The following is a 130,326-nucleotide window of genomic DNA, read 5'->3' on the forward strand; positions in this document are numbered from 1 at the left end:
TTTCATTCCAAGTGCTGAATCTGGGCGCAATTCAGATCCGACTTGGAAATCTGTTCTCAGGCGTCCCCATACGCACTCAGCCTGAAAAAAAAAATCGTCTGAATCGCGCTGTGGACGGGGCTTATCACGCCTGAAATGCTGCCGGGAGCTTTGAACTGCGCATGCGCAGTGAGAAAAAATTTTGAAAAATCGCGCACCTGTCACATCGCTCCTGAGCCGCAAAAAGCGGATAGAGCAGCCTGGGAGCGATGGCCTCCACAGATATCGCCCCACCCCCACAACATAACTGTCCCCCTTATCCACCCACCCCCCTGCTACCCAGGCCGAGCATGTCTGTTTTGCGCCGAATCTGGACGGCCGAACGCGATGGTAAAGGGGGAAGTGCTGGTAAAGTTGGGCGGGCAGCCTATTAATTCAATTTAAATGCATGCATTTCGGGCACGGTTCAGATCGCGGCCATTTCCGGGCCGTAGTAAAGTGGGCATCTGCATGGACGCAGGCGCAGATCGCGCTAATGGCCTCACGCCCGACTTTACCAAGTTTTCGCGGCTGAAAACAGGCGTGATGCAATGGTAAAATCGGGCACAATGAGTGGGATTTTCCAGACCTTTCCTCCAGTCAGTTTTTCCAGTCCCACCAAAGGAGAGATTCCGCCCCACCCCCACCGCGGCAGGAGCCCCAGTAGTGCAGCTGGTGAGAAACACAAATGGCCATTGACTTTGGCCGGACTGGAAGATCCAACCGGCGGCCAATAATGAGCCGCTTCCACTGCCAGAAAATTTGCCGGGGATGGGGTGGAAAACTCCAGCCAATACTCTTGTTTTATGAAGGTTTAACTTCCTGGTTATTGTACTCGATGACCTGAAATTCAGCTCCACAGTATCGCTGCAGTTGACATTATGGATTCCCCAGTACTCTCGCCTGGCATTGGCTGCCTTTGAGCTGCTTCTTGGGCTAGGAAGAGCACACGCATAGGTGTGTCATGCATGTTCCAAAAATATCACAAGATATGCAAACATCACATTGCACAGCCATTTAGGCTGATTCTCTTGTGTCCATTTTCTCACCATGTATCTATCCTGACTCTCTGTACTGCCCTCTATAAAGATAGTGCAGTGCTAGTTTCTGAGCTGGTGACTGTGTGTCAAATCAGATGATGGCACTTCCTCAACTATGCTTTAGGATGGCTCTTTCTCATCATTCTGGCTATGCTGTGATTGACCAGACAGCAATTCTTGGGTATCCGAAGGCATAAACTCAGAAGGGAAGGGTTGGCAGGAAGGGGTTGGGGAAAAGCAAGAATTCCATGGTCACACCAACTGCAGCTTGCATATTGTGCAAATCATAGACCGGGGGTTTGAAGAGATTTGAAAAGAGGCTTACCATCATCATGAATGGTCCTGACAATGACTGATCATATCAGCCTGATTATGGAGCACCATCTCCTGTCAGGCTCAGTGGATGAAGATGTATCTAATCCCACCAGATCTCCGCTACTTCTTTCTATTGTGGGTTACTTTGTTCTTCAATAGAGAGGGAGGAAGGACTGTCATTATGTTGCACTGTGTTTGGGTGGATGTGCCCACTGTAGTTGAATAATTGGAGGTATGTGTAGATGATAGGCAGTTGTGAAATTGTCAAAAGTGGAAGGTGTATGAGAGTGAGGTGAAGCATGTGAATGTTAGGTGTGAATCCTGAGTGTAGCGAGTTCAGCTTGGTGAGTGATGGGGGTTTGGGGTGAGCACTATGAGATGACAGTGATATGATGGGTTTGAGTTATCAAAACAGATTTACTGAATTTGTCTTTGCTAACAGGTCTTCGGAGTCAGACTCCAGGTGACTGCATTGGGGGCAAGAGCAAGAGGATGACCAGGGAAAGAAAGAGGCCCATTAGAGACTGTTGTGGGAAATTCTTTTAGGTGGCCTGATTAAGTAAGACTAAATCTTTTCATTAAACATTTCATTTCACAAAGGAAAAACAAGTTTAAGTTCTATGAAATTCTTCAATTAAACTAATTTTATTAAAAACATTGAAATATTATAAATTAACAATATTCAGATAAACATACAATTAAGACAAGACAAATCTCATTTTGGCCCAAAATGGGAGATCTATGGTTCCACCTACACAGCTAATGCGCTAGCCGGCTTTTCACAAAGATCTCAGATTTCATGCCAAAAAAGGTAGTTATACTTTTTAAAATCAGATTAATCAGCCCAGCACTTAATTAACAGCTATTTCATTCATTCACTGATCTGTCAATCTATTGATGGCATGTCCTTCAATGAATAATTCAAATATAAATATGTCATTAGTCTGTCTGTTTTATGGAAGTTCTCTCCCAAAAAAATGGCTTCTTATGATTCAGCATTTCTCAAAGCAATTTAAACCGGTTCTATTGAAGGCACCTTTATCTATTGGACTTATTTTCCCCGGCTTAGATATGCACTGGTAATTTACTTTGTTGCATTATTTGTGCCTGACTTGTGCTGATATTTTTCATGAATACATCTTTCATTTTAATGGACTGTTACAAATTCATTTCTTAAAAAGCCAAATCTAATTTCTTAGAGAACATTATTAATGTTACTTAAATACTTTGTACTATTCTCAAACTACATATTAAAACATTAGCTGCTAATTATCCCCAAGTTGGGTGTATAGAATTAATCAGAATTCTCAACTACTAATTCAGTTTTCTTAACTGGTTTCCTTATCTCTGATACTGACCTGCTGTCTGACTTCTGTCCCAGAATATTGTATACTTTATGCTTCAGTTTCTTAATCAAAAAGTCCATTGTGTTTCTACATCTTTCATTTCAGTTTGAATTTATCTTGCACATTGACCTCGGATGAATATTCAACATTAATTTTTTCAGAAAAGTTTAATATAGTTCAATTCTTCCTAAAAATAATTCCTAATTTACCTAGTCCTTTCTATTATTAATTCCCATCTACAGAGACCAAAGGGGCAATCTGTGCGAGGAGCCAAAGGATGTGGGCTAGGTCTTAAATGAATATTTTTCACCTGTAATCACTGAGGAGAAAGACATTGTAGCTGGAGATTTAAATGGGATGAAGTTCTAGAGCACGTTAAGATTAATAAGGAGGAGGTATTAGATGTTTTCACAGGCATAAAGGTGGATAAATCACCAGGGCCTGATGATATTTATCCCAGGCGGCATGGTAGCACAGTGGTTAGCACTGCTGCTTCACAGCTCCAGGGTCCCGGGTTCGATTCCCAGCTTGGGTCACTGTCTGTGTGGAGTTTGCACATTCTCCTCGTGTCTGCGTGGGTTTCCTCCGGGTGCTCCGTTTTCCTCCCACAGTCCAAAGATGTGTGGATTAGGTTGATTGGCCACGCTAAAATTGCCCCTTAGTGTCCTGGGATGTGTGGATTAGCGGGTAAATATGTAGGGATATGGGGGTAGGGCCTGGGTGGGATTGTGGTTGGTGCAGACTCGATGGGCCGAATGGCCTCTTTCTGTACTGTAGGGTTTCTATGATTTATTTCGATGATGGGAGATAAGGAAAGAAATTTCAGGGGCCCTGACAGAGATATTTGAATCTTCGTTGGCCACAGGCAAAATGCCAGATAACTGGAGGATAGCTAATGTGGTACCTTTTATTCAAGAAGGGCAGCAGGGATAAGCCAGGTAATTGCAGGCCAATTAGTCTTGTCAGTGGTAGGCAAATTATGGGAAAAAGTTCTGAGGGACAGCATTCATCAACACATGGAAAGGCAGGGATTGATCAGGGATAGTCAGCACTGATTTGCTGGTGGGAGATCCTGTCTAATGAATTTAATTGACTTTTTGAAAAGGTAGCTAAATATATTATTGATCAGGGTAGTGCAGTTGATGTGGTTTACATGAACTTCAGTAAGGCCTTTGATAGGCTCCCATATGGAAGGCTGGTCCAAAAGGTTAGAGCCCATGGGATCCAAGGCAAGCTGGCACATTGGATCCAAAATTGGCCTGTTAATAGGAGGCAAAGAGTGATGATGGAGGGCTGATTTTGTGATTGGAAGCCTGTGACCAGTGGTGTACCGCAGGGATTGGTGCTGAGAGCCTTGCTGTTTATTATATATATTAACAACTTGGATGTGAATGTAGCAAGTATAACTAGTAAGTTTGCAGATGACACAAAAATTGGTGATGTTGTTGATAGTGAAGAGGATAATCTGAGGCTACAGACTCATATTGATCATCTGGTAAATTGGACAGAACAATGGCAGATGGAATTTAATCCTAATAAGAGTGAGATGATGCATTTTGGGAAGTCTAATAAGGGTAGGATATATACAATGAATGGTAGGTCCCTAGGGAGTACTGAGGAACCAAGGGACCTTGGTGTACAAGTCCATAGATTCCTGAAGGTGACAGTACAGGTAGATAGGGCAGTGAAGAAAGCATACAGAATGCTTGCCTTCATTAGCCAGGGCATAGAATATATGAGGGAGATCTTGGTACAACTTTATAAAACATTGGTTAGCCACAGAGTATTGTGTGCAGTCCTGGTCCCCACCCCATTGTGATTGCTTTGGAGGGGGTGCAGAGGAGATTCACCAGGATATTGCCTGGGATGAAAAGTTTCAACTGAGGAGAGATTGGATAGGCTGGCTTTGTTTTCTCTGGGGCAAATGAGGCTGAGGGGGGGAATGACAGAGGTATACAGAATTATGAGAGGTATAGATAGGGTAGATTGTAAGAATCTTTTCCCCATGATAGAGGTGTCTAGGACCAGAGGACATAGATTCAAGGTGAGTAGTAAGTGGCTTAGAGAGGATCAGAGGAAAACCTTTCTCACCCAAAGGGTGAGAACATGGGATGCCTTAGAGGGTGATGGAGATAGGTACTCTCTCATTTAAGAAGCATTTGGATGAGCACTTAAATCACCAAAGCATAATAGGCTATGGTCCAAGTGCTGGTAAATGGGATTAGTATAGATTGATATTTGATGGTCAATGTTAGAGGACTTCAAAATACTGATTTAAAACACTAATGAAGATTAGAACATAGTGAATTAACTTAGGATGAGAATCACAGACTGCCTTATATATTTTGCAGAGGTACAATCTGCATAGAAACCCATATCACCACAGTTAGAGAATTTAAACACGTATTATTGAATAGGTATACATCTTGGCTAATAGCACAAGATTCTAAGGCATCATGGGAAATAGGCCAGTAAAGCGAACCACATGGCACAACTCATCAGTATGAGTACCAGACAGCTCAATGAATGAGACAGTCATTGAACAAGGACAAGCTAATGATTTTTATGTATGTGTTTATCTAGAGGACTCTTAATCAATATTTTATTTCAGAGCTAAACATGGAGATATATTATGACCAACTGAGTGAAGTTGCTGAAAGTACAATCCTGTCACTCTTCATCTTTACAGAAATGTTATTAGTCTTTCTGTATTTACCAAGGCACTTGTTAATCCTATTTTTTATCACTTTCTCCTATAGACAGAACCTTACATATAGACACACTCTTTCTTCTGCCATATTGCTATGGATTTAATGTGCCTTTCAATAAAAGCTAACACACAAATCACTGAGCCATTCCCATTATTGGTTAATCTCTGAAAGAAGTGGCTTCATCACTTGGAACTGTCAAGTATCTCTTGACACAATACTGAATTTGCCAAATATTTTCTTTGATAGAAAGTGGGCTGGTAACTGCAATCCACATGCCTGCTGGACCAATTTTAAGTCACTCCACTGGAGAGAAACAAGGTGGTAACGATTTGAAAATCACACTGGACCTGTCTGCCAGGCACATTCGTCACCTGCTCAAAAGGGTGGCCCGGGAGTCTGCCTCTTTGGGGTCCTATGTGATCTGTATAAGGCCCCAAAGCAAGTGTACGGCATCAGAAGTGCTGCTTGCACTTGATCTGCTCATTGATACTTGGCATTGCAAGGTCTAATCAGCACCTCTTTAAAGAGACCACTGCACACTCCTCTGGAGAAGGTATGCTGGGTTATTTTTCTTCGTATTTTGTTGAGCCAGGACAGCAAATGCTTTCTGGTCCCATAAGTCATTTGGCTGCTGCCAGTCCACCCAAACAGTCCTTTCTGATATAATGTTCAGGTTGTCCTCATGTAAGAACTACTGGAATCCCTTTGCCCTGCTACACCCACCCCAACTGACAAGATGTTAACAAGTGCCAGAGTTTGCATCTTGATGGCTTAATTTAAAGGAGACCTTTCTCTCAAAGTTCACCCAAGCTTCAAACTGTTGACATCAGACACCCTCCACAACCCACATCTTTCCATGGTTAACATGGATCTGGGGTTGCCAACTCGCCAGGATTGACCGGAAGTCAAATTGAAGGTCAATCTCCAGGACACTGCTGAGTGTAACCCTGGAAGAAAAAAAAAACACATGGGGATGTCAAAACTGTTTGACAGTCAAGCATCAACTATTTGGCTAATTAATCCTTTTGCTTTTCAATGGGAAGGCAGTGCACGAGAAGGGTTGTAAGGCTCACTAATCGCTGGAGTGTGGGGACTAATCATGTAAAGAAACTTCCAGGAATACACTTAATCACAGTTGGCAATACATTGATCCCAAGTATCCTAATACTTGCATTGTGATTGGTTAGCAGTGGTGTAGGTAATGAGAGTGGTGGTTGTGTGGGGGGGGGGGGGGGGGGGGGGGGGCGGTGTGGGGGGGGGCGGTGTGGGGGGGGGGGCGGTGTGGGGGGTGGGGGGGGCGGTGTGGGGGGTGGGGGGGCGGCATGGGGGGGGGGGAACTGTGGGGACAAGTGTAGTGATCGAGAAAAGTCTTACTCAGTAAACCAGCTGTGATTCTTACAGCCAGTTCCAAACACTGAACTTAAACAAATGTTCAGAGTTCCGAGCATCAACTTTACCTGAAATAGAAAGGGAGGTTAATGTCACAGAACCAGCCAGTTTTGATAAGTTAGGTAAATATTCTGGGTTAATCGGTCTCTTTCAAAGAATAATCAACTAAATGTGCTTTTCAGTAATTTCTAGTTTTATTTAATTTTTGAACAACTCTGTATTTATATAGCATCTTTAACTTGGAACGTTGGCTCAAAACACTTTACAGAGGTGCTTGAAAAAGAGTATTGTAACTTTCAACCCCTGATCAGGCACTGGTTATACTTGAGCTATTATTGTGCATCATGCAAATAATGATCCTGGGATAAATTGACTGTAACAGGATGGAGGAACCAATTCTTTGTAACAAAAAGTAGCAGAAAGTACTCCAAGATTAATGACATGCTGATAAAATGGGCCATTTCAAAGCCCTATTAACTTCCATTTAGAGCTTGTTTTATGGAAGAAAAACAGCTTTTCTCAATTTTCCATTGAATGTAGAGGCTTGGATTGTTCCAAGTTATTATTATTCAAAAATATTACTTTTTCAAACATGTAATTAATTTGCATGTAATAGGGATTGTTAAATCCTATGGACTATAACACAAACTTATATCTGGATACATGATTTTTTTTTTTAAAAAAGGTATTGTTTTGCATATTTTAGCCATTTTGTTCCTTTCGTTGCATTTTACCTCCAAGCTTCCGGCAAAACCACTGAAGGAAAGTTGATCTGAGGAACTGTTTCCTGTCGACAACACTCCAAGTCAGATAAGTTTCTTTGATGATTTAATATCTTGATAACAAAGGTCAATAAATTGAACATCTTATGATAAGTTCCAAACTCATAATTTGACCCATAACCCTCCATGTCTTCTGTTTTGATTGAAGTCAGCACAAGTAATAGGAGTCAAATATAAAGGTTTAACACAAAACTAAGGAATACACAAGTAAACAATAGTGTACCTGATAAGCTAAATAGTAACATAACAGAAGAAATATCAATCAATAACCATCTTGGGAATAATTTACACGCATTCCTCATTAAAATATGTCAGTAAAAATTAATTGGCATAAACTTGTACTGTGTAAAACTGTATTAAAAGGAAGTTATAGAGCCAATTGCAAGAACATATACATGCCATTCATTAAGAATAAACCATTTATTGATTCAGAAGCTTCAGGGTTCCTGGTCGTGACTGATAACTTATAGAGTTCCATAAAATGCTCAGAGTATTTTAATGACGTATTCAGAAATGCAATGGAAACAATCGGATATATTTTTTAAAAATGGATTGTTCTTTAAATATATTCATTATGATCACTGTAAATCTTCCACATTTCAACTAGCCATTCCTCCATATCAATTATTACATGCTGTAATGCAGATCGAGGATAAGACAGCTGAAATTTCATGTAACTTTGGTTATCACATGGTACCAAATGTAAATACTAAATTAAAGATATTGCATGTTAGAGTAATTGCCCTTATTAAATTCTTCAACATGCATCATTCCGCTGCTGTGAAGAATTATTTTAATTTTCAGTATTTGTTCTATTAATTACCACACTATGCTGAATACAACATCCGCAGTGTATTTTCAGAATTGTGGCATATTTCTCCATGCGAAATGCACTCCCCATTGAGACAACTCAGTCTCAAATGTCAGCATTGGCTCAGTGATGGCAGTATTGCCTCTGGGGCAGATGGTTCAAGTGCCACTTCAGCATATAATTCAAACCGGTACTTCAGTGCAGTGGAAGGACTGTTGCACTGGAGGGAATGCCATCTTTCAGACACACTCTTAAATCAATTTCCTGTCACCTCTCTCGAGTGGATGCAATAGATCTCAAGGCACGATTTGAAGAGGAGCAGGTCAGTTCTCTGTGTCCTGTGTCCTTCAACTAACATTATTAAAACAGATTAACTGGTCATTATTTCATTGGAAACCTGGCAAATTGACTGTTGTATTTTCCTACAATGGGGTTGACACTTCAATGGAATTTCATTGGTTGTAAAGGCTTTGGAAACATCCTGGGATTGGGAAAAGCACCATATAAACCGGAGCTCTTTTCCTTATTTCTATCGCAAACTGTGGAAAGAGAAGAACTGCAAAATATTTATCGAAGGTCTCAATCATTGTTAATAAGCAAGCATTTGACTACTTGCGTGACTGTAGAGGTGTATTGATCCAGACTTTGCAGTCAGCATTGAAGGAACAGCACTTGCTGTTCATCACAGCTGTCTACATACTTTTCATGAGCTTTCAAGTGGCAACATACATTACTTAGAGGTCATTTCAGTGCAGCGCAATCAACAGGGGATCTGTAGCGTGCAAGGAGGGGACGCAAGAGTGTGGCTCTTTAACCGATCAGACTGAAGAATCCTCATTGAGATTCAAACTGGAATTTTACCACCCCGCCTACCATGGGAATCAGAGCGGGCGACGGGCGGATAATGGAAAGGTCCGTTGACCTCGGGCGGGATTTTACGGTTTCGGGACGAGCGAAGCTGTAAAATCCCACCCACTGAGTCCAAACCATAAGTATGCATGAGAATATTTAACAAATTGGAAACTAGTACAGAAAGACATAGCAATGGAAAGAAAGATGGGATTAGGAGACAGAGAATTTCTGGCACTAATTAAATCCTGAAGAAATGGGACTACATTTGTAAAATTAAAATGTTCAAAGCCAGAGAGATTGTTTGACAGTACTTCTGACTTATCATATATTAGGATAGCATGGTGGCACAGTGGTTAGCACTGCTGCTTCATAGCGCCAGGGATCCAGGTTCAATTCCCAGCTTGGGTCACTGTCTGTGCGGAGTCTGCACGTTCTTCCCCATGTCTGTGTGGGTTTCCTCCGGGTGCTCTGGTTTCCTCCCACAGTCCGAAAGATGTACTTGTTAGGTGCATTGGCCATGCTAAATTCCCCGTCAGTGTACTTGAACAGGTGACGGAGTGTGGCAACTAGGAGATTTTCACAGTAACTTCATTGCAGTGTTAATGTAAACTGCTTGTGACACTAATAAATAAATTTAAAGCTTAAACATTAAAATTCACTTTCACCTACATGCACCAGGCCTAACTTTTTCTGGGATATTTAGTGGGTAAGTAAAACAACTTTATGTCCTTATGTGGATTTCAAATGAGTTGCTTGGCAAAGTACTGGTGTAACGCAGCAGGGCAATTTGGATAGCAGCTTCCAGATTTCTGCAATTAACCGTTGACTCCAAACAGCCTCTGCCATTTTTATTGCAAAATATAGGCTTTCATTGTTCTATGCACTGTGAAACGTGAATAATTCCACCTTTTCATAAAACTTGACCATTGAACATTGTCAGGAGCTGTACCAAAGCTGCTTTAAGAGTTTCTGTTTTTAATCATTGTGGATCTATTTGATGAACTGATTCACAGTACAATTTTTGAACTAACACATGCACAGAATGTATTAACCAGTCCAAGTAAATGTCACCATCTACCCTTCATATAATCGTGTAAAACAGCTTATGTTTAAGGAGTGATGGTAAAAGTTTCCTCTGCTTTACCAGTTGCTCAAATAGTCCAGGTTTTCCACATTTGCAACACTCACGTGTGTGTTATTCAACTACTAACATTTCTCACACTGGAGAATTTTAAATGTTTCATTTCATCAACACGATTCTTGTGAATCTGGAAGGCAGGAGTTACCCAATGAGCACAGGAACACTGATCGCCGTACCAGTTGAAAGATCCCAATTTTGATTTGCACTTTGGGCAAAGCAACTGAAAATAACAAATTAAGCATTAAAAAAATGCATAAAATAAATAATGTACATTTTATCCATAATTTCAGACTGAAAGAAACATGCTTGACAGATAAGTCAGTCATGAGGAAAGAAGGTGTTTTTTTCTTTTTGACAAAAAGGGTGAACAGAATTTTATTGCAATGATGCTACCTTTGTCACCATTAGTATTCCAGTATAATAATTTATTAATAAAGATGGTGCCTTAATGACTATCGGTCAGTGGCTCTGACATCCATCATTACGAAGTGCTTCGAAAGGTTAGTCATGGCATGATCAATTCCAGCCTCCCGGACTACCTGGATCCAGTAGTTTGCCGACTGCCGCAACAGGTCCTCAGCAGATGCAATTTCCCTGGCCCTGCACTCAACCTTGGAACACCTAGATAACAAGGACTATTTATTGACTATAGCTCAGCCTTCAACACTATTATTCCCACGAAACTCATCTTCAAACTCTGTGGCCTGGGCCTCGACACATCCCTCTGCGACTGGATCCTGAACTTCCTAACTCACAGACCACAATCAGTAAGGATAGACAACAACACCTCCTCCATGATAATCCTCAACACCGGTGCCCCACAAGGCTGTGTTCTCAGCCCTCTACTATACTCCTTGTTCCCTTATGACTGTGCGGCCAAATTCCCCTCCAATTCGATTTTCAAGTTTGCTGACGACACCACTGTAGTGGGTCGGATCTCAAACAATGACGAGACAGAGTACAGGAATGAGATAGAGAATCTGGTGAACTGGTGCAGCAACAATAATCTCTCCCTCAATGTCAACAAAACGAAGGAGATTGTCATCGACTTCAGGAAGCGTAAAGGAGAACATGCCCCTGTCTACATCAATGGGACGAAGTACAAAGGGTCGAGAGCTTCAAGATTTTAGGTGTCCAGATCACCAACAACCTGTCCTGGTCCCCCCATGCCGACACTATAGTTAAGAAAGCCCACCAACACCTCTACTTTCTTAGAAGACTAAGGAAAGTTGGCATGTCAGCTATGACTCTCACCAACTTTTACAGATGCACCATAGAAAGCATTCTTTCTGGTTGTATCACAGATTGGTTATGGCTCCTGCTCTGCCCAAGACTGCAAGAAACTACAAAAGGTCGTGAATGTAGCCCAATCCATCACGCAAACCAGCCTCTCATCCACTGACTCTGTCTACACTTCCCGCTGCCTTGGCAAAACAGCCAGCATAATTAAGGATCCCATGCATCCTGGACATTCTCTCTTCCACCTTCTTCCTTCGGGAAAAAGATACAAAAATCTGAGGTCACGTACCAACCGATTCAAGAACAGCTTCTTCCCTGCTGCTGTCAGACTTTTGAATGGACTTACCTTGCATTAAGTTGATCTTTCTCTACACCCTAGCTATGACTGTAACACTACATTCTGCACTCTCTCGTTTCCTTCTCTATGAACGATATGTTTTGTCTGTATAGCGTGCAAGAAACAATACTTTTCACTGTATGTTAATACGTGACAACAATAAATCAAATAAGATTTCTATGGGATGAACCATTTTTTAAAATTTCTAAAGTGATTGGGATTTGATGATTTTGTCTATTTCCTCCTTTCAGTCTCATAGATAAATGACCACTTTCAAACATGTCTGTTTTTCAAACCTTCATTCCACCTATCAGCTTTGAATTCTCATTCCATTCTTTTCTTCCACTGTTGCTCTCTCCTTCCTTTTTGGTGAGATAGGAAATAACTTGGTGCCAGAATTATTTCAGTTTTCTCAGCGCTGGTAAAAGCAGGAACCCCAATGCCAGAACTGCTCTCCCTCTGCAACACTATCTACTCAGTGGTCATGGTGAAAACAGTCAGCTCAGCTTTGGTTCTGGCTGAAGATAAAGGGCAGGAGTGGACAGGTTGGAAGGGGGATTGAGGTGCACAGCAAGAAAAAGGAGCTGAAGACAGCAAAAGGTCATGGAAGATCTGAAACTGATTCAGTACCTTAAAAATCCTATATAAAAGTTATTCTAACACAGAAAATGCTTCAGGATGCTTCACAGAAGTGTACATAGAACATTACAGCGCAGTACAGGCCCTTCGGCCCTCGATGTTGCGCCGACCAGTGGAACCAATCTAAAGCCCCTCTAATCTACACTATTCCAATATCATCCATATGTTTATCCAATAACCATTTGAATGCTCTTAATGTTGACAAGTCCACTACTGCTGCAGGCAGGGCATTCCACGCCCTTACTACTCTCTGAGTAAAGGACCTACCTCTAACATCTGTCCTATATCTCTCACCCCTCAATTTAAAGCTATGTCCCCTTGTGCTAGCCAACACCATCCGAGGAAAAAGGCTCTCACTATCCACCCTATCCAATCCTCTGATCATCTTGTATGCCTCTATTAAGTCACCTCTTAACCTTCTTCTCTCTAACGAAAACAACCTCAAGCCCCTCAGCCTTTCCTCATATGATTTTCCCACCATACCAGGCAACATTATGGTAAATCTCCTCTGCACTCTTTCCAACACTTCCACATCTTTCCTATAATACGGCGACCAGAACTGTACACAATACTCCAAATGCGGCCGCACCAGAGTTTTGTACAGTTGCAGCATGACCTCCTGGCTCCGAAACTCAATCCCTCTACCAATAAAAGCTAACACACCGTACACCTTCTTAACAACCCTATCAACCTGGGTGCCAACTTTCAGGGATCTATGCACATGGACACCCAGATCCCTCTGTTCATCCACACTACCAAGTATCTTACCATTAGCCCAGTACTCTGTATTCCTGTTACTCCTTCCAAAGTACTCCTTCACCTCACACTTTTCCGCATTAAACTCCATTTGCCACCGCTCAGCCCAGCAGCTTACCTATGTCCCTCTGTAACCTGCCACTTCCCTCCGCACTGTCTACAACTCCACCGACTTTAGTGTCATCCGCAAATTTACTAATCCATCCTTCCACGCCCTCATCCAGGTCATTAATAAAAATTACAAACAGCAGTGGCCCCAAAACAGATCCTTGCGGTACACCACTAGTAACTGAACTCCAGGATGAATATTTCCCATCAACCACCACCCTTTGTTTTCTTACAGCTAGCCAATTCCTGATCCAAACCACTAAATCACCCTCAATCCCATGTGTCTGTATTTTCTGCAAAAGCTTACCATGGGGAACCTTATCAAACGCTTTGCTGAAATCCATATACACCACATCAACCGCTTTACCCTCATCCACCTCTTTGGTCACCTTCTCAAAGAACTCAATAACGTTTGTGAGGCACGACCTACCCTTCACAAAACCGTGCTGACTATCCCTAATCAAATTATTCCTTTCTAGGTGATTATAAATCCCATCTCTTATAATCCTTTCCAATACTTTGCCCACAACAGAAGTAAGGCTCACCGGTCTATAATTACCAGGGTTGTCCCTACTCCCCTTCTTGAACAAGGGGACAACATTTGCTATCCTCCAGTCTTCTGGCACTGTTCCTGTAGACAATGACACAAAGATCAAAGCCAAAGGCTCTGCAATCTCCTCTCTAGCCTCCCAGAGAATCCTAGGATAAATCCCATCCGGCCCAGGGGACTTATCTATTTTTACCTCAGTAAAACAAAACAACAGTATAAATTGTTACCTGCTTCCTAGAAGCTATTGATTGCTTGAGGTAATTAAAAAGTTGAAACAGTAAAGTTAATAAAGATATTTGTCCACCAAGTCCTGTTTGCAAATGAACATTACTCCCGTGTTCACTGGCCCACAGTGGTTGAGAAGTACCTCAATTTTAGAATTCTCATCCTTGTATTCAAATCCTCTGTGGCCTCTATCTCTGAAATATCCTCCAGTTCACAACCCTCCAAGATATCTTTGTTTCAATTATTCTGGCTTTTTGAACATTGTTGAATTTTAATTGCTCCACTATTGATGGTGGAGCCTTCAGGTGCCAAAAGCCTAAACTCTGAAATTCCCTTCCTCGGCCTCTCTTTTTTTCCCTTTAGGGTGTTGCTTAAAAATTTTCATCTGGTAATCTGCCTTAATCTCTCCTATATGGTTGCTGTCAAATTCTCCTTCATTACACTCTGTGAATTGTGTTGGGATGTTTTATTATATTGAAAGTTGCTGTTATTATTAATTAGCACAAGCAATCCCAGTTCTTATTATTTTACTTCATGTCTGTATTTACCTAGCTTATGTGTGGGAAAATAATTCTTAAAAGTTGATAAATTTTGGTACTTCACAAATATATATTTACTTCTTATTCAGCTACAAACCCTGCATTGTTAACTAGTTGATCTCCAATCTTGGCTTATTAATGGCAAGATTAAAAAGGATTTACTGGGTGGTTTCAGGTACTTCAATTTCGAAGGGGCAGAAAATAATCTACATTGTACACAGATCAACATCAATTAAATTGAGTTTTATACTTCCATTTAATACAGGAAATATAGATTATGTTGTATTTCTTTTGGTTGCCTTTAAAAGTCAACAATATATAGGTGACAATCTCACCTGAGCTTGTTCGAGCAAATAGATACAGTAATCTCCTTACTAGAGTCACTTACCTGTCCATCTAAAACACCAAGTAGTGCAGGTTCCATCCATTGCACCGGCTCAATAAAATATGATGTACATTTGGTTTGGTCCTCTCTCGGGGTTTGTGTCAACCTCTTGTGAGCAAAGGCAATTGGTCCTGTTCCAGGTACATGATTCAAAATACTTGAGCCACGAAATAAAGACCGCCTGAATTTTTTTTTTAAAAGAAGAAATTGTCATAGGAATACCTGCATATTAACATTCAGAATTTGTAACCCACACAAGTAGATTACCATGAATACGTTATGGAACAGTTAGGTAAATGAAGAGTTCACAGGAGGTTATGAACTATAAGACTGTAGCTTGAGCTGTAGATCCCCATCAAAACCACAACTTTTGCATTCATAGGATTAGATGAATCAGAGAATAGAATCCCTACAGTGCAGGAGGCAATTCAGCCCATTGAGTCTACACTGACAACAATCCCACCCAGGCCCTATCCCCTCAATCCCACATATTTACTGCTAATTCCCCTGACACTAAGAGGCAATTTACCATGGCCAATCAACCTAGCCCACACATCTTTGGACTGTAGGAGGGAACCCACGCAGATATGGGGTGAATGTGCAAACTCCACACAGACAGTGGCCCGAGGCCGGAACTGAAACCGAGTCTCTGGCACTGTGAGGCAGCAGCGCTAACCACTGTGCCACCGTGCCGTCCTCGAAGGGAGCATAAAGAGGCTTGTATACAGAATAAATACTGCATTGGCCTTTTGGGCCAAGTGGCTTGTTCCTAAACTGTGATTTAAGGAATTCTGATATAATTCAGCATTTTTATCATTCTATTTCCTAACCTACATAAAACCCTAACAATTAAATAGTTGTTGCTGGGGCCAGAAAGCTGTGGGAAGCTAATGGAACAAGCGGGGCAGAGAACAAGAAATACTAAACACTCAATGTCACAAATCATCGTAAATTGCTTTCCTCAGTGTCTTGAATAACATTCTAAATAACTTTACCAATTTAACTAATCCTTGAGGCGGTGCATGAGCAGCGAGGAATCGAAGTGACACAACACATTATGTGAGAAGTCACAAGGATGGTCAGCTTCTCTTGTTTTGATTATTGCCAAATAGCACTAAGAAGTCATTAATGTTTTCAGGCACAATTGTAAGAAATTAATCTCACATACTCTGACCATCTATTACGCCTTAATTTTGAGTTTTGTGATCATTTTAAAAAATAGAAATATGCTCTCATTCCTACGAATTACATGTAAGAATATGATTCAACAACCTTGGAGTGATTTAAGAACCAATTAAATACTGTAATAAGGGAAACTGGGTACTTTCTGGATGGATGAACTAAGATGGAACAAATGGTCTGTGTCATCTGTAATTAACTTGTTACAGTACGCGAAGTCAAACAAAAATAACAGATAAAACAGGGAGACCAGTAAGCTGAACAATAAATCTACAGCAGTTGGAATTACAAAGGGTTCAACACTTATGGATACTCAGTACATCATGCCCATACATAGAGAAATATTCTTGCATGCACCATTTTGAAACAACACTTACCCATATTTGACACTGTGAGCATATTATCTATTATATTGAGAAACCAGCAACGTTTCTGAAGTTGTGGCCCGTTAAGCTGTTGTTTAAATTGCATTGTATCTGGCAGTATAAAGTTGAGTTCATACAAAATAAAATGGGGTATGAAAATAATTACAATTCCACCAAAACAAAGACATTCTTCAAACAGAGTTGTACAGGTATCATATTTAGCTACGGTATACAGCGACTGGCTTCGTGGAATTAAGAGGAATGGCCTTCTCAAATCGGGTTTAATTTGGATGTTCAGTTTCACTTGTAGAATAAAGAGCATGACATTACCCACTAAAAAACTCTGCTCACCTACACTTTCTGCACCGGTAGAGAACATCATCTGTTTTCTCGAGACTCATGGGATCCAAGGCAAATAACTCCCGAGGTAAATTCTGCAGCTCTGAGTAAAAGAAACAAAGGACTTGTAAGCAAATTACAGTTAAGATATTAGTAGGCAGCAAGTTTGTTTAAAAACTCACGGACCTTACATCAGCGAGAGCAGACATTGCTAAAATAGAACTGGAATGATGGGAAGCACAACGTACTATATTTTAAAAATTTATAAAACAGATAATTTCACTCAAGATCTTAATTGCCATTCGGTAATTGATTAGAATGGTAGGATTCCTGTACCTGCCAACTTTGTAGAGCAAAGAGAGCCGGAAATGACCGTTCTCTTTTTACATACTGTTGACACAGTGCAATGTATAATGGATTAGACAGAAACAGATATAAGTTAACCATGAGGGAAACCAATCTTGAGCATTTATTTGAAATTTCTTAAAGAATAAAGCATTCAGAAATTTGGACAGTTATGAGACCAAGCATTTTTAACTGAGCGAATTTTTAAAAACGTTAAGACCTAATTAAAGGAATGAATAAAGTAGATGCACATGAATACATTGCGAAAATTTATGAACACAACAAAGCAATGAGCTAAATGCAAATTAGTAGCAGTCAGCAAGGTTAAGGAATATTGATTGTTGACTGTACAACTTAGTGAAGTGAATCACAGAATGCCTACAGTGCAGAAGGAGGCCATTTGACCCATTGGGCCCTATTTTACCATTTTGATTCTAAGTGCTGGGCAGACTTGAATCTGAGAGTGTTTCAGATCCAACTTTTAGACCCGCCCTCCGGTGCCCCCATACACACTCTGCCTGAAAAAAAAATCAGCAAGTCCGAATCGAACTGCACAAGCCTGTAGGTGGGGCTTACCGCATCCAAAACCCTGCCGCTCCGATCGGCACCTCCAACTGCACAGGCGCAGAAAAATTATAGAATGCCACTCCCCTGCCACATCACTCCCGGGCCGGATAATGTCTCCCCTTGGCCCCCACAGACATTGCCCCACCCCCACTGACCCCATTATCCCCCCCCACACCTCCGCCACCCAGACCGATCGCGGGCCTCTCCCCCCCTTCCTGCCCACCAATCTCAGGCAGAGTGGCAGCAGACACTGTTTCCCACCCACTGATCTCAAGCAGAGTGGCAGCAGACCCCCCCTTACCCTCAATGAACCCAGGCAGAGTGGCAGCGGACTCCTCCTCCTCCTCCTCCCCCCCCACCCCACCCCACAGATCTCAAGCAGAATGGCAACTGACCTCCCCCCGATGTCAAGCAGAGAGCCGTCGGACGCTAGGCACTTACCTCCTCACTAACCCTCACTGATGGGAGTACCTGAATCGGACTTGAATGGAGCATGTCTATTTCGTGCCGATTCCGGATGGGTGAACGCTGTGGTACAGGGGGAAGTGCCAGTAAAGTTGGGTGTGCAGCTCATTAAGTCAATTAAATGCATGCAAATGCATTTAAATGACCGTTGCACCCGTTTCAGGTGCGGTCCCGATCGTGGCCATTTTCGGGCCTTGACAAAGGGAGAACCGGTGTGGAAGTGGGCACAGATCACGCCTCATGCCCGACATTACCAGGTTTTCGCGCCTGAAAACGGGCACAACGCACTGGTAAAATCGGGCCCATCGAGTCTGCACCTACTCTCCATCTTACCCAGAACTCCCACCTTATCTCCATAACCCTGTGTGTCTACCCCACTAATCACCCTAACCTACACATCTTGGGACACTAAGAGGCAAATTCTCATGGCCAATCCACCTAATAAGTGTCAACAGTTGAAACACTCAAAAAGAGCAGAAGAACAATTCCTCATCCACCATCTACAAGGGAGAGATGTAAAAACAGACAATGTGGCACATCCCAATTATGGGATGTGAATCTCTTTTTCTTGCTCTTGCCAGCATCTAGCCAGTAGTAGCAGCAGATTACCCGGGTACTTGTCGATGACTTTCTGCAGTCGATATTGTTTATAATCAGCACTTGTTGAATCCACTCTGCAGCCCATTGCTTCAAATAACTTCAGCTGCTTCACAAACTCATCATTTATCCTACAATACAGATAATAGAAACATTTTAAAAACTTTGCAGTTTAAATAGTAGCATAGAATCAGAGACAAATAAATAAAAACTTACTTGACATCAGGTTTAACAGCCTGGAGTTTATTATACGCCTCTTCAAACGTCAGGTCATCAGTTTTCATTATAAAAGCAGTGACTACAGCAGCACTTCTACTCACTCCGGCATGGCTGATGTTGGAGAAAATAATGCATTTTACAATAGATTAAATTTCATTGTTAATACAAAAGCCATTCCTTCCTAACAAAAACTATAAAATGGGCAAAAGTTTGATTTTACTTTTAAGTTGCTGCATCAGATTAAAACAAATTTGGAATTATTTCTCAAATAAGTTTTTTTTAAAAAGTCTTATTTATTAGTGTCACAAGTAGGCTTACATTAACACTGCAATGAAGTTATTGTGAAAATCCCCTAGTTGCCACACTCTGGCGCCTGTTCAGGTACATTGAGGGAGAATTTAGCATGGCCAATGCACCTAACCAGCACGTCTTTTGGACTCTGGGAGGAAACCAGAGCACCCGGAGGAAACCCACACAGACACAGAGGGAACGTGCAGACTCTGCACAGACGGTGACCCAAGCCGGGAATCAAACCCGGGTCCTTGGCGCTGTGAGGCAGGGACATGAGGTCAGATATGTAACAGCTCTGTTTATTAATGAGGAAGAATCTTAGTTTTGGTTTGCATTCCGAGCCTGAGTGTTTTTTAAAAATCTAAAATACATTGCAACTTTGTGTAGCACATGCTGAATGGTGGTGAGCTGGAACCACGTATGTTTAATGCATAGGATAGTACTTTATTCATCACAAAGCAATAACTGTGTTTCTGTGAACAAGCCACAGTAACCTTCAGTTATTATTTGAAACGTGCACAATACATTCTAAGAAAATGTGAATTTTCTATTTTGATTCATAAGTTCACAGCAGTTATGCTTGTTAACATCTGTCATGATCTGGGTGAGAACCGTCTGAAATCGCCAACCTTTAACTCAGAATTGGAGACTTTTTGGAGGGTCCTTGGGAAGAGGGGTAATAACCCATTGGAAGTTAAAAGCATCCTGGGCAATTCCCATAAAGTCCAAGTATTAGAAATTTAGAAGTATCCCTTTGATAGCATATCATCAAGGATAGGTCTAGTCGACAAAAAACAAATCAGAGACTAAAAGATCTGAATCGTTGTAACAGTAGAAAGTAGTGACTATCCCAAGGCAGAGACTGTCCCAATGACTGTACCATAGAAATCATAGAAACCCTACAGTACAGAAAGAGGCCATTCGGCCCATCGAGTCTGCACCGACCACAATCCCACCCAGGCCCTACCCCCATATATTTACCCACTAATCCCTCAAACCTATGCATCTCAGGACACTAAGGGCAATTTTTAGCATGGCCTATCAACCTAACCTGCACATCTTTGGACTGTGGGAGGAAACCGGAGCACCCGGAGGAAACCCACGCAGACACGAGGAGAATGTGCAAACTCCACACAGACAGTGACCCAAGCCGGGAATCGAACCCAGGTCCCTGGAGCTGTGAAGCAGCAGTGCTAACCACTGTGCTACCGTGCCGCCAAAGCAAGAGACTGCCCAATGTCTGTACCAAAGCAAGAGACTGTCCCAATGACTGGACCAAAGCAGAGGCTGTACTAATGCAGAGATTGTATCAGTGACTGTACCAATGCAGAGACTATACCAATGACTGTACCAAAGCAGAGACTATACTAATGCAGAGACTGTACCAATGACTGTACCAAAGCAGAGACTGTACTAATGCAGAGATTGTATCAATGACTGGACCAAAGCAGAGGCTGTACCAATGACTGTATTTAAGCAGAGACTGTACCAATGACTGTATTTAAGCAGAGACTGTCCCAATGACTGTATTTAAGCAGAGACTGTCCCAATGACTGTATTTAAGCAGAGACTGTACCAATGACTGTATTTAAGCAGAGACTGTACCAATGACTGTATTTAAGCAGAGACTGTCCCAATGACTGTATTTAAGCAGAGACTGTCCCAATGACTGTATTTAAGCAGAGACTGTCCCAATGACTGTATTTAAGCAGAGACTGTCCCAATGACTGTATTTAAGCAGAGACTGTCCCAATGACTGTATTTAAGCAGAGACTGTACCAATGACTGTATTTAAGCAGAGACTGTACCAATGACTGTATTTAAGCAGAGACTGTACCAATGACTGTACTAACGCTGAGACTGTACAAACAGGCACTGTACCAATTGACCAGCACGCCAGCACCGGCTGCAGTCAGCGCCTCCTGCACAAAGCTCACACATTCACCCAGCAAGCTCAGCAGGTCGGTGCTGGGCTCATCCAGCGCCCGCACAAACATAGCCTGGCGGTCCCCAAGAGGCGGGGGTTCCTGGGAGTCCACGGTGAGCACATGGGAGATGGCGCAGTCCGACAGCCGCTCCAGAGTCAGATCCGCCGCGCTGCCGATGAACAGCCCGGCCCGCACCGGCAACATGGCGGCCGCCTGACGTCACACGGCGATGACGGAGGCGGGTGCGTCACGGAGGGAGGGGAGCCGGAGTTGCTCGGTGGTACAGTGGTTAGCGCTGCTGCCTCAGAGCGCCAGGGTCTCGGGTTCAATCCCTGCTTTGGGTCAGTGTGTGGAGTTTGTATAATCTCCCTGTGTCTGTGTGGGGCCCCCTTCGGGTGCTTCAGATTCCACCCACACAGTTTGATTTGATTTATTATTGTCACATGTCTTAACATTCAGTGAAAAGTATTGTTTCTTGCGCGCTATACAGTCAAAGCATACCGTTCATAGAGAAGGAAACGAGAGTGTGCAGAGTGTAGTGTTACAGTCATAGCGAGGGTGTAGAGAAAAAGATCAACTTAATGCAAGGTAGGTCCATTCAAAAGTCTGACAGCAGCAGGGAAGGAGCTGTTCTTGAGTCAGTTGATACGTGACCTCAGACTTTTGTATCTTTTTCCGGACAGAAGAAGGTGGAAGAGAGAATGTCCGGGGTGCGTGGGATCCTTGATTATGCTGGCTGCTTTTCCGAGGCAGTGGGAAGTGTAGACAGAGTCAATGGATGGGAGGCTGGTTTGCGTGATGGATTGAGTTTTATTCACGACCCTTGGTACTTTCTTGAGGTCTTGGGCGGAGCAGGAGCCATACTAAGCTGTGATACAACTAGAAAGAATGCTTTTTATGGTGCATCTGTAAAAGTTGGTGAGAGTCGTAGCAGACATGCCAAATTTCCTTAGTCTTCTGAGAAAGTAGAGGTGTTGGTGGGCTTTCTTAACTATAGTATTGGCATGGGGGGACCAGGACAGGTTGTTGGTGATCTGGACACCTAAAAACTTGAAGCTCTTGACCATTTCTACTTCTGCCCATTGATGTAGACAGGGGCATGCCCTCCACTATGCTACCTGAAGTCGATGACTATTTCTATCATTTTGTTGACATTGAAGGAGAGATTATTGTCATCGTACCAGTTCACCAGATTCTCTATCTCATTCCTGTACTCTGTCTTGTCATTGTTTGAGATCTGACCCACTATGGTGGTGTCATCAGCAAACTTGAAAATCGAATTGGAGGGGAATTTGGTCACACAGTCATAGGTGTGTAAGGAGTATAGTCGGGGGCTGAGAACACAGCCTTGTGGGCACCAGTGTTGAGGATGATCGTGGAGGAGGTGTTGTTGCCTATCCTTACTGCTTGCAGTCTATGAGTTAGGAAGTTCAGGATTCAGTTGCAGAGGGAGGAGCTGAGCCCCAGGACACAGAGTTTGGAGATGAGTTTCATAGGAATAATGATGGTGAAAGCTGAGCTGTAGTCAATAAATAGGAGTTTGACATAGGTGTCTTTGTTATCCAGGTGTTCCAGGGTTGAGTGCAGGGCCAGGGAGATGGCATCTGCTGTGGGCCTGTTGCGGTGGTAGGGGAACTGTAGTGGAGTTAGGCAATCCGGGAGGCTGGAATCGATTCGTGCCATGACTAACCTTTCGGAACACTTCATAATGATGGATGTCAGAGCCACTGGACGATAGTCATTAAGACACACTGCTTGGCTTTTCTTTGGTACCGGGATGATGGTCATCTTCTTGAAGCAGATCGGGACCTCAGATTGTTGTAAAGAGAGGTTGAAGATGTCTGTGAATACCCCCGCCAACTGATCCGCGCAGGATCTGAGTGCTCGTCCAGTTACCCCATCCGGGCGAGTCGCTTTCCGTGGGACGACCTTCGAGAAGGCTGCTCTGACATCTGCAATGGTGACCTCAGATACAGGTTCATCCGAGGCTTCCGGGGTGGAGGGCATGCTCTCGCTGACCTCTTGCTCAAAACGGGCATAGAATGCATTGGACTCATCAGGGAGGGATGCGCTGGTGCTGGTGATTTTACATGCCTTCATCTTGTAGCCTGTTATGTCTTGCAGACCTTGCCATAGTCAGCAGGGGTCCGTGTGGCTAGCCTGGGATTCGAGCTTGGTCCGGTACTGTCTTTTTGGCATCTTTGATGGATCTCCATAGGTCATATCTTGCTTTCTTGTATAGGTCAGGGTTGCCTGACTTGAACACCTCAGACCTAGACTTCAGCAAGCAGTGGATATCCCTGTTCTTCCATGGTTTCCGACTGGGAAACACAGAGATTTGCTTCACAAGTGGACATGCTGGTTAGGTGCATTGGCCATGCTAAATTCTCCTTCAGTGTACCCAAACAGGTGCCGGAGTGCGGCAACTAGGGAATTTTCACAGTAACTTCATTGCAGTGTTAATGTAAGCCTACTTGTGACACTAATAAAAAAAGAAATAGAAGGAGAAAGAAAAAATGAGAGAGTGAGTGAACTTACAGAACTGGATAGAGTGGACGTGGGGAAGATGTTTTCATTAGTCGGCAAGTTTAGGTCGAATCCGAGGACACAGCCTCAGAATAAAAGGACGGCCCTTTAGAACCGAGATGAAGAGGAACTTCTTCAGCCAGCGGGTGGTGAATTTCTGCTTTGGTACAGTCTTTGTACAGTCATTGGGACAGTGTCTGCTTTGTGACACTCTCTTTGCCACAAAAGACTGGAGGCCAGGTCATTGAGCATATTTAAGACAGATAGATGGGTCCTTGATTGGTGAGGGGAATCAAGGTTACGGGGGAAAGGCGGGAGGATGGGATTGAGAACCTTATCAGCCATGATTGAATGGCAGAGCAGACTCAATTGGCCAGGTGGCCTAGTTCTCCTCCCATGATCTTACGGTCTTATGATAATCTTCCAGAGGAACAGAAGATGACCTGAGGATCCTTATAGTGTGTGAAGGTCCTTCAACAGGTTTTCCTTTTTGTGAAACTCAGTTGCTTCGTCTTGAGCTTTCTTGTAATTGTTTTCTGCTGTTCATCTATTCTGCTGTTCAGAAAAGTCTTAATTTCTTCATGTTAGAAGGAATATGAAGAATTAGAAGACTTCTTTTGCATTTGATCTTGAAGGATGACTACCTGCTCTTTCAGCTGTCCATTATCTTGTTGACCTCTTGCCAACCCACATTGTGCATCAGTGCAGTGCTTTGTTATTACTGGTAGTTCCAAGACAGCCTTTTCTGAAGTAGTATTCAATATTCTTTATAATTCCTCATGATTTTTCTGGGCCATGTTTTGACTCTTCAAAGAGTCTTTCAGGTCAGTGACTGCTTTGAGCAACCTTTCTACCTGCTATTGTGCCTAGTTGTACTTCTGGTTGAGGGGTTCTTTTAACTCAGCTTTGATGCGATCATTTTCCTGTTTAATAAATAGATTAATTTTCTTTTTGCACGCTTTGTTGCTTTTTGGGTTACATTAGATAACTTTCCCGCACAGACATCTGCTCGTTCCACACTGCCACCTGCTGTTGCAGTCTGTCTGGGTAATATGTTGGCATTTTTAAAAAGTTCTATTTTTAAACCTTTCAGCTGCTTCTCAGCCTTTTCATTCTGCTGTACTAAGCTTTTCGGTTCATGCGCTTCATTGCACTGACATTCTTTGTGACCATCTTGTATTTTGTTTGAATATTGTCTCCCTTGTCCTGGAATCTCTTTGCCCGTTTGGTACTTTATTGGGGACATTCCATACCTTTTTATTTAACCCTGTGCTCTCCATAACTTGGAGTTTAAAATACTTGTCAACGGCTTTTAAAGTCTCACCAAATGTGGTTGAGGATTTATCTGTCTTACGATTACATTGTTGGCCAATTCCCCAAGGATCTATTAACTTGCATTTCCTCTGATTTTCTACTTATTCCTGCAATCTAAATATTTTTTTCATGCTGCCCAATTTTGTGTCTGGTTTGGCTCTTGCATGAGCTCAAATTGATCTGGCAGTTTTAATTTACCATCCGTGGCTGCTTTTAAGAACAGTGCAGTACAACTTCTTTTGTTTTTTTCAAAATGGCAGTGCAGCAACCATTCTTCCCTTGATTGTCAGGCTTTGACAGGTTCCCGCTGCAATCACAGACCCAATTCTCTAATTAATCAATTCTGCAGGAAATCTTCAAAACAAGCCAATTTGCCCAGCCTGAATGGTACCTTGATTATTTTTAAAAGGTATATTCAGCCTTTTTCTGAAATTTGCTCTCTGTGATCTGGCTACGTCCTTTCATTCTGTGTTCGATCAGGTTTGGCTTCCTAATTGCTTACTGCACTTGCATATTAACCTTCAGTGAATTATGAACAAACCCTAACCCAGGACTCTTTGAACAACAATACGCCTCAATCTCTCATCATTTCCTATCAAAGTGGATAACTTTACATTTTTCCACATTATATTCCATCTGCCATGCTCCTGCCCATTCACTTAGCCTGTCTAAATGTCCTTGAAGCTTTTTTGTATCCTCCTCACAAATCACTGAGTTTTGTGTCATCAGCAAACTTGGAAATATTTCATTTGGTTGCTGCATGCACATTATTGATATGGATTGTGAAAAGCTGGGGCCCAAGCACTGATTCAGTTATCACATCCTTTAGAACAGCATCTAGCATTTTTGCTGTTACTAATGACAGGTTAGCATGTCTACGGTTCCCTGTTTTCTGTCTCCCCCTTTCTGAAATAATGAGGTTACATTGCCATCTTCCAATCTGCAGGAATCAGAATCTATAGAATTTTGGAAGATGACCACCAACGCATCAATTATCTCTACAGCTACCTTTTTCAACGCTTGGGGATGTAGATCATCAGGTCCATGGAATTTATCAACTTTCGATTCCATTAGTTTCTCCAGAAGTACTTTATTATTAATACTAATTTCTTTCAGTCCCTCATCCTCACTCGCCCTTGGTTCTCAAATATTTCTGGGAGGTTTCTTGCATCTTCCTCCATGAAGACAGACACAAATGCCGGAAGTTTACTGCCTCTCCCGCCCGAGGCTCGTAATATCCCGCCCGAGGAATACCGTTCTGCGAGCCTCGCCTGCTCCTATTCCAAGGCGGGGGTGGCGGTAAAATTCCGGCCAAAGTATTTGTTTAGTTTCTTTGCTATTTCAATATTTCTGTTATAAATCCTGCCTGCAATGGGCCCAAATTAGTCTTTGCTAATCTTTCCCTTCTTATATTTCTATAGAAGCTTTTATGTTTCTAACTAGTTTATTTTCATATTCTATTTTCTCCTTCTTTATCCATTTCTTCATTCTCCCATGCTGAATTCTAAAATGCTCCCAAACTTCTGGCCAACTATTATTTTTGGCAACTTTATAAACCTCTTCCTTTAGTATAATACAATCTTTAACTTCTCTTGTTAGCCATGGTTGGATGACATTTCCTGTTGAATTTTTGTGCCTCAAAGGAATGTATATTTGTTGTAACTCATGTATTAATTCTTTAAATGCCAGCTATTGCCTGTCTACATTAATATCTTTGAATGCAGTTACTCAATCTACAACAGCCAACTTGCTGCTCATACCTTCATAGTTTTCCTTGTTTAGATTTAAAACACATGTTTGGGTTGAACTACGTCACTTTCAAACCTAATGTAAGACTCTTTCAGATTATGATCACACTTCCCTTAAGGTTCCTTTACATCAAGATTATTAATTAGCCATTTTTCAATTTGCAAAACCAGTCCTAACATAACCCTCTCTCAAGTTGGTTCCTCATCATACTGCTGCTGGAAGAACATCTTGGATGCATTCCAGGAATTCATCATCCACAGCATTAATGCTAATTATGTTTACCCAGTCAATAGGTTGAATTTTCTAATTTTTTGGCTACGTTTCAACTTGGGTAGGAAAAGCCGGGTGCATCAGCTGCAATACCGGCTTTTCCCGCTATATTTTTTGACACTTTATGGTGGGACCCAACCCTTGCTTTCTTTTTAACTCAGTAAGAAGTTTAACAACACCAGGTTAAAGTCCAACAGGTTTATTTGGTAGCAAAAGCCACACAAGCTTTCGAGGCTCTGAGCCCCTTCTTCAGGTGAGTGGGAATTCTGTTCACAAACAGAACTTATAAAGACACAGACTCAATTTACATGAATAATGGTTGGAATGCGAATACTTACAACTAATCCAGTCTTTAAGAAACAAAACAATGGGAGTGGAGAGAGCATCAAGACAGGCTAAAAAGATGTGTATTGTCTCCAGACAAGACAGCCAGTGAAACTCTGCAGGTCCACGCAACTGTGGGAGTTACAAATAGTGTGACATAAACCCAATATCCCGGTTGAGGCCGTCCTTGTGTGTGCGGAACTTGGCTATCAGTTTCTGCTCAGCGACTCTGCGCTGTCGTGTGTCGCGAAGGCCGCTTTTAACTATCAGAGCCTGCCCCACCAGCAACTCAGGCTCCTGAAAGAGCTGCTTTTTTAACAGGCGTCCCGACGTTAAATAAATAAATAAAAATAGAAGAAACAAACATCCCACAGACACGGCACTTCCCCTCCCCGGGAACCCCCCAACAACTCCCTCATGCAATTCCCACAGCTCTGCCCCTCTGGCAGGGATTAGTGCAAATACAGTGCACTTCCCACACGCTGCACTTGTTAGGATCTTAAAGAGGAAAATACTGTCTTCTTTCTGCCCGTGGAGCAAGAGAATTGAAGACTGTCTACTCCACAAATAGGTTATCATTTATTTAAAAAGCAGCTGTACAAAGCAAAGAACAGTAAAGTTTTGAATCATACAGGTATGACACTAAGTAACTATGTATAATCATTTTAATGGGAAAAATCACAATACTTTATATTTTCATTGAAAACTCAATCACCATAAGTACATGTGCTGACATAAATACCTCCACATTACAAAAGTCAAAACTACCTTGTTATTTAACCACCTAAAGAAAAGGTATCGATTTTCTTGCTGATGTAAAGCACAATGTTTCTTGATAAATGCACAGCAGGAACAGTACCCTCACTGCGTTAAGGACTGGGATCATAGTTTCGATATTTGCACTCATAGCATGACTGTCATAGAAATTCACCTAAAATTGAGCATCACTCCCTATACACATTTACCCACCTCCATATACAAAACTGACAATATATATTATAAATTTAAAAATTACCAACAAAGGAATTCAGGCTGCAGGCTATTCCTGAGCTTAAGAGAATAGAACTTCTGAACCGCCAATTAGATTCTCACCCGTAACCCACTCCATGATGCCTATTATTTACCATATTCTGAACAATGGGATGGAATTAGAACATTTTAGAAACAGGAAAGGCCGAAATGCCAAATAAGCTCACCATTTCTAAAAGTACCTCAGCCATGTCTACCCTCACTCCCATCTCAGTACATCTCTCCATATTTTTTATCCAATTGCTTTAATTTCCTTGCAGTGACATCTCCATATAAACTATCACAAGATCCTCATTAGATCAGTGGTTTATTATCAGTCCCTGCTGTTTTTCTCTGACATAGAATCTAATGATAAACTCTTGCTCTACAGCCATCTGACCTGTCTGCCACACTATCCAGAGGTATGATGACCCACACCTGTTACAACGGTGATGCTTTATATTTTGTTCATGAGCTCTGAACCGTTCCATAACACCAGAGCTGATTATGGGCATTAGAAACTAATGGGAGGACGTCTGGGCCCCAATCTATTGTGTACATTGCAAATACTCGAAACAGTTTGTTTGGCTAAACCAGAATTGAAATGATTGCCCACTCCGACATCACGATTGTGACTGAATATCTGGGATGGATTAACGTTCTACACTTCAGCAACAGTAGAAAAGAAAGACTTGTATTTATATAGTGCCGTTCAAGAGCTCAGGACATCCCAAAGCATTTTACAGCCAGTGAGGTACTTTTTTGATGTGTAACCACTCCTGTCATGTGGGAAAAGCTGCATTTTGCTTCGGACATATGGATTATTCACCAGTACAGTGATATCACTGAACACTTGGTTGTTGACATGATGAAGGGCTTTGGTTGTAACTGAGCATGTAGCTGAAGCATTATTTGAATCCTGCCTAGCATTTAAGTAACTGCCTTGCATACATCAATTGTTTTGATAAGCTGTAATGATACAATTTTTTAAAAAAATCTACTATCCAACAAAATAAGTTTTGTGCTGTGGATGTTTGCTTACTGTGATAAATAAGTGAAAGTTGTTGATAGAATAAGTCATGAAAATGGAAAGTAGTCATCTGGCAGGAGAGAACCCGAGTATTGTTGAAAGAAGACATTTTGTTCAAGTTTTTTGTTTTGCACTCATCAGGACATTCACAATTGGTTAACAAGTGGATTCTGATTCCTCGAGGCATTGCCATGGAGAACACAAGTTAATGGCAACTGACAGTTACGCTAAAAACCAATTTAAGATTGTCAGTCAGCCTTGCAGTGTGGCATATTTGCATGTACTGGAAGTTAAATATATGAATACACAGGGCTCTGCTTGTTGCAGACAGAAAGAACAGTTACACACATTGTGCCTGTTTCAGCTAAACAAAATAAGTTATAGCCATTCACTGGTTCATTCCTCAGGGCAATACTTTGACCAGAGTCAAGTTGCCTGGTTTAAATATTTAAACAACAGTTGGCAGTAAACTGTCAGTTACCATTAACTGGTGCATTCTCCATGGCAATGCCTCAACCAATCTGCACCCTCTTCCCATACAGGGGAGTAGTTGTTTCCCTTGATATTGGTACTCGTGATTGTCCTGATGAGTGCAGAATGAAAAATTTTGACAAAATGTCTTTTTTCAGAAAATGGGAAGGATGTTCGTATATCTGTTTTTGTTATTTGGAATGAAATGGCTCCTTAAACACACTTTAATTGATCAACAGAATAACATGATGATCTGCTGTGTATATGGGAAATATATTGGTGAACATTCTGTTAGGGAAGCCTGAAACCATTGATTCTGTTACACTGGTTTAACGTCTCAAACTTTGACACAAGATTTAAAACAGAGAGAAGAATCTCTGCAGTGAAGTGATTCCCTGAGTACCTTAACCAGATCATCTGGTCAGTTTTTCAAACATACAGAAAATCAGTAACAAATTACATTTTTAAATGCTCTTTGCTTAAGAGAGACATCTCAGACCACTTTACAGAGTTGTAGATATTAAATGAACTATGTGCAGGAGGAATAAAGGCCTTCAAAGCCATGATCAAAGAGAAGCATTAATAGCTCCTTCTTGATGGCCGGGAGAGGCGACAGTAGAGATGCTGAAGGACAGAGTTCCAGGGGATAGGGACATAGTGGTTGAAGAAGCAAACAGTTATTCAAGTGAAGGGAGTGGGCAAAGAGACATAAGTGAGTGAGAGGGACATATCATTGGAGAAAATAACTGGAAGTAAAGAGGGCCACAATCACTGAGGAGAAATTCAATGAAGTTGACTCTCGGGGACACAAAGCAAGAGAGGATCTTGGCAAAGATAGGAGTAATGAGAAAGTGGGCTATTGTGAGCAAATCATTATGGTTGAATTGAAGCCAACAGAGAACAAATGTAAGTTTGTTCGGGAATGATTGGTGGTGCAGATTAAGGTTTCAGCACGGATGATGGGGAGACAGACAGGCAGGGTCTCAAAAGTGAAAGAAAAAGGAGCCAGGTGCAGGGGAGAAAGCAGAGCTCAGGGTTCAGCAGAATGGTCAAATATTTGGCCTTAACATTAAGTTAGACAGATTGATGGAAAAGAGGCTGGTGCTCCATGGGTGTTTGAGAGAGCTGAAGAACATTGAAGATGAAGTTGCCTCATTCAGGCCTCAGTGTTGGAGAGAGTGGCAATACCCTTGGAGAAAATGAAGGGGGCAGAGAACGCTTGTGAAATACATGCTCGACATGGAACACCACCATTCATTTGCCAGTTGTCCCATTTCCTTTGTTCATTCGTATAGATGGCACTTGTCCTATTCATCAAGATCCTGTTAAGAGAAAATGATTTACCACAATTATACTTGGGTTTCAAACCTAAAGAACTTGTATTTCGATGAATTATCCTATAATATGTCATTCCCATTGGGGATTCACCCTGTCTGCCCCACAGCAAGGTAACACCTCGAAGTCAGGACATTCATATTCCATTGCTCTCGAAACAATCTGAAAAGCATTTTTTATGTACAAGACAATACTATATACCATAGATATGCAATGTAGCTGAGCTGACCAGCACCGTGTAGTGGATGAACAAATGATGACATCTCTCCACTCAACACTTGTACTTTAATTGAGGGATACGTTATCAACTCTCCCTAAGATAATTTTTCAACCTGTTGGATTCAGAAGGGCAGAATATTTGTCACGAATCCTACACATCTTCACCAGGACATTATCAGTGAATCAGATCACTGATTTGTAACAGATGGTCTGAGATACCAGTCATGATTTTTTGAAGTTAATCTGTTTAGCCCTTTGATATATTGTAGATAATTCCAGGGCTGGAAAGGATGTCCATCTTGTTTTTCTGCTGGAACTGTTCTACAAACAAGTGAAAGAGAATTTAAACGATGAATATCGTTTAAATTCGGCACGGTAGCACAGTGGTTAGCACTGCTGCTTCACAGCTCCAGGGACCAAGGTTCGATTCCCTGCTTGGGTCACTGTCTGTGTGGAGTTTGCACATTCTCCTCGTGTCTGCATGGGTTTCCTCCGGGTGCTCCGGTTTCCTCCCACAGTCCAAAGATGTGCAGGTTAGGTTGATTGGCCATGCTCAAAATTGCCCTTAGTGTCCTGAGATGCGTAGGTTAGAGGGATTAGTGGGTAAATATGTAGGGATATGGGGGTAGGGCCTGGGTGGGATTGTGGTCGGTGCAGACTTGATGGGCCGAATGGCCTCTTTCTGTGCTGTAGGGTTTCTATGTTTCTATGATGATGCATTCACTTAAAGAGGTGTGGATGTCTTTACACTGAAAGTGCTGTGCTCAACTTTGCCATACAGTTGGAACATTGCAATTAGCCCTGGGTTACAGAGGAGAGAAATCAGAAGGATTCATATTCCCGGACACTATCCAAGGACCCTGCTTAAGAGAGACTTCAGTGGAGTGGTTGTGAATGTAGACAATGAGAGCTGGCAAGGTTTTCAACTATTAAGAGTCTGTGCATGTTGTCACTAGCTCTCTATATTAACTATTTACACATGCACATTTTACTGAGTTTCAGATCTGACTGTCATTAAATAAACAATTGCTGAATGCCCCTAACCTACTGGGTAATTTTTTAAAAATTCATTTTTGGGATGTGGGAGCCCAGAACTTATTGCCCATCTCCATGTGCCCTTGAGAAAGTGGTGGTGAGCTGCCTTCTTGAACTGTTGCAGCCCCTGAGGTGGAGGTACACCCACAGTGCTATTAGGGAAGGAATTCCAGGATTTTGACCCAGCCACAGTGAAGGAATGGCAATATATTTCCAAGTCAGAATGATGAGTGACTTGGAGGAGCACCTTCAGGTGGTGGTGTTCTCAAGTATCTGCTGCTCTTGTCCTTCTAGATGGTAGTAGTCGTGGGTTTGGAAGGTGCTGCCTAAGGAATCTTGGTGAGTTCCTGCAGTGCATGTTGTAGATGGTACATATGGCTGACACTGTTCATTGGTGGTGGAGGGATAAATTGTTTGCGGAAAGGGTAGCAGTCAAGTGAGCTGCTTTGTCTTGGATAGTGTCAAGCTTCTTGAATGTTGTTGGAGCTGCACTCATCCAGGCAAGTGGATTACACTCATAAACTGTGCCTTGTAGATGGTGGACAGGCTTTGGGGAGTGAGAAGGTGAGTTATTCACCACAGAATTCCTAGCCTTTGACTGGTTCTGATAGCCACAGTATTTATATGGCTAGTCCCATTCAGTTTCTGGTCAATGGTAACTCTCAGGATGTTGACAGTGGGGGAATGAGTGATGGTAATGCCATTGATTGTCAAGGGATAATGGTTAGATCCTGTCTTGTTGAGATAGTTATTGTCTGACACTTGTACTCATGAGACGCTCACACATCAATAAACCTATACAGTTTGCAATAGTTATACAAGGTATCTAAAGGTCCCTTTGAAATTTATATTCAAGTCCTCCAGCTCCCACATAAATTATTTGGTTTCCTTTTAATCATCTGGGTTTAAAAGATCACCGGGGTAATTCTCCTGGCTTGCTACACTGCTAAAGCAGGGCCGGGAGACTCGAGCGGAGGCCGTTTCGTGGGCTCCCCACTGGGCGCCATGGCCTCCGCGAGTCTCTGGCCGCTGGATTGCCGGCGTCAGAAATCGGCGCGGAGCTGTATAAATTATTCAAATCACAATTTGCATATAATTAGCGCTAGCATCTCCCCCCACCAAGAGTGTTTCACTCCGGTGGGGTTTACAATAGCTCCCCATTTGTGGGGAGCTGGTGGCCTGACCCCACTTGAGTGTAGGGGACATTGAGACCCCTCCCCTGGGGGTGAGGGGTGCTCCTGGGCATTGCCAGCTTTGCAGTGCCAGCTTGGCCCCCAGCACTGCCCAAGAAGCAAAGTGGCAATGCTCTGGGGGCACCTTGGTACTGCCCACCAGGTATTGGGCAGTGCCAAGAGGGCAGTGCCTAATGGGACGGGACCTTGGGGGGGGGTGTGGGGAAGAGAGAACAGGTGGGGGGAGGGTCCCGCTACCACTCTGCCGTCAGGCTTGGTGATGGAGGGAGGCCAGCGATTGGGGCTGGCTGGCGGGGGTCGAGGCTGGCCTGGACACATCCAGAAGGCCAGCGATTGGGCCGTGGCGGGATGGGGGGGGGGGGGGGCAGTTATGTAGGGTCGTGGGGCTGGCCAGCGATCGGGAGGCCGGCAGTTCCAGGCTCGGTGCATGCAGAATGGCCTGCTCAGTGCTATGCCGCCGGCCTCTCCAGCGGGAGTAGGCCCCACCGCCTGGTTTTTCACAAGATTCATACTAGTGCACTCAGTGTAGGAGATTCATTTTGAAAATCCCACTGAAAAAACCAACAGGATTTACTTCAAATTTAAGCAAATTTGATGCTTAGAATTGTTTTGGGAGAATCCCACCCCAGGCCTTTGTACTAATAATCCAGAGGTCCAGTATAAAGCTCTGAGAACATGGGTTCAAATCTCACCACAGCAGCTGGTGGAACTTAAATTCAATTAATAAATCTGGAATATAAAGCTAGTCTCAGTAATGGTGACCCTGAACCTATCATTGATTGTAAAAACCCATTTGGTTCAGTAATGTCCTTTAGGGAAGGAAATCTGTCCATACCTGGTCTGGCCTACATGTGACTCCAGATCCACAGCAATGTGGTTGGCTCTTAACTGCTTTCTGAAATGTCTGAGCAAGACATTCAGATCATGGGTAATTAGGGAAGGGCAACAAATATTGGCCTTGCCAATGACTCCCACATCTTGTTAAAGAATAAAGAAAAAAAACTAATACATCTTAATCCTGACAATAGATTATTAGAATCAGAATGATAAGAAAGAATTGCCAATGTGTGTGTCAGCTGTGGCTCGGTTGGTAACACTCTCACCTCTGAAGCACTCTCACCTCTGAAGATTGTGGGTTAAAGCCCCACACTAGAACCTGAGTCCAAAATTCAAGGCTGATACCCCAGCACAGCACCAAGGGAATGCTACACTGTTGGAGTTGCCATCATTTGGATGAGACATCAAAATAAGGCCCTATCTTTCCTTTTAGGTGGTTATAAAAGATCCCATGGCACCATTTTGAACAACAACAAGGGAGTTACCACTAGGATGTGACCAATATTTACCCTTCAATCAATATCACAAAAACAGATTGCCTTATCATTATCGCATTGCTATTTGTGGGAACTAGCTGTGCACAAATTGGCTTGTGCATTTCCTACATTACCAGAGTGACCACACTTGGAAAGCACTTCATTGGCAATAAAGCACTTTGAAACACCTTGTGAAAGGTGGTTGTGAAAGGTTTCCAGAGAGCCAAGGCAGGGCAATTCATTCCAATATATTAGTATCAATTTGCCTTATCATTGCCTTAAGGTGCTCAATCCATACTGGCAAGAAATAAGGGGTGGCGAGGTGATGTAGAATTTGATCTGTGCAGTTTAGTGTAGCTGTCATGATTTTTGACCTGTCTGTGCCCATTAATGCCAAGGTAAGCAGCACCTACATTTGGTGTAGTTACCTCACTTACCTGATTGCGCCAAGCCAATTCCATGCTGCTGTCTGCTTCAGCGTTCATCAGGGACCTGAGCAGTAGGTTACAAGCAGCATAGTCACCCTTCTGTTCCTAAAGGTAATCTGTCCCTCTTAAATTACCACTAAACTGCACTGAATTACCAACCTGCTGCTGAAAGCTACAGCTGCAAGTGGAATACAAGGGCAGTGAGTGGGCTCCAGAGTCAAGAATGTGGTGCTGGAGGCCTAAACGATGGAGGCAGACAGACAGAGATACCTCTCATATACAGTGGCCCTCAAGGACCACTCGGAGATATGGGAGAAGGCGAGCAGAGGGGTCAATTTCTGACATCTGGAAGAGGAGCTGGGAGCAGTGCCATGAGAAGTTTAATGACCTCATACTGGCAGTCAAGGTCAACGAATGCATCTTTACATGACATCTGTTACTCGCCATACCATCAGCCTCTCATTGCCCAATGCGCCACAATTCCATCACTTGTCCATCAGCACACAAACCTAATGTCCAGATATTCCACCTCACCTTCACACACGGCATGGGTGGCACAGTGGTTAGCACTGCTGCCTCACAGCGCCAGGGACCCGGGTTCGATTCCCGGCTTGGGTCACTGTCTGTGGAGCTCGCAGGTTCTCCCCATGTCTGCGTGGGTTTTCTCCGGGTGTTCCAGTTTCCTCCCACAGTCTGAAAGAAGTACTGGTTAGGTACATTGACCTGAACAGGCACCGTAGTGTGGCGACTAGGGGAATTCCACAGTAACTTCATTGCAGTGTTAATGTAAGCCTTACTTGTGAGTAATAAATAAACTTTACACTTCTCTAATAATAAATTACCCACAGCTCCTGCTGTTTATATATTATTTAGCTGTGATAGGCATATCACCCAGACACAGTGCGACACATTCCACTGACATTCATCCCTCTCTATTGCGGGACAAAGTAGAGGGCAGAGAGCAGAGACAAGGATGCCTCTGAGCTCTGTGGATGTGATCCATGACAACTTGTGGCCATCATCATGGAGAACATTAGGGTGATGGTATCTTCCTGCCTTATTTCCATTTCAACTCCCAGCTCACCCTCATCCCCCCGCCAGACATGAACAAGCTGCTGATGGTGTGACCATGGACTTCTTGCTTTCCAATTCACTCTCCTCTCTTTACCCCACCTTCCCACACCAAAGACCTGCTGCCTACTCAACCACAGCTGCCCCAGGAGGAAGAGAGGGGGTACACCATATCACTGCTGAAAGACATCCTAATCTTTGATCTGACATTCCCAGTACCAGCCCAGATTGGAACTGAGCATACCTTAAAGACCAGTATGGAATTGGGATCTGCACGTAGTGAGTGGGTTTCATTCACACCAAAGTAAAAGGATGGTTCTTGTGCCAGTTTACTAGAAAACAAGAACGCAGATAGGTTTTGACCCTGAGGAGGACCTTGAAGTTGCTGCAAATAGGAGGGTGCTGATGAGCATGCACAGATGCTGGGTACATTGATCTGGTGTTGTTCACATTTGGAAGTTGGGTGTCACATCAGCCGGTGAGACTGACAAAACAGCACCAGGTCAGATGCTTACGTTACACCAAGTGGCTGGAGGTGCAGTGCACTGCATTAGAAGGGGATATGGCTTCAATAATACCATCTGCAACAGCATTATGGATCATGCTCCAGGTCTCCTTCCCCTCTACACTGCTCCAAATTTCTCAGGCTTCACCTTAATAGAAATCTGCCATCCTCACCGAGTCTGGCCTCCCTGTGACTCCAGAGCCACTACAATGATTGGCTCTTAAGTGGCCTCTGAAATGGCCAGGCAAGCCATTCAGTTGAAGGGCAATTAGGAATTGGCAACAAATGCTGATCGTGCTCGTGATGCCCAAATCCTATGAAACAATAAAATTACACAACTGTTTCTGCTGAGGAGAGGCAGGAGCTGATATTCCTCTCTCTAAATGCAGGATGGGAATTCCTGGCACTCTCAACACAAAAAAGCTCTAAGTCCAACAATGAAAACAAAGGCACTCTTAAAAAGAAGCTGACAGCGGGACTTAGGCTGGGACATTCCTCAAAGCTGCGAGGGCCCTGGGGCGAGGTGAGCTCCAGGACATCAAAGTGAGAGTTCCTCAGGGTAATGTCCTAGTCTCAAACATCTTCAGCTGCTTCATCAATGACATTCCTTCCATAAGGTCAGAAGTGGAGATGTTTTCTGATGATTGCACAATATTTAGCATTATTCACGCCTCCTCAGATACTGAAGCAGTCCATGTCCAAATGCAACAAGACCTGGACAATATCCAAGCTTGGGCTGACAAGTGGCAAGGGACATTCACACCACCTAAATGCCAGGCAATGACCATCTCCAACAAGAATCTAACAATTGCCACTTGGTGTTCAATGGCATTGCCATCATTAAATCCCCCACTGTCAACATCTAGGGGGATTATCATTGACAAGACACTTAACTGGACTAGCCATATAAATACAGTGGCTACAAGAACAGGTCAGAGGCTAGGAATCCTATGACGAGTAACTCAGCTCCTGATTCCCTAAAGCATTCCATCTACAAGGCACAAGTCAGGAGTGTGATAGCATACTCATCAACAACATTCAAGAAGCTTGACACTATCTGGGACAAAGCAGGCTGTTCAATTAGCATCCCATCCACAAACATTCACTTTCTCCATCACCGATGCACAGTATAAGCAGTGTGTACCATCTACAAGATGCACTGCAGGAACTCAACAAGGCTCCTTCCAAACCCATATAAGCCACCATCTAGAAGGACAAGAGCAGCAGATACATCAGAACACCACCACCTGGAAGTTTTGCTCCCAATCATTCGCCATCCTGATTTGGAAATATATCGACATTTCTCCACTGTCACTGGGTCAAAATCCTGGAACTTACTCCCTAATAGGACTGTGGGTGTACCTACGGCACAGGCAATGCAGCGGTTTAAGGCAGCAGCTCACCATTACCTTAAGGGCAATTAGGGATGGGCAATGAAGGTTGGCTGAGTCAGTGGTACCCACATCACAAGAATGAATGAAAAATAGAAGCTGAATCATTGTTTATATTGATCAACAGGATTTTTGAGCTATGGAGTGTTCTGGCTGCTGCTGAAGTACAACAACCAGAAGGCCTCTTAAGCCTGCAGCAGGATTCCTGCTTCCACTTCTGGTTCTCAGTGCAAGTACTAGACAGCTGCCAACACCCATAGAACCGTACTGGAACACCACACCACGTGGAACCGTACTGGATCACCACACCACGTGGAACCATACTGGATCACCACACCACGTGGAACCATACTGGATCACCACACCACGTGGAACCGTACTGGATCACCACACCACGTGGAACCGTACTGGATCACCACACCACGTGGAACCGTACTGGAACACCACACCACGTGGAACCATACTGGATCACCACACCACGTGGAACCGTACTGGATCACCACACCACGTGGAACCGTACTGGATCACCACACCACGTGGAACCGTACTGGAACACCACACCACGTGGAACCGTACTGGATCACCACACCACGTGGAACCATACTGGAACACCACACCACGTGGAACCGTACTGGAACACCACACCACGTGGAACCGTACTGGATCACCACACCACGTGGAACCATACTGGAACACCACACCACGTGGAACCGTACTGGAACAGCACACCACCGGAACACCACACAGCATCCTTTTGAAAACAAAAATTATACTCACCCTCCTTCAAAAATGTTGCTCTAAGATTGGTTACAAACTGTAGTTTCTAATCACACACTACAATATGTTGATAAGATTTGCAGTCTTACCTGCACCAGTATAGTCAAAGGTTGGATTCTCAAACGTACCTTCTGTGCCTTCAGTACTGGAAGAACAAATGTGACAGTTTAATTCCATAGTAATTGATTGTGCATGGTATTGCTCTTGGACATTGTGGTAAACCACTGTTAGCTTATTGCCGGTGTGTGTGACATGCCTGGACACGTCCCTGCCGGCCCTGCCTGGGACTCCTCCCCACCCTGGTCCAGGTATAAAGGTGACTGCTCCCCACCCCCTGCCTCAGTCTCTGGACCAGTTCATCGGCATGGGTTTGCTCCAAGTCTTTTGTTAATAAAAGCCTATTTGTTCTTGCATACAAACTAGTCTTTGCTTGATTGATGGTGCATCAGACATTTTAATGACAAAATCAGAATTGAGTTTCTCTCAGGATGCAACATTTCTGAACAAACTTGCACTCAGCTTGTGAACAGGTCCTCAGACCTTGACCAGTTCCACACCTTCACTTTAGAATTTGAGCATTTGCAGTGCAAATGGTTCATGTTTTCTTTATTAGGTGTATTCTGAGATGCGACACATAATTGGTGATATCTGGCATTTGACGGATAAAATGCAACAAAGCTGATGGCCCTGCCCATTATCTGGATGACTTCTGGAGGCCCTTGAAACCATGACACAAACGTGCGTGGCTCAGGAAGTTAATTGCCTGAGGTGTGGCTTCTATCCTCATGCCAGAGAATGTCCCACCCACAAGGGCTGCCAACCAATCAGGTAGCCAGAAAGTCTCCAGTCCCAGCAGCACCGCCTGGAGCAGTGGACACTGCTGGGATTGTAGTCAGTCTCCGAGCAGAAGCACTACTGGAGGATGCACCTGAAGGTTAGTGGAGCAACCATGCCTTGCCTCGCCAGTCAGTCAGTCAGGCCCTGCAGTGGGGAGGAGGACATAACTTGGAGGCCTCACTGCTGGTAAAACACCAGTGGAGGTGGGTGGGCGATGGACCTGCCCACCCCATCTGATTTTATACTTCTCCCACTTTCCGGAACATATAAATGCAGTCTATGTTTGAATACATGCCAGCTGATCGCCAATGGCATGGCTCATGGTGAATTATAGGATGTGCTGTTTTATCCCAAGTGATACACAGGGGCTAATTACTTCAGCCTCCGCATTGTGCAAATCATCCTCAGTGATTTTAATCTGAATTCAGTTTCCCTTGCCCTGCCTGCTCTGAATTCAGAACTTTGCTGTTTGCTCCAAATCTCTCCTTCCATACATACTCTCCCAATTACATTCAAGGCCACCCTGGTAATCTGCTCATCTTCCACTTAATATTTTTTGCTAATTAACAGCCTGAATAAGATTGGAAAACATTCTGATGACACTGCAAAAACAGACTTCACTGCTTCATCTTCTGTCTTTGTTGGTGTTGATGGCCAATCACATCAATACAGCAGCCTGGAGTTAAAAAAAACTTTAAACTGTTTGAGGACTGACCCAATGGGTCAGTAACCTGTCTATTACTCCAAAGACTGTGTTTGAATCCAGCCATAAGAACATAGGAACGTGGGACACAGGAGTAGGCCATTCAGCCCTTCGGGTCTGCTCTGCCATCCAATAAAAGATCATGATTGATCTGAGAGTGTTCTCAACTCCACTTTTCTGTCTGCCCCCAAATAACCTTTGATTCCTTTTGTCTATGAAAAATCTATCTAACTCAGCCTTGAATAGATTTAATGACCTGGCTTCCGCTGCTTTCTGGGAAAGTGAAAATTTCACAGACTAATGACCCTCTGAGAGATAAAGCAGTTCTCCTCATCTCCATCCTACAAGGGAAACCTCTTACTTTTAAACAGTCTCTCCTAGTTCTGGTCTCCCCCACAAAGGAAACACCCTCCCGGTATCCATCATATCGAGTCTCCTCAGGATCTTAAATGTTTCAATAAAACCACCTCTCATTCCTCCAATTCTTCATAAGACAAGCACTTTGTCCCAGGAATGAGTGAGCCTTCTCTGAACTGCTTTGAATGCATTTATATTCTTTTTCAAATGAGGATAGTAAAACTATACACAGTACTTCAGGGCTCACCAAGACCCTGTACCGCTGCAGTAAAACTTCCGCGGTCCAAAGTGATGGGATGAAATTCTCCTCCTGACTTGTTATACATGAACATGCTTTTTAGTAGCCTCAACCTGGCGGTGAGTGCTGTGCCACCACATAATGTCAACGAATATGATCCAAACTGGCATTCCTCAGAAAAGCTACATTGCTAGTTTATATGGGTAAAGTGTTACACTGGTATAGTATGTGGTGTTCTTCCCAAACTGGGCAGTTTGTAAAGCACTTTCTAGCAGAGTAAAAGAAGCTATATATTGAAGCCATTGTCCAGTACTTCTCCAGGAAGCATGACACTGGGAAGTCACAATGAAAAAGGCTAAAGTTCCCATTTGGATGAGCACAGACATTTATTTTTAAGTTAGGAGAAAATATACAGAAGAAGTAGTTACCTGTCAGAGTTTAGCTTTGCTGTATCATATTCTGAAAACAATGAAAAACACATGGAATATTAAAACTTGTACCTTGAAACTTTTAATGTTAACAGCTTTCAAACTTACACGTGAACTATTAAAACGCAATGGATTTCAGCCGGGGAAGGAATAGGAAAGCTATAATGGTCCTCAGTGCCTCTGCACTAGGGAGAGGTAAAAGGTTAGCAGAGATCCCGATCTTAATTGGAATCTAGTGACTTCTGCTGGGAAGTTGGTGTCAGAAAAGAAGAATATAATTAAGTAGCGTTGTAATGCCATATTTGGTCAAAATAAGTCACACCTACTCGAAACATTGGCTCTATTCTCTCCCCACAGAAGCTGTCAGATCTGCTGAGACTTTCCAGCATTTTCTGGTTTTGTTTCAGATTCCAGCAACCACAGTATTTTGCCTTTATCATTAAAAGCCTATTGGTTTTCTTGTCGGTATCCAGGTCTCCATAGGTGGGTGGGGGATGTTTTAGCTGCCTAAAAGGTGGCATGATGGCCGAGAGGGTGGGTGTGCTGGGGGTGAGGGGAGGCATTCTGCTTGAATCCAGCAGCAGTGGCTCCAGCTGCAAAGACGGTTTCTTATCTTAAAGTTGATACAGTCGGAGAGAGGGGCATCTCCATTTTGGAATAGTCTCCCAGAGCTGCCATTACATCCTGCTGCTGCTTTCACACTGCATGGCCTCCTATTGGTCCACAACTTCAGGAGTCCACCTGCTATGCTTCACTGAGACTTGCTGTTCCTCTGGTCACTCATTCACCAATCCGGGGGAAATCACAACTGAGTGATCATTTTCCATATACTGTGGGCCTCTGCTCCCCATTTGAAACCTTACAGTGGGGTTCAGAAGCCCACAGAGAAAACTGTACCCTTTGGGTTTAAATATTCAATAGAGGAAGGGGGAAGCTGGAACATTAAATAGACAATACGAATTTTAATTTGCTGAAGAGCTGGTATGAGTTTGAAAGATGGTAAACTCAATTAAGCAGGTTGTCTGGACATTTATCTTAGTGTTGTATGCCGGAGGGTAGCAGGTGTAACTTGGAACATAAGGAAACATAGTGGCCAACAGCGCAAACACTTCAAGAGTACTTCTTGGCCATGAAATACTTTGGAACATTCTCAGGTGTGCGAGATGCTATTTGAATGTAAAATATTTGGCCTTGTTCTTCCAGTCAGGCTGTGGGTTACACTGCTGACTGCAATTGAAATTATAATTTTACCCTTTTGGTTGGCTGCAGTGGGAAATTCCTGTCCTGGCTTCAGTGTGGATTCATCATTGAGGTGACCAAGAGGCCGAGTAATGGTTATGATAAACTGTTTGAGGGGAGAGAACTAATGGGGTGTGAGTCAGGAGTGTAGGTGGGGGGATGCGGATAAGTGGTGAGCTGGGGGAGGGGGTTGGCATGGGGAAGGTGAACTAAAGGTTGGGGGAATGAGCTATGAGTGCAAAATCAGGGAAAGCCAGGGTAGGGGAGCAGGGGGGGGGAGCGGTGATTGGTACCGAGTGAGAAGTTAACTGGGGGTTTTGGGAGGAGTGTTGAGGGGATGAGCTGGGGGTGCAGGCCGTGGTGTGTGAAGACACTCCTCATTTCAAGGGCTGCATTCGTGGCAGGTTTTACACCAGTGCTTCTCAAACCTTTTCCCATGTGACCCTATTTTAAAACTGCAGACTTTGCATGACCCAGAGTGAAGTTTCCAAGGATATGAGTGTTGTGGAGGCAGGCTGGGGAGTGGGGGAGGGGAGGGTGGTCTTCATCTGCTGAGCAGAGAAAGGATAGGTTTCAGTGAATGAGATGGACGGTAGGAGGGGGGCAGTGTTCGGAGAAGGTGGGCTTCAGCTGCTGGGCCAGGGTTGTGAGGCAGTGAGGTGGAGTATGGTGGAAGTGCTTAAACTGCAGGGTTTTTTTAAAGCAAACATCTTATCACATTTCTCTTTTTTGCAATCAGGCTTCAAAAGATCTGTTGCTTAGGTCATGTCCACCATTAGGAAAAAAACACAAGGTTTTAAAAAGGTCTCAAGTGTTAGCTTTTGTCCTGAGCTCCAGGCCAGCTTGAGACACCAAAATCTTGACTTGCACTCCCACAGTGGGTCACAGCCTTATTTGGGAAGCTCTGTTTTACACCTACTCGATACAGCATTAATAATTCAAATAAAGTGTTGGTAGGTCCTGGTAAAGTAACTCACGTTTACATATTCAATGGGGAGGCGATGGCTTGCAGTATTATCGCTAGACTATTAATCGAGAAACTCAGCTAATGTTCTGGGGACCCAGGTTTGAATCCCGCCAGATGGTGGAATTTGAATTCAATAAAAACATCTGGCATTAAGAATCTATTGATGACCATGAAACCGTTGTCAATTGTTGGAAGAACCCATCAGGTTCACAAATGTCCTTCAGGGAAGGAAATCTGCCATCCTTACCCGGTCTGGCCCACATGTGACTCCAGAGCCACTCTCAACTGCCCTCAAATCGCTCAAGTAGGCAGCTCAAGGGCACCTAGGATGGGCAATAAATGCTGGCCAGCCAGCGATGCCCATGCCCCATGAATGAACAAAAACAAATGCTGACAAACCCAGTAGGACAATCTGCAGGGGCTATTTCTGGCAAACGTAATTTGTGTCCTATAATAATGGCAAAAATGTTCAGCATTCATCACTGTTGCGACAGAAGATTTGTGTCAATCTTTCTTTGGTGTGATCTTTCTGTCTGGCATTCCAGTAGGTAAGAGTTGGCAGATATAGTCAGATCAAATAAATCTTTAATTCTTGGACTCTTGAGAGCGATTTACCTTTACTTCTCAGTTTCTTTCTGACCATGACCACAATTGTGCCAATCATGCCTAGGAGAAGAGCAAGTCCAACAGCTGCTGCAATTGCACCCGGGTAAATGAGCGACGCTGCTTTTGGGGTCAGGTCACGAAGCTCTAAACAGAAACAAACCATCCACATGGTGTTAATGGTGAACACACACTCAGATTCACTGTCCACTCATTACTGGAATTGTTACAGACCAATAAGGAAGCTGCCACCAGCCACATTTGTGAGCTTTTGCCCCCTGTTTGTACTGCACATTATAAACAGCCTGCTTATATATAGTGTCTTTAACATCACTCCCAAAGCGATTCACAGGAAGGTTTTAAAATCAAATATGGCATAAGGACATATTCAGGTAGATGACCAAAAGAGCTTAGTTTTTTTGAGTGTCTCTAAAGAAGGAAAGCTTTCGAAGGGTGTTCTAGGGCTTAGGACCAAGGCAGCTGAAGGCACAGTCACCACTGGTGCAGCAATTAATACTGAAGTTGATCAAGAGGCCAGAATTAGCGGAGTACAGGTAACTTGGAATGTTACAGGGCCACAGGACGTTACAGAGATGGCGGAAGGGGGCAAGGAAATGGGTGGGCGGGTGTGGAAATGGGTGGGGTTTGAAGGGATTTGAAAACGGAGAGGAACAGTTTAAAATTGAGTTGTTGCAGGGCAGCCGGCACAGGGATGGATAGGTGAATGGGATTTGGTGCAAGTTAGGACATGGGTAGCAGAGGCTTTAGATGACTTCAGGTTTATGGAGGGTAGAATGTGAGAACCTGCCAGGAGTACGTTAGGATTATTAGGTTTAGAGGCAAAAACAACATGGAATGAGGGTTTCAATAGGAGATGAGCTGAGGTGGGGCAGAGTTGGGCAATGTTACAGATGAAGAAATAGGCTGTCTTCGTGCCTGTATGGATATGCAGCTGAAACATCATCTTTGGAACAAATACGCAGTGACACAGTGGTTAGCACTGCTATCTCACAGTGCCAGGGACCTGGATTCGATTCCCAGCTTGGGTCACTGTCTATGTGGAGTTTGCACATTCTCCCCGTGTCTGCGTGGGTTTCCTCTGGATGCTCCGGTTTCCTCCCACCGTCCGAAAGATGAGATAGGTGAATTGGCCATGCTAAATTCCCCCTCAGTGTACCCGAACAGGCGCCGGAGTGAGGCGACTAGGGGATTTTCACAGTAGCTTCATTAGTGTGAATGTAAGCCTACTTGTGACTAATAAATAAACTTTAACTTTAAATACAACCCCAAGATTGTAAACTATCTGGTTCAGCCTCAGAGTGTTGCCATAGAGAGGGGTGGAGTTGGCAACGCAGGATTGGAGATTGGAGCAGGGACCGAAGGCTATAGTTTTGATTGTTCCAACACTTAATTGGAGGGAATTTCTGCTCGTCCAGTAGTGGAGCCAGAACAAGCAGAGTGATAATTTGACAGGATGCTTTGCGGAGGGACAGCATGTAGATGAAATAAAGGAAGCCAAGGATAAAACCTTGAGAGATGCCAGAATTAACTGTTCAGGTGTGGGAAGAGAAGCCATTGTAAGTGACACTCAGTTTACGATTAGACAGATAAGGAAAAAACAAGTGACTGCAGTTCCTCCCAGCTAGACAAAGGTGGAGAAGCATTGAAGGAAGATGGTGTGACCAATTGTGTCAAAGGCTTCAAGCAAGTTGACAAACACCAGAATTGATTGTTTGCTTTGAGCACACAGTCATGTAGGATGTCAAGTGTGACTTTGATAAAAGCTGTTTTAGTTTTTGGCAGGGATTAAAACCGGATTGGAAGGATTCAGACATGATGGGCCCAATTCTCCCATCCCGGCAAGCACATTTTTTGGCGTTCCCGACGCATGCGCGTCTCCCACAGCTGGAGAGCAGGCGCAGTCGGGACCGCGCTGGAAACCGGCAGGAAGACAGGTAAGTGATTTAAATCTATTTCTAATGTATTTTGAAATCTCATTATCGAACCTGAGATTGAATTCTCTGGGCCAATAGCATTTCCCACCCCGCCAGGAATATTTCACTCCGACGCATTTAGAGTAGCTTGTGGGGAATTCGCCGGCGACCCCGCCAGAGTGAAGGGGGGTTGCAATTGGGGGCCCCCAGGGGGCGGGCGACAGGGCTGGTACCCCCTGGGCATGGGCACCTTGGCAGTGCCAGTCTGTGTCCCCTGGCACTGCCCAAGGGATAAAGTGCCAATGCCCAGGGAGCACCTTGGCACTGCCCACTGGGCATCGAGCAGTGCCAAGGAAATGGGCCAAAGGGGCAATTGGTGGGGGGGTCCCACTGCCACTCTGCATGGCGATTGGTCGGGGCTGGAGGGAGGCCAGTGATTGGGGTGGGCCGTCCCTCGGAGTGGGGGGGGTGTTGGGGTTGGCCCACAAATGGAAGGGGGGTGGGAGAAAGAGGGTCCCTGGCTGGCCAGCGATTGAGCTGGCCAGCAAACAAGAGACTGACAGCTCGGGCCATCGCGCATGCGCAGAGGCCCGGAACTGTCAGTCTCCGGCATGGATAGTCCCCGCATCCCCCGAGCATTTAATAATATTCATGACTGTGACCTCTGCAGTACACAGAGTGCTGGGCTTAATTCGCTGGTCAGCCTGTAGAGTTACGGCGCATGTGCAGACCTCTGATACTGCACATGCTCAATAGCAACTGCAGGGGTCTGACAGACAGAGAGTGAGCTATCAGGCCCTGCTGCTGCAGGCAGTCTCACCAGCTGCCCCCTCACAGTCAATCATGAGCCCCACAACGCATGGACATCTGGCTCCCGTCGCACAGACCGATTGTGCCCCCTCCCCCCCGAATCTGATTGCATCTGCAGAGCAGCAGCAGCCCCCCTCCCTCCCTGATAAGGCTGCCCCCTTTAGGCCCCACCCCCTGGACATTGCCAAGGATGGCAATGCCCATGGGGCAACCCCCTTTGCTTTGGCCTCCCCGGGGGCCTCAATGGCCTCCGGTTCCACCAGCGTGGCCAACACGACTGTTCCCCGTTCGTGGGGAGCAGGTGTTTACCTTGCCGGAGGTAACCTTGCCCGGCAAGGCCATAAAGCCAAGCAAGCCCGGACAATTCAGCGCCGGGCTCGCAAATCACATGGTGATGAAGATAATCAATTTAAATTTCCTCGCCGGAAATCCAGCTCTCGTAAAATCGCAGGAGGCGAGAAATGGGACATGATTTCTTGGCTCTCGCACGATTTTACTGGCTCGCTCTGCCCATCGATGGGTGAGATCAGCCGGTAAAATCCTGGTCAGTTTGAAATTGCAACATATCGTTAACAAAATGGAAATGAGAAAGATGCCATTTTTCAACCCTGGTGAGGGAGGTTTATAAATAAACAGGGATTCCCTTCATTAATCTCATCAAGGCAGGGAGTTTGAACTTTAATCCTCTATTTTTGTTTTTTGTTCAAAGTCCCTGTGGTGAGATAGCCAACAAGTTAATGTTGGCACCTGAACCTGGGAACAGTGGTTGACACAGGACGTCAAGATGAATACATTCATTGAGGCATAAACGCATTCCCAAGCTGTGGTCTCAGTGTAACTTTCTGAAAGACCAGCTCGTGAAGATTCTAACATATATTATCCCAATGATGTTACAATTCAATAGAGTTCATCAAGTACACTGAAAGTATCACACATCATTCTACACAGGAGGACCAGAAAATGAGCAGAATGCAAATCAGTGGGAGAAATTTGACCCACAGGTTCGGGTTCCATCACTCATTCTTACTGTTTAGTGCCACGGCTGCCCATAACCTGCCAAAGTGAATTACACTGTTTCAAGAAGGTTGGGGTGGGTTGGGGGGGTGGGGGGAGGTGGGGGGTTGCAGAAACCGGTGGTTGCGTATTCACAAATCCATGATAGGGAAATTAATTTGATGGTCTTATTGCACTAAACTGGTGTCAGCTGAGCTTAATTTATTGGGATCACAAAATGAGAGCTATAAGAAAGCTATCACAGTTAGACTATTTAGATGTGGAATGCCTCTCAATTAAACCCAACCCTGTACTCACATGACTTGCACTCTCAGTGGAGTCTGTGGTTAACCGGCAGGAGTAGAAACCTTAGTTCAGTGGGACTGAGGCTAACTGTAGCATCTTTCCCCAACCCTACCTGGAATTAGCGGTGCACAGACCAGGGGCCTATCTTGTACACTGGGCTCAGGAAAACACATGGCGGTGCATTTACTAACAGAACCAATCTGGTTCTTTCTTCTAGTTCAACAATTCAACTTATAAAACCGACTTTCAACCTTACATGAACAACATTATCAAAGGAACCCTGACACTAAGTCACTATGTACATAGTGTTTTCTATATAGTACCGTTACAGGATGGAATCTCGCCTGTCCATTGTCCAGATTCATTGCACTGGATTCTCACAAGTCTTGCCAAACTAAATTCTTCGACACATTGAAAGTCACATATTGAGCCGTAGCGGAAGTTCCCAAGGTGATGTGAACAGTTCATGATCACTGAGTGGTTTATTTTCGGTTCCTGACATTGCGCCACTGTTGGATTTCAAAGAGCGACATTATTATGAATGCATTATATCACTGGCCAATAATTATTGATACAATTAATGTTTTTTGAGCATCGACAATTTTGCAAAATGATTGACAGAATTAGATATCCTGGAATTATGTCAATGCAAACAACAGCAAAAATAAAAATCATGGAATTTCCAGCCGCACTCAACCTGAAACCAGAAAATCCCGCCTAAGGTCATCGAACATTTCCACGGTCTGTCCCTCGCCTGCTACGATCCCTGTGGCGGGCAGAATAGGAAAATTTTCCCCCACTTGTCTACATACAGAATTTGTATTAAATAGGTTTTTTTAAAAATAAAGCAGCCATCAGAGTAAATTCAATGCTCACAGAACAGATGTGCTTGAATGGAGAAATGGCTGGCTACAAAACCAGTGCTAATTCTCCAATATGCAATTCTAACAAATACGCCTTTCTCCTGGAAGAGCAATTTTACTCTATTGCCCCATAATTAGAAAATTGAACTTCAATTCTCAAAAAGATACTTAGTCAGATTTTTGGATTAGATTTTGATGACACAAATTTACGAACTGATTATTGAGGGAGAGTTTTATCAGTTGGCTTGAAATAACTAATGCTTATTATTATCATCTGTGATTACTACAAAAGCATTAAGTATTTAAAAGCAAAAGCATTAAGGATTTAAAAGCAAAAGCATTAAGGATTTGAATTGATTTGAATTGCTGCCTGCACTAAGTTAGCTGATTTCAGTCAGCAATGTGTAGAAGCTGCAGGTGGCCTCAGTGGTTTGACAGAGGAGGAGGAGTCTGGATTATTATACAGTGCTTCCAGCTAGAAACTACAGATGTGCAGCTAGTTAGTGATAACCAGATTGGGAAGAGCTGTTATGGTGCCCCCATGTTCCTGGCACTCACTATTTACGCTCATTCATCAAGTAAAGTAAAGTTTATTTGTTAGTCACAAGTAGGTTTACATTAACATTGCAATGAAGTTACCGTGAAAATTAACCTACCCAGCACTGGTTTCATAGTTTTGAAATGTCCGCAGATGAGGACAATTCAGGTCAACCTTGACTGCACACTAGTGATCTCCAAACCAGAAATAATAGAGCTTCCCTTGCGTGTAGCTCGAGTCTTGGCACAGCAAAGTAAGGCGGCACGGTGGCACAGTGGTTAGCACTGCTGCCTCACTGCGCCAGGAACCCAGGTTTGATTCCCAGTGTGGATCATTGTGCGGAGTCTGCACGTTCTCCCCGTGTCTGGGTGGGTTTCCTCCGGGTGCTCCGGTCTCCTCCCACAGTCTGAGAGACGTGCTGGTTAGGTGTATTGGCCATGCTAAATTCTCCCTCAGTGTACTTGAACAGGCGCTGGAGTGTGGCGACTAGGGGATTTTCACAGTAACTTTATTGCAGTGTTAATGTAAACCTACTTGTGACACTGATAAATAAACTAAAAAAAGATGCAAGTCATGTATCAAAACAGTATTCAGCAAATGATTTATTCATTTGCTGAATTCAGTTGAAATTCAGCTTCAATTGGTGGCTTAACTGTATTTCCCACCTTCTCAATGGTTACATTCATGCCCTGGGTGGTTGACCCTCTAAGGGGCACTTTCTGCCATGCCTCAACCTTGAGGCAGTCTCCGTCCTGGCCACTGCTCTCGCTAGCACTGCTGACAGCCAATCAAATTGACCAAGTGAGGGACAGAAGAGGTGCCTCCAGCCTGTTAAAGCTTCTCAGAGTATTACATGGCTGTGAGGATGCTGTGATCGGTGGGGATGCCTTCCCTGTGGACCTGCCATCTGAAATATCCTGCCCCAAGCCAATTTTGTCCAAATTAATTTTCTTTCTCACTTTCTCAGCAGAAAAATTACCAACTGACAAGACTGGCATTCCCAAGCCTTTTCCAATGCTTGAGACAAGGAGCAGTGAATAAGAGTGTACAGGCAAGGACAGATGCCCTCAAATTTCACGTCCCTTCTTTGGGGAAATGCCACATTTGAATTCACATGACAGCTCTAACAGCAAACTCTCGGGAGCAATTTGGTTATCTGTCCTCTCAGCTGGACATCAGTTCACAAAGGAATATGGAGGAGATTTTGAAGATTAAAAAATAAATTAACAAATGGATCATACTTTATTTTTTTGAGGTAATAATGTACCTTCACAACTTGGCATCTTATCTGTCCACTTCCCTGAAGCTGTGCATTCAAGTTTGTCTGTTCCATTCAGAATAAAGCCCTCCTCCACACAGTCAAGGTCACAGACTGAGCGATAACTAAACTCTCCAATTGGGTGCGAGCAGGTCATCTTGCCGTGGTTCAGACTCTTCAATATGTTGCATCTTACAGCTGGAACAATGGAGGTTTCTTTTATTAGTGTCTTACATTCATTAATTTACAAAATGTTAGCCATTATTTGCGAAGATCTGTGCCATGATGTTGCCACAACTGGATCCTGCAGAACTAATATGCCAAATCCAACCCAAGGAGTTTGCTCTGATAATCTATTTCATTTCATTAAGGAGAAAGATTGACCGGAACTTTCCGGCTGTACATACCAGTGGGATTTTCTGGCGTGCAGCCCCGCCGTGGGTTTCCCAGTGGTGTGGGGAGGAGTCAATGGGAAATCCCATTGACAGCGGCGGCACCAGAAGATCCCACTGCCAACCAACAGCGTGCCACCTCCCACCATGAAAAAGACAGAGCGGGGAGGCCAGAGAACCCCGCCCAAGAAGTCTGAATCATTAAAATGAAAATTATTGGAGAAACTGTGTTGTCCTTGATTCATAGCGTCATGATGGCATACATGAAGGCCATTCAGCCCAAGGAATCAATGCCAGCCCTCTGTAGAGCAATCTTCAGTACAACTCTGTTAAACCCAAGAAGTTTGTCAGTTCTTACACATCCAACCAGCCTACTTACAATCTCACCATATTATTTAGTTATTTTTTTCTTCAGAAATATACCTAATGTTCACTTGAACCCATTTACGTTGTTCACTTCAGGTATCTCCTGTTGCGGTTTACTCCACAACAGCCACCCTTTGGATGAAAATGTCCTTCCTGAATGTTCTCATTTTTTAAGTTACTGTCTCCTGAACTCTTCCATGTGGGAAACAATATTCCTGGTCGTCTTTGTGAATTTTGAACTTTTCCATTCAATCACCTTGAATCTTTACTTTCCAAAGAAAACGTGTTGGGCTCGGAAATGACTGAGGGGCGGGAAAGAAAACCGGGATTCGCGTCCAGCCAGTGGCGATCATCCTGGGCCACTTTTTTAAAACAATGTAATCAGCCTCGTGCCGGGAAATAGTGGGAGGCCAATTACAATATACAGAAGCTGCTCTGCATCTTTTTAATGAGCCTCGGACTCAATCATCTGGGCTCTTTAAAGTTTCTGACCCCACATGTGGAGGTTCACACCAGCAGGGATCATATATGGTCTCCATCAACAGGGGCCAGGCGTGATGGCCTTGTTGGTGGGATCAGAGGTCATTGAGACCGCCCCCCCCCCGCCCCCCCGGGAGGTCAGGGGTGGGGAGGGGGGCTCCTTGGGCAGTGCCAGCCTGGCACCCTGGCAGTGTGCGGAGGGGGCACAGTCAGATCAGGGGGTAAGGGGAGGAAGGAGGGGAGGGAATGGGGGGAGCTCTGCATGAGGCTGAGGGTGGGGTTTGGGATCGAAGGCCCCATTAGGAGGTAGGCCTTGGGGATCGGGCAGGTGTGGTTGGGCAATGGAGGCCAGCAATTTGGGATCAGGGAGCAGTCAGGGTCTGCGATATCCGAGGGGGGGGGGGGGGGGGGGGGCGGTGTTGTGTGTCGGGGTCGGCCATGGGTGGGGGGGGCACGGTAGAATATCCTAAATCACCTTGCCTCTAACCTCAGTACCTTCTCAAGGGCAATAAATCCTGACTGAAGATAATTGCTTTAATAAAAATATTTTTAAAATTTGAGATACCAGACTAAATGATATCTCTATAGAAACCCCTACAACTTTCAGTTGAGATGAATTGATTTTCACCACAAACCTCTCTCCAAGGCCTTATATGCCACCTATGACAAATCAATGAGAAAGATGGAAATATTTTGCATTTCACACCCTCAGAATGTCCTCAACCATTTGTGTCTAATTGGCGGTTGAGTCACTGTCATGTAGCCATTTGCACAAATAGATTGTATAAGCACCAGTGAGATAAATGGCCAGTTAACTTGTTTTATTGGCACTAGAAGTGTAGCCCTGTGACACAAAGTGATAGTGGTTTACTAGTTTCTTTTGTACCAGGTACATTATAGCAGTAACTATAGTTCAGCCGACGTCAGTTAACCTAATGGTTCAGCTATCACCACATAACAGTTTTCATGCGGCACGGTAGCACAGTGGTTAGCACTGCTGCTTCACAGCTCCAGGGACCTGGGTTCGATTCCTGGCTTGGATCACTGTCTGTGTGGAGTTTGCACATTCTCCTCGTGTCTGCGTGGGTTTCCTCTGGGTGCTCCGGTTACCTCCCACAGTCCAAAGCTGTGCGGGTTAGGTTGATTGGCCGTGCTAAAATTGCCCCTTAGTGTCCTGAGATGCATAGGTTAGAGGGATTAGCGGGTAAATGTGTAAGGACATGGGGGTAGGGCCTGGGTGGGATTGTGGTTGGTGCAGACTCGATGGGCCAGATGGCCTCTTTTTGCACTGTAGGGTTTCTATGATTCTATGCATTTTCCTGTTGCCTTTCATTTCTCACTCAGCATTAGAGCTTTCACTGATAGCCAGTGGAACACATCCAACAGGCCACTCTCAATTAAAGGAAAAGCTGAGTACAAATAATAAAGATTGAGATCTGGATTTTCAAGGAGCTGAAATGAGTCCAGAGCCTCATGGGGGCTGGGGGCTGGGACCTGATTATTTCCACCCCTGTTCCTGGTGCTCCCAATGGGGGCTGGGACCTGATTATTTCCACCCCTGTTCCTGGTGCTCCCAATTTTCACTGGCATACAGTGCGAGTAGCAAGCCTGCACCTTGCACCCTGACCTGGCAGTCTCCATTGCAGGGGCAGGCATCATCTAGTCCCCTGAAATGTTCATGGAGTCAGGTCAGTTTCTGGGTGGTTCATTGTTCATGGTGCTCGTAGGAGTCGTGAACCATGGTCTGGATCCAGAAGTTCAAAAGTTGGTGGTTTGAATTATAAGGAGAGGCTGGATAGACTGGGACATTTTTATCTGGAGCGTAGAAGGCTGAGGAGTGATCTTATAGAGGTCTATAAAATAATGAGGGGCATAGATCAGCTAGATAGTCAACATCTTTTCCCAAAGGTGGGGGAGTCTAAAACTAGAGGGCACAGGTTTAAGGTGAGAGGGGAGAGATACAAAGGGGTCCAGAGGAGAAATTGTTTCCACACAGAGGGTGGTGAGTGTTTGGAACAAGCTGTCAGAGGTAGTAGTAGAGGCGGTACAATTTTGTCTTTTTAAAAGCGTTTAGATAGTTATATGGGTAAGATGGGTATAGAGGGATATGGGCCAAGCGCGGGTAATTGGGACTAGCTTAGGGGTTTTAAAAAAGGGGCGGCATGGACAAGTTGGGCCAAAGGGCCTGTTTCCATGCTGTAAACCTCTGACTCTAAAACTTATTCAAGCCCCCAATGCTCTGTGCACCTCCCTTCCCATTGCCCCTTTCATACCAACTCAGGCCCCACCCACTCCCATAGTCTCTCACTCCCTCCATGCCAACTTATGCTTCCCCATTAAACGCCATGGCTCCTTTAGTCCCAATATATCTCATGCCTCCCCCCATCCAGCCCCATGGTCCCTCATAGCCTCCATGCCAATTCATGGCTCTTCCATGTCCATTCACTCAGTATAGATAGACAATGTATAGAACCATAAGCCATGTTGGAAAAATGGCATGCGTGGAACTGCTCAGAAAAAAACATCCATTCACAAGTTTAAAAAAACACTGTTCCTACAACCCTATAAAGGTGTCAAACAGACCAGTAAAGTGTCAATAACAGAGGCTTCAGACACTTCACACCCCTTCATATTTTGTAAATAAAAACTGATACCTTGACAAAAGGGATCACAGAAAGAACAATTTATTATACACAATTAAAGATGTCAATTAAGTATAGTCAGCAGTTCACTCCAGCTGTCAAAATGGAACCCTTGCTGAGAAAATTGTTTTGCGTCTGAGGCCTCAGCCAAGTAAAACAGCTTGGGAACAGATGTATGAATTCTTTTAGTAGAACCGGATGGTCTCAGTATCCATGCTGTGAGCCCATACTCTCCAATTTAAGTTGAGTACTTTTAGATATGGAATGTGTATACTTTAAATTATATATAATTTCAAGTATAGAATGGCTGCCCATGTGATTTAGAAATGTTTATCCACGTCACATTCCTCAGTACCTTTACAGTTAGGAGTCTGTGCTGTCCACTCTCCACTGGCTTGACACTGAGTCCTTTGTGACCCACGCCGTACAAATCCCTCCTTGCAGTTGAAATCACACATTGAGGTGTAACTGAAGTCTCCAATGGGATGGGAGCAGTTCATTGCCCCTCGCTCAGGCTGAGTCAGTGTCTGACAGGTTACAGCTGAAATACAAGATCAGAACTTAAAATGAGAATGTTGTAAGATGGCACCTAGTCCCTGAAATTTGCACAGAGTCAGGTCAGCTTCTGGGTGATTCATGGAGCTCAGAGGAGGCATATACTCCGTACTTTCTCAACGTTAAACATGGCATGTATAACCAGCTTTCCTTAAAGGTTTTGCATATAGTTCAGAAATGTACGTTTTATAAAGTTGTTCAGTACCTTTACAGCTGGGGGTGTGCACTGTCCACTCTCCATTGCTTTGACACTGAAGTCTGCCTGACCCGTTCATCGTAAACCCTTCATCGCAGCTAAATTCACATGTTGAGGCGTAACGGAAATTTCCCATGGGATGGGAGCACCTCATTGCCCCTCGTTCAGGCTGTGTCAGCGTCTGGCAGCTTACAGCTGAAATACAAGACTGGAATGTCAACTTACTTTTAAACACCTGACCCCCATATATGCAAATTGAAGGATATATAACCTACAGAACTGCAAAGATGAAGGCAGCTTCCACTGAGGAATTTCAAACCAAACTTATAATATTCATATAGTGAGTGACAACTTTATGAATGGAGTTGGTTCATTGCATTGCGTGACGTTTATTCAATTCCCTCAAAGGGAAGCCCAGATTGTCACGAATGTCTCACGATAAGCTGTTATTGAAGTCTCTGATGGAACAGAAACAGTTCGTGGCCCTGTGTTTTCAGGTTGTTAATGTCTAACATTTTACAGTAAAATGCAAATTTTCAGTGAAAGATATGTGAAGGTTTTGAAAGCTGAACAGTTTCCATTGGCAGGCAGACCAGTTTGTGGGAATTGCTGCATTATTGCACTAATATTTATTTTATTTATTAGTGTCACAAGTAGGCTTACTTGCAATGAAGTTACTGTGAAAATCCCCTAGTCGCCACACTCTGGCGCTGTTCGGGTACACTGAGGGAGAATTTAGCATGGCCAATGCACCTGACCAGCATGTCTTTCAGACTGTAGGAGGAAACTGGAGCACCCGGAGGAAACCCACACGGACACAGGGAGAAGGTGCAGACTCCACACATACAGTGACCCAAGCCAGGAATCGAACCTGGGTCTCTGGTGCTGCAAGGCCCCACTGTGCCACCCTACAGTACATGTTCATAAGAAATAAAAGTCACAGAAAATACATCATGCCAACACCATTACAGAAACTGATCATCAAACCCACACTAATCTGCTGTGAACTCTGAAGGAAAGTGACTATTTCTCTTTAAGTTAAAAAGCTAATATAATTTAAGACATAACATCTCGCCAGCATTGACGTTCACAATCAAACTACAAGAAGCTTCACATGTATCCTCTAATCTTGCCCATCAAATGTAACAGAGATTCTCATTCAGCATTAGTCCTGTAGCAAAACCATCAAACATAACTCTACTTTGGCCTAAGGCAATATGGCACATGGCACTTATCAAGTAGCAGCCGAAGACAGAGACTCACACAGTAAGATCCCGTATTGAGTGAATTGATTCATGTACTTTGATTCTGTGATAACTGAACATAACTAAACAAAAACTATTAAAATTGCTAAACATGGTCTTCCCCACAATATTATGGTGGGGGTTTATCCAATGTCCTTCAGTACCTTGACAGCTGGGGGGGTGCGCTGTCCACTCTCCATTGCTTTGACACTGTAGTCTGCCTGACCCGTTCATTGCAAACCCTTCATTACAGCTAAATTCACAAGTTGAGGTGTAACTGAAGTCTCCAATGGGATGGGAGCATTTCATTGCCCCTTGCTCAGGTCGCGTCAGTGTCTGACAGGTTACAGCTGAAATACAGGATTGGAACTTAAAATAAGAATGCTGAAAGATGGGACACACTGAATTTTCTCAACATTAGAATAATACAGATGTAAAAACAGCTTTATTGAAAGTTTTGCATATCTGTTAAAAATGAATAATTTAAATTTCACCACGACCTTGACAGCTGGGGGGGTCCGCTGTCCACTCTCTGTTGCTTTGACACTGAAGTCTGCCTGACCCGTTCATCGTAAACCCTTCACCACAGTCAAAATCACACATTGAGGTGTAACTGAAGTCTCCAATGGGATGGGAGCAGTTCATTGCCCCTCGCTCAGGCTGAGTCAGTGTCTGACAGGCTACAGCTGAAATACAAGATCAGAACTTAAAATGAGAATGTTGTAAGATGGCACCTAGTCCCTGAAATTTGCACAGAGTGAGGTCAGCTTCTGGGTGATTCATGGAGCTCAGAGGAGGCATATACTCCATACTTTCTCAACGTTAAACATGGCATGAATAACCAGCTTTCCTTAAAGGTTTTGCATATAGTTCAGAAATGTACGTTTTATAAAGTTGTTCAGTACCTTTACAGCTGGGGGTGTGCACTGTCCACTCTCCATTGCTTTGACACTGAAGTCTGCCTGACCCGTTCATCGTAAACCCTTCATCGCAGTCAAAATCACACATTGAGGTGTAACTGAAGTCTCCAATGGGATGGGAGCAGTTCATTGCCCCTCGTTCAGGCTGTGTCAGCATCTGGCAGCTTACAGCTGAAATACAAGACTGGAATGTCAACTTACTTTTAAACACCTGACCCCATATACGCAAATTGAAGGGTATATAACCTACAGAACTGCAAAGATGAAGGCAGCTTCCACTGAGGAGTTTCAAACCAAACTTATAATATTCATATAGTGAGTGACAACTTTATGAATGGAGTTGGTTCGTTGCCACGCATGAAGTTTATCCAATTCCCTCAAAGGGAGGCCCAGATTGTCACTAATGTCCCACGTTGAGCTGTAATTAAAGTCTCTGATGGAGCAGAAACAATTCATGGCCCTGTCTTTCCAAGTTGTTATTAGTGTCTAACATTTTACAATAAAACGCAAGTTCTCAAATCAGTGAAAGATATATGAAGACTTTGAAAACTGAACAGTTTCCATAGGCAGGCAGGCGGGTTTGTGAGAATTGCTGCATTATTGCACCATTTTAATATTGGATGGTTTACCCAATGTTCGTCAGTTCCTTTACAGCTGGGGGGGTGCTCTGTCCACTCTCCATTGCTTTGACACTGCAGTCTAAGACTTACCTGGATAGTCACATGAGCAGTCTGGGAATGGAGGGATACAAACGAATGGTCTAGTTGGACCAATGAGTGGCACAGGCTTGGAGGGCCGAAGGGCCTGTTTCCTGTGCTGTACTGTTCTTTGTTCTTTGTTCTGCCCGACCCGTTCAGTACAAACCCTTCACCACAGTCAAAATCGCACATTGAGGTGTAACTGAAGTCTCCAATGGGATGGGAGCAGTTCATTGCCCCTTGCTCAGGTTGAGTCAGCATCTGCCAGGTTACAGCTAAAATTACAGACTTAAATTGAGTTGGTACCTTAAAGATAGGGCACATAATATAAGCCAAGTGAATGGTCCTTCTCAGCTTCCTCCGGAGGACCCCCAGCATCACAGAAGACAGTCTTCAGCCATTTTGATTCAATCCACATGATATCCAGAAATGCCTGAAGGCACTGGATACTGCAAAGGCTATGGGCCTGACAATATTGTGGCAAAAGCACTGAAGACTTGTGCTCCAGAACTTGCCATGCCCAGTACAGCTACAACTCTGGCATCAACCTGGTATTGTGGAAAATTGCCCAAGTATGTTCTGTACGCGAAAAGCATGATAAATCCAACCCAGTCAATTATTGTTTCATCAGTAAAGTGATAGAAAGGTTATCAGCAGTGTTACAAATACCAGTTTAGAAATGAAAAAAAACTGTTTTTAATTAAATACTTAATAAAATGAATAATTTAAAATCGACGATATGTGGAAGGGTGCTTGGTACCGATACAGCTTGGAGTCATCGCTGTCCACTGTCCATTGGCTTGACACTGAAGCTTGTCTGAGCCGTGTAGTGTGAAACCTTCAGTGCAGTCAAAGTCACACGCTGAGCTGTAGCTGAAGTCTCCAATGGGATGGGAGCAGTTCATCAGGCCTTCTTCGGGATGAGTCAGTGTCTGACAATCTACAGCTAAAATACACAATCGGACTTTAAAATTAGATTGTTGAAAGATGGGACAAACTAAATACTTTTGCAACGTTAAAAATATTACAGATGTAAAATCAACTTTATTGAAAGCCTTGCGCATCAGTTAAAATTAATAATCTAAGTTTAATCTAATTAGCTGAAATACAAGTTTGAATTCCATTTGTAATAGAACATAGAAACATACAAAAAACTACAGCACAATACAGGCCCTTCAGCCCACAAAGTTGTGCCGAACATGTCCCTACCTTAGCGATTACTACGCTTACCTATAACCCTCTATCTTGCTAAGTTCCATGTACTTATCTAAAAGTCTCTTAAAAGACCCTATCGAAACTGCATGTTGAAGCATAGCTTTAATGTGTACACATAAATTATAGAAATGGAACCATCTTTTTAGAGAAAAGTTCAGCACAGCTCACAAATGTATATTAGTTTGGTGAGGTGTAATACCTGTACACATGGGGGCCTGTGCTGTCCATTGTCCAGAAGCTTCACATTCCAGTCTGTCTGATCCAGTTAATATAAATCCTTCGGCACAGGTAAAATCACACAGTGAGGTGTAACTGAACTTTTCAAAGGGATGGGAGCAGTTATAGGATCCTCTGTCTGGACTCCTCAGTACGTCACATTTCATGGCTGGAATGTGAGTGACATTATTCACACTGTTATTTACATACAAATGGAAAAGACAAATAGTCAGTTCAAAAATGAGACGTCACCTGACTTTTCTAGTGTGCCCCTGAATTACAAAATAAAGTCATAGGGCGAAAGTGGCAGACTCACTGCCACAAGTGTCTGGTGCTTATCATTGAGGACTGTGGGGGAACATGCCAGGAGCAGCACCAAGCATACCTAAAAATCAAATGGCAACCTGCAGAAGCTACGACAGTGGTCTATCACTATGCTAATCAGCAGAAATAATGAGTGATAGACAAAGCTAAGCAATCTCATAACCAATGGATCAGATCAAATCTCTCCAGTCCTGCCACATCCAGTCATCGCTGTCGGTAGACAATTAAACAACTCAGGAAAATGAGGCATCACAAATATCCCCCATCCTCAATGATGGGTGAACATAGTACGTATTGCGAACAAACAAGGTAGAATCATTTGCAATAATCTGCAGCTAGAAGTACCTAATGGACATCTCATGTGGGGTAAATTAAATTTAAAGTGTGATGATTATGCTATGTAGGCAAATTAGCGACCATTTTTGTACACAGAATGATCCATGTCATCAAGAGAACTTGCTGTTATCTGCCAAATGTATTGGATTCATCTGAACTGAGTCAGGTAGTCAGGACCTCTGTTTAAGCTATCTGTTATGGCACAGGGATCATCGATAGATCTTCCTGTGTACTTTGTGGAGTCTGAGCTTCCTTATTGATTGAGCAGGGACTCACCCAATGAGAAGCAGTCAGCAGGGATATTTAAACCGGTGTTGTAGGTCCTGAGGTGTAGACTGTCTTTTTAAAAATTTGATTTATTGTCACATGTATTAGTTTCTTGCGCGCTATACAGACAGAGCCTACCGTTCATAGAGAAGGAAACGAGAGAGTGCAGAATGTAGTGTTACAGTCATAGCTAGGGTGTACAGAAAGATCAACTTAATGCAAAGTAGGTCCATTCAAAAGTCTGACAGCAGCAGGGAAGAAACTGTTCTTGAGTCAGTTGGTACGTGACCTCAGATTTTTGTATCTTTTTCCCGATGGAAGAAGGTGGAAGAGAGAATGACCAGGGTGGGTGGGGTCCTTGATTATTCTGGCTGCTTTGCCGAGGCAGTGGGAAGTGTAGACAGAGTCAATGGATGGGAGGCTGGTTTGCATGATGGATTGGGCTACATTCACGACCTTTTGTAGTTCCCTGCGGTTGTGGGTAGAGCAGGAGCCATACCAAACTGGGATACAACCAGAAAAAATGCTTTCTATGGTACATCTGTAAAAGTTGGAGAGAGTCATAGCTGACGTGGTAAATCTCCTTGGGTCTTCTGAGAAAGTAGAGGCATTGGTGGGCTTTCTTAACTATAGTGTTGGTATGGGGGAACCGGGGCAGATTGTTGGTGATCTGGACACCTAAAAACTTGAAGCTCTTGACCCTTTCCACCAGCTGTAAGCTGCAGGCATGGCCCTTCTCTTTGGTGCTCAATAAAGGGTGTTTGGTGATGGGAAACTGGCATTTGGCTGAATTACTACAATATCCAAATAACTATCTCCAACAGTGCAACACTCCTGAAGAGGCAACAAGAGCCCAAACTTCCTGTCGAGGGCAAGTACACAAAGCAAACAGATTGCCAGCAGGAAGGGGGCAGGTTACTGGGATGGATCCCAGATTTTCTGGGATTCTAAGAAAGGTAATTGTGATCTGAAATCCTGATCATCTGGTGGGGTGCAGCGTAGGGGCACTGGGAAGGGCTGACAACTCTTCACATCTATGTCCATAGTAAGTTTTGGAGTCAGGTGTGGTAAGTTCCTGAGCTACCTTGGAAATTCCACCCTGCGACCCAGCCAGTCTAGTGGCTGAGGACTCAGAAAGAGAGCTCTTCCTTACAGCTGGAAAGAAACCTGATTCACTGACTCAGTGCCTTCGAGAAAATTGGGAGAAAACTGCACTGTCAGTGATGGTTAGGGTGCATATGTATTCTTACCTTTGCAAGTCGGGGTTTTTGCTGTCCATTGTCCAGAGACATTACATTTGAGCCAGTTTGTTCCGGATAATGCAAATCCTTCAGGGCACCAAAAATCACAAGTTGAGCTGTAGCTGAAGTTCCCAATGGGATGGAAACAATTCATCGCCCCATGTTCAGGTTGTGTCAGTGTCTCACATTTTATAACTGGAATAGAAGTTTGCAGATTGTTATTTATAATCAGTCTTTTGCGTGAGTACTCATCTTCCCACTGGCTGATTCCTAGGAAGAAGGGGGTATCTAATAAGGAAAGGTTGAGCAGGTTGAGTCTAAAGCCACTGGAGTTTAGAAGAATGAGAGGTGATCTTATTGAAACATATACGAGCCTGAGGAATCTTGATTGGGTGGATGCTGGAAGGATCCACTTATGGCCAAGACTACTCAGTTTAAAAATAAGGGGTCACCCGCTTTCCAAATATGCTGATGCCAGAAGGTATTTTACCATAGAAACCTACAGTGCAGAAGGAGGCCATTCAGCCCATCGAGTCTGCACCAACCATAATCCCACCCAGCCCGTAGCCCCATAACCCCATGCATTTACCCTAGCTAGTCCCCCTGACACTAAGGGGCAATTTAGCATGGCCAATCCACCTAACCCGCACATCTTTGGATTGTACCCTGTAATCATAGCAAGCAGTGACAGTCTCACCATTATCAGTATATCAAAGTCCATGGTGAGTACAGCATGTATGAGGAACAGGTGACTTTAGATCTGTGGGTCCCAATGTTTTTACGAGTTTTTTTCCTCATTATTGCCTGTCCTGTTGTAGGCTAATTAGATAAATATTGATTGCCAAGATGAGTCAGCAACAACATTATTGCTGTATCATACCACTGCCAGGATGGTAGATGGCAAACTATTTGGATTTTGTTTTTTTTCCACCTGATGATCATATATTTTTACTACATACCAGTTTATAAGCTTCAGTTATGTTTGGATGTAATAATTAGAACAATATTTTCCCATTAAGGCAGTTATCGAGCAACTGGGACAATACAGGACCAACGGCAAAAAATAAAACAAAGAATTCTGGCGTCTAAATATACAGGCATCTAAGGAATATTTTTCAGAATTGTATATGTGTCAGCAATAATTCATTACATTCTACTTCCATTGTTTGTAAACTTGAGCACGTTTTTGCACATATACACCTTATATCCATAGGAATTAAATAATAGTAACTGTCTGTATCTGATTTATTCCACTGATGGCAGCCTGAACTCCCATAGCAGGACAGCAAACTAATGCGACCCATTTAAAGAATGGCACCCAGCCACTGCATTACCAGAGCCACCTCCAATGTTGGCGTCTTTTCTGGCAACCAGTGACTCAGTGAATCAGCCTGGCGAGACAGCTCGATAATGCCCGCGTACTTGACCAGATAATTAAATCAGAAAAGAGGGTTTACAAACAACAGCACATGTTGCAGTGCTATTGAAATGTAAATGTAAATTTGCAAAGTAAATACAGTGTCAACATCTTTAGCAATTTAGCAATCTCAAAGCAGTCCTGGAACATAAACAGGTTTTAAAACTGAGTGGTACCTTCACATGAGGGTATCGGTTTTGTCCATTGTCCAAAGGCTCCACACTGAACATTGTCTGATCCATTTAATGTGAAGCCCTCTTCGCAGCTGAAGTCACATGTTGTTTTGTAATTGAAGGGTCCATAGGGGTGGGAGCAGTTCTTCATCCCTTTCTCAGGATTCTCCAGGAGTGTGCATTTTGCAGCTGGAACAATAATTCAGCAATTTTGATAGTTTAAGGCTCATGCCGGTAATACTTCAATTATGCTGCAGCGGAGGAATTGATCAAAAATTACTGGGTGACACTGCAACTAAAATAAAACATGAACAGGAAACTTAAAAGGTTCAATCAACAGGTCATAAACAGGGGCGATGATGTATCCCAGCCCTCATGGTGGCCACCGGTTGCTGGGAGTATGCTGACAGACTCTGCGTGCTCCCTCTCCACCCACAAATGTAGCCACAGGAAAGGGACAGACAGTCATGATGGACAACCCCTTTGGCCTCCCGCTGCCTGGACCTGCTAACGGCCAACATGGCCAGGTCTCTGCCTATATATATAAAATTCAGTAAGTTAAACACAAATGAAAGGGCTTCCTTTATTGATGTGAGCTCAGGTTACTCCCCAGTAAATGCCTCCTGGCAAGGCGTTCCATCTACAGGTACAGGCAGCGGGCGATCGAGGGGGGTCATCCAACCCGACTGTCTGCCTCACTACCGCAGCTATATTCACAGCCTATAAGGGGAACATGTGGTGTCCAAGGGCACAGTTGATGCCTTCTGTGCCCACTGGGCACTGCAGGGACTGGGGTGTATTATTGTCCCCTTTAAATCACATTTTAATTTGATGTTTTAAGTTTCCTTTCCGCTTTGTCTTTGGGCAGTTCCACTCCTTTTTGGGAGCTGCCCTTTTTAAGTTGTCCCTAAGTTAAGTTGATTTTGTTTATTTGGTTAAACACAAAAAGATATCCCCAGTAAATGCCTACCACCTGAATACAATTAACCACTGACTGTTATACAATTAATACCGGAGGGTCGGCAACAGTCTTGGAACAATATCGCAGTATGAAATAGTGCTTTTACCAAAGAAAGAAAAACCAAAGTGAGAGAAAGTCTGTCTTTATGTTTCACTGTAATAAATAGAAAGGAATGATTCTGGATTTTGTGATACCTTCACAGCTGGGGACCTGTGCTGTCCATTCTCCAGAGGCTTGACACTGAAGATTGCCAGATCCCTGAAGTACAAACCCCTCAGTGCAGCTGAAGACACAATTGGAATTGTAATTGAAATCTCCAAAGGGGCTTGTGCAGTCCATGATACCTCGTATAGGAATCTTCAGTAAATTACATTGAACAGCTGAAACATGAATTCATCCATTCGTCAGCCTGATAAATGGAATCCATTGCAGAGCAAACATTTTTGGGAGATATTGTAATTACAATTGTTTGTTCTTTAGTTCATTTACTGGAAGACTTTAAGAAGCTAGTTCCACTTGTGATTTGAATAGATGAATGCATTCTGCGGCGTGGTTCAGTGCAGGAGGATTTCAGTCTGAATTCTTATTGTGTGCTGAGTTCACTGATTCCAGCTGCAGTACTGTTTGAACCATTACAATTGGCGTCAGCATTCCTGGACTAGGGAGGAGAATAGAATCAGCTAGGATTCGCATGCAAGTTTCCTATCCAGTGACGACTGCTGGGAAGAAAATCTGTGGAGATATCATAAGAGGACAGGGGCAGATTTGGTTGTCATTGACTCTGTGGCCTCATATGGGGAGATTTAAATGCAATATCCAAAGGCTGTCATCTCCATAGAATTGTATGGAGATGGGAGAAAGTTGGAGGAACAGTTATTAGGAGAATCAAATCCATGCTAGTTAATAACAGGATTGACATATCACATAATTGATGTAACCACAGGTCAAAATGAGTGTTTGACTGAATCATTGACCCATTACAATAGCTAACCAGCTTATCCTTTTAAACCCTGTCTATGGAGAGGACATGCGCCTCTTCCACTGCAGCTGTACCTGCCAGTTGTTGCTATTCAAGCTCCAAAGTTTGGACTGCAACATAGTGAATTTTGCACTTTGTGTCATTGTTGCATGAAAATGCACAATTAACTTAGCTGATGAAGTTAAGGAATGATGCTACCAGTTTCATGAATAGACTCCGAATAACAAATGTTCAGAATTATTGCTTGGTAATAATTTTAGAAATAGATTATTATTTTTAAAACCTCTACTGATCAATGAGTTTTTTTAATGTCCAATTTCTATTAACACCACATCCAGGTTAGGAGGAAAGGCCAATTTTATTTTTCAGATGAACAACAAAACATAACCAGTTATTCACCGTACCATTGCAAATGGGTATCTTTGAAGTCCATTGCCCAGAAGCTTCACATTGGAGCCAGTCAGATCCCTGTAAGTTAAACCCAGCCTCGCAGACAAAATCACATCTTGAGCTGTAACTAAAAGGTCCAAAGGGGTCAGAACAGTTCGTGAGGAGGTTGTGAGGAATCTTCAGTTCACTGCATTTCACAGCTGCAAAGAGAAGTTTTCAGGAATTATTATGCACCAAACACATCAAAACCTTTTTCAAATGCAGAGGCCTTTCTAACCGGCTGCACTGGAAATCAAGGATCAGAAAGCCATGGATGGCTACACAACAGAAGGAGGCCATTCAGCCCATTACCACAATTTTAAATTCAATGTGCTGGTAAACTGTATGGGTTAGTTATTAACTGGGGTTATGGACAAGCAGAACTTGTTGCAGGATGGGATACAAATGGTTGAATTTTGGAGGGTGAAGAATGTTAGGACGGTAAGGTAGGCATTTGAGTCTAGAGCTGACAGAAGGGCTGGGATTTCTGACCCACCGCGGCAGGCTTCCCCACGGCGGATGTGGCGAGCCAGTCAAATCTCCATTGACTTCAGCGGGACTGTAAGAACTTGCTGGCAGGAGGGGCTGGAAAATCCCATCCAAGGTTTTCCCTCGTGGTCGGGCTGATGGAGGCTAGACCTGGTTAATGTTGTAGAGATGGTAGTAAGTGATGATGTTGATGGAGTTTGAAGCTCAGCTGAGGTCAACAGGATTTTGAGGTTTTCCATATTGCGTTTTAACTTGACAAAGTAACCCGGGGAGTGAGATAGAATCAAATGTCAAGACACCGTAGCTTATGGTGGATCTTCACAATGGTGGCTTCAGTCTTCCTGACTTTTGACTGAAAAACATTCTAGCTCATTCTTAGCTTAATGTAATGCAGCCTCATAGCACAGCAGTGATAATGGTGTTGACAGAAATGGTGGAGAGGTACCTTTCAGTGTCATTATCATCAACAACAGCAATTTGTATTTAAAAATGATGTGGAGTTGCCAGCGTTGAACTGGGGTAGGCACAGTAAGTAGTCTCACAACACCAGGTTAAAATCCAACAGGTTTATTTGGTAGCATGAGCTTTCGGAATGCCGCTCCTTCATCAGGTGAGTCTCACTCTGGTAGTCACCACACTCTGGTACCTGTTTGGGTACACTGAGGGAGAATTCAGCATAGCCAATGCACCTAACGAGCATGTCTTTCACACTGTGAGAGGAAACCGGAGCACCAGAGGAAACGAACGCAGTCATGTGCGGAGTTTGCACATTCTCCTCGTGTCTGCGTGGGTTTCCTCTGGGTGCTCCGGTTTCCTCCCACAGTCCAAAGATGTGCGGGTTAGGTTGATTGGCCATGCTAAACAAAAATGCCCCTCAATGTCCTGGGATGCGTAGATTAGAGGGATTAACGGGTAAAATATGTAGGGATCTGGGGGAAGGGCCTGGGTGGGATTGTGGTTGGTGCAGACTCGATGGGCCGAATGGCCTCTTTCTGTACTCTAAGGTTTCTATGAAATAGCACAATGGGGAGAACGTACAGATTCCGCACAGACAGTGACCCAAGCTAGGAATCGAACATGGGTCAGATGACCTCTGGTTGGGGGGAAGGGAGGTTGGTCAAATGGTTCTCTGGTGGGGGGGGCGAAGGAAGGTGGGTCAGATGGCTCTCTGGTGGGGGGGGGGGAGGGAGGCGGGTCAGATGGCTCTCTGATGGGAAGAGGGAGGCGGGTCAGATGGCTCTCTGGTGGGGGGAGGCAGGCAGGTCAAATGGCTGTCTGGTGGGGGGGGCAGGGGTCCGTTGCCACTTTGCGTCTGATCGGTGTGTGGGAAAAGGGGGTCCGTTGCTACTCTGCGTGCGATCGGTGTGTGGGAAGAGGGGGTCCGTTGCTACTCTGCGTGCGATCAGTGCAGGGGAAGGGATGGTCTGCTGCCACTCTGCGTGCGATTGCTGGGGAGGGTGGGGGGTCCGCTGCCACTCTGCGTACGATCGGTGGGGAGGAAGGGAGAGTCCACTGCCACTCTGTGTGCAATCGTTAGGGTGGATGGGGGGGGTCCGCTGCTACTCTGTGTGCGATCGGTGGGGTGGATGTGGGGTCCGCTGCCACTCTGCGTGCGATTGGTAGGGGGAAGGGGGTCCACTGCCATTCTGCATGCGATCGGTGGGGGGGATGGGGGGGTCCACTACCACTCTGCATGTGATCGGTGGGGGGGACGGGGGGCAGGGAGCCACGACTGGTCTGGATAACGGGATGGGTGGGGGGATAAGGGGGTCAGTTATGTTTTGGAGGTAGGGCAATATCTGTGGGGGCCAGGGGAAGGCATTATCCGGTCCAGGAGTGGCAAGGGAGCGTTTTTCTATTTTTTTCTCCGTGCATGTATAGTTGGAGAGACCAATCGGAGCTGCAGGATTTTGGGTGCGTTAAGCCCCGCTCATAGGCTTCTGCAGCGCAGTTCAGAATTGCTGCTATTTGTTCAGACAGAGTGCGTATGGGGGCACCTGAGAACGGGTCTAAAAGTCGGATCTGAAACACTCCCAGTTTCAAGTCTGCCCAGCACTTAGAATCAAAATGGTAAAATAGGGCCCGTGACCTCTCAAGAAGTCAGAGCATAAATGGGGAAATATAAAGGGAATATTTGAAGGGAACTGGAATTATCATAGTGATTTTAATCTGCACATTGATTGGACAAACCAAAACGGCAAGGGTAGCAATAATGAAGAATTTGTGGAGTATATCAGGTTTTATAGCAGTACGTTGTGGAACCTACCCGAAAACGGGATACTTTAGATTTGTTTTTGTGCATTAAAGAAGGATTAATAAGGGATCTTATGGTTAAGGATCCCTAGGAGATAGTGACCACAATATGATAGAATTCCAGATACATTTTGAAGGTGAACGCCATAAACCCATAACCAGTGTCTTCAACCTATATAAAAGCAATGTTGATAGGCAGTTAAGTAAGGGCATTACAATTATAGTTGCCTAAGGTGAACTGAGTAAACAAGCAAAGATAAGGGTCAGTAGGTGAGCAGTGGCAGGTATTCAAGCAACTGGTCTAAAATGCTTGGCAAGAGTTTATCCCAATGAAAAAGAGGCATTCCACAAGAATGAGGTGTTAGGCAGCAGATCAGAAATTCCAAGGCATATTATGAAATTCGCTTAGATCCCAACATTTTTGATTTTGTCATTAGGGTGAGCATAAGGTGTTTCACTCCAGGTATAATTCGATTGACCCACTAGGAAGCTTTTATCAAAACAAACTTGATTGAACAGCATAGTTGAAATATAATGAAAAGAATGAACATAACTTTTGCCAATTGAAATACCTAAACATGACAAGCTATAATTCTTAACAGCTAGCCATCTCTATGATTCCAATGTAAGCAATAGCCCCATGTGGGTGCTATGTTTCCAGCCTTTTAACCCCTCTGGACAGTTGGAGAAAGACGTCAGTCTTCTGACTCCCATACAGCAGCCTCCAGAGAAAATATTCCCTGTAGCCACGTCCAGAGAGAATGTCTCTCCAACAATTCCAAGCAGCAACTGAACTGATTTCTATGTGTAAGCCTAGTCCCACCCTGTCACATGAGTTTTCCTGTCAATCAGCTTAATCAAGCTCTACTCTGGAAGAACCCTAGGTGAAAACACTAAGATAACAACACTGCATTTGTCCAGATTAAAACAAACATTCCAGCAATTAAGATCAATTATGTTGCTGCAGTAACAAAATGGGCTGCCGGTTAACGGCAAAACAGCACCGGTTAATAGAACTAAAACAAATCCTGCATAAGAAACATGACACAAATACATTTCATAAAGACACAGCATCGTCACAGAGGCAAGATCCATGGCTGACAAAGAAGGTCAAGGATAATGTTAAATTGAAAAGCAGGATATACAAAGTGGCAAGAGATAGTGGTAGACCAAAGGACTGGGAAGTTTTTAGGATCCAGCAGCAAAAGATTTAAAAACTCATAAGAAGGGAGGAAATTATTTTGAAAGAAAACTTGCATGCAACATAGAAACAAACAGCAAGAGTTTCTATGGATATATAAATAGGAAGCGAGTGGCTAAGGTAAATGTGGGACCTCTACTGAACAAGGCGGGGGAACTAATAACAACAAACAAAGAAATGGCGTATATGCTAAATACATTTTTTGCATCAATCTTCATCGTGGAAGACATTGCAAATATCCCTAAGTTATCAGATGGGCTGATTTCAAATAACATACTAGAACTTACAAAAATCCCAATCACAAGGGGTAGAGTATTAGAGAAATTCAAGGGTCTAAAGGTAGACAAGTTGCCAGGACCCGATGAACTGCACGTTAGGGTATTAATAAAAGTAGCTGCAGAGATAGTGGACTCACTGGTAAAAATTTTCATAACTCGCTAAATTTCAGGAGGATACCAGAAGATTGGAAAACAGCTAATGTGTCACCTTTGTTCAAAAAGAGGGAAAGGCAGAAGGAGGGAACTATAGGCCAGTTAGTTTAACATCTATTATTGGCAAAATGCTGGTGTCTATAATCAAAGAGGAAATAACGTATCATTTAGGAAAGCTGAATATAATCAAACCTAGTCAACATGGTTTTATGAAAGGTAATTCATGTTTGACAAATTTGCTCAAATCCTTTGAGGGTATAACAGGGAGAGTAGATAGAGGGAAACCTGGAGATGTAGTGTATTTAAATATCCAAAAGGCATTTGACAAGGTGCCACATAAGTGGCTGGTGCATAAAGTAAAAGCCCATGGAACTAGAAGGAGTGTGTTAGAATGGATTGAAAATTGGCTGTCAGATAAAAAAGAGAGTTGGAATAAATGGGTCCTTTTCAGAGTGAAAGGATGTAACTAGTGGAGTACCACAGGGACCAGTTCTTGGCCCAAAATTGTTCACTATTTACATTAATGACCTGGAGGAAGGGACAGAATGTAAGGTTTCCAAATTTAGCAACGGCACAAAGATAGGTGGAAGGGCATGTTGTGGTGAGGATATTGTGATTCTGTAACAGGATATAAATAGATTCGGTGACTGGGCAAAATCCTGGCAAATGAAGTTTAATGTGGGGAAGTGTGAGGTCATGCACTTTGATAGGAGAAATCAAAAGGCAGATTATTATCTAAGTGGAGAGAGACTGCAGGTGAGTGAAATGCAGAGGGATCTATGTCTTTTAGTGCATGAATCACGAAAAGCTAGCAGGTAGGTCCAACAAGTAGTTAAGAAGGCAAACAGCATTTTAACCTTCATTGCAAAGGAGTTGGAATTTAAAAATAGGGCGGTTTTGTTGTTATTATACAGGTTGTTGGTGAGGCCTCAACAGGAATAATGCGTACAGTTTTAGTCCCCTTACCTAAAAAAGGATATAGTAACACTGGAGGCAGTCCAAAGGATATTCTCCAGGCTAATTCCTGGGACGAGAGTGTCCTATCAAAAGAGACTAAATAGTCTGGGTCTGTATTCCTTGGTGTTTGGAAGAGTGAGGAGTGACCTTATTCAAACATATAAGATCCTGAGGGGGCTTTACAGGGTAGATGGTGAGATGTTTTCACCAGTGGGAGATTCGAACAAGGGGACATGGCTACAAGATAAAGGGCCCCTCATTTGAAAATGAGGAGCGCAGGTGTGTGTGTGTGCATGTGTGTGCGTGCATGCGTGCATGCGTGTGAGCGTGCATATGTGCGTATGTGCGTGCGTGTGTGCGTGCGGCAGCAGTTCATGAAAGGAATTGTCACCACCTTCTCAAGAGCAGTTTGTGAAGAGCAGTAAATGTTGGCCATGTCAGCAGTACTCACATCCCATCAACAATAATAAAAAAACAGGCCTTCAGCCAGCTGGTCAAGGTTAGAGGAGGACAATATGGTCACCATGTCAAATGCTGCATACAGGGCACGAATGACAAGAAGGGATAGCTTATCTCCGTCACAGCTACAAAGGATGTCATTTGTGATTTTGATAAGCGCAGTATGACATTGTGGTAGGAACAGAAATCTGATTGGAGAGATTCAAACTTAAATAGCTGGGGATGGTGGGCAAGGGTATAGAAGGTGACAACATGCTCAAGAACTTTGGAAAGGAAAAGGAGTTTGAGATGAGGTGGTTGCTTGGAAGGACGGTTATGAAAGAAGTGATGATGGTAGATTTGAAGGAGGAAGGACAGTATTTAAAGCGATGTGTTGACATGACAGGTAGGAAAGGAAAGTGGGTGGTTTGTAGTTTAGTGGGTCAAGGAAGCAGGAGGTGAATGTTACAGACAAGATGAGCTTGGAGATCTTCGAGGGAAATGTGAGATTTCAGGGCTCAGGCAGGCATAGGCACCAGAAATGGGCTTTGAATTTCATAGAGTCAAGTACCTTGTCAGTGCTCAATACCTGAGTTAACTCATGAAGAACAATCACTTGGGCAAAATAGCCAAATGTTGCTGGTGGGAAAATTAAAGATCAAAAATGGATTTAAAGAAAATATCCTCCGATGTTAAGAAACATGTTGTGCATTTCCATCACTTCTACTTTTTTTAATTTCAGATTTCCAATATTATCATGGTTTCTTTCAGTTAGATTGGTGGCATGTAACCATTCCTAGGTATCTACCATTGTCTGCTCAAAACTATAGGCAGATCAAAGATAAAACAGTTCTACTCACACACTACCTTCACATGTTGGCTTTTGTGGTGTCCATTGTCCAGAAATTTTACAATGGATCCTGCTCGGTCCACTTAATGTAAACCCTTCGTTACAGCTAAAGGCACATGTTGAGTTGTAATGGAAGTCTGCGATGGGGTGGTTGCAATTCATGTTGCCATTGTCAGGCTCTGTTAAAGTTTCACATACCTGGACTGCAACAAAAAAGGTGTAAGTTATTAATGAAGTTATTTCCTTGAAAAATGACAAAGTAACAATGAATTGCCCTCTTGGGAAGATTAAAATGGCTGTCTTATAAAATAAAGGCCTACCTTCGCAGGTGGGGGTCTGATCTGTCCATTGACCAGAGGCTAGACACTGGATTCTGTCTGATCCATGCACAACGTACCCTTCTCTACAGCCAAAGGTGCAGGTTGCGTTGTAACGAAAATATCCAAGTGGATGGAAGCAGTTCATAATATCCTTACTGTTAACTTCCAACCATTTGCATTGCTTGGCTGAAAGTTATATGCAAACATCAAGCAGTGTCGGTACAGAGAATTCAGCAATTAAACATAGGTATTTGCTACCATTCAAGGAGTTCTTATTAAAAAGGGAAATGAGATCCCTATAGATTTCTAGTGAGGAATATCAGTAGTGTGGAATGGGACAAGTTTTCAAATCAGCATCAAGAGTGCTGAGGCTTGGGGCGTACAGCTTTGTTGTGAGGAAAAAGGTCTCCCTGCTTTACTCCAATAATGTGCTCTAACACAGAAAATATTCCACAATAATCTCAGAAACGAAGACTGGGTTACACTGTTGCCGTATTTCATGGTCAGCTGCTACTTACACGCAGCAGTCTGAAGTTACAGTGCAAAATGAAGCATATATTGAACACAAATGAACCTGTGTACTGTACCTTTACACTCTGGAAGAGGTGCAGTCCAATCTGCAGAAGCTGTACATTGAAGCCTCTTTGTTTTACGTATTTCATATCCTTCTACACAGCTAAAGTCACACACTGAGCTGTAGCTGAAATTTCCATATGGATGGGAACAGGTCATCAGGCCTCGGTCAGGTGGCTCCAGTCCAAAACACTTAATGACTAAAAATAATAATATCAACATGATTTGAAAAAGCTAATGAAGGGCAGTATATATATTAAATGTACACCAAAGATTTAAAAAAATATACTAGCCATCTCATGTCATATCTTCAATTCGCATTAAAGTCAAACATAAAATGCTGGAAATACACAGCAGGTCAGGCAGCATTTATGATGCTAAAAGGCAGCTTAATATTCTGTGTGTTCAGATGTGGGAAAGGTCTTAAACCTGAAATATTAATGTCATTTCTCTTCACAGGAACTGGCTGACCTGCTGTATAGTTCCAGTAGGTTTTGCCTTGATTTCCAGCATTTTTAATTGCTTTTATTTGTACAAGAAATTGCTTGCAGAATTATAATAACTCAAGGGAATGATACATTCAACCCCCAAAATGTATTCATCAAAAGAGCAAGGAAAAGCGGAGTGGCAGAAAAGGAAAGAACACTATGGTGGCTGGAGGCATACGGAATTCAAACTGTGCACCCTAAGCTGAATTTTATGAGGGGGGTATTGCTTGCCCCCATTAGAAAAATCAGTCGCAAGCCAACCGATTTTAAATAAGAACTGCCTCACAGCGATAACTGGGTGTTGCCTTAGCAAGCAAAGAGTGGGACTTTCCCCCCTCAGTGGAAGAAAGTCCCACCCTTGAGAACTGCTGGCCAATCTGGCAGTCCTTGGCATCCCAGCACTCTGGGAGTGCGGAATGACTGGACTACACTCTTGTCCTATTTCATGGCCATCTGCTATTGACGTGCAGCAGTGTCTATTGATGTTACTGCGTAATAAAGATGTTCAAAGTAAAGCAAACGCTGAACATGAATGAACTTGTGTACTGTATCTTTGCACTCTGGAAGAGGTGTGGTCCAATCTGCTGAATAACTACTCCCACAAGGGAGATCATGGCGACCAGACAGATAATCCCAGGCTTCTTGGACAGGGTGGGATTAGGAACCCCAGGAATGTGTGGGGCTTTGTGTTTTAGAGGCCAGGTGGGGAAGTAAAAAGCTGCGGTATGGTCTTAATGGGGGGTGGGGGAGGGGGAGTGGTGGAACGCGATGTGCACAGGGCACCCCTGCTCCCTAAAGGATATGCTCCCCACCCCCAGCCTCCACTCTCGTCCACGTTCCACTGCCCAGCATATTATGGCAGTGCAGGAAGATTGAGGTCCTTAAATGGCCAATAAAAGGCCATTTATAGGCTTCAATTGGCTTAGGGGTTAACAGGTTTGTGGGTGCTTTATCATTCCCCATGTTATAGGTACTGAGTTAGGGTAGGTGGAAAGTGGTGGGCAACTGTCACACCATATTTTATGTGTGTCCCACCGCAAATATTTCCAATGGGGGAGACTGTGAAATCCTGCTCCATATATCATGTAGTGTTTAGAAGCAGACCACATCTTATGTATTCTAACCTGCCTAATAGTACGTCTTTGATTTCCCTCTTTTTATGCCAAATGGTTGGGATATGGAGAATCCTCAGAGGAAGCCCTCTGCGGCATTCTGAATGCGTCACAGCCGAAATGACAAAGGCTTTTTATTGTATTTCATGTGGAGTGTTTGGGGCATCACGAGGTTGTGAATGCCACCATGTAAAGGCAAACCAGGGATCTGGGTTCGACTCCCAGCTTGGTTAGCACAGTGGCTAGCACTGCTGCCTCACAGCGCCAGGGTCCTGGGTTCGATTCCTGGCTTAGGTCACTGTCTGCGCGGAGTCTGCACGTTCTCCCCGTGTCTGCGTGGGTTTCCTCCGGGTGCTCCGGTTTCCTCCCACAGTCTGAAAAGCATGCTGGTCAGGTGCATTGGCCATGCTGTATTCTCCCTCAGTGTACCCGAACAGGCGCCAGAGTGTGGCAACTAGGAGATTTTCACAGTAGCTTCATTGCAGTGTTAGTGTAAACCTACTTGTGACAATAATAAATAAACTTCAACTTTAAAGTCTCTTTTTTTCAAACATTGCTCTCGCTACTGAGACAAAACAAAGAAGCAAGATAAAAGCTTCAACCAAGACCAAACATGATAGCAACCCTATTGCTGGTTTCTTTCAATTGATGGAACTTAAATCTGGCTGTCCTAAATCCCTAGTTTATAAGGATAGGCAATAGAAACAATAATGAAATGGTGCTAAATTGTGCTAATAATGTCATTATGTCATTATTTACATGCAGCTGACTCTAACCCCAATGTGGTGGAGGCTTCCAATGCCTGATGGGCAGTGCAGCGGGATGGGAGACATTAACGGAGGCCGTGTAACAGGCTTCCCGCTGGGCGCCACAGCTTCTGTGTGTCTCCGGCCACCAGATTTCCAGCGTCGTCAGCTCTGCACCAGAAATTGGCACAGGAGCTGATTAAAATATTGGAATCGTAATTTAAATCCTATTAGTGGGCCCGGGACAGATCGGGACTGATGGGGTGGAGGGGGTGGAGGGGGTGGAGGAGATCGAAGTGGGCCAGTGGGCTATGGGGGGTGGTGGTGGTGAGGGCTGGCCTGAACACGTCCGGGAGGTCAGCGATCGGGGTGGGGGGGGGGGGGGGGGGTGGGGGTCAGAGGGGCAGCATTACGGGGGCGCAGGGCTGGCCAGCAATCGGGAGGCCGACAGTGCGGGGCTACTGCGCATGCACCAGTATTGGCGCTGACAGATTGGCGCATGCACAGTGGCCCACTCAGCGCTATGCTGCCAGCCTCTCCAGCGGGAGTAGGCCCCGCCCACTAATTTTCAGCGCGATTCACACTAGGGCACTCTGTGATGCACAGGGTGTGGGAGATTCATTTTGAACGTCCCACTGAAAAAAGCAATGGGATTTACTCCAGTCTACTCCAGAAATGTTTGGGGGAGAATTTCACCCCAGATCATTCAAAGACTATTTCCTCGGGTGGATGGGGCTATTACAAGGGGGCATAACTATAGGGTTCATGGTTGGAGATATAGGAAGGATATCAGAGGTAGGTTCTTTACGCAGAGAGTGGTTGGGGTGTGGAATGGACTGCCTGCAGTGATAGTGGAGTCAGACACTTTAGGAACATTTAAGCGGTTATTGGATAGGCACATGGAGCACACCAGGATGATAGGGAGTGGGATAGCTTGATCTTGGTTTCAGATAAAGCTCGGCACAACATCGTGGGCCGAAGGGCCTGTTCTGTGCTGTACTGTTCTATGTTCTAGATCATTTCATAGTGCGTCATATGCAAATGCAACTGGTGTTAATCCATTTCATCTGCAATTTCTACCAGCTGTGCTATTACCGGAGGTTGTTGCAATTCCATATTTGCACATTTTGTTCTAAGCCTGACTGTGTGCATCTTTTAAAATGTGTTTATGTCTTCCTTAAAGCTTAAACATTGTACAAAGAGCTCACCTTTTTCACATTTGTCTCCATAGAATCCTTCATCGCAGCTACATTTATAATCACCAATAGTTTCCACACATTCTCCATGACCACTGCAAGAATCAAGGTGGCACGAGGCTGTGAAAAGATGACATATTTATAATAATTACTTGCCACAATAAACAAAACTAACTCCTAATCAAGACCTGTGCTCAGTTTATCACAAAATCACAAGGTAACTACAAATGAGAAAGACCATCCAACTGGACTCATCCATCCAGATGACCCTAAATTGCCCCCATTGTAGCATTAAATTGGATCTTAAATGATTCCAGGGTTTACGTCCCTGTTGCTCTGTCTGGAATTCCATTCCATGTGTTTATCATTCTTTGTGTGAGGAAGCATATCCTGATATGAGTCCTAATTTTGCCTTTTACGCCTTGTGCTGCGGTTTTGTGGTGCAGTATTGCAGTGCCCCTACCTCTCGACCAGAAGTCCCGGGTTCAGGTCCAACACCAAGACTTACTAGCTACAGGTTCAGCTCGGTTCAGCGGGCTGCTAATCAGCTCAGGAATCCTTCTACTACTTCTCCAATATTCCCCAAAGGGAAAAGGAGTGTGTGTGAAGACACACTAAAAGATCTGTTTATGCTTCCTTTGTGCTATGCTTACAAATTAATGGAAAGGTTTCTTTCAAATTTACTTCTTCCATACCATTTATTATCTTAAATATCTTCAAATGATCCTCTCATGTGCCTCCTTTCTAGAATGAGAAGAACGGATTTCTCCTTTATTTCCCCATAACTTGGATCATTAACACCAGGGATCAGTCTTCTGGTTTTCTTTGCATTGCCTCCAATGTTTAAATATCTCCTTCATCATAAAATATTTGCTATAACAAAGTATTACTGATGGCTTAGAGATAAAAGGAAAGGAAAAGGTTGCAGAGAAATAGTAAAGAATCTGGAAATGCACAGCAACTCAAAGAAGGACAAGGAACATTTCAGGAGTGGGGGGAATGAGATCCCTCAACAGAACATTTAATTAGAACAGTAAGTGCTCTGTGTGAAGAATGCTGCTCTGCATCAGTCCAACATTTGCCTTTTACCCTTTGAAACCATAACATTTGTTTCATCTCTCAAGTTAATTTAAGGTAATATTCTAGACCTCCTTTTCCACTTTTTTTAAACTTTGTTAAAACCTCTTTTATTCTGGCTGAAAAAATAAAGTTTCTCTGGTCTTTTCTGTCATTTAGAGCCTCAAACCGATGCGTCAGCTTCTCTGCTCTCTGCACCTTCTCTACAGTTGGAGTATTTTCCTCGTGCCTGGGTGGCACAATCCTTGAGGCGCGGTCTGTCAGATCAGAGCTGAGCAGTTTGCACAGGATGTTTACTATCCTGGTTATGTCCGGGTCCCTCTGTTTCTGGCTGCCCTGCATCTAATTCAAGATTCCTTGATTTTATTCCATCTCCACTAAGCCATGATTACCCTGTCTGCCAACACAGAGGCAGAGCCCCTCATCTTTAACTCATTATCTAGACTCAGTCTTTCAGAAAGCATTTGACAAGATCGTGAACAGGAGACTGTGGAACAAATGTACGGGAGTGTGGCAAATTGAGAAACCGCATAGAAAAAAATACTGGAACAGGGACATGCCATTTTACTGGTTGAGGCCATTCCACCATTCAATGAGATCATGGCAGATCTGTGCCCAAACTCCAAAAAAAGTGTCTGCACCATATTTTTTAAGACCTTTGGATAACAAAAGGACGGCACAGTGGCACAATGGTTAGCACTGCTGCTTCACAGCGCCAGGGACTCGGGTTCAATTCTGGCCTCGGGTCGCTGTCTGTGTGGAGTTCTCCCCGTGTCTGCGTGATTTCCTCCGGTTTCCTCTCTCAGTCCAAAAGATGTGCTAGTTAGGTTCATTGTCCATGCTAAATTCTCCCTCAGTGTACCCGAACAGGCACCAGAGGATTTTCACAGTAACTTAATTGCAGTGTTAGTGTAAGCCTACTTGTGATTAATAAATAAAACTTTAACTTTAGAAGTCTCACAACACCAGGTTAAAGTCCTGGTTTATTTGGAATCACGAGCTTTCGGAGCACTGCTCCTTCATCAGGTGAGTGGAGAGGTAGGTTCCCAAACACGGCATATATAGGCAAAGACACAATTGCAAGATGACGGTTGGAATGCAAGTCTTTTCTGGTAATCAAGGTCTTTACAGCTACAGACAATGCGAGTGGAAAGAGGGTTAATCACAGGTTAAAGAGGTGTGAATGGTCTCAAGCCAGCCCAGGCAGTATGGTGGGGGTTACATGTAGTGTGACATGAACCCAAGATCCCAGTTGAAGCCATCCTCATGCATGCGGAGCTTGGCTATCAGTTCCTGCTCAGAGATTTTGTGTTGTCGTGTGTCGTGAAGGCCGCCTTGGAGAACGCTTACCTGAAGATTGGAGGCTGAATGCCCTTGACTGCCGAAGTGGTTCCCCGATAGGAAGGGAACATTCCTGTGCCCACCCCAATCCAATGCCAGCACCTCCACATAATTTAATTAGAAAGTGAAAACTTTGTCTGAAAATCAGTGAGTTTTTCTTATGACAGAAGCAAGTATCCACACAATTAATCAGATGAATAACGGCTCTGTTTTATGTATGTTTGAGTACCCTATGCTTCTGTCAGCTGAGAATGTCTGCTGCATTTTCACATGACACAACTTTCAAAAGGCAAGTTAAGGCAAACCAAGGTCTCAAATTATCCAATCTCTGGTTGTAATTTATTATTTTAATTTTTTTGAAGAAGCACTGCACTGAAACTTTCACCTTTTTTTTCTAGAAATGAACTGAACTGTTATCTCGTGATTCTGTTTTTATTTCAGATTTTCAGTTTATCCCTTTTCTTCCACCTCATCAAGCTTGGCTCAACTGGCAGCATTGTAGCCCATGGGTCAGAAGTGAGGATGTCAACTCATACTGCAGGCCCGGGCATGCAATCTAGGACAAAAGACTGCGGAGATATCAGAGTGGCTCTTTTTCAGAGATAGTTCCTGTTTGGGGGCATGCAAAAGATCCCACGGCAGGAGCGGAGAGGTGGGCTGGCGTACTGAGAAACATTCCTCGCTCAATCAACATTCCCTTCAAATCTCATAGAGGAGTCGATCCAAGGAAGAATCTTGCGCCTTCATTAATTTGCTGGTTATTTATTTAGTTGCAGTGTGCAAATTGGTTTTAACTACTTTTTTGGTTCATTTGTGGGATGTGATTAAGCATTTATTTCACATCCCTAATTGCCATTGAGCTGAAGAACAAAGTTAAGAGTCAACAACATTGCTCTGGGGGGTGACATGTGGACTGGGGAAGGTTAACAGATTTCCCTCATTGTGAACCAGTTGGGTTTTTAAAAAATAATCCAGTAGCTTCATGATCATCATTACTGACACTTGGGTGTGGGCGGCACAGCGGCACAGTGGTTAGCACTGTTGCCTCATGGCTCCAGGGGACCCGGATTCAATTCCATCCTCGGGTCACTGTATGTGTGGGGTTTACATGTTCTCCCAGTGTCTGCATGGGTTTCCTCCGGGTGATCTGGTTTCCTCCCACAGTCCAAAGATGTGCAGGCTAGGTGGGTTGGCCATGCTAAATTGCCCCTTAGTGTCCCGGGATGTGTAAATTAGTGGGATTAGCAGGGTAAATACGTGGGGTTGGGGGATAGGGCAAGGGTGAGATGTTCTGTTGGAGAGTTGGTGCAGACTCAATGGGCCGAATGGCCTTCTTTAGGGATCCTATGGTTCTAAGTGCTTACTAGCTTTTAATTTCAGATTGATTTAATTCAAATTCAAATTCCCCAGTTGCTGTGATGGGATTTGAACTCCAGTGCCCCAGATCATTAGTCTATAGGCCCCTGGATTACCAGCCTTTACTCTTCAGTAATTGTGGTGAACCATCGTTGGTTCCCACTAGATAGTGCTGAGCCAGGGTCTGGCCAGTGCTGCAAGTATGTATATGTGTTGCTGTTGGGGTTAGGGATGGGTTGTTCTACTTGTTGCTGTTGGGGTTGGGGTTGGGCTGTTACACCTTGTATTATAGTTATTGTGGTACATCCCAGTCGGGTTCCGCCTCCTGGGAGAGGTATAAAGGTCACTGCTCTGTCTGGGACCCCTCAGTCTGGGATCGTGTATATAATTAGTAGCTTCGTTGTAACAGCAAATAAAAGCCTTTATTTCCTGAGCATCTCAAGCCTCGTGTGTGATAACGCGCATCAGTAATATAATTTAAATTTATAAAATAAGGAAATTATATGGAGTGATCGGTAAATCTATATATTCAGGTTCTTTCTTATCTCCTAATAATCTTTAAAGTTACCTTGGTAACACAGTGGTCTTTTTCTTTTACGGCAGGATTCATCATTCCATTGCCCTGTATATGTCGTTCTCTTTATATACATTTCCACACAGTCTTCATTGTTCCTTCCATTGTTGGGCTCACCAGGAGCCCAGTTCTTAGCAAAATCATCTAATGGCCGATTTGTTCCAATCCAGGTCCAGATATTGTTTATCTTCCTCAAACCAATCCAGACATGGGTGGATCCTTTTGGCAAATAATCATTCAGGTAGTTGTTTTCCTTCATATTCTGTATCGCCACCATGTCAGTGTACTGTCCTTTACAGTAATCCCATGCCTTGCTCCATGTCATGGTTGTATTGGAATAATGGTATATCCAGCCATGCACTCCTTCTAACATCAGAGATTCTGTAAAGGAAGAAAAGCTGTGATATTATGGGCCAGATTTTCTTCGGACAATTTAAAAATGGCAAGTGGGACACAATTCTGGAACTCCCACCCCCATTCCCCAGGCACCTTACTTGAGAAAGGATATACTGGCACTGGAGGGGGTGCGGAGGAGATTCACTACTTTGATTCCGGAGTTGAGAGGGTTGGCTTATGAGGAGAGACTGGGTAGACTGGGGCTATACACATTGGAATTCAGAAGAATGAGGGGCGATCTTATAGAAACATATAAGATTATGAAGGGAATAGATAAGATAGAAGCAGGGAAATTGTTTCCACTGGTGGGTGAAACTAGAACTAGGGGGCATAGCCTCAAAATAAGGGGAAGCAGATTTAGGACTGAGTTGAGGAGGAACTTCTTCACACAAAGGGTTGTGAATCTGTGGAATTCCCTGCCCAGTGAAGCAGTTGAGGCTACCTCATTGAATGTTTTTAAGGCAAGGATAGATAAATTTTTGAACAGTAAAGGAATTAAGGGTTATGGTGAGCGGGCGGGTAAATGGAGCTGAGTCCACAAAGATCAGCCATGATCTTATTGAATGGCGGGGCAGGCTCGAGGGGCCAGATGGCCTACTCCTGCTCCTAGTTCTTATGTTCTTATTCCTAGCATGTAAATTTGATCCAATTTTCTACAGTGCAGGGTAAGAGTGTGGGTAATGATCCCATACCTTGTACTCTCGATCCGGCAGGCTCCACTGCGTGAGTAGATATTTCCTAGTTCTCACAAATTTCTTTGCAATCTGACCATCATCTCCATGATTGTGGGTCATGACCCTCAAAGGAGTCATAAACCATAGTCTGGAATTAGGAGTCTCTTGAAAGGTAAGGTCAAAGGGCCTTACCCAGGTCCCCTATGCCCACTCCATGCCAATTCATGCCTCCATATAACTTAGCTGAGAGCCCAGGCACTCGTAAAATAATTATGAGTGAGTTTGTTGACACAGATAGAAAGAAGACTTATAGTAAGTTATGTTTTCTGTGATCTCTTTTGCCAATGGCCCAAGTTCATTTGCACAAAATAAAGAGGTGCCAAGCGCATACTGCTTCTGTTACTGATACTTTAAAGATCTGGTTCATTGACACATTTATAAGGTTGTAACAGCATTTTAGGGTTCATAGAAACCCTACAGTGCAGAAGGCGGCCATTCGGCCCATTGAGTCTGTACCGACCACAATCCCACCCAGGCCCTACCCCCACATATTGACCCGCTAATCCCTCTAACCTACGCATCTCAGGACTCTAAGGGGCAATTTTTAACCTGGCCAATCAACCTAACCCGCACATCTTTGGACTGTGGGAGGAAACCGGAGCACCCGGAGGAAACCCACGCAGGCACGAGGAGAGTGTGCAAACTCCACACAGACAGTGACCCAAGCCGGGAATCAAACCCAGGTCCTTGGAGCTGTGAAGCAGCAGTGCTAACCACTGTGCTACCATGCCACCCTTCATTGGCTTGCTCAAAAGTGTATACTGACTGAATGAGCATGGGACTGCAATGAGTTAGCATGGAGGGTATGAGGGGCCATCAGAGGTGGTTGGGGGTATGAGTTGGTTTGGAGGTGGAAGAGGAGGGTGATGGCTAGGGAGCCTAAAATATAAGCAAACAACTGGTACAAAGTCCTAGAGAACTGAGGTGGGGCTTGTAAACAGGCTGCCTTGGCACCCAATCACTCTGTGATCACCTCTTATCTGCTTCTAAGGTTGGTAGGCCCGACTCTAACCTGCACTTGCTCTCCCAGGAGCAAAGGTTCAGTCTGAACATAGAACATAGAACAGTACAGCACAGAACAGGCCCTTCGGCCCACGATGTTGTGCCGATCTTTATCTGAAACCAAGATCAAGCTATCCCACTCCCTATCATCCTGGTGTGCTCCATGTGCCTATCCAATAACCGCTTAAATGTTCCTAAAGTGTCTGACTCCACTATCACTGCAGGCAGTCCATTCCACACCCCAACCACTCTCTGTGTAAAGAACCTACCTCTGATATCCTTCCTACATCTCCCACCATGAACCCTATAGTTATGCCCCCTTGTAATAGCTCCATCCACCCGAGGAAATAGTCTTTGAACGTTCACTCTATCTATCCCCTTCATCATTTTATAAACCTCTATTAAGTCTCCCCTCAGCCTCCTCCGCTCCAGAGAGAACAGCCCTAGCTCCCTCAACCTTTCCTCATAAGACCTACCCTCCAAACCAGGCAGCATCCTGGTAAATCTCCTCTGCACTCTTTCCAGCGCTTCCACATCCTTCTTATAGTGAGGTGACCAGAACTGCACACAATATTCCAAATGTGGTCTCACCAAGGTCCTGTACAGTTGCAGCATAACCCCACGGCTCTTAAACTCCAACCCCCTGTTAATAAAAGCTAACACACTATAGGCCTTCTTCACAGCTCTATCCACTTGAGTGGCATCCTTTAGAGATCTGTGGATATAGAACATAGAACATAGAACATTACAGCGCAGTACAGGCCCTTCGGCCCTCGATGTTGCACCGACCAGTGCTACCAATCTAAAGCCCCTCTAATCTACACTATTCCAATATCATCCATATGTTTATCCAATAACCACTTGAACGCTCTCAACATTGACGAGTCCACCACTGCTGCAGGCAGGGCATTCCACGCCTTTACTACTCTCTGAGTAAAGAACCTACCTCTAACATCTGTCCTATATCTCTCACCCCTCAATTTAAAGCTATGTCCCCTAGTGTTAGCCATCACCATCCGAGGAAAAAGGATCTCGCTATCCACCCTATCTAATCCTCTGATCATCTTGTATGCCTCTATTAAGTCACCTCTTAACCTTCTTCTCTCTAACAAAAACAACCTCAAGCCCCTCAGCCTTTCCTCATACGATTTTCCCACCATACCAGGCAACATCCTGGTAAATCTTCTCTGCACCCTTTCCAACACTTCCACATCTTTCCTATCATGCGGCGACCAGAACTGTACGCAATACTCCAAATGCGGCCGCACCAGAGTTTTGTACAGTTGCAGCATGACCTCCTGGCTCCGAAACTCAATGCCTCTACCAATAAAAGCTAACACACCGTACGCCTTCTTAACAACCCTATCAACCTGGGTGCCAACTTTCAGGGATCTATGCACATGGACACCCAGATCCCTCTGTTCATCCACACTACCAAATATCTTACCATTAGCCCAGTACTCTGTATTCCTGTTACTCCTTCCAAAGTGAATCACCTCACACTTTTCCGCATTAAACTCCATTTGCCACCTCTCAGCCCAGCTCTGCAGCTAATCTATGTCCCTCTGTAACCTGCCACTTCCCTCCGCACTGTCTACAACTCCACCGACTTTAGTGTCATCCGCAAATTTGCTAATCCATCCTTCCACGCCCTCATCCAAGTCATTTATAAAAATGACAAACAGCAGTGGCCCCAAAACAGATCCTTGCGGCACACCACTGGTAACTGAACTCCAGGATGAATATTTCCCATCAACCACCACCCTTTGTCTTCTTACAGCTAGCCAATTCCTGATCCAAACCACTAAATCACCCTCAATCCCATGTGTCCATATTTTCTGCAAAAGCTTACCATGGGGAACCTTATCAAACGCTTTGCTGAAATCCATATACACCACATCAACCGCTTTACCCTCATCCACCTCTTTGGTCACCTTCTCAAAGAACTCAATAAGGTTTGTGAGGCACGACCTACCCTTCACAAAACCGTGCTGACTATCCCTAATCAAATTATTCCTTTCTAGGTGATTATAAATCCTATCTCTTATAATCCTTTCCAATACTTTGCCCACAACAGAAGTAAGGCTCACCGGTCTATAATTACCAGGGTTGTCCCTATTCCCCTTCTTGAACAAGGCGACAACATTTGGATATGGACCCCAAGATCTCTCTGTTCCTCCACAGTCTTCAGAACCCTACCTTTGGCCCTGTAATCCACATTTAAATTAGTCCTACCAAAATGAATCACCTCACATTTATCAGGGTTAAACTCCATTTGCCATTTTTCAGCCCAGCTTTGCATCCTATCTATGTCTCTTTGCAGCCTACAACAGCCTTCCACCCCATCCACTACTCCACCAATCTTGGTGTCATCAGCAAATTTACTGATCCACCCTTCAGCCCCCTCCTCTAAGTCATTAATAAAAATCACAAAGAGCAGAGGACCAAGCACTGATCCCTGTGGCACTCCGCTAGCAACCTGCCTCCAATCCGAAAATTTTCCATCGACCACCACCCTCTGTCTTCGATCAGATAGCCAGTTACCTATCCAATCGGCCAACTTTCCCTCCATCCTTACTTTCATCATAAGCCGACCATGGGGTACCTTATCAAACGCCTTACTAAAATCCATGTATATGACATCAACTGCCCTACCTTCATCAACACACTTAGTTACCTCCTCAAAAAATTCTATCAAATTTGTGAGGCACGACTTGCCCTTCACGAATCCGTGCTGACTATCCCGGATTAATCCGCATCTTTCTAAATGGTCGTAAATCCCATCCCTAAGGACCTTTTCCATCAATTTACCAACCACCGAAGTAAGACTAACCGGTCTATAATTACCAGGGTCATTTCTATTCCCTTTCTTAAACAGAGGAACAACATTTGCCACTCTCCAGTCCTCTCGCACCATCCCCGTGGACAGTGAGAACCCAAAGATCAAAGCCAAAGGCTCTGCAATCTCATCCCTTGTCTCCCAAAGAATCCTGGGTGTCCTTGATAGGTATGTCCCTGTCAGGCAGGGAGGAAATGGCCGAGTGAGGGAACCATGGTTCACGAAAGAGGTGGAATGGCTTGTGAAAAGGAAGAGGGAAGCTTATGTAGGGATGAGGAAACAAGGTTCAGATGGCTCGATTGAGGGTTACAAGTTAGCAAGGAATGAGCTGAAAAAGGGGCTTAGGAGAGCTAGGAGGGGACATGAGAAGTCCTTGGCGGGTCGGATCAAGGAAAACCCCAAGGCTTTTTACTCTTATGTGAGGAATAAAAGAATGACCAGGGTGAGGTTAGGGCCGGTCAAGGACAGTAGTGGGAACTTGTGTATGGAGTCAGTAGAGATAGGCGAGGTGATGAATGAATATTTTTCTTCAGTGTTCACCAAGGAGAGGGGCCATGTTTTTGAGGAAGAGAAGGTGTTACAGGCTAATAGGCTGGAGGAAATAGATGTTCGGAGGGAGGATGTACTGGCAGTTTAAAATAAACTGAAGGTCGATAAGTCCCCTGGGCCTGATGAAATATATTCTAGTCTGACGGGACACTTTCTCCCGAGACGTGTCAGCCAACGTGGGAAATGTCTTTCTCGGCAGCAGAAATCCGGCCCTATGTCAGCAAATGTTAACAAATTTGTGGCTGTTAATTGCCTGATGTGAAGTGGTGAGTAGCGAAGGGAAAGGTCCTAACTCTGAATCCAGGGGCAAACTAAAACCCAGTGGATGAAAAGAAATTGGCAGGACATCCAGGTTACAGTGATAAAGAAAGTGTGAGTACGAGTCCGCTTGGATTGGTCACTAGATATAACATAAAAGCACACAAACTCTCAGCACCCTGTTCCACTACCCAGGAAAAATCTTCGGTTTCTTCTCAGCTTTCAGTGCTCCTCTTAGTGATCAGTTCTGATATTTAAAAACTTTTTCTCAGCCTCTCACTGTGATTAAAAAACTTCCAAATCCAAGGTGTGAAATGTCTTTCTGGTTCACTACACACGGCCACAAATTGTCTGTTGTCTGGGTCCCTGAGCGAGATTGCCATCTCTTCATCTATCTACTCATTCACAATCACCAATATTCGGTCATCAGAAAAACACAGACATTTCTGTCGGTACAGTAAGAAGTCTCACAACACCAGGTTAAAGTCCAGCAGGTTTATTTGGTAGCATGAGCTTTCACAGCGCTGCTCCTTCATCAGGTGAGTGGAGGAGCAGTGCTCCTGATGAAGGGGCAGTGCTCCGAAAGTTCGTGCTACCAAATAAACCTATTGGACATTAACCTGGTGTTGTGAGACTTCTTACTGTGCCCCACCCCAGTCCAATGCCAGCACCTCCACATCATTTCTGTTGGTGACTGGGGATTATCTGAAGATTCTGGGATATAAACAAGGAGCTTGCTGTAATGTTTACACTAGCCCGAATTATAAAAACAAAAAGCTGGGACTTTGGGCCCCGCTGAGGAGCACAGCCAATTAGGCAAATTGTAAACATTGTTACAGACAAGCTGGGATCCTCCAGTCAGCCTCCGATTTTTTGATGCGACGGGGGTGGTGCAGTCAGCTGCCTGGAAGCAGGTACCCAGAGGCAGGGTGTCAGCAGTGCTCAGGCCCTCCCCACCTGCCTGACTGGGGGATCAGCCAAAAGCCACCACAATGAGATTTGTACACCTATCTACCCTGCCACCCTAATCCCTAACAACCCCCCCCCATCCCCCTCCCCCACCAACCCCTGCCCCCGCCCCATTTACACACACACACACACACACACACGGGCTGCTTTTCCATTTTTTAATTAAATTGTTAAAACTTGGATGAAAGGGCACCTTCTTGTTTCCATGCAATTCAAATTTATTTTGGAAATACAGGCACTGATTCTCCTTTATCTAATCTGCTAGTTACATCCTGAAGGAACTCTAATAAACTTGTCAAACATAATTTCCCTTTTGTAAAACTATGTTGACTTTGCCTGATGACGCTGTAACTTTCTAAGTGCATTGTTAAGACTTCCTCTAAGAGATCCCAGCACTCTCCAGATGACTGACATCAAGCCAACAGGCCTGTAGTTTCCTGTTTCTTTCTCTTTTCTTGAAAGCAGTGTAACATGTGTTAACTTTCAATCTGCTAATATTGTTCCAGAATCTAAGAGAATTTTGGTAAATCATAACCAGTGCAACCACTATCTCGGCAGCTGCCTTTTCCAGAACCTGAGTGTGCAGACTATCAGACCTTGGAGATTTGTCAGATTTTAGTCACTCAAGCATCTCAAATTTTTCTCTGTTGATATTAATTTCCCTAATTTCCTCATGCTGTTTAGTCCTGGGATTACCTCCTATTGCTGGCACAAAACCTGCGTATTCTATTGTGAAGTCAGAAAAATGTCTGTCCAATGTCTGCCATTTCCTTATGCACCATAATAAATTCTCCTGCCTCTGCTTCTAAAGTGTAAACATTTATTTGAATTGTTCACTTTCTACTTTTACACTTCCAGCAGCTCTTACAGCCTGTTTTTATATACCGGGCAGGTTTATTCTCATTCTATTTTTTTCCATTTTTATTAACTTTTTGGTGGCCTTTTGTCAGTTTCTAAAACATTTTCATTGCATGGATTTATTACTATTCTTTATCAGATTATAAGACTTTCTTTTAATCTAGCACTATCTTAAACCTCCATAGTAAGCCACGGATGGACATTTCTACTGAGTTTTTTGTTTTGCCATAGAATACATGTTTGTTGAACATTTTGAATTGTTCCTTTAAATGTAATTTTTTGCCACTGTTTATCCAATCAACTTTAGTCAGTTTCTTCTTCACACTTAGAGGGCCCGATTTTACCCTTTTGATTCTAAGTGCTGAATCTGGGTGCAATTCAGATCCCACTTGGAAACTGTTCTCAGGTGCCCCCATACGCACTTAGCCTGAAAAAAAATCGCGAGTCTGAATCGCGCTGTGGGCGGGGCTTATCGCGCCCGAAACGCTGCAGCTCCGATCGGAACTTTCAACAGCGCGTGCGCAGTAAAAAAAAATTGAAAAATGCTCCCCTGCCACTTGGCTCCCGGACTGCAAAAAGAGGCCCGGGACCGATGGCCCCCACGGACATTGCCCCGCCCCAACAGACAATGCCCCACCCCCACAACATAACTGTCCCCTTGTCCACCCACCCTCCCACAACCCAGACCGATCGCAACACCCTGCCTCACTTCTCCCCCACCGATCGCCCACAGAGTGGCAGCGGACTCCCCTTCCCCCTCCACCAATCACTCGCAAAGTGGCAGTGGGCCCCCTGTCCCTGCCCCCCCCCCCCTCGCCACCCCCCCACCAGAGATTCATCTGGCCTGCCTCCCTCCTCCTCTCCCCCCCACCAGAGAATGATCTGGCCCGCCTTCTCTCCCTCCCACTTGAGAACGATGTAGCCTCCTCCTCTCCCACCCCCCCTTTAGAGAATGATCTGGCCCTCTTCCTCCTCTCCCTCACCAGAGAACGATCGGGCCCCGCTCTTCCTCCCCCCCCCCCCCCCCCCCCCACCAGAGAACAATCGGGCCCTGCTCCTCCTACCCTCCCAACCAGAGAATGATCTGGCCCTCCTCCACCCCACCCCCCTCCCCGCCCCCACCAGAGAACGATCTGGCCCTCCTCCTCCCTCCCCCACCAGAAAATGATCTGACTGCCTCCTTCCCCCTCCCACCACCGATCTGAGTTAGAGAGCCATTGGAAGCTCGGAACTTATCTCTTCAGAAGCTTGAGCACTCGAAACAGACTTTTGCGGACCATGTCTGTTGCGCGCTGAATCTGGACGGGTAAACGTGGTGGTAAAGGGGGACGTGCCAGTAAGTTTGGGCGTCCAGCCCATTAAGTCAATTTAGAAAATTGCAAATGTATTTAAATTGATGTTGTGCCCGTTTCGGGCGCGGTCCCGATCGCGTTCATTTTCGGGCCTTGGTAAAGGGGAATCGGCGCAGATGTGGGCGCGGATCGCGCTATTCGCCTCACGCCCAACTTTACCAAGTTTTCACGCCTGAAAACGGGCACAACGCAATGGTAAAATCAGGCCCTTATACTTGGTTTTGTTTAAGTTTCTTGTTTAGGGCTTAAACATGTGGTTCTTAACTTAGTGCACATTTAATTGTATCATGATGACTATTTCCTATCAGATCTTGTACTATGAGATTCTGAATTAACCCTGCTTCATTGTACAATCCCAGACCTAAAATAGCTTTATCCCTAGCTGCTTCCAATTAATTGTCCTGATCCCAGACTTTGAAGGAATCAAAATAAATGTTCTCAGCTTCATACTTAGAAATAAATCTACGATTTATAATGTACCAATTCAATTGAATTGCAAAATTAAATTCAACAACAACAGCGTATATTTATATGGCATCTTTAATGAGATGAAACATCACAGGACTATTATAAAACATATGACAGCGAGCATACGAGGAGATATTAGGTCAGACGACCAAATGTTTGGTCAAAGAGGAAGTTTTTAAGAAGTGCAAAGAGAGTACAGAAAGAATGAAACAAAGGAACTTAAAAACAAGGAAGAAAAGTGGAAAGAGATTGATGGGTCTTGGGTTCAAAGCAGCAGCCACAATCTGCATGCAAATACATTCAGGAAGAGTTCAGGTTTCATAGGTTGAGTTACATCATATAATTAGCTTCTTTATAAAATTGACTGAAAATGTAGAATTCATGATCAACTTTTGCCTTTAAATTCTAATGGTGAATTGCATACATTTACATTTCCAGCATGCAGAACACATTTGCTTTGGAAATTTGGAATGAGGATTGAGAGAAAGTTACACTATTGAGGAAAGAGAAGATCTTTATTTAGCGAGGGAAAGGCTGAGATCATGTTAAGGTACATGATAAGAAAAGAAAGCCATGAAAGAGATCCTGTTAATGGGTGGGGGAATTGAGGAATAATACTTGGGAAGTCAAAATTAAGGAGAAGAAAACTTAGTGCTGGAACTCTAACTGATGGCTTTACAAAATCTGATCTTTACCAAAACGAAACGCTTTCTCTTTAAGTCATGTTGTTAGAGCAGAAAATCACCCTCACAGCATCTAGAGAAGCTAAACAGTCAAATAAAGGATAGAGAAGAGAAATCTTACCATAGGTCACAACGACTAACACCAAAACTCTGAATATGTTGCCTTGCACTTGTGGCCATCGACGGCATGGGCAGGTCATGCCACCATGGGATACCTGCGTGTGATAGGAGAAATCAAATAGCACCAATTAAAGAGCTTTTCGTGCAAAAGTACTAACAATATCCACGCCCTGGTTGCTAAATAAAATCATGCAAGATAGACCAGCCATTGGCCGTACAAATGATTGGTTATTCTGAACGTGACATTGTTTAGCTGATGATTTAATGTTGTATTACTTATTTTCTCCTCTCTGCGGCCAAGCCTCATACCAGAGCAGAGCACTGATGTGACAGCAGCCCATCACTACCTATCGCAAGTCAGCACTCTTCTTAGATGTGTCCTATCTGAGGAGGAGAGAAAGGGAGTCAAGGTTCTCAAAGCATAATTTGACCCTGTCCTTATCCAACGTCCATGCCTCAGTTGGAAAATGTGAAAATCAGGAACAGCATTTGCTTCATTAATATTCAAAGTGCCTAATATTTACATTTTTGTACTATTACTAAATGTACAGCTAAAGGATTTAATCCTTATACCTTAAACATGGTTTCTATAACTGCAAATATCAGTTTAGGAATCTTCAGTCTATTATAGACTTCATTTTATAATTCTTAATTAGGGATGCCATTGCCTTAATTTATGGAAGAATTCTGTCATCCAATAGTTCCGGTGAGGGCCTTCACTGGCAAACAATGCATCTCAAGAAATCAGATGCAGCTATCTTGCAGTTTACTACCCATTATGAATGTTATTTGGACTCACAATTACCCAAGATGCATTTCATGTGGGCTCTGGTCCTTGATGTGAACACTGGTTTAAGGAATTACCCCTATAATGTAAACCTCAAACAAATCCAAAAGGCCATTAATCCTTTAACTGAGAAATATAGTAAGCATTTCAAGCACACTCGTTGTGGTATATCCTACTAAGGGTAGGGGGTTTTAGTTCAGACGGACAGCATGGTTGGTGCAGGCTTGGAGGGCCGGAGGGCCTGCTCTTGCGCTGTAATTTTCTTTGTTCTTTGCTCCTAAATGTTTACGTCACCAGTTCTTTACAAGCCACCAATTATGTTAGCTGCTTGCCGATACATCAATTAATAACTTTTATCAATGTTCGTCCCTATGACATGAAAAGTAATCCAAAATTTTATCCTCTTGCCACTTAAAAAAATGGACTTTCTGCCGAACCAAAAACATGGCTGCAACAAGTCACATGACTACAGGAGTGACCCTTCTTTCTTGAAGATTGACTATATTGGTCCCCTATCGCCCGGAGTGGGAGGTTACAAATACATCCTGGTCATCGTAGACACTTTTAGTAAATGGGTGGAAGCTTTTCCGACCCGCACTAACACAGCCAAGGTCACGCTGACATCCTAGAGCAGCACATATTCACAAGGTGGGGCCTTCCCCGCAGCATCGACTCGGACCAGGGCACTCACTTCACTGCCCAGGTAATGCAACGCGTAATGGAATTGTTCGGGATGAAGCAACAATTCCACATTGCTTACCACCCCCAATCTCGCGGTGTAGTAGAGAGGATGAACCGTACCCTCAAAGATATGATCCGTAAGACCGTTCAGCAGAACAATCACTCCTGGAACAATGTCCTTTCCTTCATATTAATGATAGTGCGCAATTCCGTATCTGGTTCCACCGGATTCACCCCCCATGTCCTCATGACCGGGCGACCTATGTGAGGAATTGAACCTTTACTCAGGCTGGATCTGTCCGGGCCCGAAGTCACGGCCCTCACCCACGAAAATGCCGTGAGAGCCATCCTGGAAAACATACAGGCCGCACAACAGGCTGCAGCCGTTAAGATAGGCAAACGGAAGCAGCAAAGTAAGGTCTATTTTGATGGTAAGGTAAAACCCATCGAATATGAGGTTGGGCAACAGATAATGCTCAGAGTCTTCCAGCCTGGAACGTTCTTGTCCCCCAAATATGCCGGACCCTATCCAGTGGTAGATAAGGCCAGCCCCTCGGTATACAAGGTCATGGTAGACCACAAGAAAGCCGGGTGGTATCATGTGAACCAAATGAAGGCATTCGGCTCCCAGCAAAATTTTCACCAACACCATGTCACCCTGGAAGGAGTCTTTGAGTCACAAGGAAGCCCCAACCCTCACCCCACAGCACCGGACCTAAACCACAGTCCACAACCTGTACCCCAGGTTATCAACCCCCACCCAGTATCCCCAGAACAGCACACGCAACCTCGGTCCCCGCCCCAATTTACAGGGCTTCAGGAATAAAACCCTGGCCCAGGGAACCTGGACGGAAAGGATGGGGAACCCGCAAACCTTACCCCCTGTGGCGCCTCTGGTACCGGGACTCCCAGAACCGTTTGACCCGGCGCTCACTACCAGAGGTGGTAATGCAGTGGGTACCTGGCAGCCAAAGCCCGCCCATATAGGTTCCCTCCACTAAGAAAGAATCAGGACATCACAGTCCAGATTGTAAATAGCTTTATCCGTCCACTCCACGCATCACCCAATTGAAAAGAGCTCCTTATCCTGCGTCATAATCTTCTGACACACCACAGTTTGGTTGTGGGATGAAGAATCTATTGTTATACTGTGCCATAGTCCTCCAACAACAAGGACGGCTGCCACATAGCCAACATTTTATTTTCACGCTCTGCAAACCCCTTACCCCACTCAACCCCATCAACACTGATTGCCGACCAACCCTTCATATGACACTATTGGGCCTTTATTATTCCTTTACTTATTTCTTTGTTTTTTTTAAAATAAAGAGGAGTCATACGACATTCTAGTAAAGAAAAGGAAAAGAGAATCAGGTATTAATAAGAATTAACAGGTACTACCTTGATCTTCCCCAGAATGAACTACATACTTCTCTGTTATCTGGGACTCCTCATCTCAGACCAAACCACAGACACCACATCAACCGAAGACCAGAAGATCAGCCTACGATACCCCGGATATATGTGGTTCACCCCATGCCCGATGGAAGAAGGAATTTCTGCAAAAACTCGGACTCGGCAAGGGCCATCCGACACCGGGAGAGGCTCTACAATCAAGAGCCTTGAGACTCTCCCATCTATATTTAATATGTATAGTCACTTGTCATTTTGTACTGTTTATTGCTTTGTTTTGTATATACCCAATTGACGTATTGTTTCTTATTGTTTTTTTAAATTATTTTACTTCATTTAAATTTGTTGGTACTATTGTGGGTTAGGGATGATACTGTCAACCCCAGATTCGGGGTACTTGCTTGTTGAGATGGTTTGGTGAGAATTGTGTGATCCGGTTCACTGACGCTCATTGGATCAAGAGGAGGGAATGTGGTGATATAAACAGGACCTAGTTTTAAGGCTGATAAAATTGGATATCCTAAATTAAAGAATTGGGCATATTAAAATCAAACACAGTCAAACCACAGGCAGGCCAATTGTACAAATACACAAACATGCCTGCACCTGACTCATCAACCGCCCATCAAAGGTCGTTATAATCTACTGATACTCAGCAGAGATCATTGCACCTCATTGAAATGCACTGGCCTATTGTTAGAAGCCCAGATCGGGCCAGACTTTCTGTCACCAAGAGTTCCTGTAGATACCTCATCTGATAACAAGTTATACATGAGCAACAGCATGGAGATGGGACACCTGGGGGCGGACCCTGGTGTCCTGTCAGGCAGACATCAAGAAACCCACTGGGTTTTGGAGCCCCTTCCTGGAACCTCATTGGCCAGAAGCCAGAGAAGGTTCTGGAAAGGCAAGCAGGCTGGGGGATAAAGGGACACACTTTGAGACACACAGAAGCGAAGACTCGACTAAGGCAACGGCCTTGCCTGTTCGGAAGACTGACCGAAGAAGGAAGGAAGAAGCTGCCATCGAGACTCACCTTCGTGACGACGGACCAGAGGGACTCAGAGAATCGAGCCTGCAGTTCAACCAAACCATCTTTATGGGTAGTATACTTGAATCTGGGGTATCCTCTTGTTTTATGTGGGTAATTTAAGGATTAATAGTGTTATTATTAATAAACTTGTTGAACCTTTACTTGTGTTTGTCCTTTGTCCATCTTGCAAATAAGGACATCGGGGTAAAACCTTAGAGTAAGCAAACTGGTCGAAAGTATCTGAGAATTAACAGGTACTACACCATCAAATCCTGGGGTGGGACTTGAACCCAGAACTTCTGGATCAGAGGCATGAACACTACCCACTGTACCACAAGACCTCCAAAATATTGTGTATGCTGCAATTATATTAGGCCTATTGTGCCTCTTTGAAAGAGTTGTCAAATGTAGTCTCACACTCACCTTTTTCTCCACAACACTTAAGACCAGTTCTCTTCAAAAACATACACATTTTTTTCAAAATTGCTATGGAATCTGCTTCCACCTTCCTTTTAGCTCATGTACCCCACATTTCAACAACCCTAAACATGAAATAATTTCTCCTCATTTTCCCCTTTTGTTCTTTTGATAATTATTTTATATCTATGATCTTTAATCACCGATCCACTTGCCAGAGGAAACTATTTCCCCCTATTTGCTCGATTTTAAAATATCTCTATTTGATCTCCCCTTCACCTTCTCTGCTCTAAATGAGAACAACCCTCTCAAATCTCTTCACATAACTGAAATCCCCTATCCCTGCTCTAATCATGGTAAACCCCTTCCGAACCCTTTCCATTGGCCTTGACATCCGCCCTATAGTGTGATGCCCAGAAGTGTAGACAATACACTAGCTCAGACTTAACCAGTGATTTTTAAAGATTCAGCTTATTTTTGCATTTAATGTCCCTATTTATAAAGCCATGTGTCTTATATGCTTTCTTAACCATCTTATCAAATTCCCTTGACATCTTCAAGATATTTTGAATATTCCACCCCAGGGCCCTCTGCTCTTCGAACCCCTCAAAATAATTTTTAAGAAGATAGAACATAGAACAGTACAGCACAGTAGAGACACTTCGGCACGCGATGTTGTGCCGAGCTTTGTCCGAAACCAAGATCAAACTATCCCACTCCCTATCATTCTAGTGTGCTCCATGTGCCTATCTAATAACAGCTTGAAAGTTCCTAAAGTGTCCGACTCCACTATCACAGCAGGCAGTCCATTCCACACCTCAACCACTCTCTGAGTAAAGAACCTACCTCGTACATCCCTCCTATATCTCCCACCATGAACCCTATAGTTATGCCCCCTAGTAACAGCTACATCCACCCGAGGAAATAGCCTCTGAACGTCCACTCCATCTATCCCCCTCATCATCTTATAAACCTCTATTAAGTCGCCTCTCAACCTCCTCCGCTCTAAAGAGAAAAGCCCCAGCTCCCTCAACCTTTCCTCATAAAGATAGTGTCTCTCTATTTTGTCCATCCTAAAGTTAATCACTTTTCCCCATTAAATTGCATTTCCCACGTGGCTGCCAAATGCACCAGTCTGAAATCTGTATGATCAAGTTGACTGTTTACAATGCAGCTGAGTTTTGTTACATCTATAAACTTCAAAATTGTATTCCCTGTATTCCTGTCCAGGTTATTAATGTATAACAAGGAAAGCAATGGTCCGAACACCAACTGCTGGCGGATCCAACTGTATATGCCTATCCATTCAGAAAAACATTAATTCATTGCCCCCCCTTGCTCCCTAGCTCTTAGCCAACTTACCACTGTCCCTTTAACACCCTTTAATACCTTTGAAAGTTCACATTTACTGCACAAGCTTCATTAACCGCTTCTGTTACTTCAATGGACCAACATGGTTTACTTTTAACAAATCCACACTTGCTGTTAGTATGGACCCATTATTTTCGAAGTAAGAATTAATGTTGTCAATACCTCTTGTAGTTTTCCTGGTAGTTAGACTGATTGGCTGTAGTTTTCATGTTTATCCCATATCCCTTTTGTGAGCAAGGCTGTAATACTTGCTTTTCTCCAGCCCTCTGACACCCACTACATAGTAAGGAGTCTAACAACACCAGGTTAAAGCCCAACAGGTTTATTTGGTAGCAAATGCCATAAGCTTTCGGAGCGCTGCTCCTTCGTCAGATGGAGTGGAAATCTGCTCTCAAACAGGGCACAGAGACACAAAATCAAGTTACAGAATACTGATTAGAATGCGAATTTCTACAGCCAACCAGGTCTTAAAGATACAGATAATGTGAGTTGAGGGAGCATAAAGCACAGGTTAAAGAGATGTGTATTGTCTCCAGACGGGACAGCCAGTGAGATTCTGCAAGTCCAGGAGGCAAGCTGTGGGGGTTACTGATAGTGTGACATAAACCCAACATCCCGGTTTAGGCCGTCCTCATGTGTGCGGAACTTGGCTATCAGTTTCTGCTCAGCGACTCTGCGCTGTCATGTGTCGTGAAGGCCGCCTTGGAGAACGCTTACCCGAAGATCAGAGGCTGAATGCCCGTGACCACTGAAGTGCTCCCCCACAGGAAGAGAACAGTCTTGCCTGGCGATTGTCGAGCGGTGTTCATTCATCCGTTGTCGTAGCGTCTGCATGGTTTCCCCAATGTACCATGCCTCGGAACATCCTTTCCTGCAGCGTATCAGGTAGACAACATTGGCCGAGTTGCAAGAGTAGGTACCGTGTACCTGGTGGATGGTGTTCCCACGTGAGATGATGGCATCCGTGTCGATGATCCGGCACGTCTTGCAGAGGTTGCTGTGGCAGGGTTGTGTGGTGTCGTGGTCACTGTTCTCCTGAAGGCTGGGTAGTTTGCTGCGGACAATGGTCTGTTTGAGGTTGTGCGGTTGTTTGAAGGCAAGAAGTGGGGGTGTGGGGATGGCCTTGGCGAGATGTTCGTCTTCATCAATGACATGTTGAAGGCTCCGGAGGAGATGCCGTAGCTTCTCCGCTCCGGGGAAGTACTGGACGACGAAGGGTACTCTGTCCATCGTGTCCCGTGTTTGTCTTCTGAGGAGGTCGGTGCGGTTTTTCGCTGTGGCGCATCGGAACTGTTGATCGATGAGTCAAGCGCCATATCCTGTTCTTATGAGGGCATCTTTCAGCGTCTGGAGGTGTCTGTTGCGATCCTCCTCATCCGAGCAGATTCTATGTATACAGAGGGCTTGTCCGTAGGGGATGGCTTCTTTAATGTGTTTAGGGTGGAAACTGGAGAAGTGGAGCATCGTGAGGTTATCCGTGGGCTTGCGGTATAGTGAGGTGCTGAGGTGATCGTCCTTAATGGAGATGCGTGTGTCCAAGAATGCAACCGATTCCGGAGAGTAGTCCATGGTGAGTCTGATGGTGGGAGGGAACTTGATGATGTCATCATATAGTTGTTTCAGTGATTGTTCGCCATGAGTCCAAAAGAAGAAAATGTCATCGATGTATCTAGCGTTATAGCATCGGTTGAAGGTCCTGTGCGGTGAAGAAGTCTTGTTCGAACCTGTGCAAGAAGATGTTGGCATATTGAGGTGCGTATTTGGTCCCCATGGCTGTTCCGTGTGTCTGGATGAAGAACTGGTTGTTGAAGGTGAAGACATTGTGGTCCAGGATGAAGCGGATGAGTTGTAAAATTGCATTTGGAAACTGGCAGTTGTCGGCGTTGAGTACTGAGCCTCAGTACTCAACGCCAACAACTGCCAGTTTCCAGATGTAATTTTACAACTCATCCGCTTCATCCTGGACCACAATGTCTTCACCTTCAACAACCAGTTCTTCATCCAGACACACGGAACAGCCATGGGGACCAAATACGCACCTCAATATGCCAACATCTTCTTGCACAGGTTCGAACAAGACTTCTTCACCGCACAGGACCTTCAACCGATGCTATTACACTAGATACATCGATGACATTTTCTTCTTTTGGACTCATGGCGAACAATCACTGAAACAACTATATGATGACATCATCATGTTCCCTCCCACCATCAGACTCACCATGGACTACTCTCCGGAATCGGTTGCATTCTTGGACACACGCATCTCCATTAAGGACGATCACCTCAGCACCTCACTATACCGCAAGCCCACGGATAACCTCACGATGCTCCACTTCTCCAGTTTCCACCCTAAACACATTAAAGAAGCCATCCCCTACGGACAAGCCCTCTGTATACATAGAATCTGCTCGGATGAGGAGGATCGCAACAGACACCTCCAGACGCTGAAAGATGCCCTCATAAGAACAGGATATGGCGCTCGACTCATCGATCGACTGTTCCGACGCGCCACAGCGAAAAACCGCACCGACCTCCTCAGAAGACAAAGTGGACAGAGTACCCTTCGTCGTCCAGTATTTCCCCGGAGCAGAGAAGTTATGGCATCTCCTCCGGAGCCTTCAACATGTCATTGATGAAGACGAACATCTCGCCAAGGCCATCCCCACACCCCCACTTCTTGCCTTCAAACAACCGCACAACCTCAAACAGACCATTGTCCGCAGCAAACTACCCAGCCTTCAGGAGAACAGTGACCACGACACCACACAACCCTGCCACAGCAACCTCTGCAAGACGTGCCGGATCATCGACACGGATGCCATCATCTCACGTGAGAACACCACCTACCAGGTACACGGTACCTACTCTTGCAACTCGGCCAACGTTGTCTACCTGATACGCTGCAGGAAAGGATGTCCCGAGTCATGGTACATTGGGGAAACCATGCCGACGCTACGACAATGGATGAATGAACACCGCTCGACAATCACCAGGCAAGACTGTTCTCTTCCTGTTGGGGAGCACTTCAGCAGTCATGGGCATTCAGCCTCTGATATTCGGGTAAGCGTTCTCTAAGGCGGCCTTCACGACACAAGACAGCGCAGAGTCGCTGAGCAGAAACTGATAGCCAAGTTCCACACACATGAGGATGGCCTAAACCGGGATGTTGGGTTTATGTCACACTATCAGTAACCCCACAGCTTGCCCACTGGACTTGCAGAATCTCACTGGCTGTCCTGTCTAGAGACAATACACATCTCTTTAACCTGTGCTTAATGCTCCCTCCACTCACATTGTCTGTACCTTTAAGACCTGGTTGGCTGTAGAAATTCGCATTCTAATCAGTATTCTGTAACTTGATTTTGTGTCTCTGTGCCCTGTTTGAGAGCAGATTTCCACTCCATCTGACGAAGGAGCAGCGCTCCGAAAGCTAGTGGCATTTGCTACCAAATAAACCTGTTGGACTTTAACCTGGTGCTGTTAGACTCCTTACTGTGTTTACCCCAGTCCAACGCCAGCATTTCCACTTCATGACTCACTACATATCCAGAGAGATCTCAAAGACTGTGGTCAGAACTTCTGCTACCTCATTTCAGCACTTTAGGATGCATCCCATCTGGACCAGATGCTCTTGGAACCCCTCAAAATAATTTATAAGATGATAGTGTCCCTCTATTTTGTCTATCCTAAAGTTAATCACTTTTCCATGTTAAATTGCGTTTGCCATGTGGCTGCCAAATGCATCAGTCTGCAATCTGACTGTTTATATGCTGCCGAGTTTTGTTACATCGATAAACTTCAAAATTGTATTCCCTGTAGAATAAGGACTGAATGATGCTAACCTAGTTAGCACCTTCTATCTTTTTTTATCTTATCCAATATCTCTACTTGCCCCTCCTCTAAGACAGCATTAACCTTATCCTTTTCTGTTGTGAAGTAATCACTCAGTACACCAATCATGCCTTCTGCCTCCACAAGAAGATTTCCTTTCTTCTCCTAACTACTCACCTATCCTTTCACTTTCTATGGCTGGTAACTTCCAAGCCAAATGCAGACTTAAGCCGATTGTGCCCTGCGCAACTTTAGGTTATGGGCCATTGCGTTTGGAAAATATTTTGGGAGTTTCTTTTTGTTACCTGTTAATCTTTTCTCAAACTCTCTCTCACTCCGTCCTTCTTATCATTTATTTCAATTCCACCTCCCCTCCTGCTGCACTCTCTCTATTCAGCCTGGCTTACTCCACCTGAAATCTCTCATAATACTACTTTGTCTGCTTTACTTTAACATCCCGGCTGTCCTGGAAACTCCTTTTTTGAATGCTCCATCTTTCCTCCTAATGAGAATGTAATGATTTACATGGACACGAATTGTCAGCCTAACATGTTACGCTGGTAATCACTCCACAAACAGCACTCAAAAATATTTGTATTCTTTTTTAAAACCTTACTTCTTTAAGTTTATTTATTAGTGTCACAAGTAAGCTTACAGCAACACTGCAATGAAGTTACTGCGAAAATTCCCTAGTCGCCACACTCCGGTGCTTGTTCAGGTACACTGAGGGAGAATTTAGCATGGCCAATGCACCTAACCAGCACGTCTTTCAGACTGTGGGAGGAAACCAGAGCACCCGGGGGAAACCCACGCTGACACGGGGAGAACATGCAGACTCCACACAGACAGTGACCCAAGCTGGGAATCGAACCCGGGTCCCTGGTTCTGTGAGGCAGCAGTGCTAACCACTGTGCTATAGTGCCACCCATTTCTTAATCTTAGATCACAGACTTACATTAAAACTATTGCCCAAATACAATGGAAATACTTTAATCAGTGGCACTGATAAGCAGATACCTTTGCAGCTTACCAATTAACACAGCGACATTGGCAAATACACAATTTTGCAAAAGGAAATAAATTAACACAATAATCAGTTAATCCATATTGTATATAACACTAATATAACACTGAGACCATCAGATACTAGGGTATTTTACTTCTTTTGCTTCTTTCAATGTTTAAAGAGTTATAGTTCATTTCTTTTGACAGTTTAATGAGTTCCCAGTGTTTTTGTTATTCTCCTCATTTCAGTCTCTTTCTTAAACCCAGCGGTACTGCTCTACCCTAATACTGCACAGGACAATTGTTGTCTGTCTTTCCCTCTCATGTAAGAATAGCCAGAAGACTTTACTCACCATCTTTACTGTGCGAGAGAATCTTCAGCAGCTGCTCTCAGCGCTGGTATTACCAAACACTGCTGTGTAGCAGCAGGGGCAGAAAGTAGAATCTATTGCGTGGGTTTCCTGAAGAGCTGTTGATCAGGAACTTGCTCACATCTGCTTCATGTCTGACAAACTCCAAGGCTTACAATGTAGAGCGTGGAATATTCCAACACCAGTTTCCGGTTCTGTGAATATTTGGCTGCAGAACTCATTTAGTTTTGCTGACCACAAAAAGACAGGGCAAGGGAAAGTAGACAACATCATATTACTCCAATTCATAAGGGCTTTGCTGTTCTGCTTTTTCAAATATCGATAGTATTTGATCAGTCAACATCTTTTCCCAAAGGTAGAGGAGCCTAAAATTAGAGGGCATAGGTTTAAGGTGAGAGGGGAGAGATACAAAAGTGTCCAGAGGGGCAATTTTTTCACAGAGGGTGGTGAGTGTCTGGAACAAGCTGCCAGAGGTAGTAGTAGAGGTGGGTACAATTTTGTCTTTTAAAAAACATTTAGACAGTTACATATATATAGAGGGATTTGGGACTGACTAGCTTAGTGGTCTAAAAAAGGTTGCATGGACAAGTTGGGCCGAAGAGCTGTAATCCCTGACTCTGACTCTAATTCTATTGTGTGTGAGCAAAATTATCTATCGATCAATGCTTTTCAAAATCATTTACAAACTTAATAAAATAGAATATTGATGGATTAGTGGGTAAATTTCCTTCATAAACTATACTAGACCAAGAACATCCCAGGTTCAATCACTAGTTCGTAAAGCAGAAGTGGAAATGAATAGGGTTGGGAAGCATTTTCTGATCAGGGCCAGTGTGATCTCCTGGACTCGTTTCGATCGCCTCAGGGGGTCGGAGAGGAATTTCCCAGATTTTTTTTTCCCCATATTGGCCCTGGGGTTTTCACTCTGGGTTTTCGCCTCTCCCTGGAGATCACATGGTCTGGAATGGGGGGGTGGGGGTGAGTTAATAGGTTGTGATGAACAAAGCATCGTAGCTGTGAGGGACAGCTCGGTGGATAGGATATTAGGATGTAGATAGGCTGGAAAATTGGGCGGGGATCCTGGATTCAGGATTCAATCCTGGACCGGGGAGCGGCGCGGGCTTGGAGGGCCGAAGGGCCTGTTCCTGTGCTGTATTGTTCTTTGTTCTTTGTAGTTTCTGCTGAGTTAACTGATTTCTTCAAGTTCTTCAGTTGTTGCATTGCTACAAATAATGTTGCTGGGTTTGAGAGGGAGATAAATAAAAAGCAGCCAGAGTTCCCAGGTCTGACCAATAGTCAGTAACTCCCACTGAAAATGTGACTGTGAAAGGCAATGAGGACTGGATTGAAGTGATGCCCCCGAGGCGAGTGAACTGCATCTTACGCCAGGTTTATTCTTTCTTGTGGAGTGGCCCTGGTCCCTTATCTAATCTCAGCCCCCGGGAGGGACCAAAGAGTAATTGGGCGCTGAGAAGATAGGGAGATGCAATCCGACTTGGTTAGCTGCAGTTGTGTAATGCCTTAGTGCTTGACTGCCAGGACTAGATCCTGGGAAGGGAGGGAGCCATCATTCAGGCAATGCCAGTTCCTAACAGCGACAAAGAATGCCCGTAATATTTCATGGATCCAGATTGCTACCCTTACTTATTGTCTGGGAGACAGTCTTCCACTCCTGTGTACTCACCTGCCATTGCATTCCCTTCAAGCTGGTTGCAAATAACTGTGGAATGGGGGCCATCTGCGAAGGACCTAAGACTGCGCACCTTATGCTTGCAAACTTACAATTCTAATCTTTTCTGTACATTTGTATTTTTTCGGGAATGTATTTGTTGAGTTACTGAGTGATTCAAGTTTGACTCACTTCCATTTTTACAAAAAGGCAACAGCAAGAGCCAGAAACTAATCAGCTTTGGAAATGTACTTACTGTGTGGGAAAGTTTGATAAGGCCCATAAGCGGGTGTGGGAATATAATGCATGATTATTCCTTGCCAAATGGAAGTCGTGTAGCTAGCACACAATCTTTGTGCTGCCTGCAATCCAGTGGCTGCAGCCTAGAACAGGGTGCCCAACACTGTGCAAGGCTAGCATCAGTTAAAGCTAACAGGTCTTCAAGCTAGCCTGCCCCTCTCTTTGAAGGGAGGTGCATTCAAGCTGCAGTAGATGCTGTCAGATGCTGGGGAAGAATCTCTGACCAAAGGAAACTGGAGCAATAGAGCAGCAGACCAAAGAGAGGGCTCCTATATGACCGGCTGGAGATCTTAGTGCAGGAGGGGGAAAGAAAATACGTCATCTTTCTTTTCCAAAAAACCCTCCAAACATTCACTGTAAAGGATGTGCAAGCAGATAGCCACAGAGGCTGCTGGGAAACAGTACTGGAAAAACTTTAATAATCTCACCTGAGTGGTCAAGGTCAGTGAATCATACTCCCATCACTCAGCAATCTTTAGAAAACAGGCCTTGTGCCCAACAGTCATTTGCTTCATCTTATGCACACACTTACCACTGCTGTCAGCCTCGTAAGGTACTCTTTCGGAGAGTTTGTGCAGATGCGATGGGCCGAATGGCCTCCTTCTGCACTGTAGGAATTCATTGTTTTCCAAAACCTGCTACTTTGGAACACATTCAGAAGTACCATCGGATACTAACTCTCTCTACAACATATCTCCAACAAACCCTAGAATTCCGTTGGAGGACAGATGTTCACCATGTTATACTGAGGTGACAGATTCCAGTCTACAGCTTGCACACATCTTCATATCCCTGCATTAAAAACTCAGCCTGATTTCCACACCCAAATTACTCCTAATCACAATTATTTTTGTTCAAAATCTCAGATCCTTTTTCTTATACAGAATCACATCATTTACGGCACAGAATAGAAATCTTCTCCTTAATTTTAAATTCAATAACTTGTAAAGACATTTCCTTCACAAATAGTGAATATTAATTTTCAAATCAATGATTAAAATGTAGACTGGAGTTCTCCCATTTTGAGGCGAAGTCAGGTGGCAGGCAGCTCCTGTCCCGTGGACCAGAATGGCGGGAACCTGCGCCAGATTCAACGCTTGGAAGCTCATTACTTATTGATAGGCAAGTTCCCCTCTGACTCTCCTGGCCCTTAGCTGGTGGATTCAAAGGTCCCAGCGCCATTTTAAAAGATCAGTCCAGCACACTCGCATCACTCTCTTCAGCCCGCCTCTCTCCAGCCCAACCTTCCAACATGTCCAGAACCCAGAGGCAAGAGGCTGGCAGACTCTAGGAGAAGGTAGCATCAGCTTTCAGTACCAAGGCCCTTCAGGCCGGTATTCGGGGAGAATGGGCCTCCGACATGTCCTCTACCCATGGGACAGCTCAAAGAAATACATAAACTTCACCTCTTCGGCCAGGGAGGCCATGGCCCAGGATTGTGAATAAATTGCACTTTTTAAAAACCATTCCATGGGTATGGAATGTAAGGGTCAGATGAAAGCATTTTGCTTAGGATCTTTACAATCCTCTTATTCTAAGGTTCAACCACCCTCACATTCAGAGTGGCTCCTTTTAAGATTAACATCCGTGTGATGTTAACCTCAGTGCTTCTTGATATCATAACCTTGTGTGCAGTCAGGGAGATGTGTGTAATTCTTTATTAGCAACGTACAATGGGTGAGCTCTCAACTCTTAGTCCCCAAGGGATAGCAATGGCTGACGAGGGCTCATCAGATATGTGACTCTCTGCGCATCTGGGTTTCCTCAATGATAATGTCCCAAATCAAGACATGCACTTTGGGATGAAAGTCTGCATTTCCTTACATAGTGAAGGATGTGATTGCAATGGTCACACACTGAAGTCGGTAAAAATGCCTCTTGAGACTGGTATGAGTCAAAATAGAGTAGGCTTTATTCACACAAGCTTGTGGGAGAACTTGACCCCTTGAAAGCGGAAGCCAAAGTTCTCTCTGAACACAGAAAAGTGGGGATATATATACAGCATGGCTTCTAATACTGGTCACGAATCAAACTCCAGACCAGTCACGACTCGGAAATACAATTTACAACTGCTGGTCACGAAGCAAGCTTCCAGACCAACTACAAAAAATACATTGATAGCTTCTTGAACATAAACCAGTGTATCTGGCATCCTCAGCACACGAAGCACAGGTCTTCTGTTTCCTGTTCTTCCTGCGGTTCCCCTTTGAAGTTCCGATGCTCTCACAGCTGCCTCAGCGGGAGTTCCTCTTCAAACGGCTGATATCGCAATCCACACCAGGGAATTGCCTGTCTTCTGCAAACCACACACAAACTTGTAGGAAAGGTAAGACTTCACAAACACATACACATTTACATTTGACTAAGAATAAAAGTTAACTGGTATTAATGTCAGAAGCAGTACAAACAAGAATAACTTTATTCATGTCAAAAACAGTATAAACCTGAGGAGATTAGCCACAATGAAAGGTTATGCTTGTGATACTTTCTAAGTACAAAGTTCAACCTTTTAGGTACAAAATACATTAACCCTTTAGGTACAAAATACATTGAGTACAAAAACATTAACCCTTTCCCTTCTTCACACATGCACTGCATGTTGACAGATAGGAAGGCCTAGCGGTTGATGAACCTCAAAGGTGGCTGCCAGGGAGCCCATATAGCCTCATGGGTGCAGTCTGTTGCTCCCTGCTGATCAAAGAGCAGCTCAGCATGGAGATGGAGGATAGAAACTGGTCTGCCCTGGCAGGCTGCAGTACAGTGCATCAGGAGTAGTGCAGTACTATGGCTGGTCGCTTTTGCATGTTGCGCACACCTAAAAGTCTCTGGAAAACTGAGAGCTGCCTTGAACACATCAGCCTTTATCAGTTCGGTTTGCAACTGACATTGTTTCCTGCTAGCGTGGCTCAAGATTGAAAGACCTGACGGGATGCCCCCCTGGCACGATGGCGCAGTGGTTAGCGCTGCTGCCTCACAGCACCAGGGACCTAGGTTCGATTCTGGCCTTGGGTGACTGTCTGTGTGGAGTCTGCACGTTCTCCCTGTGTCTGTGTGGGTTTCCTCCGGGTGTTCCAGTTTCCTGCAACATTCCAATGATGTACAGGGTAGGTGCATTGGCCATGCTAAATTGCCCCTTAGTGTCCCAAGATGTTAGGGAGATTAGTGGGGTAAATGCGTGGGATGATGTGATGGAGGTAGCCCTGTGTTAGATGCACTTTTGGAGTGTTGGCGCAGATTCAAAGGACCGAATAACCTCCTTCTGCATCATAGATAGTCAATGATGCTGGCAGACGGCCGTGTAAGTGAGAATTCATGAGAATGTAAGAGGGGGTTTTTGCAGCCCCTGCCAGTGGGAAGAGAGACCCGCCATTAACCCACCATTGGGAGAATTGCAATGCAATTTTACCACCCCCTCCCGCCACCACACAGAGATTGGGAGAATTCTGCCCCTCGTGTAGTAAGTGCCTTGCCTCAGGATGTTTTCTGTAATGCTAGCATTGTGCAATCATGTTTTTATTCAGTTGATAAACAAGTCATAACAGATAAGAAGAGCTCACTCAATGTTTTACCAATGTTTTTTGAAAGCTGGGAGGTGGGTAGGGGTGAAGGAAGTGGTCACAGATACTTATTGCTTTATGAAAACTTTCAGAAACACTCTTTTTTTTACAATATCCTGTTGTATGTAAGCATTTCGCAACAATTTAGGGAAAGCAATTGCCTGAGTACTGCAGCAAGTTAAGCCCTTTTTTCTTAATTAATTCCTGATATATGTGATTAAGATATTCTATTTCCCTTGGCTGCAAGGATCCTACATGAATACAAGTTGGGGAGAAGTTGAACTTGTTCCCTTGTAGAATAGTAGCACAAAGCAAGCTGCTCCCAATTTGGCACCAAGTGGTAAAAATACAGTTTGAAAGTTAATTCTCAGCAGACATCTTTCCCAGCATTCAGTGAAAAGTTCACACACCAGAGCATGCCACAAACAATATCCTCTGTGGATATTGATCAGAGTACTAGTTTGTCTGTCCCCCTTCTTCCTCATCATTCTACAGTGTTAAATACTGGGACAGAGCCATCTCCATTTGTCCATTTCTATGGGATTGAATCACCAGGTTTTATTTCTATCTATTATGATAGTCCCTTAACACACAGGATGCCATCTGTTACTTTCTTGGTATAATTTGTCATAGTGAAATTGTATTGTGGCAATATGTAAGGACAAAGTTCCATATTGCTCAACATTATGTCAATGTTGACAAAACCACACTTCCTCTCTGAATTTAATCTGCAATCTCATACTTTACGGGAAATAGCTATCAACTCTTGACCTGTTCCATTGGCGCACCTCACTATTGTTCACAATTAGGTTCTAGTTACAATCATTATTAACATCAACGATATCTTTTTCAAAATAGATTTACTGTTTGTTTTTTCCAATCAGATGAAGAGAAACATTATTTTATTCTAACTATTGGGGTCAGGTCTTCGATTGGCCTCAATGTGAAGTAAAATTGGATAGGCTATAAACTGAGCGATAGATACAATCCCATCAGCTTTCCGCCATTGGCCATGTAACAAGTTCAACACAATTAACTCAGTGTTACTTTAGAATTGTGCCACAATTTCTCTCTAAACTCTTTCATGCTGACAGCGTTCATGTGGAGTCCGTGGGCAGAATTCTGGCTTCTAATGATGCAAATCTTATCAAACCTGTGAGTGGATTGAATGGGTTACAGCATGTGACGTCAGTAATCATGACCCTTTTCTCCAATTACTCCAGAAAATGCACATGACACTCTGTTCATTGCCCCCATCAGTGGGATAACTAATATATTATACATTTCAGACTGGGAGACCTTGGCCTGACGATTCGACAAGGCCTGTTGCTCAGTACAGTGATCAAGATGTGGAATTACCCTGCGCCCGATTGAGGTGTTGCAAACAGCACGCAAACATTGTACTGCCTATTCATCTTCATGGCTGTGGCATGAAGTCCATCACCAAACATACAGCTTTGTGACCGCAGATTCAGCAAGGTCCCTAACTTCATGCAAAGCTAACACCAATTAAAGCTAGCCTGCACTTCTTAGAATTAGCCTGCACTATTAGAGGTGAAGCTAGCTACAGCAGGTACAACTAGGAGAGTCTCTGAACTTGAATGATAGAGCAGCAAAGAGGGGGCTCCTATGTTCTCAGATGCAGGGATGGAGGCCTTAGTGTATGAGGCGGAAAGGGAGAGAGAGCTCATGTTTCTGTAGACAACCACTATGAAGCAGTGGAAACATAGGTCAGTGCTAGGGGTTGGGTCCCAAGGTCCTTTATACAGTGCAGAAGTTCAAGTGATTAGTCAAGGTTTGTGATTACACCTTTCAATGCCATCTGCAAGCAACTCCAGCACTAACTCACACACTGCTCAATGCACTTCACCCCATCATTTAACTATCAATACTCCCCAGCAATCAGCAATAACATTCATATGCTCCACCTCATCCTCACAAACTTAACCACACTAGCAAGCCTTACACCCATAGTTCACTGTTTCCACCTTCTGCCAGCTGTTCAGCTCTGTTTGGCACATCACCCAGACACATTGCCACACACTGATTGACACTCTCCCCTCTCCAGTGCAGGAGAAGTTGCTAGGTAACAAGAAACAGCAGCAAAGGAGTGGTGGGGGCCAGGCACATATGCATGTCCTCACCCTCTTGAGGGAGATGGTGTTTGGCATTATTGGCATGGCCATCATTGGGTCTGTAGCCCGTGGCTTTGTAAGGCTACCCAGGATGGGGCTATGTTCCCACCTTATGTCCCTTCTCAAATCTCATTTCACCCTCATCCCACAATCCAGGATGATGTTCAAACTGCAGATTGTCTCGTCACACAGGTGGGAGCCAGCTCAGACTGCGGTAAGCTAGCAAATGCACCATCCTTTACCCTTCATCTGCTGGTGCTGACCCAGGCGCCAATCCCACTTGCCTCCAAGTGCAGTGCTAGTGTCTGAGCTGGAGACTGAGTGTCAAATCAAGTGAAGGGGCCTCTTCATCACTGCTCTCTCTTATTTCTCCTATTTCTATAGCAGCAGCTATTGGGCATCTGAAAGCAAAAACTTAGAAGGGCAAGCATGAAAGTTCCACCACACATTCCTATTTTCAGGCCATTGTGAAAGGGCTGACATTCTCCAGTCCCTTTAGTAGTGTCCTGTGCCCAAAAATGGAAGGGGAAAGTCAACCACTACATCAGACTAAGCATCATATGACAGCAGTAACGGCAGCCAATTGTGAACCGCACGGCTACTGACCTTGGAAAACCAACCAAAGGCTTTCAGCCCTGATTGCACTCTGCTGTTAACTGTAGAGAAAAATAAACTTGCTTGGTTTCAGCCTCCAACTACTGGAGGAGGCAATGACCTAGTGGTATTATGGCTAGACTATTAATCCAGAAACTTAGCTAACGCTCTGGGGTCCCGGGTTCGAATCCCACCACGGCAGATGGTGGAATTTCAATTCAATAAAAAATATCCAGAATTAAGAATCTACTGATGACCATGAAATCATTGTCGATTGTCAGAAAAACCCATCTGGTTCACTGATGTCCTTTAGGGAAGGAAATCTGCTGTCCTTACCTGGTCTGGCCTACATGTGACTCCAGAGCCACAGCAATGTGGTTGACTCTAAACTGTCCTCTGAGTAAGGGCAACTAGGGATGGGCAATAAATGCTGGCCAGCCAGCGACACCCATGTCCCACAAATGAATTTAAAAAAACTTGCTCCCTGCTCTAGTTCAGACCCAGGGGTGGGAGGGCACAGGGGCACCAGACAGCAGAAAACTGCAAGATTTCTGTGTAACCAAGAGAAGCTCCACTTCCTGGCCCCAAAAACAAGAGACAGAGCACTTTGGGGCAGCAACTAACTGTCTGGTACAAATAAACTGCACCAAAATAATCCAAGAAATAAACACTTATGGCACTTTCTACAACAGGCTGTTGAAAGATATCCATGACGCTGCAACATTTTATTAAAAGAGTAATAAACTAGGGAGGAAATTCACTTTTGCTTATCTGGTGATGCATATTATGCAATGTATTTGTCCCTTTTCTGGGTGATTGACAGGATGCTTGCTCATATGGCGGCAGTGGTTAGCACTGCTGCCTCACGGCACCAGGGACCCGGGTTTGATTCCCAGCTTGGGTCACTGTCCATGCGGAGTTTGCACGTTCTCCCCGTGTCTGCGAGGGTTTCCTCTGGGTGCTCTGGTTTCCTCCCACTGTCTGAAAGATGTGCTGGTTAGGTGCATTGGCCATGCTAAATTCTCCCTCAGTGTACCCAAACAGGCGCCAGAGTGTGTCATAAGAACATAAGAACATAAGAAATAGGAGCAGGAGTAGGCCATCTAGCCCCTCGAGCCTGCCCCGCCATTCAATAAGATCATGGCTGATCTGACGTGGATCAGTTCCACTTACCCGCCTGATCCCCATAACCCTTAATTCCCTTACCGATCAGGAATCCATCCATCCGCGCTTTAAACATATTCAGCGAGGTAGCCTCCACCACCTCAGTGGGCAGAGAATTCCAGAGATTCACCACCCTCTGGGAGAAGAAGTTCCTCCTCAACTAGGGAATTTTCACAGTAACTTCATTGCAATGTTAATGTAAGCCTATTTGTGACACTAATAAATAGACTTCAATTTTAAACTTTACTGGGACTTCTTAACAACGGGGCTTTATCAGCATTAATAACAACAATACATATTTTTAATGACAAGATGAAAGTAACAGTGAGGGGAGGGGGTGAATGAAAGCATGAGCATCAAGATAAGCTCTGTGGAGACCATTGGCATGATGGTGGGTTTAGGGAGAGACTTCCATGGTTTCCTATCCCGCTCGCCATGGGAATCGTAACGGGCGGGACACAGACCATGCAAAGGTCCATTGACCTCGGGCGGGATTTTCCAGTCTTGGGGTGAGCACTGCCAGAAAATCCCACTGCCGGAGTTTATGACCAGAATGAACTGATAAAGGGGTTGAAGCAAAGGCGATGGAGTTGAAGGAGAAGACCAAGGTTGCTGAAGAGGAGGGTACATTTTGACAAATGGAGGAAGTTACAGAGGTAGGAACAAATGGAAGCATAGAGGAATTTATAGGTGAGAACAAAGACTTTGCAATCAACTAATCAGGGGATGAGGAGCAAACCAGAAGTGGTGAGGATAAGGAGGAGGCACTAGGAGAATAGGATTAAGTGCAAGATAGGATGTGGGGATAGAGACGTGAATGTAGAGTTTAGGAAGTCAGCAAGGAGAGCGTTGAAGTTTTTGAGCTTGGATAGACAAGAGACACTCAAATTAAGGTGACAGCAGCGATCAGGGAGTTAATAGCAGCAGACAAAACAGTACTGGAGAAGTGTAAGAGACTAAAATCCAACAAGTCCCCAGGACCTAATGGTGTACACTTAAAGTTCTAAAAGAGATAGTTGCAGAGATCGTGGATGCGCTGTTTGTGATTTCCCAAAATTCCATAGTTTCTGAAACATTCTGAGCAGATTGGAAGTTAGCAAATTAACACTGATTTTCAAGAAGGGAGAGAAAGAGGAAACAGGGAACTACATGGCAGTTAGTCTGCCATCTGGAATTGGGAAATGCTGTATTTATTATTATGGAGGTCATAAAAATACACTTAGGAAATCATAGTATAATCAGACAAAATTAACATAGGTTTTACAACAGATAAATCATGTTTAACAAATTTCGAGTATTTCTGAGGATGTAAATGGTAGGGTAGCTAAAAGGGGACCAGTAGATATAGTGCATCTGAATTCCCAAAAGGCATTTGATAAGGTGCCAAACAAACGTTAATAGGCAAGGCAAAGGCACATGGAATTGGGGATATTATATGAGCAGAGATAGAGGATTGGTTAATGAACAGGAAGCAAAAAGTAAGCATAAATGCATCATTTTCAGGTTGGTAGGCTATAACAGTGGAGTGCCACAGGATCAGCGCTGGGGCCTCAGCTATTTACAATCTATATCAATGACTTAGAGAAACTTGTTAATGTTCAGAGCAATTTGGGTATGCTTGTACAAGGAACTCAGAAAGTTACATGTAGATACAGCAAGTAACTAGGAAGGCAAATAGCATGTTGACTTCTACTGAAAGCAGATTGGAGCACAGAACTGAAGGAGTCTTGCCTATTAACTTGCCTATTAACTGGGAGATTCAGCTTTTTAGTCTCTCAGGGAATAAAGGGATATGGGAAATGAGCAGGAAAGTGGAGTTAAAACCCAAGATCAGTACTGAATGATGGAACATTGCTGGATGGCCTGTTCCCATTTCTTGTGATTTATTATGTTTGCAATGCTTTAAAGTTCTTGTCATAGAGTCATAGAGTCATCGAGGTTTACAGCATGGAAACAGGCCCTTTGGCCCAACTTGTCCATGCCGCCCTTTTTTTTAAACCCCTAAGCTAGTCCCAATTGCCTGTATTTGGCTCATATCTCTCTATACCCATCGTACCCATGTAACTGTCTAAGCGCTTTTTAGAAGACAAAATTGTATCTGCCTCTACTACTACCTCTGGCAGCTTGTTCCAGACACTCACCACCCTCTGTGTGAAAGAATTGCCCCTCTGGACCCTTTTGTACCTCTCCCTTCTCACCTTATGCCCTCCAGTTATAGACTCCCCTACCTTTGGGAAAAGATATTGACTATCTAGCTGATCTATGCCATTCATTATTTCATAGACCTCTATAAGATCACCCCTCAGCCTTCTACGCTCCAAAGAAAAAAGTCCCAGCATATCCAGCCTTTCCTTATAACTCAAACCATCAAGTCCCGGTATCATCCTAGTAAATCTTTTCTGCACTCTTTCTAGTTTAATAATATCCTTTCTATAATAGGGTGACCAGAACTGTACACAATATTCCAAGTGTGTCCTTACCAATGTTTTGTACAACTTCAACAAGATGTCCCAACTCCTGTATTCAATGTTCTGATCAATGAAACCAAGCATGCTGAATGTCTTCTTCACCACTCTATCCACCTGTGACTCCACTTTCAAGGAGCTCTGAACCTGTACCCCTAGAATTCTTTGTTCTGTAACTCTCCCCAATGCCCTACCATTAACTGTGTAAGTCCTGCCCTGGTTCAATTTACCAAAATGCATCACCTTGTCTACAAGATGGTGGCACAGTGGCATTGTGGTTCGCACTGCTGCCTCACAGCACCAGGGACCTGGGTTCAATTCTGGCCTCAGGTCACTGTGTGCATGTGTAGTTCGCACAATCTCCCTTGTCTGTGTGGGTTTCCTCTGGGTGCTCCGGTTTCCTCCCAGAGTCCAAAGATGTGCTGGTTAGGTTGATTGGCCATGCTAAATTGCCCCTTAGTGTCCTGGGATGTGTAGGCTAGGGGGATTAGCGAGGTAAATGTGTGGGGATGTGGGGATAGGGCCTGGGGTGAGATTGTTGTTGGTGCAGACTCGATGGGCCCAATGCCCTTTCTGCACAGTAGAGATTCTATGAATTAATATCAGTGAAACTGAATCTTTGCAGCAAAATCTTAATCCTCTTCTTCGGCAGTCTCTCGGAATCGAAGATGATTTGCTTCCACACTAAAATTGAGTTCTCAGCTGACAGAAGAGTCCAAAGTGTGACCTACGATCTATGCCATAGGTGGGGTAGAGGCTAGTAGGAGGAGTGGGTGGGTGGGGTGCCTGGGTTGCCACACAATATTTGGCTTCAACTTGCCCTCGGCGATGAAACTTGAGTTGATCAGCTCCTTCCTGGATGCTTTTCCTCCACTTCAGGTGTTTTTGGATCAGCGATTCTCAAATGTCGGTGGGGATATTGTATTTTTTCAAGAAGGGTTTGAGGGTTTCCTTGAAGCATTTCCTCTCTCTTTCTGGGGCTTGCTTGCTGTGTCGAAGCTTGGGGCAGAGCGCTTGTCTCAGGAGTCTTGTGACAGGCAGGCAGATGATGAGGCTTGCCCAACAGAGCTGATCGAGTGTGGTCAATGCTTCGATGCTGGAGATATTGGCTTGAGTGAGAACACTGACGTTAGTGCACCTATCCTAACCAATGGGTGTGCAGAATCTTGTGGGGGCAGATCTAATGATAATTCACCAGGATTTTGAAGTGTCTCCTATATGTAGTCCACACCTCTGAGTTATATAGGAGGGTGCGGATCATTATTGCTCTATAAACCATGAGCTTGGTGCAAGAATTGAGGTCCTGAACTTCAAGCATTCTCCTCCTCAGGTGACCAAAGGCTGCATTGACACTGAAGGCGGTGTTGAATCTCGTCGTCAATGTCTGGCCTTGTTAACAGTAGGCTCCCAAGGTATGGAAAGTTCACAATATTCAAGGCCCTGTGGTGGATTTTGATAACTAGGAGGCAGTGCTGTGTGGTGGGAAAAGGTTGGTAGAAGACTATTGGCTTACGAATGTTTAGTGTAAGGCCCATTTCTCCTGCTGTTTTTAAATTCAAAGCATGTTCAGTAAGCAATCTTCTTTGGATAGCCTCATTTTGGAGTCCACAAACTGGACAATCTCAAAGAATATCTTCTAATGACTCACCAAACTCACAGGGTGGAACTTTATGAGAATGATTCTAAATGTCCAGCTAGCACAAAACTGGGAGAGCTCCTGATCGTTTTTTTGGGCATGTTTTCATGCCCAATCTTATGTACTTAGTCATTGAAAAATGGTGTAGACTATTTCTAGCTGTTGCAGGCAGTGGGCTGGGCTTAATCCGCCAGTCAGCCTGTAAAGGGAGCTAGTGAGCATGTGCAGACTCTGATGCTGTGCATGCACAATTTCAGCAGCAAGGGTCTGACAGACAGAGAGGAAGCTGTCAGGACCTTGTTGCTGGAGCGAGCCTAAACCAACCGCCCCTTCCCCACCCGCCCCACCACCACCACATTCAGGAGCCTGTGGCTGATTGTGAACCTCACAATGCATAGGCATTTAGCCCCTGCCACCCCACCCCCCCACTGCCACCCAGACTGATCACGCCCCCTCCCCCGATACAATACCATTGCAGGGTGGCAGTGGGTCCCCCCTTCCTCCCAATTGGGCTGCCCCCTTCATGCCTTCCCCCTTCATGCCCTGCCTCCCATAGGCCCCACCCCTACCAAGGTGCCAGCCTGGCACTGCCAAGCTGGCACTACCCAAGGGGGCAACCCCCTTGCCCTCGGCGAGTATTAAATATCTAAATATTAAATACCTCAGTTCTTCACATTCATCACAGAAAGTCTTGACCAGAAATATATATTCACTCGTATTGTGATATGCTTTATTTTGTATATTCCAGATATTAATCTTCCAAGTGGGCAAGATGAAAGAAATTGCACCTTTTCCCTCTTCCCCAAAATCAGTTACTGATTCTTTGAGTTTGTGCAAAATCTTTTTTTTGTCACACTGCCTGTGTGGCAAATCTATATTTTCCAAACAGATGATCAACATTTACCAATTGGCAATGTGCCACCCTGTTTATCCTTTTTCACAATTTCCATGTAAGCTAGAAGTAGTAACAGTGAAATGATGTGGAACTGTGAAACAATTGGAATGCTGGAAATCCGGAATAACAATTGAAAATAATGGAAATTCACAGCCACACAGAGGAAGGAAAATTACTGTTTAAAATGGAAACACTTAACTAAAAATGAATACATTAACCTTCGTGCCTAATATAGAAGGGGTGATTCAGCAAAGATACTTCCTGAATGCATGCATTGCAGTGGGCAACTCATTAAACTAGGATAGTGGGAGTAAGTGCCAGGACCCCAAGGCTGCAAAGCTAGTGGTCATTAGGAAGTTTGATTACTTTAGAAGTATAAAAAATAGCATGTAAATGTTTTATTAAACCCCACTCCCACACTCCTCAATTTCATACAACCTCATGCTGATTAGTCCCATGCACACCACCCATTATTTTCATGATTTATTCCTCATTCATATAAAACAGATTCTGTTGGGATTCTTCTAAGGAAATTTATTTCTTAAGTATATTAGACTGTTTTATGATATCTAAAAGTATATTTTCTTTGCAATTTTGGCTATCTGTCCTTTGCAATATTAATTATTACCAGTGCTTAGTGTCCTTTTTAGCCGTTAATTCACTAAAAGCAAAGACATTTTAACAGGGCATTTCCATTGCACAGCTTTACAGCAGAAGAGTGTTGTAAGATTATGATAATTCTACTCATTTTTAGTGTTTGCTGTTTGGTCTGCACCATCTATGGATTTTATTGTTCATCATTTTTAAATTGGATCAGTTTGAATTTCTGTTGGTGAGACAATGAGCAGGCAATTGGGAATAATTTACAGGATGCCAGCAGTTGTTTCTGAGGAACTACACTTGGCGGTTTTCTGACTTTGCGTTTCCTGAGCTTCTGGATTCACCAGATTTATGACAGAACAAATGGCCAAGCGATAGTTTGAATTTAGGATGATACCTTCTCTTTAAACAAAATGCATGCATTGATTTAATTGATTAACTATATGACTATAAAGATATAATTATAACTGATTATTTATATAACAGAACACCTCTTATAGGAAAACATTTTCTTTCTGTTTTGACATTATGGCAGCAAGTGTTAACATTTGTTTTTAATGGCTTTGGTTCTGTGGGACTTGGATTACATTGTTTGTTAGAGTATTGTGTGCAGTTTTGGCCTCCTTTTCTGAGGGAGGATGTTCTTGCTCTCGAGGGAGTGCAGCGAAGGTTTACCAGGCTGATTCCAGGAATGGCGGGACTGATGTATGAGGGGTGATTGGCTAGGTCAGGGTTGTTTTTGCTGGAGTTCGGATGAATGAGGGGGGATCTCAGAGAGACTTATAAAATTCTAACAGGGCTACACAAGGTAGATGCAGGGAGGATGTTCCCGATGGTGGGGGAGTCCAGAAGCAGGGGTCACAGTCAGAGGATTGAGGGTAAATCCACATCTGGCATGTGGGAGTCTTTTAAGGAACAGTTGTTAGGGCTGCAGGATAGGCATGTGCCTGTAAAAAAGAAGGATAGGAAGGGTAGGATTCGAGAACCGTGGATAACCAGGGAAATTGAGGGATTGGTCAAAAAGAAAAGAGAGGCGTATGTTAGGTCCAGGCAGATAAAAACAGAGGGAGCTCTGGAGGAATACAAAGAAAGTAGGAAAGAACTCAAACAAGGAATTAGAAGGGCAAAAAGGGGTCACAAAATGTCCTTGGCAGACAGGATTAAGGAGAATCCCAAGGCATTTTATTCATACGTTAGGAACAAAAGGGTTGTCAGGGAAAAAATCGGACCTCTCAGGGACAAAAGTGGGGAATTATGCTTAGAGCCCAAAGAAGTAGGGGAGATCCTAAATGAATACTTTGCGTCGGTATTCACAAAGGAGAGGGATGTGTTGACTGGGAGTGTCTCGGAGGGGAGTGTTGACCCGTTAGAGAAAATCTCCATTACAAGGGAGGAAGTGTTAGGTTTTTTAGGGAATATAAAGACTGACAAATCCCCAGGACCTGATGGAATCTATCCAAGGCTCCTCAGGGAGACGAGAGATGAAATCGCTGAGCCTCTGATGCAAATCTTTGTCTCGTCACTGGACACAGGTGAGGTCCCAGAGGATTGGAGGATAGCTAATGTGGTCCCGTTATTTAAGAAAGGTAGGAAGGATAACCTGGGAAATTATAGACCGGTGAGCTTGACGTCCGTGGTTGGGAAGTTGTTGGAGAGGATTCTTAGAGATAGGATGTATGCGCATTTAGAAAGGAATAAACTCATTAACGATAGTCAGCATGGTTTTGTGAGAGGGAGGTCATGCCTCACTAACCTGGTGGAGTTTTTTGAAGAAGTGACTAGAATGGTTGACGAGGGAAGGGCCGTGGATGTCGTCTATATGGACTTTAGTAAAGTGTTTGACAAAGTCCCTCATGGTAGATTGGTGCAAAAGGTTGGATCTCATGGGATAAAGGGGGAGGTGGCTAGATGGGTGGAGAACTGGCTTGGTCACAGAAGACAGAGGGTGGTAGTGGAAGGGTCTTTTTCCGGCTGGATGCCTGTGACTAGTGGTGTTCCGCGGGGCTCTGTATTGGGACCTCTGCTGTTTGTGATTTATAGAAACGATCTAGAAGAAGGTGTAACTGGGGTGATCAGTAAGTTTGCGGACGACACGAAAATGGCTGGACTTGCAGATAGTGAGGAACATTGTCAGAGGCTACAGAAGGATATAGATAGGATGGAAATTTGGGCAAAGAAATGGCAATTGGAGTTCAATCCAGATAAATGCGAAGTGATGCATTTTGGTAGAACTAACGTAGGGGGGAGCTATAGGATAAATGGCAGAACAATAAAGGGTGTAGATACGCAGAGGGACCTGGGTGTGCAAGTCCACAGATCCTTGAAGGTGACGTCACAGGTGGAGAAGGTAGTGAATAAGGCATATGGCATGCTTGCCTTTATAAGAAGGGGCATAGAGTATAAAAGTTGGGGTCTGATGTTGCAGTTGTATAGAACATTGGTTCGGCCGCATTTGGATTACTGCGTCCACTTCTGGTCGCCACACTATCAGAGGGACGTGGAGGCTTTGGAGAGAGTGCAGAGGAGGTTTACCAGGATGTTGACTGGTATGGAGGGGCTTAGTTATGAGGAGAGATTGGGTAAACTGGAAAGACGGAGGATGAGGGGTGACCTATTAGAGGTGTATAAAATTATGAGAGGCATAGATAGGGTGAATGGTGGGAAGCTTTTCCCCAGGTCGGTGGTTACGGTCACGAGGGGTCATAGGTTCAAGGTGACGGGGGGGGGAGGTTTAACACGGATATCAGGAGGACGTATTTTACACAGAGGGTGGTGGGGGCCTGGAATGCGCTGCCGGGCAAGGTGGTGGAGGCGGACACACTGGGAACATTTAAGACTTATCTAGATAGCCACATGAACGGAGTGGGAATGGAGGGATACAAAAGAATGATCTCGTTTGGACCAGGGAGCGGCGTGGGCTTGGAGGGCCAAAGAGCCTGTTCCTGTGCTGTATTGTTCTTTGTTCTTTGTTGTTCTTTGGTAGACCATTTAGGACAGAGGTGAGGAGACATTTCTTCCACCCAAAGAGTGGTGAGCCTGTGGAATTCATTACCACAGAAAGTAGTTAATGCCAAAACATTGAATATATTCATTCGGGATATAGCACGTGGGGCAAAGGTTATGGGGAAAAAGCAGGATTAGGCTATTGAGTTGGATGATCAGCCATGATCGTAATGAATGGCAGAGCAGGCTTGAAGGGCCAAATGGCCTCCTCTTGCTCCTATCTTCTATGTTTTGTTGTTTCTATTTAACTGCTCTGTATCTAAAGGAAATGTATCATTTGTTCACAATGAAATATTAACTCTGAAGGCCCAAAGGAAGAAGGATGGGTTAGCCTACATAGCTCTAGTTATAGAGGTGGAATGACACCAGGTGACTTGCACCCTAAGTTGTTGGGAGAGAGGAATTTGGACTATTTCCAAATAGTGGATTCCAGAATAATGAGGATGAAGGATATAAGTTGAAAAACCAGATTCTTTGTTGGTACAGTGTTACCCTGGTTTCTAAGGTATGATTCCTCAGAGACACAGTTTAACATCACTCCAGAGTTAGGAGAAGAGCAAGATATTGCCCACACTGGCTAATGCTCAAGGAATCCCAGGAACTTGAGCATTCAAGAACTTCCATGTTGTCTTCATTTGTTTTTGTTATAGATGTAACATTTTGATTAATAACTTCTATGTGATTCATAAAGGCTAGTTACTTGTACTTTATTCAGGCATAACTGAAAGCCCTAGTGTTGGAAATGAGGAATGGGAAATTAGAAATTTTAATTTAAAGTGTTTTATACCTCAAAACTCCTGAATCTTCCAGTGTACGTTCACCCTTGTTTCAGGAATCGCTTGTTTTGAATTATGTTACAACAGTGATTGCAATCCAAAAGGTTGATGAGGTCAAAGACTAGGGGAGCAATTTTGCCAGCCGTTCACGCCATGCTCCCGTTGCAGCGAGGTCGGAGGATTTGGTGGCCAGCTAAATCGCCGTTCACTGGGGCGGGATGAGAAAATCCCACCAGTGTGAATGGTGGCAAGATTCCGGCTTTGGTCTTCACAATGTGAAATTGGAGAAAATTCTGGCTGATTTATGATGGAAAAGCAGAGTCGGTGGAACAGTTAACCCAGGCGGTGGAAAGGGAGATCTGGGTGTCAACAGCATGCACGTGGCTATTTGGTGCATCAAGCCTGCTTCGTCAACACATCATGGATAAAACTGTCCCACACTACATGTTATCCCATCTATTCAATCAATCAATGTAAACTCTGTAATCAATTGGCCCTGGTAATCAAGCAAACTTTCATAACATACAGACAAAAGCCACAAACAATATTTCCCTCTCTAACTCAAAGGCACGGGAAGATGTAATCTGGGTTATTTACATCTGTGTCAAAGTATGACTATGTTATACAACTAGTAAACAAGTTATTTTCTAAGTCTGAGGCTTCAATGTGCAGAATAGCTGTCAGCACCACAGCACTCTCATTTTATTTAAAGCAAGATATTTAGGTTCATATTTTCACTAACCCACAAATTTAGAAGCCATTCCAGTCCAGCAACATTGTGAGCGATTTCCCGTCCCCTGATCCCCATTTAAAAAAACTGGGAAATATACTGTTGGATGTCATTTTCAAAAGATATCCTGGTGCTGGATCTGTTTTCCTACAGACCGTTTTGTTGCCAACTCTCAAGATTTGAAGCCAGGTATTGTATGCTGTCTTGAAAAGGACAATAACAATTTGGGGCGAATAACAATGAGAGGAGACACTTAGGTTTCCGAGATCAAATGTTGGTGCAATCATCCTTTCTCATGAAGGAAGGAGAAAATGCTGAGTGGGTTAACCTTTGTGGCCTCCTTTTGTGGCTTTCACAATCAAAGATGCCAAAGATTTCAGAAAATCTCAGTGTTCTGTATGCAGCAAAGTCTCCAGTTACTAACAATATCCCAGCTTTACTGCTCAGGGCTGGCTAGTACAGCTGTACCAATGGTATCTACATGACAATGAGGATCGTATCCCGGCTACGCCCTGTCCAAACAAGCAGGGCAAATCCAACCCAGCCAATTACCTCACATTTCACGCAGAGTGGTGGGTGCCTGGAATGAGCTGCCAGAGGAGATGGTGGAAGCAGGCACGTTAGCAACATTTAATAGGCATCTGGATGTGTACATGAATAGGGAGGGAATGGAGGGATACAGAATGAGTAAGGGCAGAAGGTTTGTTTTAGTTTAGTTAGGGCATCATGATCAGCATGGGTTTGGAGAACTGAAGGGCCGGTTCCTGTACTGTGCTTTTCTTTGTTTGTTGTTCTATTAGTCGACTTTCAATCAATAGCAAAGTGATGGATGGTATCCTCAACTGTAGTGACATTTATTCACCAATAACCTCTTCATCGATGGTCAGTTTGGGTGCTGCCATGACCACTTGGCCCCAAACTTATTTAAAGCCTTGGTCCAGATACCAACACAACAGCTTAGTAAGGGTTCAGAGGCCGGATTATAAGGTTCTTGACAAGTTGGGAGCAGGGACAATGGAAAGATTCTGTCGTGCATGGAAAACCCAGAGGTGCATCTGCTAGTGGCTCTTTAACCCAACAACTGTGCCACCATGTTATTTCTGGGTTTTCCGACTAGAATCAACATGTATGTTGACAAGTCACAAATTGATTTCAACTCTGATTATGGAATGTGATGGGTTCAGTAGAAAGAGCAGAACCTAAGGAATTGGCAAAGTGGAGGCCCAGATGTTCAAAGGCTGCACCTTGTTGTAGGAACCCCTCTCCACAGAAGCAGTAATGGCCGACAGGGGAAACTCTTCCCCACTGACTGCAGGGGCAAATCTGCCTGTGAAAACAAGACGATGTAGCTGGAAGTTGCTCTGGACATCAACAGTGTGGTGAGATAGAACATAGAACATAGAAAAACTACAGCACAATACAGGCCCTTCAGCCCACAAAGTTGTGCCGAACATGTCCCTACCTTAGCGATTACTAGGCTTACCTATAACCCTCTATCTTACTAAGTTCCATGTACCTAGATAAAAGTCTCTTAAAAGGCCCTATCGAATCCGCCTCCACCACCGTTGCTGGCAGCCCATTCCACGCACCCACCACCCTCTGAGTGAAAAACTTACCCCTGACATCTCCTCTGTACCTACTCCCCAGCACCTTAAACCTGTGTCCTCTTGTGGCAACCATTTCAGCCCTAGGAAAAAGCCTCTGACTGACTTATACACCTCTATCAGGTCACCCCTCATCCTCCGTCTCTCCAAGGAGAAAAGGCTGAGCTCACTCAACCTATCCTCATAAGGCATGCTCCCCAACCCAGGCAACATCCTTGTAAATCTCCTCTGCACCCTTTCTATGGCTTCCACATCCTTCCTGTAATGAGGCAACCAGAACTGAGCACAGTACTCCAAGTGGGGTCTGACCAAGATCCTATATAGCAGCAACATTATCTCACAACTCCTAAACTCAATTTCTTGATTGATGAAGGCCAGTACACCATACGCCTTCTTAACCACAGCCTCAACCTGCACAGCTGCTTTGAGCGTCCTGATCTGGTCCGCACAGGATTTGACTACTTGTCCGGGTACCCAATGCGGACCAGTCACTTTCTGTGTGTTCACTTTTGAGAAGGCTGATCAGATGTCTGTGATGGAGAGTTGGTGGTGATCACAGGGGGAGGGGAATTGTCAGTTAATGAGGGGAGATGTGCATTGTGGGGGTTAAGGGAGGGTAAGCATTATCAAGGGGTGAGACGGAGGTGAGCATTGTTGGGAAGGGGTTAACATTGTGGAGGGTTTAACACTGACGTGGGGAGGGGTCAGTGAGCACTATTGGCAGCAGTCTGGGGGAGGTGAGTAGTGAGCATTGTCGAGGGAGAGGGACTGACCATTGTCGGAGGAATGAGCTGTATCTGGTTTGCTGTGGGTGCTTTGATACTCCAGCTGATTTACTTCGGTTTTATATCGCTAGGAAAAGCTCTAAGTAAATCTATGTATAAACCCAGGGTCAGTATAGGGCAAATAGTCCTGGTATGCCTGGATATAGAATCCCATGCCTGTGTTATTGGGAATCAAGCAGCAGTCCGGGCACAGTAAAAATACCACTGGAAGTTTACATTTCCCATATAAGCACCCATGCATGCGAACACGTCAGGGCTTCCTTAGGATCCTGGCGTGTATCAGCAGTTTAAGCTGAGTCATTTGCTGCTCCCCATATTGGAAGATTCAGGCTATGATATTTTAAAAAGCAAAAGAAGGAGATTAGAGACATGGAGAGCAGTGGAGATGTCAGAGGGTGCTGCAAACTCTGCTCAGCTGGACACAGAGTCATTAACAAACAGGATCATTCTGGAGTGGAAGCAGCAGGAATTGTGTGATGTTCTGTCAGCTTTTCCAGCCACACTGTGTGAGGTTGGAGGATTCCATCTCCAACGAGTGACATGGGGGACGATTCTCCCAAAAATGCTGAATTGGTGGGAAAACTGTTCTAGATCACGACTGTTTTCTCAGTTCAACTTCACACGCAAATCTTCGCACTCTGTGCACTGCAAAGGTCCCAATCTTGAATATCACTAAAAACCCAGGAGGGCGGGGCCTATTCGCACCGGGGTCTGAGCGATCTGGAGCTCTGTGCATGTGCAGTGGTCCCGATCTGTCAGACTCCCCATTTGCTGGCCAGCTCAATCGCTGGCCAGCCCGGGACACCACAGTGCTGCCCCTCCAGCGCCCCCCTCACCCCCCCACAGCTCAATCGCTGGCCAGCCCGGGACCCCCGCAGTGCTGCCCCTCCAGCGCCCCACCCCCCCCCCACAGCTCAATCGCTGGCCAGCCCGGGACCCCCGCAGTGCTGCCCCTCCAGCGCCCCCCCCCCCACAGCTCAATCGCTGGCCAGCCTGGGACACCACAGTGCTGCGCCTCCAGCTCCCCCCAGCCCCCCCCCCAACCCCCCCCCCCCCCCCCCACAGCTCAATCACGGCCCCCACAACAATTCCCAGGCCAGCCCTGATCCCCCCTGCACCTGAGCACCCCAATGTCCAGCCCACCCCCCCCCCAGCAGTGGTGATCCCCCACGTCCCTCACCCTGGCAGACCCCCTCCCCCCCACCCCCGCCGCTGACAGCCCCCCCCCCCTCACCCGGGTCAGACCCCCCCCCCGCAGGAGGCAGGCCCGCTCCACCAGACCACATCCCGCCAGCTGCCCTGATTGCTAGCCTCCCTCCATCCCAGATCGATCCTCATGCAGAGTGGCAGCGGGATCCCCCACCCCCACCGATCACCACTAGGCCCCACCCACAATAGGCCCTGCCCCCTTGGCACTGCCTGATGCCCGGTGGGCAATGCCAAGGTGCCCCCTGGGCATGGGCTGTTCGCCCCTTAGGCAGTGCCAGAGGGCACAGGCTGGCACTGCCAGAGTGCCCATGTCCAGGTGACACCCCCCCCCACTGCCCGACTCCCTGGGGGGCTCCGGGTCTCTCACTAGTTCCCCGAACGTGGGGAGCTAGTCTAAACCCCGCCGGAATGAAGTACCCCTGATGGGGTGGGAGATGCTATCGGGACCAGTAAGTTCCAGATAATTACATTTAAAATACATTTAAAACATATTTTAAAAATATTTAAATGACTTAGCTGCCTTCCCGCCGGTTTCCAGCGTGGTCTGACCGGCGACTGTTCGCCGGAACAAGGCCGGCGATGCGTATCTCCCACCCCGACCCACCAGTGGGTCGGGATGGGAAAATCACCCCCATGATGTCTGAGGTTTCTCTGCTGATGTCTACATCCATGGAAAGTGTGACCACCTGCTTGGGGTACCAGATACAGCTGTGCAAGTGCATGCTGGCCCTCACCAGAGGTCTGCCCCTCAGAATTCCACCTGAGTAAGGATTGAGGACAACCTTTTCTTGTTTGTTCAGTCCCTGACAGAAATGCAGTGAAGTGCTCTTCAGCTCCTGGCGAGCAGCGAAGTGTGAGTGGGCCTTGGCAGTAAATGAAGAAAGGGGACATTTAAGTCAAGGTGCCCGACCACCAGCTACAGTGCTATCATTGGCAGGAGGGCCAGCAGCGGCAGCCTCTTCCTACACTGCATGTCCTCCACAGGGCAGATGGAATGGACAGGAGATCTAGCTGGAAGGTGGTGAGACCTTGACACAGGATTTACAGCCAGAGGCTCAGTGCTCCTGACAAGTCTGAAACCAGGAGGTCAGGCTCTAATGGCAAATCGCTGCTGACAGCCAATGGTGTGCACACATTGCCAATGGCTGACATGCCTGTCACTGGAGTGCCACTCCCCAAACCTCCATCCCAACCACCACCCCTACTCCCACCCACCCTGGGTCTCTGTCCCTGTAAGACGTCTCACAACACCAGGTTAAAGTCCAACAGGTTTATTTGGTAGCAAAATCCACTAGCTTTCAGAGTGCTGCTCCTTCGTCAGGTAAGTGGGAGTTCTGTTCACAAACAGGGCATATAAAGACACAAACTCAATTTACAAAATAAATACAATTTACAAATATTTTGTAAATTGAGTTTGTGTCTTTATATGCCTTGTTTGTGAACAGAACTCCCACTCACCTGACGAAGGGGCAGCGCTCCGAAAGCTCGTGATTTTGGCTACCAAATAAACCTGTTGGACTTTAACCTGGTGTTGTGAGACTTCTTACTGTGTTTACCCCAGTCCAACGCCGGCATCTACACATCATCTCTGTCTCTGGCCAATGTTTTACACTCACTTCTCCTGCAAAGGAGAGTATGCAGAGGGGTATGAGTGTTCATAATGGCCAGTGTGGATAGGATGGGAGGATTTGTGGAGAGTCCTGTGAGACATGGATGTGAGGAGGCAACAGGTTTGGGTAAAATTCATTGATAACAGATACCATATCAATAGGGAGTAAATAGCAGCTCTGATTGCTACAATTTACTATGATTCATGAAGGATTTACATTTGAGTTGATCATAATCACAGTTATCAAAATAAGATCAATTTAATTTGAGGTTTATATTACTACCATTACATGCAAACCATGTACACCATTACAGATCAACACAAAAACATTAATGGGAAGGTTGAAATGCAGTAAGAATGCTCCAAGACAGAACTCTGGCTTCTTATGCATCCCTATGCCCTTTTCCCTACCCCATGGGGTGCCTTTAGCCATCCAGGCCCTCAGCTCCAAAATACCCTCCCCAAAATCTGTTTCCACTCCTGAAAACTTACCTCTTTGACCACGTTTTTGGCCGCCTGTACTAATTTCTCCTTCTTTAATTGGGGTGTCAATGTTTATCTGGATAAACTACTGTCATGGGGCTTGGAACAGTGTAGAAGACATCTTCTTTCCTTTTTCCCATCATGTCTCATTTCATAGGCTTCTTTTACACAGCTTTGATTACTTTTTTTGAAGAGTTGCTGTTGCGTAAGCTGAGTGCATTGAGTGAATGAACTATTTATTCATCATTGGCTGGTATGCAAAACTAATTTAACTTAGGTCAACAGGTCATCTGGGCAACATGTCAAAACACACAGGCTAACTCAATTAGATAATATCCATTACAGTACAGTATGGCAAGTGTCAGAACGGCCGTTAATAAAGTACACAAATACTTAACAAATAATGTAAAAGAAAATTTGGAACCTAACCTTCAAATACGTCAAGGCAGCGGGATGCAAAGTTAGGGTAATAAAGGAATGAGTGTAGAGGGACACAGCAAGTTTGAAAGAAACTCAGTGCAGAAATGGATAAATGCTAATCTTTAAAGAAATGTCACCATTAACAGGCATGAATGTTCATAGAATCCTACCATGCAGAAGGAGGCCATTCAGCCCATCGAGTTTGCACCAATGACAATCCCACCCAGGCCCTATCCCCTTAACCCCATGCGTTTACCCTAGCTAGTCCCCCTGACACTAAGGGCCCGATTTTACCATTTTGATTCCAAGTGCCGAATCTGGGCGTAGTACAGATCTGACCTCGAAATCCACTTTCCAGCGGGCCCATACGCTTTCAGCCGGCCCCAGTCCGATCCGCACTGTGGGCGGGGCTTAGCGCTGCTGGAACGATTGGAGCTCTGAACTGCGCATGCGCAGTTCGAAAAAAATTTGAAAAAGCGCGCCCGGGCGCTGGGCTGGAGCGCGCAGCTGTGGCGGTTTGTGCCTTCTTTACAGCTAAATGTTTCTGAAAGATTGCTTCCTGCTTTGTATCCTGTGTCCAGCGTACCTAGGCGGAACAATTCGAATAGAACATCAATAGTTCGCTTTGGAAGGCAGGTCTATGCCAGGCTGTATCCTGTTTTGCTGGTTCGACCTAATGGGTCCACTATCAATATCCGATACAAGGAGCCTAAAAAAATTATTATGATGCCAGTCGATGTTTCCCTTCTGCCAGAAGCTGAAAGGAAAGCAAGAATGCGCAAACATGTTCCCAAAAGAGCTAGAATGAAAGAGGAGCAATTTGAAGATGAATTTAAAGTTGACAATTATGGCAAATTCTGGAAAAAAAAGTAGTCTTCAAAATTTTGGATTTTGGAAACAACCATCACTGGGCTGCTGGACTGGTGTTGACATCAGTGGAACTTTGACAAATGCACATATTATTGTGATGTCATTAATAAGTTGTGTTTTTTATTTATGATTTAATCCATTTATTTATTAAAATGTGTTTCTACAGGAAGGATACAGGGGAATGAAAAAACAGATTCCTGTTTTTATTTCTACTATTACATGGCTTAAATGCAAGGAGAAAATGCTTTGAATGTTAATTAGACAATACCCAGTCACATTAATTCTGTGCCTCCTGTTCCTGACTACATTTGTGTGGATTTGACTTGCATATATTTAGTTGTTTGTGTGATGTATCATTAAAACCAGTTGCAGGGGGAAAAAAAGCAGAAAGCGGAGAGAGCGGCTCTCTGACCCAGATCATCCTCTGGGGGGGAGAGGAGGAGGAGGGGGGGTGGCTCAGATGTATCTCTGGTGGGGGGGGGGGGGGAGGGGGGGCAGCTGAGATGTATCTCTGGTTGGGGGGAGGAGGAGGGGGGGCAGGTCGGGTCATCCTCGGGGGGGAGGAGGGAGGAGGGTCGGATGGATCTCTGGGGGGGGAGGAGGGAGGCGGGTCGGATGGATCTCTGGGGGGGGCAGGGGGGGTCCGCTGCCACTCTGCGGGTGATCCCTCCTCCCCACCGGAGGAACAAATCCCTCCTCCCGGAGTGGACATGCAGCC

The 130,326-nt window shown here is 44.4% G+C and overlaps 2 protein-coding genes across 4 annotated transcripts; both read right to left on the bottom strand.

The window, feature by feature from the left end:
• Positions 1 to 6,759: 6,759 nt before the first annotated feature.
• dusp12 (dual specificity phosphatase 12) lies at positions 6,760 to 21,693 on the bottom strand. Of its 2 annotated transcripts, XR_013498532.1 has the most exons (7): positions 21,432 to 21,693; positions 19,257 to 19,370; positions 19,053 to 19,171; positions 17,079 to 17,169; positions 15,187 to 15,364; positions 7,554 to 10,625; positions 6,760 to 6,887 (listed from the first exon to the last, which is right to left on the bottom strand). XR_013498532.1 is itself a non-coding variant. In XM_078218300.1 (6 exons), exons 1-6 carry the CDS (start codon positions 21,680 to 21,682, stop codon positions 10,464 to 10,466), a joined length of 915 nt encoding a protein of 304 aa, XP_078074426.1. In that variant the 5' UTR covers positions 21,683 to 21,693; the 3' UTR covers positions 6,986 to 10,463. The 2 variants fall into 2 exon arrangements, 1 of the variants encoding a protein (XP_078074426.1); XM_078218300.1 differs by lacking the exon at positions 6,760 to 6,887 and having other exon boundaries at positions 6,986 to 10,625.
• Positions 21,694 to 28,218: 6,525 nt separating this feature from the next.
• On the bottom strand, positions 28,219 to 103,221 carry LOC144497277 (P-selectin-like). Of its 2 annotated transcripts, none has more exons than XM_078218298.1 (24): positions 103,087 to 103,221; positions 92,194 to 92,287; positions 81,959 to 82,345; positions 77,629 to 77,736; positions 74,089 to 74,274; positions 73,502 to 73,687; positions 73,199 to 73,384; positions 66,538 to 66,723; positions 65,349 to 65,534; positions 64,197 to 64,382; positions 62,613 to 62,798; positions 60,419 to 60,604; positions 59,765 to 59,950; positions 58,292 to 58,477; positions 57,887 to 58,072; positions 57,551 to 57,736; positions 56,152 to 56,337; positions 55,747 to 55,932; positions 51,521 to 51,709; positions 49,176 to 49,361; positions 44,822 to 44,956; positions 42,001 to 42,031; positions 39,566 to 39,582; positions 28,219 to 31,492 (listed from the first exon to the last, which is right to left on the bottom strand). In XM_078218298.1, the coding sequence occupies exons 1-24, from the start codon at positions 103,087 to 103,089 to the stop codon at positions 31,485 to 31,487; spliced, it is 3,762 nt and encodes a 1,253-aa protein (XP_078074424.1). In that variant the 5' UTR covers positions 103,090 to 103,221; the 3' UTR covers positions 28,219 to 31,484. The 2 variants fall into 2 exon arrangements, with proteins under 2 accessions (XP_078074424.1, XP_078074423.1); XM_078218297.1 differs by having other exon boundaries at positions 39,527 to 39,582.
• Between the last annotated feature and the right edge of the window lie 27,105 nt (positions 103,222 to 130,326).

The sequence above is a fragment of the Mustelus asterias genome, chromosome 8 (assembly GCF_964213995.1).
Source record: "Mustelus asterias chromosome 8, sMusAst1.hap1.1, whole genome shotgun sequence".
NCBI lineage: Eukaryota > Metazoa > Chordata > Chondrichthyes > Carcharhiniformes > Triakidae > Mustelus > Mustelus asterias.

Excerpts from the sequence above, each read along its gene's own strand:
- dusp12 (XM_078218300.1), bottom strand. The coding sequence starts at position 21,682 with ATGTTGCCGGTGCGGGCCGGGCTGTTCATCGGCAGCGCGGCGGATCTG. Across the intron at positions 17,170-19,052 it reads AGTCATCGACAAGTACCCGG|AGCTGCAGAATTTACCTCGG; the intron begins GTAATCTGCTGC and ends TCTTTTACTCAG. Across the intron at positions 15,365-17,078 it reads TACCGGTGCAGAAAGTGTAG|GCGGTCTTTATTTCGTGGCT; the intron begins GTGAGCAGAGTT and ends AAAAAAATTCAG.
- LOC144497277 (XM_078218297.1), bottom strand. Across the intron at positions 82,346-92,193 it reads GTTAGTCGTTGTGACCTATG|AATCTCTGATGTTAGAAGGA; the intron begins GTAAGATTTCTC and ends CTTCCTTTACAG. Across the intron at positions 56,338-57,550 it reads GCACCCCCCCAGCTGTCAAG|CTGTAAGCTGCCAGACGCTG; the intron begins GTACTGAAGGAC and ends CTTGTATTTCAG.